At 47.2% G+C, this 144179-nt stretch overlaps 1 protein-coding gene across 1 annotated transcript; it reads left to right on the forward strand.

The window, feature by feature from the left end:
• The first annotated feature begins 9784 nt into the window (after positions 1 to 9784).
• Positions 9785 to 69021, forward strand: LOC146864197 (granzyme A-like). Its single transcript, XM_085631286.1, has 5 exons — positions 9785 to 10019; positions 12732 to 12876; positions 34848 to 34992; positions 38409 to 38681; positions 68738 to 69021. Exons 1-5 carry the CDS (start codon positions 9959 to 9961, stop codon positions 68894 to 68896), a joined length of 783 nt encoding a protein of 260 aa, XP_085487412.1. The 5' UTR covers positions 9785 to 9958; the 3' UTR covers positions 68897 to 69021.
• Positions 69022 to 144179: the final 75158 nt, after the last annotated feature.

Raw genomic sequence — 144179 nt, forward strand, 5'->3', positions numbered from 1 at the left:
CAAACAACTGGATAACATTCAAACCCGTCATTGAAACTGAAATTATTGAACTGACTACCGAATCCAAGCCTTCATCACACATTGATGACCCTCTCCCCACTCAACTGGCCAAAAGTCTCAAACTCTCCCTAGCTCCATGCTGGTCAGAGATTATAAATAGCTCCCTGGAAACAGGAATCATACCACACTGCCTCAAAATCGGTCAGGTAACACCATTACTGAAAAAGGCAGGTGCTGACCCTAACGACTTCAACAACTTCAGGCCTGTCTCCAATCTCCCATTCCTACCAAAACTACTAGAAAAATGTGTTCTCCGTCAACTCACCCAGCACATGAACAACAACGATCTTCTTGACCCTCACCAATCGGACTTTAGGAAAGGATGCAGCACTGAGACTGCCATCCTGAATGTCATTGACGACATCCACAAATCACTGGACTCAGACCGCTGCTGTCTACTTATTCTCCTGGACCTTTCGGCGGCCTTTGACACGGTTGACCACAAACTACTCATCAACGTACTCTGAGAAAGGGTTGGGGCAGAAGGGGTGGTCTTACAATGGTTCACCTTTTTCCTGCAAAACCACTCTCAAAGAGTAAAAATCCGAAACTTCTCGTCCGACCTACACCCTATAACCAGAGGCGTTCCCCAAGGTTCAGTTCTCTCACCCGCACTGTTCAACATTTACATGGAACCACTCACCATCCTCAAAAAATCCAACATTCCCTCCCACCTCTACGCCGACGACACCCAGATCTACCTCGAAACCTCTACCATAGCGGACATGCAAAGATTCAATTCTACCTGTTAGAAGGCGACCTCAGAGGAGCCCGGAGGGGGCCCTGACTATCCTGAGACCAACCCTCGAGGTATCGTAGCCGGGCACTGGCGGGAGACTCCTCAAGGGAGGAATCTCGTATCTAGGATCGCACACTCGGCACCACACGACAAAGAGACGCCACACCGTGAGTTCTTAAGAACAAACCTTTATCAAATCGGAGTCGTAGGATCTTTATGATCAGCACGGCAAGTATATACAAGTAGAGCACGGGCTCACAGAGTCTCGGGGAGGGGTAGGAGGTAGCGGGACAGTCTTTGGGGGTTATGGATCAAATGCAGGGGCGTACCTGGCGCACAGCTCACAATCCTCGAGCTGGGGGATACGCTTGTCGTCGTCAGGGTCCGGCGGGACCAGGAGAGTCTGTGGGAGCCGCGAGTCACTCAGCAGGGCTCAAGCACAAGTTCGGAGGTCTTACGATCTTCAGGGAGCCGCGAGTCACTCAGCAGGGCTCAAGCACAAGTTCGGAGGTCTTACGATCTTCAGGGAGCCGCGAGTCACTCAGCAGGGCTCAAGCACAAGTTCGGAGGTCTTACGATCTTCAGGGAGCCGCGAGTCACTCAGCAGGGCTCAAGCACAAGTTCGGAGGTCTTACGATCTTCAGGGAGCCGCGAGTCACTCAGCAGGGCTCAGGTGTTTCCAAAGGCGAATCTGCCGGATCGTCCCAGAGCACCCCTTGTTATAGGTCGACTCCTCTTTGATGTCCGGAGTCTGTGCAGGCAGGGGTCTTGTCACCTGGGGGTCGCTTGTCGGGGTTTCCTGCCATTGTCTTTTGATCCTTTCAGGGCCGGGTCGGGAGGAGTCCCAGACACCCAGCAGGCGTGGAGCCAGCCCTCGGGGAGGCCGGAGTGCCGATCGAAACCCACCTTCCCAGGGGAGCTCAGAGGTGCGATGGAAACTGCTCCTCCCTCTCTCATCCCAATGGGAGCGCGATGTCCTCCAGCCGGAGTGGCGCCTCTAGGCCAGGGTCGCGCTGGGGCCGGGCGGCCATCATGGTGCATGAAGTGGGCACGCGGGCCCGGCGTGGCCGAATGGAGGACGGCCACGGACGGGGAGGTCCGGGTCTGGTGTGTGTGTCCTGGTGGGAAGGATCGGCTAGGCCGTGTGCTCGGGGGCTGCATGAGGTGCATGGGTCAGGGTGTGTGGTGCGGGGACAGGGATGGCCATGCCACGAGGCCGGGTCTAACACGCGTCCCCCCCAGCTGAAAGCCGGAGAGAACTACCCATCTTCTTGGGGGTTCTCTTCGCTGAGGCGGAAGAACCGGGAGAGGCCATCGGCGTTGGCGTGGTCAGTACCAGGGCGATGTTCCACGGTGAAATCCATCCCCTGGAGGGAGATTGACGACCGCAGTAGTTTGGGGTTTTCTCCTCGCATCTGCATGAGCCATCGCAAGGGGCGATGATCGGTTTGGACTTTGAAATGGGTGCCGAACAGATAGGGGCGTGACTTCTTGAGGGCCCAGACTACGGCGAACGCCTCGCGCTCGATGGTGCTCCATATCTGTTCTCTGGGCAACAGCCTTCGGCTGAGGAAGGCTACGGGCTGGTCTAGGCCTTGGTCATTCACCTGGGACAGGACGGCCCCAATGCCATGCTCGGAGGTGTCCGTTTGTACCACAAACTCCTTGGAGTAGTCGGGGGCCTGGAGGACGGGGGCCGTGCACATGGCCGCTTTCAGGGCATCGAACGCCTCTTGGCAGGCAGAGGTCCACTGCACTTTCTTGGGTTGTTGTTTGGACGTGAGTTCCGTGAGGGGACTGACCAGGCTGCCGTACCCTCGGATGAATCTCCGGTAGTAGCCCGTGAGGCCCAGAAAGGCTCGGACCTCCATTTGGGTAGTGGGTGGTTCCCAGGCTAGGATAGCGTTAATCTTGGGCTGTAGAAGGGCGACCTGGCCGCTTTCGACCTGGTGCCCCAGGTAGACTACCGAACCTTGCCTGATCTGGCATTTGCTGGTTTTCACGGTGAGGCCTGCCTGGCGCAGGGCGGTTAGCACCCTCCGGAGGTGCCGGAGGTGCTCACTCCATTCGGAACTGAAAACCGCGATATCGTCTAGATAGGCAGCGCTGAACTTTTCCAACCCGGCCATCACTCTATTTACCAGTCGCTGGAAGGTGGCTGTGGCATATTTCATCCCGAAGGGCATCACGCGATCAGGGACGCGGTAGGCTCACCGGTGGGCTGTCTCCGGTGTCCACGTCATGGACACACCAGTCGGTGACTTGGGGGACTAGGGAGAATAGGTCGGAAAACTGTCCTAGGAGCTGGCGGCAATCCTCACATTGCTGGGAAGTGAGGGAGGGGGAGAGGTTCACTCCCTCTATGGAGCCATCCTTCTCTTTGGTACACAGGAGATCAGGGAGGGGATCCGACTCCTCTTCGGCCCCGTCATCGGTGGCCAGCAGGAGGCTCAGTTTCATCCGCACAAAGTGAGGCTTGAGGCGGTTCACGTGAAGGACCCGGAGGGGGTCCCGTGGTGACTGGACGTCCACCAAGTACGTGACCTGGCTCTTCCGCTGAATCACTTTGAAGGGCCCGGTCCATTTATCCTGGAGGGCGCAAGGTTTCATGGGGGCCATGACCCATACCTGCTGGCCCGGCTGGAACGCGACCAGAGTGGCGTTCTGATCGTACCAGCGCTTCATCTCTTCCTGGCTCGCCTCCAGGTTGGCCTCGGCCAGCTCCCGGAACTTCCTAGTCTGGTTCCGGAGGGTCAGGACGTATCGGAACACATCTCGTGGGGTGTTTCGGGGCGCCGCCTCCCACCCTTCCTTGACCAGGCTGAGGGGCCCCCGGACGGGGTGCCCATAGAGCAACTCAAATGGGCTGAACCCCAAGGATTTCTGGGGAACTTCCCGGTAGGCGAACAGGAGGCAGGGGAGCAGAACGTCCCACTTACACGGGAGGGGCTCTTCCAGGCCTGCGATCATCCCCTTCAGAGTCCGGTTAAACCGCTCTACCAGGCCATTTCCTTGGGGGTGGTACGGGGTGGTGAACTTATAGAACACTCCACATTGTTGCCACACGGACGTCATGTATTTGGAGATGAAGTTCGTGCCGCGATCGCTCACGACCTCGCGGGGAAAACCCATACGGGAAAAGATTCCCATCAATGCCCGGCCCACCACGGGGGCTGTGACGGTGCGCAGGGGTATGGCCTCAGGGTATCGGGTGGCATGGTCCACCAGGACGAGGATAAAGCGGTGACCTTGGGAGGTTGGGGGGTCCAGGGTCCCCACGATGTCGATCCCGACCCGTTCAAAAGGGGTACTGATGACAGGGAAGGGTTGGAGGGGAGCCTTGCGCTTTCCTCCGCTCTTCCCACTAGCCTGGCACGTGGGACAGGACTTGCAGTAGGCTTCTACATCCGCTTTCATTCTGGGCCAGTAGAAGTGAGTCACGAGGCGACTGTAGGTTTTGTTCTGGCCCACGTGGCCTGCGAGGGGGATGTCGTGGGCCAAGCCCAGGAGGAGGTCTCGGAAGCGTAGGGGTACCACCAGCACCCGGGCGGATCCTAGCTCCACCGACTTCTGCTCACTGTACAAAAGGTCATTTTCCCAATACACCCGGTGTGTTCCAGTTTGGTCGCCCGCGGCCTGGGCCTCTGCTTGTTGCAGGGGCCCGACCAGGGAAGGACAGGTAGCTTGCTCCTGGCAGAACTCCTCTCGGGAGGGGCCCCCCTCGTGGCGCCACTGGGCCAACTCGGGCAGATCGCCTAACTCGGTGACCTGTGCGGAGCCGGAAGGTGGGGGTTCGTCGCTGGTGACCGGCCCTCCTTGTGCGGGGATGTGGGGACCCTCGGCGGGGACCATCCTGTCTTCGGTGGTCGGGGCGTCTTCGACTTCCCCAAGGGGGGTCAGTCGGGCTGCCATAGATCGGGTGGTGGCGCACACCCACTCAGGGAGACCCATCATCCCTAGGTGGGTCTTGCGCTCGACTTGTTTCCAGGGGGAACTTTCCAGGTCGTTCCCCAGGAGACAGTCGACTGGCTGGGAGGTTCTCACTGCGACTTTCAGTTTACCGACCACCCCTCCCCATTCAAAAGGCACCAGGGCTACCTTACACAAACTTTCCGTATTGTCAGCAGAAATTACTGGGCAAAAGACGTTGGGGAGGACCTGGTCTTCGTTGACTAAATGACTGAGGACACCGGTGATGCTGGCCCCGGTGTCACGAAGGGCCTCTACTTGGTGGCCATTGATCGTTACGAGCTGCCCATATTTCTTCGTGTTGGAGGGCAGGAGGCTTCCAGGGACCATTTCTCTATCTCCTAATGATACTAAGGCCATGGCAGCGGGTTCCCACTCTACGGTCTCCTCAACCTCCTCCCCCAGTGCTACATTGGCTATCTGTCTAACGGGGGGTGCTGTCGGGGTGATATGTGGGGCCAAGGGGCATTCAGGGTCGTTGGCGTAATGCCCGGGCTTCTGACAACGGAAACAAGTGATGGTCACCCGGTGCCCCCGTCTCCCGGGTGGGCCGGATACAGCTGGTGGGGGTGCCGGGAAAGGCGGAGGTTGGGTTTTCGGGGGACTGGACTGTGACTCTCTCTGCCCTCCCTGGTTCCCCCCCCCCTCTCTGGCGGGGTGGTCCCTGACTGGCTCGGGGGTACTCTCCTACGGGGCCCCGGGAGACCCGGGTGTTGGTCCAGCAATCCGCCTCGACAGCCAGCTTTCTCGGATCCGTGAGCTTGCTGTCGAGCAGATGCTGGCGTAGTTCCACAAAGCAGTTTGCAGCCAGGTGCTCCCACAACATGAGGTCGGTTAGTTCTTCTAGGGTGGTTACCTTGCTGCCCTTGATCCACCCATCGAATGCACGGCTGAAGAAGTTTACATATTCCACCCAGGTGGTGCCCGGGATCTTCCTGCAGTCCCGGAACCGCTGGCGGTACATCTCCGGGGTGAGGCCGTATCTTGTGAGGAGGGCCTCTTTCATGTGGTTGTAGGAGGTCTGCATGGAGGTCGGTAGGTCGAGCAGGGTGTCTCTCCCTTCGCTCAGGAATCGTCCCCACAGCACGGGCCCCCAATCCTTCTGCGGGACCCGATGGGAGGTCATGGCGACCTCGTATGCCCTGAACCACTGTTGGATGTCATCGTTTTTGTAATATTCTTTGACCACATCCTTGGGAATGTGGACCTTCTGCTCCGCCGGGGAGGCCGCCTCTCGGTTCCCCGGGGGCCGCGCTTCTTCACTTTTTGCTTTTAGCTCGATTTCCTTCAAGCTGCGTTCGTGCTCCAGTTGGAGTCTCCTTCCTTCGTGTTCCCGTTGGAGTTTCTTCTCTTCTAGTTCTCCTTGTACTCGCATCTGTTCCACTGCTAGCTTTTTCTCGGCTAATTTCAACTCGCCCTCGATTTTAAGTTTGGCCAATTCGAGTTCGTGATGACGACTTCTCTCTCTGTCTGCGAGTTCCTCCGGGGATAGGCCCCCGTCTGGTACGAAGCTTCGCACCTGGTTGCTGCTGCGTTCTCCTTGGGAGTGTCCAGCTTTGTCGTGGAGTTCCACCGCTCCTTCTGGGCGGGGGGCTCCAGAATCCACCCAAGCTTTCAGTGCCTTCTGCATATCTTCTTTGGTGTTGAGACCAGTGGTAGCGATTTTTAGTTCTTTGCAGAATTGCTTCAGTTCTCTGTGCGTGTATTCCTCCAGTTGTTCCGCCTGGAACACGGTACTCGTGTCATTTTCTGTGAGACTCATGGCGTTTCCTTCTGCCATCTTTGTCGGTAGTGCATCAGCCGTTCACGGTACGATCTCTAGATTATGGGCCCGAATCCCGTCGCTTGCCACCAATGTTAGAAGGCAACCTCAGAGGAGCCCGGAGGGGACCCTGACTATCCTGAGACCAACCCTCGAGGTATCGTAGCCGGGCACTGGCGGGAGACTCCTCAAGGGAGGAATCTCGTATCTAGGATCGCACACTCAGCACCACACGACAAAGAGACGCCACACCGTGAGTTCTTAAGAACAAACCTTTATCAAATCGGAGTCGTAGGATCTTTATGATCAGCACGGCAAGTATATACAAGTAGAGCACGGGCTCACAGAGTCTCGGGGAGGTGTAGGAGGTAGCGGGACAGTCTTTGGGGTTATGGATCAAATGCAGGGGCGTACCCAGCGCACAGCTCACAATCCTCGAGCTGCGGGATACGCTTGTCGTCGTCGGGGTCCGGCGGGACCAGGAGAGTCTGTGGGAGCCGCGAGTCACTCAGCAGGGCTCAAGCACAAGTTCGGAGGTCTTACGATCTTCAGGGAGCCGCGAGTCACTCAGCAGGGCTCAAGCACAAGTTCGGAGGTCTTACGATCTTCAGGGAGCCACGAGTCACTCAGCAGGGCTCAGGTGTTTCCAAAGGCGAATCTGCCGGATCGTCCCAGAGCACCCCTTGTTATAGGTCGACTCCTCTTTGATGTCCGGAGTCTGTGCAGGCAGGGGTCTTGTCACCTGGGGGTCGCTTGTCGGGGTTTCCTGCCATTGTCTTTTGATCCTTTCAGGGCCGGGTCGGGAGGAGTCCTAGACACCCAGCAGGCGTGGTGCCAGCCCTCGGGGAGGCCGGAGGGCCGATCGAAACCCACCTTCCCAGGGGAGCTCAGAGGTGCGATGGAAACTGCTCCTCCCTCTCTCATCCCAATGTCCTCCAGCCAGAGTGGCGCCTCTAGGCCAGGGTCGCGCTGGGGCCGGGCGGCCATCATGGTGCATGAAGTGGGCACGCGGGCCCGGTGTGGCCGAATGGAGGACGGCCACGGACGGGGAGGTCCGGGTCGGGTGTGTGTGTCCTGGTGGGAAGGATCGGCTAGGCCGTGTGCTCGGGGGCTGCATGAGGTGCATGGGTCAGGGTGTGTGGTGCGGGGACAGGGATGGCCATGCCACGAGGCCGGGTCTAACACTACCCTAATAGAAATCCAAAAATGGCTGGCCCATAACCATCTGAAACTCAACCAAGTTAAAACGAAAATCCTCCTCATAGCCAACAAAGAGCTGACCCCCCGAATCACGGAATGGTTAAAGTCTATTGATGCTCTCAACTGCACTCTCATCCCGGCAGACTCCGTGAAGTCACTGGGAATAACCTTAGACCCCAACCTTGACATGGTCAAACACATCAAGAACACCGCAAGATGTGCCTTCTTCAACTTAAAACTACTAAACAAAATCAAACCCTTCATCCCTCCAAATGACCTTAAGCAAGTCACGCAATCCCATGTGCTATCCAGATTAGACTACGGGAACGCCACCCTCACTGGCACGGCTAAACTACACCTTGCTCCTCTTAGATCTACCCTAAATGCAGCAGCCAGAATTGTGACGGGAGTGAAGAAATATGAACACATCTCCCCCGCTCTCAAAGAGCTCAACTGGCTCCCAATTGAATTGCGTGCTAACTTCAGAACTGCCTGTCTTACCCACAAAGCTCTGCACACTGGCAAACCCACCTATCTTGCCACCAAACTCAACAAAGTGGGACAGACAAGAAATCTTAGGAGCACCAACACTATGCTACTCATCCCCCCAAAAACCCATAAAGAAAAGACCTTATCTCGGTCTTTCTCTGGAAATGCACCTAGAATTTGGAACGCCCTCCCGATACATGTCAGGACGAACCCCTCCTTCAAAGAATTCAAAAGCCAGCTCAAAGCGCTCTTCCTCAATCGAGATCTCACAAATTGACAAAGGTCCTACAATGGCTGATCCGCCACCAACTGAGAATCAACCCATTACGAAAAGACCAAGGGGCGTATCAGCAAGGCGAGGCGATAATCATCGCTAAGCGCACTTAGCGCTAGGATAATTATCGCCGGCTATCGCTGGATTCTATCGCGGAGATAGTGTGCTATCAGCAACGCTTATCTTCAAAGCGATAGAAATCCATGCATTAACTAGGAAACACTTCGATTATCGCTTAATCGCACTGCGACCGGCAATACCTTTCTGATAGGGCAAGGTGGATTTAGCTATGTAATCCACCTCCCATTGGATTACATGGCTAAATCAGAAGAAAAGCAGGCGTAAGGAAAGTAGTGATAACCACGGTTAGCGGTACTTTCCTTATCGCTGTGCTTGTTAGCGTGAAGCTTGATAATTGGAGAAATGTCGGTAACCGACATTTCTCCAGTTATTTTGGGGAGGAATGCCCACTTTGCATCTCATTAGAGATGCGAAGCTGGGCGTTCTGGAAACAGGCACTAAGGCATGGATTCACCCATTAGCGTGTCCATGCTGATAGGGCGATGAAATTATTGCCGCTTTTTGTCCGAAAACAGATGTTAAAGTGGCGATAATTCTATTGCCTCGCCTTGCTGATATGCCCCTAACTCCTTAGAGCATCCTACTCTTGCCCCACACATTACTCTCCCTGACTATTACCTCCTCCACTACTATTCTGCATTCGATCGAAACATCGACCAATCTATGAACAATGTGTTTACTGTTTACTGTTCCACTCTTTGATTACTTAAGTGTTATTAGACAAATGCTGTAAAGCACTCCGATACCTTCGGGTCTGGCCAGCACTATATAAAACTCCAAAATAAAATAAATAAAATAACTGTTTACAAAAGGCCCAAATAAATGTACAGTTTGTGAACAAGAAAAAGACTCTTTATGTAAAAACCAAGACAAAATATCCTGTAGGATGTGATTGGGATCCACGAGCCAGGGCAGGGGTTGCAAACCTGTTGGCAAGGGTCGCAACGGGTTGCCTAGGGTTTTCAGTAGCAACCCCCTGGGGAGACCCAATTGACGTCCAAGACTATCAAGGCAAAGACTAAAGATAAACAAGTACAAAGATTAAGTTTAATGTATTCATCCGGAGGTCTCATAAACTTTTCCCGGCTTCACATTGACACTCGGTGCCTCCATTGCCAGGAATTCACCTCCACGCGCCCTCAGGTTACCTTCAGCTCGCGTGACGGTGCAATACTTCTCCGGTATCTTCTATGATTCACGTCCTTCAGGCCCACATCAGCGCGTGTCAAAGCCACAGGGCGCGAGGCTAAGAACGAAACTGAGCCCTGAAACGTTCGTGATGCTTTAGTCACAACGCAGGTTAACCAAAAACCGCAGCACATCCTTCACTGAGCTATAACTGAGGGCACCTGCAGCCCCGAGGGCAGCTGAGAGGTCCGGAAGAATGCGTCTTTCAGTCAGCCTCGCGGCTTCTGCAGCCCTTCTATTTCTGATCATTCCTGGAGGTGAGCATTTCTCGAATACACACAAGCACGCACAAACGCAGTCTGTCAGACGCACGTACCTACTACCCATGCACTCACAATGTGCACATACACATGCTTACTCATGCACACTCGCAGATGAGAACACATAAACGCACAGATAACCATGCTTACGCGCACACACACACTTACACACACGTGTGCACCCATACTGATGGACATACTCAAACGCAGGCACGCACGTACTCCCACACGCTCTACACACTGCGAGAATATAAGACCACTGACCGAGTTTATGTTTTCACGGTGTGACACACTGATGCATGCAGTACTATCCCTCTACATGAAAGAAATCATTGAGCCATTTCCCTGCGCACTTGTGAAGAAGTGCTTGTTTGTGTAGGTGCTGTGCCTGTGCTCGCAGTTACCTTTTTCCCTAAAAAAGCAAAACAATAATTTCTCAAAACAATATAAATACCTTAAAATCATGTTTTCGTCTAATGATGAGCATTCTGAATGTGTTAGAATTATACATAGGAACCTGTGTGCTTTACATAAAATGGTATGTGCTTTGCTAAAAAAAAAACTCTACTTTTATTTTAATACCTATATTATATTTGTAAGTGCTGCGATTTGCAACCATTTTATCTTCAAAGCCAGCTGCAAACTTTGCATAAAATGATTGTGAGTTATCTTGTGCACAGTGAACAGTCCAGAGAGGTACAGTCTGAATATGAGTCTTTATACATTTCTTTAGCAGTGGGAGTGTTCATACACTATTGTATTTGCTTGTGTATAAGTTATTTGATTGTCTCTTCAATTTGTACATGATCAGTTTACGCCTGTAAATGTAATCTTGTGCTCTTAATGCTACAGATGTGCATTTAGTTCTGTGAATGTATGCTCATTGGTATACATTACATTTGTTACTGCAATTGCCATTGCAGGTAATACTGTACTGTGTTGGTTAAAGTGTACATTGGTTAGACGTCATCACAATTGTTTGTGCGTTAATCATTAGAGTAAGTTCAAGGTGTTCCAGAGAGTTATTCAAGTGGGCTTTGCACCAGCTTCTTTATTTAACATCAAACCAAACCTGCAAACCTTCAGCCGGCGAATATTATGTCATTTGATGCGAACAACTTTTAGAAATGTGTGCCTATGAAATACCTGAGCAATGTGCAGCAAATTGCACGTGTAAGGAATTGAACATCCTATGAGTTTATTCAAAATTGGTGAGAGATTCCAAATCTTAAAACCACAAAGGATTTTGAAAACCTTATGGAAAGTGTAATTTAACCTAGGCTACTGCACTGTAATAATAATTATCCGTCAGTAAGAGACGTGTGTAACAGGGAGCTGAATATTTCGGTCCTACAAAACCAATGAGGAGGGGGGCGGGGGGGGGAGGATGTTCTGGTGGCAAGATGTCAACCATGAGCCTGAGTGGTTAGTAAATGTCACCAGCACCCAGTAGCCTGTTACCTGTTTTTAGTTATCTGATATTACTGTTCATTTAAATAAGGAGATTGGGATTGAGAGTAGTGCTGCATAATACTGTGCATGTTGTAGTGTAGCACTACTTGCTAGGACTCTTCATCGTTGGCATCCATTATTCCCAGGAATAATAATAATTTCTGAAAGTTATGGGGAATCAATTATTCATGAGTGTTACATCATTCTTATGAAGTTTGGTTCTGAAACCACTGCTGACAGAATATTCCAGGTTATGAACCAAACCTGCTTTTGATGTCAGGCAGCCATTGTTGTGTACACTCTAAGTCACTAATCATGCATGCCAGAAGTGGACCCTATGTGATAACCCTGCTAACAATAAATGCTGACCATGACTGAGCCCCTTTGGCACTACAACTGGGCAAAGGACATTAGCTGTAGCCTTATCTTCTGCCAGTCATCCTCCTCTCAGTACTCGCTGGGCATGGCCTGAAGACACGCCCATTGGGCTCGGGCATGGTCTGTACCTATGGACTTGCTTTGAACACTTTCTTAGGACATGCCATTTCCCAGAGTCCCCCCAGGATGATGTTACCGTGTAAAAACGTTTAGCAAACATAAACACGACCACACAAAATATGTGTTAATCAGAACTAACTTTACTAAAGGTAAATAATGTTAATTTTTAGACATGCCAAAGTTGGAGCAAATTTCTGATTTCTAAAACAGTGGCTCCTCTTGAATCTTTGCTCTACCCCACTCCTCTTCATAGCCCACCCAGGCTTCATTGTGGTCTCACAGATACAGAATCCAGGAGTCATACCCGCAAAATATAGACCACGACCTGTTTATTGGCTGCGTAGAATGGTATCTGCTAATCAAGTGATCTCATTGTGCAATGGTTTTCATGTTATGCTGGTTGTTAACAACTAACTAAACGGCATGAAAACAAATGGGGTTAAGACTATCGGGGGAGTCTCCTTACATATGTGTTCAAGTGAGCACTGAACAATATCTAAATGGAGTGAACAGAGAGGAAGAACCAATATCAGAAAGCCTCCAAACTGAATTTTTGGACTGAGGACTGCATTTGGAAAGTCCTTGATGGCCCCAGTCTAAGTCTTGTTGCCACAGTTCACCCCGACTCTGCACACATGCCTTTTCCACTAGTTTACATTTTCACTGCAGCAGCTTGTAAAATACTGGGCTTGGTAGAGCATGTTTGTGAAGATTGCTGCTGAAGTTTAACCATGTTTTACTGGGTTGTGCTTTCTACAGATCCGTGCATGGAAATCATTGGTGGGACTGAAGTGGCTCCACATTCCAGACCTTACATGGCTCTGATAAAGGACAACAATATCCTTCTTTGTGGAGGAACTTTGATTAAAGATGAATGGGTCTTAACAGCTGCGCACTGTGATATGTAAGTACTTTAAATAAAAAAACAATATGTTTCGGGTCAGTGGAGAGATATGGAAGCAAAAAGTGTACTTTGAAGTTTGTCTACAAAGGTGGAGGTGGGGAACAAACAGGTTTCTGTCCTGGCTTATAGCACTTTTACATGGTACAGCTTATGCCTAGCACCCCAGTTGAACCAGCACTTTCACATGTAAGGGGCAGAAAGTATGTTCTAACTGGGGGTGGGCGATATATTTGGCTCCGCCAGAGGAACTGGCGGAATTTTGGCCTCTCCGCATTACACATGTAACACAGAGTTCCGGCTAAATCCTGGTGAAGTTTTTTCTCACACACGACTCAAAAACAGTCAGTTGGCGAGCGATATTTGGCATCCCCTGGCGTGATTTTCAGTGGCTAGGAGGGCTCCCGGTGAGGTTTCTCCAATGTGGGCGGTCATGGGCAGTCACAACCATTCACAGTCTGAAAGCTACTCCTCGAGTAGAAAATCTACTTCAGCGGTAGAAAAATCAACTCGAGAAGCTGTGCACTTGCTGTTCGCACAGATTTTTCAGTACGGAAGGAGCTTCAGGCGCTAATCACAGCATGAGCTGTGTGGTGTGCCTATTTAAGCCCATTTGCGGCATTCCGCTGAATCTCGCAGAGCTTTTTTGTAACTCAGCAGAATTCCATAGAGTAAAACTCGGCAAGTTCTGCCCACGCCTAGTTTTAACTCAAAAAGGAGATTTCCTTACTTTGCTCAGGTAGACTGTGGGTAAAACTCTGTATTAGATCAGTCCCCAGGGGTCTGAACTGTTCTGACAGGTGTGGGTCAGTGAAGCATTAAACGTGTTCTAATCCCAGTGATGCCACCCAAGGACAGGCACACAGAATCTGGGACTGGTTCACAAAAGAAGTCCTTAAGCGCACATTAATACCCACTTACTTAAATCACAGGTTCTGTATTTACAGGGATAATACTTATAAACATCAAAACTCCTCAGCTGGTAGATAAGGGTTGGGGTGGGAGAGAGTTTGTTTGGGATTAGTAGAACAGGTAAAACCTTGGGTATTGACTAACATGTTGCAGGCTTTTCACACTGTGGAACACATCTAAGGCTACTCCAATAGCAGGCATTACCACATGTGTGCGCAGTATGGCAAAGGGAAGAGAGCACCTCCTAATTTCATGTGGATGAAGTTATCCGCAGGGAAGAATATTTCCCTTGTGGAAAAAAAAGGGTTTTGAAGATACACAAATCCTCTGCGCTTACAGACGGGGATTGCCCCAAGGAGCATGTGTGGTGGAGGAGCACAAAACAAAATGTACAATTTGCATACATTTCTAAGCATGCCAATGATTCTATAAATGTTCATAAAGGCAGAATTACCTGCTAAAGCACAGGCATACATCTATCAAGATATTTGTGACTTTTCCTGAATTGGGCCTTTTTTAGAGCAGCAGGACACAGACTTCCTTATGTTACAGATTGAGAGGATGAATATTTTGGTGTTATTGTGTCAAAGGAAAACATGTTTTCTAAATGTTCTTTCCCCCTCTGTGGTTAAGTGGAAACATTAATAGTGATGATGAATCCAAAAGCAAAACTCAGGAATGACATGAACACAAATTAACAGGTAGAAACCACAAACGTAAGAAACAACTTCAAGGGAAAACTAAGAAGGACACAGTGGGCTGTGACATTTTGCCTTGTCACGAGGCCAGGGACTGAGCAAAAGCCTTTGGCCCTGGACCCCAAATGTCTTGATGTTAAGGAAGGGCATGTTGCCAGAAAGAGTTTTATTAAGTTTGCATATACAAATTGATATCACTCGTGGTTTGGAGCACGTACAAAGACAAGTAATAAAGAAAGAAATGTTAGCTGTGCACCTCACTTTATCTCAAAATATGTAAATTTGGCAACTGAAGAGTGAGAGACATAAAAGGGTGACATTCCTTAAGCGACACTTTCTGGAAACTTGTGCTCTCCACCAGCATGCTCAACTCTGCAGGAGAAGGAGTCCACATCTCTTTCATCAAGGGAGACTCTTCAACCTCTTGACTAGTGGTGGGAGGAAATTATTCTAGCTATAGTGGTCAGATTTTTACTTCTAACCCTAGTGTGGAGAATGCCTGCCAGCGCTATGTGGTAAAATTCACAACTGAATCTGCCAAGATTGGGATCAGTCATCCTGCTGCCCCTCTGGGTGAGATGTATGTGGTCAGAGAGCTATACTCACCACAGTCAAGGGACTGGCCTGCAATTAGGCCTGAGGATGGGCACAGGGAATGTCATTTCTGAGTGTCGTATAACATTAATTTAATGTTTTCACGGAAACATTGAAAAATAATTTACACAAGCACGATATCGGATCTCTGCCTCCTCAATATCTTCATTTTTAATGCTTTGGCAATTTTTCATTTGCATCAACAAAATTTCTTTTTTGAAAGGCCTTTTAGGTTCTACAATCTGATAGCCTTTCTAAGCGAAGTTGAAATACTTTTCTTTGCCTACCCTCTGTATCCTTCAATAATGCCATCTTAATGGAATTGGGTTACTGGTTGAGGGGGGTGAAACCCTACTCAAGCAGGAACCACATTCCTTGTCAGGGTGAAGTCACAAACAAACCCTAAATTAACCTGTGCTTAACCCTCGGGTAGCTTGGCACAGAGTAGTCAGGCTTAACTCAGAGGCAATGTTTAAAGTATTTCTGCAACACTTCAAACATTAATACCGTGAAAACACACCTGTTCTAACACAGGCAAGATGACAGCAGGCAGCAGGTCAGAACAGAAGGGCAGCAGAACTTAAGAGCAGCAATCCAGCAGAGTAGCAGTCATTTCTACAGCACAGCAGTCCTTCTTCCTGGCAGAGTATTCACAGGTCCAGAAGTGTACTGAAGAGTTGGTGTCTGAGGTCCAATATTTATACCCAATTCTGCCTTTTAAGTGGGAGAAGCTTATATAAGCTTCCCTTTGAAGTCCATAGGCATTCTGCCTTTCTGCCGTAGCTCCAGAATAACTACAGGGGGTATGCAGTCCTTCGTGTGGAGGCAGGGCACAGCTTACTCAAATTTAAATAGGGCTGTGCCCAGCTCCACCCTCCCATACTGCCAGTGATAGCCCATACAGGCATACCTTAGCTCTCTACTCTGTGTGGTTTTCTAGGAGCAATATACAAAGTCCAACTGTCAGCTGCAGACAGTCACGTGACCCAGGAACAGGCTACAGGCACGAAATGGCTAAGGCAGGAAATGCCAACTTTATAAAAGTAAGAGCAAGAAGTGTCCTAGCCGTCACCTTTTAAATGCTGCTACATTAATTTATCAGACTATGAACCAAAAATTCAATTGATATTGGCTTAAGGCATTTATTTGCTGCTCATTTCTATGTACTTTACTCCACATTTGAATCATGGGTCAGAGAAGTTAGATACATTTCAGTCTAGAACAAATTAAACTTATTTATGCCACAGATCAAACAAAAACATACACACTTCGTGGTGAGGTAGTGTGATGTAAAAAACAATACATGAACAAATCATACAAAACAACAAACTATGCAAACATTATGTCACCAGTCTTAATTCACAAACAAAGCAGCTACTTGGATATCCGTTAACATCAACATTGTATAACTGAGTTAAGTAAACTGGCAGAGGTACGAAGTCTCTATAACTCCACTTGGGACAGGCTGAGGGCATTGGAGCTCAAAAACTACCAGGCGAGACAACATGAGGAGGGAGGCAGGGCCGGAAGGTTACTGGCCTGGTTGATTAGGCCCGAAAGTAGGGGAGCGCCGATTTCTAGTATCACCAACTCAGCTGGGCAGGTGTTGTGCTCTCCGAGAGCTATTAACGAGAATATTATGAGAAATTATAAGAGCAACCAGGAGGTACTCAGGGTGACGTATTGCTGGCTTATCTTGATGGGCTGTGACAGCCAAGACAAGAACAAGACAATCAGGACTCATTTGCTTTGCCAGTCAAGCAGGTGAAATAAGGACAGCAATTCAGGGAATGGCACGGGGGAAAACACCTGGGCCTGATGGTGTACCGACAGAGTTCTGTGTTGCCTTTATAGACATTTTAGCCCCGAAGCTTGAACAAATATATACTACTGCGCTTCGTGAAAAGAGGCTACCGCCCTCGATTAGAGAAGCATTGGTGATACTTTTACCAAAAACCATGAATGTACATCCAACAGTGACTGAATTAAGGCCTCTGTCCATGCTAAACCTGGATTTTAAAATATTAAGCAAAACATTAGCGACCAGGCTTCTACCCACCCACATGCAAAGATTGGTCCACACTGACCAAAATGGGTTTATTCCATCACGCTCCACATCTATTAATTTACAAAGATTGTACAATGTCCTGTTACGCAGAGATCTGGGTAACTACCCTTACGCCGTGGTAATGGCGATAGACCTGGAAAAGGGTTTCGACTCACTAAGGTGGGATTTTCTATTGGCAGCAATGGCGAAAATGCAGATGGAAGCGGGATGGTTAAACTGGGTCCGCCCTTTATATGAGGATCCCAAGGCTCGGGTGCGCACGGGCAATACGGTGTCTATACCATATACCTTCTACCATCTATAGGGGAACTCAACAGGGATATCCCCTATCACCACTGTATTTTACTTTGGCGATGGAACCCTTGGCAGCAAGAGTTAGACAGGAGAGTGAGAGATTGGGGGTGATACTTGATGCAATTTGTCACATAATATTGTTAGAAAGACCTATGTGTTTCCCTTGCACCCTACCTTACCTAGACCTCTGGCCTTCCCACCGGACCTGGAATGGGCACCGGTCTCTTTTAAATACCTGGGAATCCGGATTAATCACACGCAGGTAGATCTGTTTGACGGGAACCTTGGAGGCGCATTAAGGGTGCTTTGAGCAAACGTGGCCTTTTGGCGAATACTTAAGCTACCTGTTATGGCTAGAGTGGCACTGTCAAAGATGGTAGTATTGCCCCGTCTTCTCTATTATTTTGTCAACTTGCCAGTGGTAATACCTAAGACCTGGTTTAGGACATTAGACATGATTTTGAGGGACCTGTTGTGGGATGGGGGACGAAACAGAGTATCTTTCCAGACATTGAGGCTGCCGCTTGCAGGTGGGGGATTAGGGGCCACAGATTTCAAGGCTTATTATTTAGCAGCCCAACTACAATGGCTGGCTAGATGGCTTGAGGGGAGAGGACTTGACACATTATCTCTGCCTCCTAGCACAAGACCAACAGTTTTGCTTCCTAGGATGTTGAATCTCTGCCAGAAAATCAAACATATGGGAGTGTTACTCTCCGTGGCATTGACTTGCTGGGACAGATGCACGACACGATCCAGGAGTGTTCCGCTCTATGCACCACGTATTTCCCTGGTTGGGCTCCCCCAAGCGGGAAGGGGTCCTCCCCTCACACAGCGACAGTTGCAAGGATGGGATGACGTTGGGGTACAGACGGTTGGAGACTGTTATAATGAGGGCGAACTGCTTCCCCTAGAAGAATTCCTGGAATATCAAGACTTACCACCGGGACAGTTTTTGAACTACCATAGGATTCGGGGGACGCTGAACAGACCTATGTGGGAATGAGGTGCGGGAGCCGGATACTACGCAACCTTGCAGGCGATGGTGACTTTGGGTTCTGCTGGGCACTTGGTGAAGTGGCGTTACCTGGCAATAATGTGGGAGAGATGGGAAGGTACATTAAATAGACAACTGACGGAAAAGGAATGGCAGAAGGTTCTAGGCGGCCCAAATAAGGTGTCCCGAAATGCGGCCTTTAAATTCCTGCAATTCAATATACTACATATACTACATAGAACGTATCTCACCCCACATCGGCTGAATGTGGTTTACGGGGGGGAGAACAAGGCCTGTGCCACATGCGCCCAGAAGGATGCAGACTTTGACCATATGATCTGGTCCTGCCCAGGGCTGAGAGACTACTGGACTAAGATAGTGATTAATAGAGTCCTGACACTAACCATGGTGTGCGCCCCGGAGATCTGTCTCTTGGGTCTATTCCCGCGGCCCAAATCTAAACATCTAAGACTTCGATTTGTCGATTTGGCTTTGCTTCTGGCTAAGAGACGGATAGCACTTAAATGGAAGGCTAGGCAGGCTCCATTGGTGGTTAAATGGGAGGAAGATGTCTCTAGTTGGGCCAGAGCAGAGGAGAGGGCTTTGATAAAGGAAGATAAAATCACGAAACGGCGTAAACTGCTTGCGGAGCCCTGGGCTGATATTGTAAAGGCATGGGAAATGCGCCATGCACCTGTACAGTCCTCAGACACGGATTCAGCTGACCCTGAAGACATGCAGGAAGAACCCACCCCTATACATTAATAGACGATGGTGGGCATGGACTGGAAGCATTGATTGGAGCTCCTGGGAGCTGGGGGGTTGAGGGTTTAGCACACTGATGGAATGTTACGAGTAGAGCAGTCGTTGCTTCCCCTTTCCCACCCGCCCCCCCCCCTCCACCCGCGTGGTCCCCTCCTCAGGTTCTCAAAATAGCGACAGCCTACAGATTCTGGAAGTTTACATAGACTAAGACCCCTGGTAGTTAGTTACAAGTTACAGTTGAGTGTTCAAAGTGCTGCGGCACAGAGTAAATATCAATGGGATATAATTTCCATTGTTTTCCTTTTATGTGGCGAGTATTATCTTTTACGTTATGGCCGTTTATGCTAAAGAATTATAAATAGTGCTTTTTGTTGAATAGTGTATGCTTTTGTAATGGACACTGTCATTACCTGAAATAGGTACTCCCTATTGGAGAACATACCTGTTAGACCAAGCATCCTTTGCGTGGTTTCCCCTGACTTTTTGCCTCTACCTCCTGTATTTTTGACACTGTGCTGGATTTCGTTTTTGCTGGTTTAGATGCTTTGGGCTGCTGAACAGTGCCAAAGTGCAAGTGCTCCCTGGTAAAATTGTTTTTGTGATTGGTTATCCATGATTGGCATATTTGCTTTACCAGTAGGTCCCTAGTAAAGTGCACTGAGTGTGCCAGGGCTGGTAATTCAAATGCTACTAGTGGGCCTGAGGCACTGATTGTGCCACCCACATGAGTAGCCCTAAAATGGTGTCTCAGGCCTGCAACTACAGTGCCTGTGCGCAGTCAGTGAACTGCCATGTTGTCCTGGCCAGTGTACACACTTGCCAGGCCTAACCCTTCCCTTTTCTTACACATTGGATACTTCTATGGTAGGCCCAAGGTACCCCCCTGGGCAGAGTGCAGTGTATATGAAAGGTAGGACATGTTCTAGTGTGGGTAACATGTCCTGATAGTGAAATACTGCCAATTTTGTTTTTCACTTTTGAAAGGCTATCTTGCCCATAGGTTAGAATGGGGAATGCTGTGTATCATATTTATCTGCATATCTTCCCATAGCGGCAAGATAGACATATGGAGTCTGGTATCCCTCAACTCAGAATTTGATAATGCATCTTTTAGGAAAGATGGTTTTTAAATTCCGTGTTTGAAAATAGCACTTTTAGAAAGTGACTATTTTCCTGTTCAACCTTTCTGTGTGCCTCTGTCTGTTTGTGTATTGACTGTTTGGTTTGTGAGTGACAGGGGCTAGGGGTGGCTCCAGGAGGGAGGGTGAGTCAGCACTAGGCTGAATAGACCTATCTGCACTCAGAGTGGTGGGAGGAGTTGCACCTGGGCCTGAATAGGGCTGTGCCTGCCTTCCATAATGTTGGCTCCACCTCCTGCAGTGTGTCTGATGGCCCTGGCCTCCCCTCACCAAGAAAGAAGACATGCCCTGGCAGTGTGCACCTAGAACTGGTTTGGACTGGGTCCTGGTCCTAGACCCCTCACACATGTAAGAACAAAGGGGCATATTATCAAGGACGGCGTTAAAAATTATCGCCGGTTTAGCGGCAGAAAACTGCCGCTAAAGCGGCGATAATGGGCTTGATAATATGCCCTTGAGAATTCCAATAGAAGTCCATGTTCTGGTGTGAACATGGCTTCTATTGGAATTCTCCAGGGCATATTATCAAGCCCATTATCGCCGCTTTAGTGGCAGTTTTCTGCCGCTAAACCGGCGATAATTTTAACGCCGTCCTTGATAATATGCCCCAAAGACTTTTGGGGTATAATTATATAAGACCTGAAACCCCAGTAAAATTAGACTACTTTGGAACCAAGAAGGAACCTCTGCCCAGGAAGATCACCTGAAGAAACTGAGGAGAAGTACTGCCCTTGTTGTGTGTTCTGGGGCTTTCCTGCAGTTTGCTTATTCTGCTGAGGGTGAGGCTAAAGGACTTTGCTGTGTGCTGTGTCCCCCCCTTCTTGAAGAGAAAGGACTTTGCTGTGTCCTAACAGTCTCCAAGGGCCTGAGGAGAGCTGGCCTCATGTTTGCAACTCAGGGACACAAACATTGCAGAAGAAATCCACTTGTGAATGCCCAGTGCGTGTGGCTGCGCACTGACTGTGGCCCCATGAACCTTGCCCTGCTGCCCGTGTTTTAAATCACTCGGTGAGCTTGTCAGCACACATCAGGGCCCTGGGTGGGGGCACCTCCCGATAAGTAGACTAAGGGAATAACATCACCGCTACCGACCCGAGATCGACGCACGCACTGAGGGCCGGTGTCAGTCCATCACAAGCCCCCGATTGCCCAGAGAGGAGTTGTGGACTCTGGAATCACCGCTGCTGACCCGGGGACTGCGAAAACTTTGCAACTGTTTCCGCCTGCAACCGAGAGCACCATGACGTGTTCGGCCCCGGCCTGCCGCCTAGCAACTGAGGGGCTCGGCAGGAGCCGCACTCGGATTTGGCAAACCCGCATCGCCTGAGGCCAAAAGCACACTGTGACCCCGTCGGCCCAGGCCTGCTGCCTAGCAACTGAGGGACTCGGCCGGAGCTGCGCTGCAATTGGTTGAGCGCGCAACACTGGATTTGAAGCTGGGGCGCTTTCCCAAAGCGAAGCTGCGCCACCCGGAATCGAGTCGGATTGAAGGCCTCCACTAACCCGCATACCAAAGGTAACTGGCTACGGTCTGGGGACCGAAGCTGACACGGGGGAAAGCGGGAGGAACCGCGCCTGAAGAGCGGCTTGCAGTGAACCCAGTCAGCTGGTGACCAGCGCGCGCCCGCGCCGGCATAACAGGGGGCAATTTGATGCTAAAGATAAGAGCACCTTTCCCTTGAAAGTGACTTTCCACAAGCTTGAAACCGGAAGTCTTACAGTCATACTTCTACAAATACTTTGACTGTTGCAAAAACGTTCTAAAGAACACAACAAGAGAGCCATTGATTTTTGAAGTAACTTTATTGGCATATGTTGGTTTGTTGACATTTTTGATCCTGCCTAAATTATATAAAGAGATCTATATTTTTATAACCTGTGTGGTGTAAGTTTGTGGTGGGTCATTATATTACTGTGAGTGTTAGTGCAAATACTTTATACATTGCCTTGGGGATAAGCCTGTCTGCTCGTGCCAAGCTACCAAGAGGGTGAGCAGGGGTTATCAACAGTGTGTACCCCCTTACCCTGACTAGAAGCAAGGGTCCCTACTTGGTCAAAGGTACCTACCTCTGCCAACTAGAGACCCCCAGTTCTAACAATACCATGGAGAGGAATTAATAGAAGGAAGCATTGTACTGGGAAAGGGATCATCCCTTGTAAACGTTCACAGAGAGCGGGTGGCGGCCTAATTAGAGGAGATGACTACCCTGTATACACAATAACTGTAACAGAAGGAATGAAAACTGTATATGTAGTGTACCATATACCTCTTATCATGGCTCCGTAATAGTGTGGAGTAAAACTGTTATATATATATAAATGCCAATAAAAAGATGTTTAAAAAAAAGATTGGATACATTTCCCTTTGGGGAATCTCAGCCTGTAAATGTAACTCAGACCTGCCACTGCAGAGTCTGTGAGCAGTTTGATACTGCCATGTCGACCTGGCAAGCTCACCCACTTGCCAGGCCCTAACCTTTCCTATTCTTACATGTAAGACACCCCTAAGGTAGGCCCAAGGTAGCTCCATGGGCAGGGTGCAGTATATGTTAAAGATAGAGGCAGAAGGGGGTATGGTCGCACTCTGTATTACTCTGTGGGTTATCCGGATGAAACAGTGTGATTGGCGGTCATCTGGGATTGGGTGCTTCAGAGCGTCACCTTATGTTCAACAGGTGAGAAATCACAACTAGAAACTGAAAAGCTATTCACTCGGGAAGAGGCAGCTCTGATCTGCACTCATGTGCGCAACGGAATGCGCTTTTTAAATGTAGAAAAGAAATGTTTTCAACAATGGTATGAGAGATTTCCAGAACTGAGTTTTATTCACTCATAGTCCAAGGATTATCAAATGTTATCTCGTGTATCAACATGAAACATAGTTTGATACTGTAGATGTTCAGTACATGTTTTCCTTATTTTCAAAATTATCTGGTCACAGAAACGTGTTATCTCCGATGCATTTCGGGTTCTACCCTTCTTCAGGGGCCGTGCGTTTCTATAAAGAAATCATAATATGCATGTATGTCAAGAGCTGAGAGCACCAAACTGTCTAATAGTACAATCTGAAGGGTTGTGAGAGGGTGAGGGGTCCAAAATTCAGTGAGGAAACGTGAAACAAATCAAAGAGTTCCAGTGGTTAATAGCCTGCTTAATGAGATGGGACAGTAACCCAGTGTGCAAAGGTGCCGAAAGTATAAAAGTGTAAAAACGACTGAAGCTGAACTAAAAAATTAATGGTGACAGTCAATTTTTTCGGAAGCTGAGAAGGCGTGCAACAGAGAAAAACACCAGGAAAGTGACATGGGTGCCGAATTTTCTAAGTAAATCGTGCCGGTCTCTGGAAACGAGGATAGAACAAACGTGTTCTGAAGTAAACGCGTAGACGAAAGGGAAACGGGAGAAAGACAAATTTTCTAAGCAGATAGTGCCGGGCTGTGGAAACGAGGATATAACCAGCACGTTCTGAAGTGAAAGCGTAGACGAGAGGGAGACGAGAGAAAGCAAATGCCTGTGTGAAGATAGTAGAAACTCTACTGTCGGTGTCCTGATGAGAAGTGAAACTCCTCCATTACAGGTGGGCGCTAAAGTATAGAAGCGTGATCTGGAACTACAAGCGGTGTAACCCCAGTGAAGAGAAGAAAGCGAAAGAGGACTGCACTGTAACCTGAGTGACCAGGGACGCCGACTGGCGTTCCTGGAAACATGTGAAACACCAATACGATCGAGTAACAAAACACGGCTGATATAATATAGTGAACGAGAAGATAATACTGTGAGAATGTTGAAAGAATGACAAGAGGGAACTAAAAGGAATCGTGAAAAGAACACAATACGTGAGTGTTACGTGAACAATTGTGACACATGCCAGTGTAACCCAGTAATAAATATAACGTGGGAATAGAAAGGAATGATCCAGACAAAAGGAGATATAAAAGACTATACAATCGGAGTAACTTGAAAAACAGGAAGCTTATGGATAATGTTGGCAGAAATACACACGCTCCTAACCAAGAGACAGTGTGTAAGTGCATAGAATAGGCAGGTAAATGCGTGCTGCGTAGAAGACAATACAAAACTGTAAGCAACATAAAACAAGTTGCGGGTGACAGGTCACGTTCAAAGGTAGATGCAGATCTGTTGGTACACGTCCTGTCACCCGCAACTTGTTTTTGTACGGACTATCTCTATGGATCTACACATGCACATGATCTCTATTTCGAGCTCCTGCAAGAAAGTCAGGTTTGACATTTTTTTTTGGTCTTTGATTATTGAGTTGCGCTGAGACCACATATCTGCAGCGTTACTCAACTGTCATTTTCACTTTCAAAAATACACAAGCCGTGCGACAATGTTTGCACGAGCTTACCTTCTTCCAACTTTTGGTCGCGCGCAGTTCTCTCTGTGGTGTGTTTGTGATGCACATCTCACCTCGGTTGTGGTTATGCCCTCCGGCGTTTTGCCGCACGCTGATGACTTGAGCCACTCTGCCCTGCGTCTTTCTGCGTGCCTCCATATTTTTTTATTTTTTTTGGGACGCATTTCATCCACATCTTCCAGCGTTCCGCGTGCTGTGCCAACCATGACAAGATGTCTCTCTCATAATCTCCGCCGTACCGGATTTGTGCTGCCGACCACCGCAAGTACTGTGTTCTATTTACAAAACTTCTTGACATCTGGCTGTGTGTCAATCCCTCTCTGCAATGTGTTTTGGATTTGTCATCTACACGTCTATCCAGAACAATTTTACCCTTGGCGAACAACTTATCGTTTTAGGAAATCTCGATCAGTGTTGTTTGACTGCCTAAGGTCATCACCTTCTTCGTCTTTTAAAGCTTGCCTATATCACAGATCCTCGCGACAGGCACATCTATGACTACCATGTTATACTCTGTATGGTGGATGTACTATTTGATTATCAGCTGTTGTCATTCAAATGTTTTTACAAATCTTGTTTCATTGTACCATCTACGTGTTTTTGCTTTACAGGTGCCACTTCATTCACTATTCTTCACGTGGGGATGTTTTTTGTTTGACATCTTTGTATATTTAGCACACTCTTTTCTTATTGTTTGCTGGAAACTAGGTTTCTCTGTTTGTCTGCTTGAGTTTTGTTGTGTGTCACTTTGATACTGTGACATGTTAAGGTATGTTTTTTTGTACACTTGTCTGGGTGTTGGTCCCAGCTTCACAGCGACTGCCTTTTCATTCTTGGTTCTTTTGTTACGCTCAGGGCAACTATGCAACGGTTTTAGTCCGTTTGCATCTTTTGTGCTTCTCTTTCCTAAGAGATTAGTCATGGGTTCTCACCCATACATTTACAGTCTAGTTTACCCTACACAGGGTGTATGTTATGGTCCTTAGTCTCATCTGTTTTTTTAGTACGATTATACAATTTTCATATGGGAACTATTCGGTTCCCTTTCACAGAGGATTCATGTGCAAAGGTTACAGTCCTTTTGCATTAGCACGGGTTCTTACCTCAATTTTCAGGTTTTTTTTTTGTTTGGAATATGTCATGAGTACCTACTCATATGTGCTGTTTAATACAGTTACATTTCTACAGTGCACGGTGTGGTTCTTACACAAAAAGTTTGTCCTTACACTTAGAATGTGTATGGGGAGTGTTCCCAGTTTTGTGCACAACGTATCTCTTTCCTAAGAGATTAGTCATGGGATCTCACCCATGCATTCTAGTAGTTCACATATTTAGCTTACGTTTTTACCCTATTTGAGTGCATTTCATGCTTACATTGCTAAGTATGTTCCGTTTCTATTGTATTTTTATTTATATTTTTTTTGCACTGTTATCTTTGCATTACATGTTTGTCATTGCGATAATGGTGTTTAGATGAGGAATCAACCTTATTTTTCCCTCATCTTCCTTGTTCTTTCTTCATTTCTGTTTTCCTTCTGAGATCTTCTTCTCGTGTCTGCTGTGGATTCTGGACCTTACTTTGCTTTTCTGTCGTTTTTCCTTCCTCTGGTTTGTCGCAGCCAGTAGCCCTGTGTTCTGTTAGTTTTCCTTTTTCAGCCCCATTTCATTCCTGTTCTGGCCAGTAGGTGCGTTTTGGGGAAGTCTTTTGTGCTTTCTTTTATCGTTTTCTCGTACGTTGTTGTTTTTTTTTCTTCTTCCCTGTTGTGTAAGAAGGGAGGATGGTGTCTATGTTTGATTTCCTTTCTTCTCTGTTCCTTGATTTCCCTCTTGTTGCTCTTCTTTCTATTGTTATTCTCACACTGCTCTTCTTTTGATGGATGTTCTCTCATTGTTGGTCTTTGCTTTTGTTTAATCCTTTTGCTTTCACTTTCTCATGTTCTCCTTTTCTGTTTCTAGCTTGTTGTTTTCCCGTATAAGAAAGGGGGATATGTTATATCCTGCTTATGCTAATGCAATGCCATTCTACCACTAGTGGAATGTTAATATGATGATGCTGTCAGAATGTTGGGAATCTGCAGAGAGTAATGACAGTTGACTGGGCTGAGCTGCCTGCTGGCTGCTCCTGGTGGGGTCTCCCTCTGGACCTGAACTGATCCTGATCTGGTCCTGTTCTAATCTTCCTGTGATCTTGTACCATCTTCTAATAAACCTCTTTAAATCATCTCAACTGAGTGGACTTGATCACTACAGACATGTATTGAGGTGTGGACATGTCCTGATAGTGAAATACAGTGTATTTCATTTATCACTATTGAAAGGCTATCTGTACCATAGGATACAATAGGAATTTATTTATAACAACTTATAACTTCCCCATGGTACAAGATAGGAAATAGAGTTTAGTATGCCTGAACTCAGAATATAAAAATGCATCTTTTAGTGAAGATTATTTTTATATTGTGTGTTTGAAAATACCACTTATAGAAAGTGGGCATTTTCTTGCTTAGCGACCCTGTGTGCCTCTGCCGGTTTGTGTATTGACTGTCTGGCTTTGGAGTGACATGGGCAGGGGATGTGCATTCTCTCAAACTGCCACTGGGGGGGTATTGATGTGTGTCCTGCCTTTCCTGAACGAGTCAGAGCTGGGCTGAATAGACTTGGGCTGCATTTAGAGTATTTAGAGTAGGGGAGGAGATTTCCTTGCACCTGAATCGGCCTGGTCTGCATTATTCAATGTTATCTCCACCTCCTGCCGGGTAGCTGCAGCAGAGAGGACAGAACTGGTTTTGGCTGGGCAAAGAGCCTCTCTGCCACCAGAGAAAAAAAGGAGTTTGTGCTCTAAAAAGTGGGGCCCAGACCTCTGAACCTTAGATTACTTCTGAAATTCAAGAGGAACCAGTGCTAAGGAGAAAAGCTGGAGAAACCGATGAGAAATACTGCCCCTTTGCTGTGTGCTGTCTGGGGTTGGTCTGCAGTGGCTGTTTCTGCCAAGGAAAGAACAAGTACTTTGATAAGTGTTGTGTCCCCTGCTTGAGTAAGATCTCCAAGGGCTTGAAGTGGAGCTTGCCTATGTTTTGAAGTCTCAGGAATACAATGACTTCACCCCGAGCTCCCCTGAACTTCCTTGCTGGGAGTTCTGACCTGCCAAGAGGTGCATGTTGCTGTTGTGGGCCTCTGAAGGTGGTTCCTGATTTTAGTAGCTGGAAAAGTAATGCAAAGATGAGAATCGCAACACATTCCCACCTGTTTCCGATGCATCACCGAATAAACCAACACAGCTCCTACCCGTGGCGGTAAAAATCACCACACGCCGCATCTAGTGCACCAATCTACGAGGTCCGGGATCACCGCACCTATTCCGACGCAGGACCTGCTGTGCAGCTCCAAAACCAACACATGGTGGGACCGCAGCTGGAGAAACCAATGCAGTGCCATTGCCACTGCCGCATCGAGAACAGACGCATAACCAATCCTCAAGCACGCTCCAGGGCACCAAGTCTACAGCAACGCTGGGGCCGCAGTAGGAAACTGACGCATCACCTCTCCGCCCTGTAAGAAACCAATGCATCACCTCCCCTTCAGTAAGGAACTGACACATCACCTCCCCTGAGTGGCAGTAAGGAACCGACGCATCACCTCCCCTAGAGTAAGGAACCGACGCATAACCTTCCCTGCGTGTAAGGAACCAACACATAACCTTCCCTGCGGCTGTTTTTGTTATGATATTGATGCATCCTAGGTGCTTTGTGTTGAAAGTGTTGCATCTATAGTTTGCTATGGACAAAACTCTTTCTGCCTTTTAAAAGTCATATTTTGATAACTGTATTGTGGATTTTTGCCATTTTGGTCTTGTTTGGTTCATATAAAGATTACTTATTTTTCTAAACTGGTGTGGTGTCCATTTGTAGTATTTTTGCTTTATTGCTGTATGTGTGCACAAATGCTTTTCACACTGCCTCTGAGATAAGCCTGTCTGCTCGTGCCAAGCCACCAAGGGGGTGAGCAGGGGTTATTTTAGAAGTGTATCCCCCCTACCGTGACTAGGAACAAGGGTCCCTACTTGGACAACGATGCAAACCATTGCCAGCGAGAGACCCCCATTTCTAGCAGAGAGCCTCTACAGGATCGTTCGGCACTTCTCAGATTGCACCTCTCTGAATTTAAACTATTGTTGATCCAAGGTTTGGAGTCTTTGGAGGACTTTCTTTTTAGTTGTAAGGGGACAACAGATTCTAAAATACTCAATATAGAGCTGTTGCAATTATCCCTGAGGTCCTGTACCTCAGACATGTGTTCTTGCTGAGAGAAATCAGTTCATTCATGTTTGAGTTTCGGAGAGATCATTTCCAGAGCCTGGGATTCTTGTCTTGTGATCTTTTCTAAGACCAAGGTTCACTGATGTGGAAGGAGATATAATGATGATCAGACCAGTCACACGGGGCAATCGAGACCAATTGAATAGCATTGGATTTAACAATAATAAGGTCCAGGATCGAGCCCAGAATGTGAGTGGGACTATCACATATTTGAATAAGGCTAAGGTCCGCAAGGAAGGTTTTGAGAGTGTTCACTGCCGGGACCTTCAAGTAATTCCAGTGTAGATTGAAGTCTCCGAGGAAGATTTGGGGACAATGTTGCCCCACATTGGAAGAAATTATTCCCATGATATGTTCAACGAAGGGGAGGTTATCTCCCCGCGGATGGTAAAACATGTGCAATTTGCATAATAGCCTGCTGTTGCTGGTGATGTCAATAGACAGGTATTCGCAAGAGAAGACCGCATTTATGTGTGACTGTTTTACAATTAGACTATTCTGGTATTTACAAGTGATACCACCACTGCTCTGTCCAGCCTGATGATGTTATGGTTCGGGGGGACTAGAATGCCAAGGACCGGAACAGAGAAATCTTTTAGCCAGGTTTCCATAAGTATGAGAATGTCAAGATCCTGAGCAAGAATGAGTTCAGCAATGTCTGTGGCATGTTTTACAGCTGATCTACAATTGAGGAGCATGCACTTCAGATGTGGTGTGGTGTCAGAGGGTGTGGGCTGTGTGATGGGAACTTGTTTGAGGTTGGAGAACTTAAAAGCATTAGTGTTGTGTCTGGGTGTTCTGAGAGGGTTCGGAGGAAGGGCTTGAATGTGTTCCTGGTGATCTGGCTTGTCCATGAGAAAAGTATTATATGAGCGCAGAAGAATGTCGATATCATTCACTGTGAAGGAATTCTTGGATCTAGAAAGTCTAGAGAGAGCGTTCGGGAAGGGTATGGTTCCCCAATGAGGGGAGGCATAGGTCGGAGATAAACCCTTGATTGAAGGGGAAGATAGCAGCTTGCTTGCTTGGTGTGGAGGGAAGTATTAGGTGTAAGATTGTGTCTGTAATTCCCTGAAGTCCTGTCAGTTCATCTGTCATTAGCCAGTTTAGTGGTGATGAGTATAAGCTTTTGTGAACCGGCCTTGAATTGTTGAATATCAATGGAGATATTGTCAAGGGCGGATGAGGGTAAAGAGTGTAGATGAGACTCCAGTGAGTGAGTCAGTGATCCAGTGGGCTGAGACTGAGTTCTGATGGAATCGATAGTGAGTTGCTGGCCAGAGAGTTCCCAAAAAGGGTTGGTCGAGAAGGAAAAGTTACTCAGATGGTTGGGCGGCACAGGAGAACTATAGAGCTGGTCTTCAAGGAACTCTGGAGTCGAAAGGGTATTGGGGTTTTTAATCAGTGGGGAATCACACTGCAGGATAGACCCCTCCCTAGCCAAGGGACGAGAAGTGGAGACCGTAGTATCAGGTAAGCCAAAGCTAACACAGGATAAATGTAGATATGGTGTGTTGGAGAAGGAAGCATTGTTTTGAATAACCACATTCAGGGTGTCACCAATCACACCGAGTGAGTCCGAACGCTACCGCAAAGAAGGTGAGATGGGAAAAATTGAGGGGCTGGAAGAGTTGGGGTGAGAGGGGGAGAATCGTTGGGGGGTGGAGTAACAAAAGAGGATCGTTTGGAGGACCATTGATGAGGATGAAGCGCTAAGCCCATACTTTGGAGTGTCAGGTACGTGGTTAGTAATGGAGTTTTTGATAATGTGAAAGATTTCCTCAAAAGACCCTAGATGGCGGTCTGCTGCATGTATGAGGATTATCCCATTATTATAGATGGTGATTGTAGCATCAGCTTTGAAGGGGCAACCAATAACCTAGTTCCATGTGCAAATTTTTGGGAGGAAGTGATCAGGCATACAGAACGGATAGCATTCCTCTATTTAGCTCTTTTTCTCGAGTAGAATATGAGATCACAGGTAGTAGATCATTTATTCGAGGAAAATTAAGGGTCCGAAATAAGGGTTTCTGGGTGAGATTTCAGAATTCTGTGTTTGAGGCGTTTCAATGAGTTTTTAGATAGGCTAGGTGGGAATTTAATAGTAAATGCATTGAGGCCTAATGGTTCTAGCTTGCCCTGTGAGTTAGGATCCATGATGTTGTGTGATAGTGGACCTGAGTAGAGAGTGGGGGGAGATGGGGGCGGAAGTATGCCTGCGGTCTCATATACCCATGGAGCACCTATTTTGCTGCATTGGACACCTGTTGCCAAGATAGGGATCTTAGAGGAAGCTTCCCCCAGTAGAAAACACTTCTGAGAAGCTAGGAGGGAACCTCTTTCAGCTCATCAGGGCCCTAATTTGCGAGAGGTGGCCACAAAACAGAGAGGTCAAACTTAGATCAGTCAGTCGGGATTATATTGCCGAGATAGGGTTCACAAAGGTAGCTGCCCCTCAAAGAAAACGCATCCAAAAAGTCAGAGTAGAAGCTCTTTCAGCTCAATAAGGCCCTAATGTGCTAGAGGAGACCAAAGAAAAGAGAGGCCCAATTTAATTATACAGAAAGGAGATTCTATTCGCCTCCAGAGGTGAGCCTGCGGACTGCCATAATAGAAAAGTCAGATATAGGTTCACTCGTACAAAGATGGTCGCCCTATTCGCTCTCCTGTTGTGAAGGCTCATAGTATTCCTTCTTTTATTTTCCGAGCCTGGACAGGTGGGTCCATTTTGAAGATGGATCGTCAAGTGGCAAAGGGGAGAAGGCACCCACAAGATGGAGGGAAGTCACACCAAGTACAGCAGAAAGAGCCGAAGACAGCGCTCTCCAGCCTCACAGGAGCCCCCCACTCAGGGACTCTTGCTGGGGGCCAACAGACAGCCACGGGGGGCTTGCACAAAGGGGAGGCATGCCACGAGGCATGCGGCGAAGCGGACGTCCTCCTCCAGCTCCTGGTGTACGGGGGGAGCGTGCGGCCACTCAACTTGAGCACATCTGTGAACAGGGTTGCTTCTGCCACAGTCACTCAACATGGGGGCCCAGCAGCGACCTTGAACGGGTCGCCCCAGCGGACCGACACGTCCTCTGCAAGGCGCAGTCACCAGAGCTCAAGACCAGGGTTCTCCTACCTCCTGCCGGCTCAGATCAAAGGCGGAGTGGCCGGATGTGTCACCAGAAACACCTCACCAGGCCTAGCCAATGGATTGGCGGTAGGTTTGCCGCTCCTCGTACTCCGCAACCTTCTCCAACCGTAAGTAAGAATGCCGCTCCACCTGAAAGAATAGAATTCCGGGCAAATGTAGGGATATTCCCAAAAAAGGGATCCCGAGCCCCAGGGCTTGCGTTAAGCAGCCCCTGCTTCCACGGCTATCTTGCACAGATGATCAACTGATTATTTAACCAAGTGACCAGAAGTGGTGTTTGTGAGTAACATGAATAGTCAAGTTATAATAGTTTTAGCAGGAAGTGTTCAGAAAAGAGTGATATCCCTCTGATCTGCTAACTGTCTATGGGACACAGTTAGTTTCACATTAGTTGAGAACTTTTTTGGAAGAGATGAGAATTAAACACGTAAGAGCTACACTTTATCATTCCAGAGGTAATGGGTTGGTTGAGCGGTTTAAGCGTACATACTTTGAAGAGGCAACTACAGTTGGCTTTCTTTAGCAAGGAAGGATGTTAGAAGGATGTTGTTAACAACATGTTATGGGCATTGAGGACGACTCTGAATGAAAGATTTTTTTGGTTAAGTAGACAAGGGCCTTGTACTAAGTTGAATTAAGAATGGATGGGTCTGTTTTCCATTAATCTTAAGCTTTTCCAAAGCATGGAGGATATCAGGAAATGTATTCATTTGAAATATATTGGCGGTGTGGTTGAAGACAAAATCAGGAAAGGTGTTGGGTAAGGATAAAAAAACCTTGTCACATATAGGGAATAAAAATGTAGTTCTCTTTTCCAAGTTGTGAAGGTGTGGTCTAGCAATGTGCATACACACGACGGTAGGGTGTTGAATAAGGAGAGAGTGGTAAGAGTTCCTGATGACCAAGTGGAATTTGTGCATCGACAAATGGAGGGTAAGGAAAACAATTGGATCACTCAATCACTTTCAACTTAAGTGTTTCATTCATAAATGCTTTTAAGATTTTATGTTGAAGTGAGATTCACATTTCTCCTTGCATGTACCTGCAAGTGATGTTGCAAGTTACTTCCTTTTCCTTTCTTTGTTTCTTAGAGTTTTATTACGTTTATACTGAGTTTGATTTGTTGATTTTCTTTTTTATAATGTTTAAAGGGAGGGTTATGTGTGGTTTACTTAGAATGCTATGATGATATAGAATGTATTCTCTGGGAGGATTCGGGGGTGACAGTTGGCAGGAGCGGCTCCTCCATTGGAGCAGAGGAGTGTCGCCCCACTTAATTGCTGCCTAAAAGCCCCAGAGATGAAAAATAAAATGCTAATTCATCATCATTTAGGGGCATATTATCAAGAACTGCGTTAACACGGCATTAACATGATCGCTGCTTTAGCAGCAGAAAAAACTGCAGCTAAAGCGGCGATAATGGGCTTGATAATATGCCGCAGAGAATTCCAATAGAAGCCCATGTTGACGCCAGAACACGGGCTTCTATTGGAATTCTCAAGGGCATAATGTTAACGCCATTTCTTGATAATATGCCCCTTTATTTTTCATTGGCCCGTCCTGAACAGAGCGTGAGGAAGGGGCGGGGCTTGCTGAGTGATTACAGAGAGGAGGGGTGGGCAGATGCTGCCTTTGCACTGTTTAAATTGTGCATAACTCTTTGGCCGGCCGCCTGGCAACAGCCATCCAGACATGTGCACTTTAAACCTCTCAACCCAGCTGTCTTAAGACATGACAGCAAGTGCAGGCCTCCTGTGCATTGGGAGCGCTGTGAGAGGCCGCTCCCACCAATCAGGAAGCTGCTCACATGCTGGTTAAAAGCATGTGGTCAGGCCAGTATTGGTTGAGGGAGTTTGCTGGGGTCTGCACTGCAGTCCCAGCAGAAGAGGTCCGAAGTGAGGAGGACGTTGTCTGTCAGAATCCGGTAAGGGTTTTCTTTTTTATTTCTGTGTTTATTTTGTTTGCCCAATGCGCGCACCCAGCCATTTGCCTACCCCCCTCAGTAGATGCCAGCCGCCACTGACAGTTAGTGATGAATTCCGTACAGTAAAGTGTTGGTTGTTGCTTTGCTTGTGCTGAGAATAAACTTACCTCCTGATTCACAGCTGTGGTGTAACAGTGTCACCATTGATATAAAATAGCGCTGGTGATTGCAGTGTTGGTAGCAGAAGTACCAGTAGTAGGTGTATAAAACAAATATTATAAAAGAAGAGATAAAATAAATCATAGCATATAATCATCCTTTTTATAATGGATGAAAAAGGATCAGGTTGCACCTGGAGGAATTTGTCCCAAGAAATAGGCATGGAATGAGGAAATGCATGTGGAAATGGGCGGTATCACACTGATGTCTACATGTTTATCCCCCTGAGACCCCGCGAGGGATTACTTGTAACATGCGGTAATAGCACAACTGGAATCATGGATTGCAGTACTATCACTAAAGAGACGAAGCGGGAGAAAGGATTGCAGGGGGGGCTTGGTGAATTCGTAGTTCATCGTGCACACACATTACAGTGCTATCATTGTGTAATCCCACACTGTATCCAACATTCGTGCGGACAGAACCCGAGTATAGAAGCAATTTTTAATTTACAATTGTAAAACCATTGTCTCTTAGGAGCGCTAGCATCTATCAGAGCAATATTGATACATATTAATTTCTTTTCAGAACAAACAAAACAATCAAGATTGTTCTTGGAGTTCACTTCCAGTTTCAGAAAGAACTCGAGCAGCAGACATTCACAATCAAACAATCTATTCCACACCCACGTTTCAACCGGCGCACTCGTACCAATGACATCATGCTTCTGCAGGTACAGTGAGGTCCTTTTGTTTAACACGTTCAATCCTGTTACCCAACTTCCGCTAGACCTGATCTTGTCACACTGATCCATAACAGACAAGGTCAAAAAATGCTGTCTTCCTGGAACACAGCGAACCAAGGGGCATATTATCATGCATGGAGTTAAAATTATCGTCGCTTTAGCGGCAGAAAACTGCCGCTAATGCGGCGATAATGGGCTTGATAATATGCCGCAGAGAATTCCAATAGAAGCTCATGTTGACACCAGAACATGGGCTTCTATGGGAATTCTCAATGGCATATTATCAACCCCGTTATCACCACCTTAGCGGCAGTTTTCTGCCGCTAAAGCGGCGATAATTTTAACTCCGTTTCTTGATAATATGCCCCCAATTCCGTGCAGAGAAAGATAAGTAACCATAGTGTTGTGGCAAGGGGAATAACATGATCTAATCTAAGGATTCTCCACTGGGTGTTCAGCTTAACCATAAATCATCCAATACCGATGTAACACCCGCATTCACAGTCTTTGAAAGGTGATTCTTAAAATGTGTAGACATTATATGACAGTCCGCCCATCAAGATCTATCCTTTTATGAATCCTAGCTCATTACTTTGCATGTGTCAGACTTCAAAGCCTGCACATTCGCCACTCTGCTACATGCAGCGTGGCAGAGACAGAGGTGTCTGATGACCTCAACCCTCATTCCATGGGCGGAGGTTCAGCACACCTCCAGGCTCATTCCAAAGGGATGCTTCACCTCTCCTGAATCCTGGCCCCCCTAAACACTCAAGAATGCTAATAATTAGCATATTATACTCTGTGCATCCGCATATATGGTTGATGCCCTGGCATTTTTCCATGTGTATTTGTTTTATAACATGTATTTAACCAAAACCAGTATGCAAAGGGTTACATTTGTTCAGCAAGGTAAAATCACGCTTAAGAGATATTTGACTATTAGTGGAGGTGTGTCCATTTTGAAACTTGCAATCTGTGAGGCAGAATAAAGTATTTTTCTCAAGTCATTGTTGCTGTACTTTGGTAATAAACTCAAATGTGTCCTTTGATCTGTATTAATAAATGTATAAATGTGTTTTTCTTAGTACAGTTGCTCTAAATAATAGGTCATTGGGCCACATTTATTTTAATTGTGGATGGATGGATGATGGATGGATGGGTGGATGGATAGATAGATGTGTTAGATGGGTTAGAGGCTATGCTCCAGGGGAGGGACTAACACAAGATTGACAAGCAATGAGAGGGAAAGCTATCAAAAAAGAAGCAAGCACATGAATTACAATAAAGTCAACCAATGGCAAGCATTATTCGGATTTGAAAGCCCCTGTACGTTCTCGGTAAGCCCAGATAGATATTTTGCAACCAGATCATTTCCACTGTTTTGTAGGCTCCATCTAACAAGGTTGTTCTTACAGTACCCAAATTTCGTGTATTCCCGGAAGGCTGTACCATGTTTTCAGAGGAAGTTTTCAAGATGCGTAATGTTCTCCCTCTAGACAACGGCCGTAGTTCCTGTTTTAAGAAACATCCCTAGCCAAACAAGATTAACTTGTTTGGCTAGGGATGTTTGATAAGATTAGCTCTAAGAGATCCTACTGGGTAGTGTGTGCTATAGAATTGTGGTGGTCAATCATGCAATGGCCATAGGCGTTGGAAATAGTGGTGCTGGGGATGCTGCAGCACCCAGAGAATAGCCACGCTGGAGTTCAGAAGGTAAATGAGCAATAACGATGCTATTACATTTTGATTTTATTGAATGTATGATGTTATAATGCATACATTTACAACGCATGTCTTTACAATGCAGTTTTTACAGCGCAACATCCTTTACAACGCATTCTTTTACATCTTATGCCATTAAATTGCATTTTTAAAAACCACCTTTACAACGCATTCCATTACATTGCATTATACCATTACAACACATACCATTACAATGCATACCATTACATCGCATTTAAGGTAACTGTTGGATAGTGTAGGGGTAAAAATTACTGTTCTAACTCCAGTGAGTGCAACAGTAGGGTAAGTGTCGGATAGTGTAAGGGTACTATGCGTTGTAATGGTATGCATTGTAATGACTTGCGATGTAATACCTGCGTTGTAGTGACATGCGTTGTAATGACATGCGTTGTAGTGACATGCGTTGTAATGACATGCGATGTGAAGGATGTTGCGATGTAATGACTGCGTTGTAAAGGTAGTGCGATGTAATGGCTGCGTTTTAAAGGTTGTTTCCTGATTTTATTGTGTCACATTTGCTCTAGTTCAAAGACAGAGGTCAAAAGTCTGGGCGTGTCTTCTGTCAAATTACTGCTAGTTCTTTTAATATGTGTTTACTTTTCTTTCTCTGACTACAAACTGAGAGGATTTATTGAAGTGAACTATGTGACAATTTTACTGGTGTACAGTGAGTTTGAAAGGAAAAGATGTAGGATGTCTATTTTTTCCTAACACACACGAACATTTTAATTACCAGTAGATAAACTCTATAACTATTTCAAACTTTATCAGCCGTTAGGAAAACAAATGAAGCAGTTTTTTGTAATTCTGAAGTGTGATGAAAACTAAGGTTTTATTACACCCCACACATTAGTTTATCTGTTGAGTGTGTCCTAGACAGTTTTACGAGTAAAAGTCCATGTCTGTGCAAATTTAGTACCTTTTCAATGAAAAGTCTGCTATTTGCAAATGGTAGTGCCCTACCACACGGTGCTTCAGTGATATATTGCCAATAGTGTGTGCTCCAAAATGTATCCCTGTCTATGTACCACACCCTAACCACTCTTCTTCTCAATGGGCGTGACTCATTTACTACCCCTGTTCTTTGCTTGACACTTGGATATTTCCCAATCTCCATTTTTTCCAGAAATGTAACATTGATAGCAGCACCCCCACTCTGAAAAATGTTTCTATCACCACTGATATGGCATCACATGACTCTGGAGCTATATGGAGGAAGTGTAGCTCGTGACCTAGAAGACAAATGAGTCCATCACAACAATGAGCACTTTTTAAGCACTAGGGCTAGTAATCTGCACACTGACGTGTCTTCTCCAGCAAACATATGTGAGTCGGCAGTTAGTTACTCCAGCAGCCGCCGCGAGGGGTGCATTGCAAGGGGCGGTGCAGCTTTCAGAGGGTTGTTGGGAATTCTCTTTCTGCAGCAACTGAGTTTATCCTCTTAAAAGGTTCAATCCAGAGAGCAACAACGCTGTAGGATGGCTCCTATAATTCTGGGGGGTTGTAGTTTTTTTTGCAAAAAATGCAGTGGTCTACCTCTTAAATGAAAATTAAGTTAAAAGTACACAGTCCATAAAATGTAAATTATTCTGCACATTGAAATCAGAGACACACATCTGTTTTTCATAAGCATATTTGAATTGCATGGGTTTTCATTACAGCTGAATAAGAGAGTGAAGCGCAGTAATGCTGTATCTCCATTGCCACCATCGAGGAAAGGTGCTGATGTCAAGGAAGGGACCGTGTGCGAGGCAGCAGGATGGGGACGTAAACAAAATAATAATAGAAAGTCTTCGAACGCGTTAATGGCAGTCAATGTCACCGTCGTGAGCAGAACAACCTGCAATGACCAGAACCACTACAATTCAGATCCCAAAATAACAATGAGCATGCTGTGCGCTGGAGACAAGCGCGGTGGGAAAGACACATGCAATGTAAGTAATATCGAATTAATGTCATTTCACGTAAAACAATCAAATAAAATACTTCAAATGTAAATGCATTGTGCAGTTAAATCTTTTCAATATTGTAAATGGGATATGGAAAACAGCAATTGTCACGCTGTACAATTGCAGCAGAGTGAGGTCAAATGGGATATGATATCCGAAAAAGTACCACGAAAAAAATGTATTTGAAAGGCTTAATAAACTAAGGGGCATATTAGCAAGGAACAGGGAAAATTAACGCAAAGGGCGCTTAGCGTTCATTTTACCCGCTATCGCTGGATAATATCACCTGGCTATCGCGTTATTAACAACGCTAACCACCTAGGCGATAAGCGATCCAGAGATAGCGGCATTTTGGGAGGTTATCGCTGGTAATGCAGCGATAAAACTACAAGGATAGGGATAACCTTGTTGATAGCCCATGGTGGATTTAGCCATGTAATCCACCTTCCATTGGATTACATGGCTAAATCTGAAAATTAGCAGACGTAAAAAAGCAGCGTTAACCGCGGTTAGCGCTGCTTTTTTTGTCTCTAACAGGGTTAGCGTGAAGCTTGATAATAGGAGAAATGTCGTTTAGCGACATTTCTCCTATTATTTTGCTCTGGAACGCCCACTTTGCATCTCATTAGAGATGCAAAGGGAAGCGTAGTGAAAAAGGGTGCTAACATGCGATTTTGCATGTTAGCACCCTGTTGTTGATAGGGCGATATTTTTATCTCCGCTTCTATGGCTTTTAAAGCCAAAAAGGCGGAGATAAAGCCATTGTTAATATGCCCCCAAGTGATAGCGGGGAGGGGGAATGGGGTAAATTGAAGGCGTTAAGGTAGGATAGGCTTTGTGCTATTTTATCTGGTTTAAAAAAGGTGTAAAACATCAATCTTTTGCAGCACTGATACGTTTGCCACAATTAAACGAGAATTAAAATATTCACACTTTCCATGACTGAAAAACTCGTGAATATAAATAAACTTGGGGTGTGAAGAAAAATAAAAATTTTAGAAAAATTAAACCTGAACTCTGAGTTTGAATTGATGTGTGGATATATGTTGAAATACGTCAATATTGATGCTCAGCTGCAAAGCAGAGTATTTTTCCTCTTAGGGCAACAAACCAGGGGCTTCAGTTAGGGCTTAGCGGAGTGTGCTCTAACTAAGCCATAAATCCTTCCGAACCACCCAGCCCATGCTTTTGCCGCTCTATTTAGAGTTGGGGAACTGCAGGGTTTCTGTTTGGCAAGCCTCGACTGGCTTTGCAAACAATAACTCCAGTGGCGGCTGCCACCGAGTGGGGGAGGCTGAAAAATAAATTAAAATAAACTTACCTTGCTGCCGACCGCCAGACCCTCGCCTCACATTGTCCTCTAAAGCAGGAAGTACAGGCTCCCTCCCTGCTGCATTGTGATTGGTCTGAGGGACGCGGATAGACGCTCAGACACGGAATGGGAGCCTGTACATGCTCCTCACCAGGCTACATAATGCAGCCTGGTGAGGAACATGCAAAGTACGTAGGACTGTTTGGCCGGCCCAAGTGGGCCAACCAAACAGTCATGCTCACTTAAATGCCCACCATCTCTCCCCTTGCTGTCTGTGACAACAGCAAACCCCGCCTCGTAAAGCTGTTTTATAAAGGGAGAAAAAATAATAATAATAACTTGGGGGCATATTATCAAGACACGGCATTAAAATTATCGCCGCTTTAGTGGCAGAAAGCTGCAGCTAAAGCGGCGATAATGGGCTTGATAATATGCCCTTGAGAATTCCCATAGAAGCCCATGTTCTGGTGTCAACATGGGCTTCTATCGGAATTCTCTGCGGCATAATATCAAGCACATTATCTCCGCTTTAGCGGCAGTTTTCTGCCGCTAAAGCGGCGATAATTTTAACGCTGTGCTTGATAATATGCCCCCTAGTGTTATAATCATTTTTTTTTCCTTTTACCACTGCAAAAAATACAGTGGAGCAGTGCTCCTCCACCTAAGTGGAGGAGCCACCACTGGATAACTCTTCACTCAGCAGTCTGTAAATCACAGGACTGCTGTGGCATAGTGGTGATTGTCCCACTCTGTTCTCATTATCCTTACCCACATCTTTTATGGAAGACATGACAGATACTGGCAAGGAAAACGGCACATCTGTGCCATTTCTTCAGAGAAAAAACTCTCTAATAGGGAGTTTGTTTTCCCTGAGCAAAAACTTTGCAGAGAAGATACTTTAAGGGCCTCTTTTATGTGGCTTTGCCGTAGGGCAGCGCCGCACATAGTATGCGCAAGACGTGACATTTCCTCCTCCCCAAAATCCATCACCTTACAGCCCGCTACGCCCAAGAACACTTAGAATCAGGGTAGGTTGTCCACGGCGTAGCCTTTTATTCATATCAATCCAAGTAATTTACCACAGACCATTACCAAAGAAAAGTATCCTTCTTGGATATATAAGACTTATTCACAGCATTACACTTTAGCTGCATCAGCATGTCAACGGCAGTAAGGAAATTAGGTACGACATTACACTTTAACTTTTAACTCGCCCATACACTAGAACAACTTGGGCGTATATTTGAACTTTACACGTTAACTTTTTAACTCGGCCGTACACTAGAACTTGGCCGTACATTTGAACTTGGCCGTCTCGGCCACCAATGTCCCACTCTGCTGCGCACATTGTGCCTGCAGGCCACAACACGCTATAGCCAACAGTTGCACTACTGGACATCCAGGGCACCGCATACCGCACCGGCCCACCGGGGTACCTGAACAAAGGCAGCTTCCCCAAGATTCTACTCAGTCCATACATTGTGGGTTAGGGCAGTAGAGTCCAGGACTACCAGCAGGTCAGTCCCTCCTCCCCGCCTACCCAGAGCACACGTGGAATCTACCCCCTCCTGGGGTCCATCGAATGGCTGCACCTCCATTGTTGTGCATCCCCCTTTGTTGTTAACTGTCAGTGCCCCGCCCGCCTCCATGAAGCCTTGCTCTTCTGCCGGGTGGGTGGGTGGTCGACGACGCTCCTGTAGCCAGGCTGTGGTCCGAGGGGACAAAGAGAATGAAACCCCCAGGACACAGCCTTAAATACCTGCTAGGTTTAATTTCTGCTAAGTTTCATTTCCCCAGGCCTCCTGATGACATCAACTCAGCCAGCCAACCCACTTCCTTGTCCAGGGGCCCGGAGGAGGCTCAGCCCCATGGCGCAACTAAGGGTGCCCCTCCTCTAATCGTGGGGGGCGCCTGTTCATAGTATGCGCACAATGTGACATTCCCTCCTCCCCAAATTCCATCACCTTACTGCCCACTATGCCCAAGAACTCTCAGAACCAGGGTAGGTTGTCCACGGCGTAGCCTTTTATTCACATCAACCCAAGTAATTTACCACAGACCATTACCAAAGAAAAGTATCCTTTTTGGATATATAAGACTAATTAACAGCATTACACTTTAGCTGCATCAACATGTCAATGGCAGTAAGAAAATTAGGTATTTATTTATCTTTTATTTATTTATTTAAACCGTTTTATATAGCGTTGCCTAGACCCATAGGCAGCAGAGCGCTTTACATAAGGTCAACAATGTCACAACAATGATAACAGTTACACGTTACATCAAATATAAGAGGCACATTAAAGGGAGAGAAAGAGAGACAAGTGGAGAGGGAAGGGGAGAGGGGGAGTGAGAAGGGAGGGGACGAGGGGGAAGACGGAATAAGAGACAAAGAGAAAGTCAGCCCAAAGACCGAATAGGTAGGTGACGGCCGAGGAGGTGATCCAAAGCCAGTCTCCCCAATAGCTCTCAAGGAAGCTCCAATGGGCATCAGTCAGAAAAATGGATAGAAAGGAGACAAGGGAAAAGCAGAACGGCAGAATTACGGAGAGGGGGGGTGGTGGGCGAGACAGGGAGTAGGGGAAAAACTGTGCCCAAGGTCTGGCTGGGCAGGTGACGGTCAGGGGATGAACCAAGGCCGATCTCCTCATTAGCTGAACAGAGCAGCTCCACCGGGCGTCGGACATAATGCACGGACTCCGCTGTCAGGATAGAGATCAAGATTACTCAGGGATTGTCAGAATAATGCGGGGGGAGCCATGGTCCGAAAGAATTCCAGACGTCCTCTTGAGGTCAGGCACAGACCTGGGAGGGTTGTGTAAGTAAAAGATCAGCAAGGGGGAAAAAAAATCACCACTGGCAGCCATGTTGGGGTCAGGAATCCTGGGGCCCTTTTCCACACAGGGAAGGAAAGGCCAGTCTTCCATTAGTTCTTAAAAAGGACACAAGCGCTCCTTTCAATTAACTGGCGGCATCAGCGCCATTTGATTAAAAACGCCCAGACTTCAACTTAAATTACATTACACTTTAACATTTTAACTCGGCTGTGCACTAGAACTTGGCCGTACATTTGAACTTGGCCGTCTCAGCCCCCAACGTCCCACTCTGCTGCGCACATTGTACTGGCAGGCCCCAACACGCTACAGCCGTACATTTGAACTTTACACTTTAACTTTTTAACTCGTCCGTACACTAGAACTTGGCCATTCATTTGAACTTGGCCGTCTCGGCCACCAATGTCCCACTCTGTTGGGCAAAATGTGCCGGCAGGCCACAACGCGCTACAGCCAACAGTTGCACTACTGGACATCCAGGGCACCGCATACCGCAACGGCCCACCGGGGTACCTGAACAAAGGCAGCCTCCCCAAGATTCTACTCATGCCATACATTGTGGGTTAGGGCAGTAGAGTCCAGGACTACCGGCAGGCCAGTCCCTTCTCCCCGCCTACCCAGAGCACACGTGAAATCTACCCCCTCCTGGGGTCCATCGAATGGCTGCCCCTCCATTGTTGTGCATCCCCCTTTGTTGTTAACTGTCAGCGCTCTGCCACAGGGTGAGAAGCTCCCCGGCGCACTCGCCCTCCCCCCCCTTTGGCGCTGACTTTGCTCCACAATAGTCCTTGGCATTACCTGTATGAAAACTCCTGCCCTTTGCCTACAGATGTACCTTATTCCTACAGAACCAAGCCAAATTCCAGGCTGGAGCTAATTGTTCCAATTGTGCCCATTGTTGAACCTGGTAAATTCCTTTGATTAAGTTTGTACTTGTTCAGCTTTTTAAGAATGTGTTAATTGCTTTGACCGGAACACCCCCCGGCCCACACCGCTAGTGTTATCCCCCAGCAAGGTGGAAGCTGTATACCCAAGTGAACTATCACTCTCCCCATTCTAAGAACATCCAGCACACACTGAGTTGTTACTTGTTCAGCTTTTTAAGAATGTGTTTATAGCTTCGACCGTAACACCCCCCGGCCCATACTGCTGGTGTTATCCCCCGCGAGATGAAGGCGGAATACCCAAGTGAACTATCACACTCCCCATTCCAAGACCGTCCAGCACACATTAATGTGATCTCCGCCGAGCAGAGTGTGCCAGCTGCTGTGCAGTGTGCCAGCAGACCCTGTCCTGCAACAGCAGTAATAAGGTGCCAATTAGGACATTCCTGCCCGTCCCTAAATAGGCGGGACAACATTAACAGATGTCCAATTCCTCCACAACCAGGAGAGAACATACTTCTTGGGACATGCACTGTACAGAGTGTGCCAGCAGGCCCCGCCTTGCAACAACCATTCCCCCAGGTTCCACCTGAGGCGTCCCTGGCCGTTCGAAAATGGGGTTCGCCGAACAATGAATCTGACAACTTCACCACCCGTACATCTCCTCCATCATCAGGAATAGGGGCACTGCATACCGCATTGGCCCACTGGACAATGCTGTCCACTAATTTATCTGCGCAGGAGACTTTTTTGGGCTCCTGTCCTCGGTGTTTTACAAAGGAAGCACTGCCACCGGGATACCTGATCACAGGTCTCATTACCAAGATTGCCAGCTTGTACTGTAGGTGTGCAAGCTAGTACTGACTGTTAGGACTGAGCGTATGCGCGTTAACAACACCGGCAAAGCTGGACAGTTGCAGAGGAACTGAAGCAAGATATGTATGACACCCTATATTTATGGCAGCTCGCACCTGTAAGCAACCGGTTGACAATACCCCATGTAGGTAAACTAAATACTATCTTGTCCGGAAACAGCCCAAATTCCCCGCTTGGCGCTGAGCCCATGGAACATATAAATATACTTAAGATATTGCCTAGGCATAGTGCCGTGCTTGTGGGGGTGTACTCAGCATTTAACCTTAGCTAGTAGACAATCTTTTAAAACTTCTCCAACTTTGAGAGCTGCGGGGTGGTAGAGCGCCACAAACATATGACGTGTGCAATAATGTATTTGAAATCACTCAGTCCTCCATAAACCGCTGCCACTGAAATGAAAAGGAGACCTGTGTTTATAGATTTTGGCTCTTAAATAAAGCTACCATACTGTTGATGGATTTGTTAATGATCCCAAGTGTCTGAGGATAATTGCAGAAATAAATCGCCACCCGTGATTAGTGTTTGCTTGCTTTAACTGCATTCTGTTCCTCAGGCTTATTCCGTGTTAATTATGCTACACACCAGCAGACCTCACTAAGGACTGCTGACACCTAAAGAGGAAAGAGAAACTTTGCAAGTAAATATTTGACAAATTAAGTAAAGCCCCATAGATCTGTACCCGTTATTGGGATAAGTGCTTACCATGGATTTCCTCCCCAAGGGCCACAACACGTTAATTGTGTCGTATAGCAATGCATCCAGCAAAGTATATGAGTATATGATATGTGACCGAAAGGGAAAAACCTTACTTTGCCTAAAAATACTGGGCCATTTTAGGAAAGCCACCCTAATTATGAGTGATTTTAGTAATTACCATTGCTTGTGGCATATGTCACCAATAAATAGCCCCCATTAAAGGGATGTGTTTTCCCCATTCATTTCCTTCTGAATGCCCATTCCATGCTAATTGTGTTGCACCCCACTAGACCCTAACATCGAACTACCACTTATGAATGGAAGAGAGAAACTTTGTAAATAAATACTGAGCAGTTGAATAACGCCCACTAAATCTATACAAATTATTGGGATGAGCATTTGAAATGTATTTCCGTTCCCAAGTCCACTCCATGTTAAATGTGTCTGACTCCATCAGCCCTTACTAACGACTGCTGACACCAATCCCCACATTGCATGTGGATTATGTTATAAAGAAATCGCTATCTGGTGTCGGGATGAGCTTTTAAAATGCATTTCTTCCCCAATGCCCACTCCTTGTTAATTGTAGAGTACACTATCAGCCTCACACAAGACTGCTGATACCTGAAAGGGAAACAAAAATTCTGCATATAAATATTTGGCAATGCATAAAGCTATCCTACAATTGATTGAATTTTCAACAATTCCCCACAGGGCCTACAGATTATGTCAACAGCTAAAGCAGCGATAATGGGCTTGATAATATGCACTTGAGAATTCCAATAGAAGCCCATATTGTTACCAAAACATGGGCTTCTATGGGAATTCTCAAGAGCATATTATCAAGCCCATTATCACCGCTGTAGCGGCAGTTTTCTGCCGCTAAAGCGGCGATAATTTTAACTCTGTTTCTTGATAATATGCCCCTTTGTTCCATAAAAACACCCCTGCCACCTCTCTTTTTAAGAGTACTGTACATGCACGGGCATGTTCTCTTGTTGAAAGGTTATCATAGCAGCCCTGCTACCGTGAATCTAGGCACTGGAATAGAGCCTGATGATGTGCACTTGTTTAGCGAATATTTGCACATTTATGGTACTGTAATAACAGGTATGTATACGAAAAAGTACCTTTTATGAACATCAGAAAGATAAACAGTAGAGCGGGCAAGAATCGAACAGACCGCATTCCTTCAGATCGTGGCAGAGAAAGCATTGACCCCCCCTAAGCCATGTCGCAGGCTGCCACCAAACGGAGGCGCGTGTGAGCTGCCATGCTACAACAAAGCTATACCAAATTGCGGCATATTATCAAGCCCATTATCGCCACTTTAGCTGCAGTTTTCTGCCGCTAAAGCGGCTATAAGTTTAACGCCGTGCTTGATAATATGCCCCTGAGCACTTTAAGTCTCTACTTCGCACCTGAACCCAATGCAACATTGTTGTTTTGGGGCAGTATATACTTATGGGTTCTCATTGTCTGACATATTGCCAAATGCGATGCCTCGCCCCCACCACACACGGGCTCGCCGTCCGCATATTGCGGCATTTCACCATTTACGATGAACTTTTCTGACATGACTTGAGTCAATATTAAATGTGAAAGCCATCAAGCGCCTCAAATTGTAGCCCCACGAGGCCCCCCAATTGTCCACGCCCCAACCCCATACAGGTCCTCCCTTCCCAACGCGGCTGCCACAAAAAAGTCCCCTGCTTTCCGCCGCTTCCCCGGCCACCACTGCGCCATACAATAGTAAAAGGGTCATTGTTTGCGCCATCCTTGAAAAGCAATGAGAGTAAGAAAAGCAGAGCCCTGCCAACAGACAACATTGTGCCCATGCTGCGGCCAACCAGGGTCCCCCCAGGCGGCATACCAAAGAGTTGCATTACAACGAAAATGAATGGAGACACCAATGTTGCTCACAAGCGCCTCCGTGCAAAGCGTGTACTTTGAAGGCACACCAAAGACGATAGTGTAATACCGGGGCCACGCCCCCATCTATCATAGCGCCGTTACCTTGTACTTATTAAGGGGCATATTATCAAGGACGGCGTTAAAAATTATCGCCGGTTTAGCAGTAGAAAACTGCCACTAAAGCGGCGATAATGGGCTTGATAATATGCCCTGGAGAATTCCAATAGAAGTCCATGTTCTGGTGTGAACATGTGCTTCTATTGGAATTCTCCAGGGCATATTATCAAGCCCATTATTGCCAAAACTGCCGCTAAACCGCCGATAATTTTAACGCCGTCCTTGATAATATGCCCCTAAGGGGCATATCAACAATTGCCGGCGATTATTATCGCTAAGCGCACTTAGCGCTAGGATAATTATCGCCGGCTATCGCTGCTTTCTATTGTGGAGATAGCATGCTATCAGCAACGCTTATCTCCAAAGCGATAGAAACGAAAGCGTTAGCTGAAAAACAGTGTGATTATCGCTGGAAATCCAGCGATAATCGCACTGGGACCGGCGATACTTTGCTGATAGGACAGGGTGGTCTTAGCCATGTAATCCACCTCCCTTTGGATTACATGGCTGAGTCAGAACTAAAGCAGGCATAAGGAAAGTAGCGATAACCATGGTTAGCGCTACTTTTCTTATCGCTATGCTTGTTAGCGATTACCTTGATAATTGGAGAAATGTTGGTTAGCGACATTTCTCCAGTTATTTCGGGAAGGAAAGCCCTCTTTGCATCTCATTAGAGATGCAAAGCTGGGCATTCAGTAAACAGGCGCTACGGCAAGGATTCACACGATAGTGTGACCTTGCTGATATAGCGATAAAATTATCGCCGCTTTTCGGCCGAAAATGGGCGCAAAAGCGGCGATAACTTTTTATCGCGCCTTGTAGATATGCCCCTAAATTACTTAAAACTGTTGCGCTATATTATTTGGCATAACTTAAGAACATTAAATGAAATTAAAAATTCCACCTCTACTAATTCGCAATAAGGAGAATCGAACCTGTGAACATAGGGTTATGAGCACCGTGATCTAACTACCGAGCTACCAACTTGATGTTATGCAGAGTGATGCCACGGCCCTCCTGAACTTCCCGTGCACACTCGCCTCTTTTCAATGATCCTGGAGTCCATGAAGACAGCAACAAAGACACCTTAGCTCTCGCTGCGCCAGACTAAGATAACAGCCTCATTTACTCCAGAGCAGCGCCTATGTATATATCTATATATATATTCACTGAAAAAACCATAGGTTTCACACACGTTATAGTTAGGAATTAGCATTTAAAAAACCTTGCAAATTCACTGAAAAAACCATAGGTTTCACACAAGTTATAGTTAGCTGTACATTTCACTCGTAAAAAACCAATGAAATTCCACGTTATAGTTAGTGCAGGCAACTATAACTCACGCGACCGCAATCCTCTGCTGATGACATATGTGTCTTAATGAAAAAAAAATATTTGTAATATATGTATAGCTAAAATTTAATGGAAGAAGACATGGGCAAATAAGTGTCTAAATACAGTATTAGCATCAGCAGAGGATTGCGGTCGTGTGAGTTATAGTTGCCTGCACTAACTATAACGTGGAATTTCATTGGTTTTTTACGAGTGAAATGTACAGCTAACTATAACTTGTGTGAAACCTATGGTTTTTTCAGTGAATTTGCAAGGTTTTTTAAATGCTAATTCCTAACTATAACGTGTGTGAAACCTATGGTTTTTTCAGTGAATTTGTACGGTTTTTTAAATGCTAAGTTACTTTACGCCATTCGTGCCGTGCGCGCCCACTTCACGCAGTTCGTTCCGTGCGCGCACGGTGCGCTTTGCGCACCGTGCGCGCACAGTGAGCACGCGGTGCGTTTCGCGCACCGCGCGCCCACTTTACGCAGTTAGTGCCGTGCACGCACGGTGGGCACGCGGTGCGCTACGCGCACCGTATGCCCACGTTACGCTGGATGGGCCATGTACGCACGATGCGCTTCGCGCACCGTCCGCACACGGAGGACATATTATGCGCTTCGTTGTGAAAGGTTATCTATTAAATGTTCATATAATGTTTATGCAATGCACAAAAATTGCCCTGCGGGCACCTTTTGCACACGGGGGGGAGAATATGTGGAGTTTGTTTTATTTTTTATTTATTTTTTGCGGTACGCGTACGGGAAGCGAATTCGGCGTTTTAAAAAAAAAAAAAAATTAATTTTTGGCCTTGGGGGTCCTTCTGGGACACCCTGACCAAGGCTAGGGGGTCAGGAGCTGTCTAGCCTGCCCCTTTTCATGTTATCCAACTTTTTTTTTCCTCCCCCCATCAGAGTGCGAGAGAGAAAATGGCGGCCGACACTTCCTGGTTTCGACCGATTCGAATGTTTACTAAGATCTAACAGCCAATCAGAATCGCGCTCGCGCACAGCACCGTACGCGTACGGTAAGCTTACGGTGCGCGCTCGGAGCGCGCTTACAGATATATATATTGATTTAAATGCTATTTTCTTAGGAAATACTGAACAGATTTACACCAAACCTACAAAAGGCACATCCTTGACCTGTAGACTACCTCTCTGCCAATTTTCAAGTAACTCTGTTCAGCCGTTCGGGCTGTAGCTGTGTCTAAAGGTCCTATGGAAAAATGCATTGGGAAAACGCGTTTTGGGACCCCCCTTTTTTCTCAGCCCCCGCTTGACGAATCACCCCGAGACTTTCAGGGTAGGAGCGGAGCGTAGCGCCCCATTAGTTTTGAAAATTTTGCGAGGATTCGTCAACCAGTGCCAAAGTTATTCAAAATAGAATTTTGAGATTTCCTATGGAAACACGGTCCTAACTATAACTACCTACTGGCGACCGCCAGTAGGTAATATAATCACTGAAAAAACTTATATTCAAAGTGAGAGACTGATACAGATATTAACATATTTAAACATTACTCACTAAGCCATGTATTCACTAAGATACACTTAATCAGTCAGTTATACAATCAATTAAAAAAAAAAAGTCATCCATTTAGACACTTATATACCCATTTATTCTTCCATCGACCTTGAGATATACATATATAAAACATATTTAATTTTCAGAAAAACACACATTCACTGGATGATGTCATCAGTGAAGTCATCAGTGATGTCATTGGAGACGTCATCAGTGACTCCATGAGTGATGTCACTGACCATGTCATGAGTGATGTAATATGTGACGTCACCAGCAGTGCATTGCGGGCGCGCGAGTTATAGTTAGTTGAACTAACTCTAAGAGGGGAATTTCAATGGTTTTGTACGAGTGAAAAGTCCAGCTAACTATAACGCCCCTGAAACCTATGTTTTTTTCAGTGAATTTCTAAGGTTTTTTAAATGCTAATTCCTAACTATAACGTGCCTGAAACCTATGGTTTTTTCAGTGAATTTCAAAGGTTTTTTAAATGCTAGTTTCTAACTATGCCTACAGAGATAGGACATGTGAATAAAAGAAAAAACGCACAGAAAGAAAAAAAAGAAATGCAGAAAGAAGCAACAGAAGTCCTCAAAGACGAAGAAAAGTGCAGGAAGAAGGATAACATGCAGAAAGAACAAACAGAAGAGCAGAAAGAAGTCTTGTTGCAAAATCATCCTGTACCCTCAACTTTTTCAGACGGATACTGGTGGTAACTGAGTCTGACTAACCAGTCCAAGAGCCAGTGCTATGTTAAAAGACACTTAGGGGCAGATTTACAAGCCCCTTGCGCCACTTTTGCGTCACTTTTCCCATGTTAAAAGTGACGCAAAAGTGGCGCAAGAGGCTTGTAAATCTGCCCCTTAGAATACAGTGAAAACACCCACATACACTAGGGAACACTATACGTTGGGGTCCCCCTGTGATTAGCATGAACTCCTCTGTAAGCCCCTAGTATATAATAGGGCAGGGGGATTTAAACTACCTCTTAAAACGCGCCACAGGGCGTGTTTGCACACGTCAACTCAGGCCCTGTTCCCTCCCTTCTCCACTGTGTAAACACGCCCTGTGGCCGTTTTAAGTTGGGAGATTAAGTCCCCTTGAATCCTGAGGGTCCCTAGGGGCAAAATAGCCCACTAGGTACGTCCAGTAAGCGCCATTGCAGAGAGGCGTAAAAAGGGGCACGGCCTGCATCACCTCTCTGCAACGCAGCGCAGTGGTGCTTACTGGAAGCACCTGGTGGGCTAGTTGGCCCCCAGGGTCCCTCAGGATTGAAAGGGAATTATTTCCCCAACTTAAAACGCGCCACAGGGCGTGTTCGCACACGTCACCTCAGGCCCCGTCCCCTCCCTTCATTACTGTGGAAACGCGCCCTGTGGCTGTTCTAAGTTACCTTGAATCCTAAGGGTCCATAGGGTCAAACTAGCCCACTAGGTACCTCCAGTAAGCACCACAGAGCTGCGTTGCAGAGAGGTGTACAAAGGTGCGTGGCCTCAGAACACCTGTCTGCAACGCAGCTCCCTGGCGCATACTGGAGACACCTGTTGGGCTAGTGAGTCCTCAGGGACCCTCAGTATTGAAGGGGAATTAATTCCCCAACTTACAACTCGCCAGGGGGCGTGTTTGCAGAGTGCTGCAAGGAGGGGGTGTGGCCTCCGGCGCGATGCTGGTCTTTTATTTATTTTATTTTTTTAAGAAGGAGGGCTGTGTGGCCCCCCTTCTTTTTCTAATTTATTGGCCCTGGGGACCCCATTCCCCAGGGCCTGCCCCCTAATTTTTTAAAAATGTTTTAAAAAGATTTGGAAGGGGGCCGCGTGGCCCCGCTCCCGAGGCCTTAATCGGCCCCAGGGATCCCAACCCCCGGGGCATGGCCTTTTTTTTTTATTTTATAGAAGGGGGCTGCATTGCCCCCCTCCTCAGGCCACTTATGGCCCCGGGGACTCCATCCCCCGGTCCCAGCCTTTGTTTTTTATTATTATTTAAAAAAAATTTTTTTTATAGAAACACCTAGGAGATGCTGGAGAAACCATACGTACCTATCACCATGACGATTTGCGTGATATTCATTAAAAGGCGACTATGCAAACAATGAATCCACGTGGAATGTATTTACACCACTAGTGAAGCTCTGACATGTCTGACACCCTACCGTGCCTAATCCCGGCGCCCCCGCCGGCGGGTACTCTCCAAGTAGACACCCTTGCCGTTTATTTATACAAACATGGGTAGCTATTGACGGGCACATTTAATACACACGCACACCAAGCCATTCAAAGGGGATTCGACAAAAATTCGACCAAAACTATGCAAGAAACCCCTTCACGGTTAATAAAACACACATCCACCGCCGGATGTGTAATACTTTTTATTTTACTCTCTGGAAAGGAGACGAACCTCACTTGAGAGTCACAGCGCGCTCCTGGCTGAGCCCAATGCTGTGTTACACCCACCAGTGCCCATTGAGTGCCACACACCTCGGTGTTGTATTCCACCAGCTAGTGCGTATGCTATGACACTCTCTAGCCCATGTGCTCTGTAACACCACCCCGTGAATATGTCATGCCACACTTGCCTTCGCACAGGTTATATTGCCCCATCTAACGTGCCTTCCTCGATGCCTATGTTATAACGCACAGCGCTATGCCAGACATATTACAATCTGGGATCCATATCTTTGTCAGAGTGCATATGCAACGTTACACTCCCCAGCACATATTTTATATTACAACTTTAGAGACTAGTTAGGTTGCACAACACTGCCCTGTGCATATTACACTCCAAGGTGCATATCGCATAGCATGCGCTAGTGCCTGTGCTATCTCGCGCTCTCCAATGAATCTGTCATTGCGCACAATGTATTGCATATTATATTTCACGCCCCGGTTCATCTTATATCACACTTTTTGGTGCATAGTTTATACCATACACTATATCTAGTTTTCATTTTCAATCGTGCTCTAAGGACTATATTCTATATAACACTGTGTTCACCTACCCTTTTCACGGGCATTACATTTTACGATGGGGGGTGGAGGGTCAGGGGGTGTTTCTGCCAAGTGAGCCCAGAGTCACAGTCACAAACATCCTCTTCTTCCTGAATAAAAGTGAGATTATGCTGCATACTTGTTCATATTTTAAGTAGTTCGCAAAGACACACATTTTAAAAACAATAAAGTTCCTAATACCCGCCTTCTCTGAACAGTTAGCTTGCTGCCCCATCCACCTCCTCCCTATCCGCTGTTGTCTGAATCCATGGACTAGCCTCCTCCCTCCTGCCATGCATGGTCTCATGTGCTGCCACTGCCCTCCATTTAGCATGATGTAACATTCCACTCCTCCTGCCCTCTATTGCCCAATTCTATGCCCCATCATTGACCTCCTGCTTAGCCTCTGTGCTTAGCTTGCTGCCCCTATTCTCCTTCCCCCTGCCCTCCGATGTCTTTGTGCATGCCCCTGCTCCATCCTTTTTGCCCACCATGTTCCATGGACCTGCCACTCCTATCTACTCTGAGTGTTCTGTTGAGCTGCCACTCCCCTCCCACCTGACTAGCATTGTCAGATGACTGTAACCTGTCCTGCCACCTCCACCCTGCCTGTCCACATTCCATGCCCCTATCCCCTTCCTCCTGTCCTCTATGGTCCATTTTACTGCCACACCCTTCTGCCCTCCCTGGTCTTTTGTGCTGCAACTGCTCCTCCTGCCAGCCCCGCGTGGTCTGTTGTGAGGCCCCTTCCCCTGAACTCTCTTGTCTGTGCCCAGGTCCTGACCCTCCCTTCTATCCTCCATGGTCCTTTGTGCATGTCCCTGCACCCTCCTTCTTGCCCATCATAGCCATTGTGCTGCCACAAACCCTCCCACTTGCCATGCATGGTCTTCTGTGCTGCCACGGCCCCTCCCACCTTCCCTGTGTGGTCAGCTAGCTGCCCAGACCCCCTCCCACCTTCCCTCCATGGTCTGTGTGTATGCCACCATAGTCTCACTGTTGCTCTCCATGGTGTGTCTTGCTTCTAGTGCCCATCCTGCCTGACCTCCATGTTCATCTTGCTGCTCTGCCCTGCCCCCTTGCCCCCAGCCCTCTGTTTCCATGTGCAGACCCCTATTCCTTCCCTCCTGGCTTGTCTGTTCCATTGTAATGCCCCCGATCCGTCCCTCTTGCCCTTTAAGATCTGTTATGCTGCAGCTTTCTCTCCTGCCTGTCCATTATGGTCAGCTAGCTACCATTGCCTCTTTCCCCTCTGTTCTCTGTTGTCCATGTGCATGGTCCTGTCCCCTCCCTATTGCTTTCTATGGATTGTTGTGCTGCACTCCCGTCCCGCATGCCGTGTGGTGTATTGTGCTGCTGCAAACCCTGATGCCTGCCCTGTAGGGTCAGTTTGGTGCACCTCTCCATGTCCCTCCTGTCCTCTGTTACCCGAGTCCATGTCCCTACCCCAATTTCTCCTGCCTTCCATGATCCAATTTACCATACTTGCGAACATTTTGAACTTGGTAAGAGGGAGATTTTGAAAAAAAACTGGGGTATTGATTTTCCCCTTTGAGTTACATTGAAAAGAGGCGATTGTAGACAGGAGACAGATCAAATAAAGCCCATTTGAACTTAAAAACATTGGATGTTTCCTGGCTGAATCGGGTCTGTTGGCATGTATGGTTGTACTACCACTGCCTCTTCCTTCTGCCCACAATGGTCGATTATATTGCCACAGCCTCTCTTGCCAGTCCTGTATTGTTGGTTTGGTGCCCCTGCCCCCCTTTCCACTGCCCTTCATAGTCTGTTGTGCTGCCACTGCCCTTCCTGGCTGCCCAGTGTGGTCAAATTGTTGCCTCTGCACCCTCCTACCTGCCTTCAATTTTCAGTGTCCGTGCCCCTGGCCTCCGCCTCTCAACAGTATCCTAATGAACAACTAGATTGCTAACATTCTATGGGGCATATTAGCAAGGCGGCGATAGAAAATTATCGCCGCTTTTGCGGCCGTTTTTGGCTGAATAGCGGCGATAATTTTGTCGCCTAATTAGCAAGGTCACGCTAACGTGTGAAACCTTGCAGTAGCGCACGAAATCTTAACGCCCAGCTTTGTATCTCTAATGAGATGCAAAGTGGGCATTCCTGACCTAAAATGACAGGAGAAATGTCGCTAAGCGACATTTCTCCTATCATCAAGCCCCACGCTATGAAGCATAGCGGCAAGAAAAGTAGCGATAATCCCTGTTATCGCTACTTTCCTTACGCCTGCTTCAGGACTGACTTAGCCATGATATCCTATGGAAGGTGGATATCATGGCTAAGTTTGTGAGACCCTATCAACAAGCTAACGCCACATTTCGTGAGATTATCGCTGGGTTTCCAGCGATAATCTCACGTTAGCGCTAGGATTTTTATCGCTTTTGAGATAAGCGTTGCTAATAGCACGCTATCTCAGCGATAAAAATCCACGCTAGCCGGTGATAATTATCCTAGCGCTAAGTGCGCTTAGCGATAATTATCGCCGGTTGTTGCTGATATGCCCCTATATTTATTACTAAAGTGTGGAACGCCTGACGTCATCTTGATGTAATCAAAACTGTAATACCTAGAGCATTTCCTTTAGAAATTACATATATGAGAGGGTCTTATTTGCATCAAAATTATGGTTAGTGCTCTAAAAAACTAAAATGAGGACATATTTTCTGAGTTTTCAAATAGCGACAAAGCACTTTTAAATTATTTGTTATCTTTATGTTTTTTTATCCAGTTGACCACTTGATTAAATGTTGCACTTAGGGGAGAGGATGTGGTGTTACTTCCAGAGCTGCAGACTTTGGGGAACCAGGTTGGAGTTTCTGCTTCAGCTCGACATTCTGTGATTCTGGTCAAATCCCTTAATCTCCCCATGTCTACAACCAAGATGAATTTGTTCTTGTGTGATGTAACCAATGCTCATGTAAAGCACTCAAATACCTGGCAAGTCTGCACTATATAAAACTGCAAAAACACAAAAAATAAAAAGTGTTTTGCACACTTCTGTCATTGGGCTACATGTGGGCTACATCTGGGTGATATTTGTGCTGCATTTGGGCTCTTTTGTCTCTGGTGGCCATCTTGAGAGATTTATTTGTTATGAAGTTTCCTAATTTCCTCATTTACTGCAGTCTCCTCAGTAGGAAATGCTTTCAGTTTTTTACTTTGATTCCATCAAGAAGGTATTCAGATATGTCACACATTTGCCATAAATTCTGAATGTTAGCACTCTAGTTGCTCATTAGATCTCTGTAGTAAAGCTACTGCTCACCACGGAAGTCTGCTGCTGGTATTAAAAGTGCATGTTTCAGTCTGCATGTCAGAATTTTTTAATGAAATAGAAGAGGATTTGAGAAGTCACTCAAAAAGTGCCCAAATTTTTCTTTCTTCAGCACTAATCATAATTTCTATGGCAGAATGAACCCCCTCATTGTGTTCCTTTTTAAATTAAATGTTTTAAGTGTTACCAGTTTATTCCAATCAAGATGGCTTCAGGTGTGCCATACTTTTGTCATAAGTAAGACAGTAAGCGCTCTAGTTGGTATTAAGAACACTCTGGGACATTCTGTTATTGGGCTATACTTGGGCTTCATCTGGGTGATATTTGTGCTACATTTGGGCTCTTTTGTCTCTGGTGGCCATCTTGGGAGACTTAGTTGTTATGAAGTTTCCTAATTTCCTCATTTACTACAGTCTCCTCAGTAGGAAATACTTTCAGTTTTTTACTTTGATTCCATCAAGCAGGCATTCAGATGTGTCACACATTTGCCATAAATTCAGAATGTTAGCACTCTAGTTGCTCATTAGATCACTGTAGTAAAGCTACTGCTCACCAGGGAAGTCTGCTGCTGGTATTGAAAGTGCATGTTTCAGTCTGCATGTCAGAATTCTTTGATGAAATAGAAGAGGATTTGAGAAGTCACTCAAAATGTGCCCTAATTTTTCTTTCTGCACCACTAATCATACTTTCTATGGCAAAATGAACCCCCTCATTTTGTTCCTTTTTAAATTAAATGTTTTAAGAGTTACCACTTTATTCCAATCAAGATGGCTTCAGGTGTGCAATGCGTTTGTCATGAGTAGGACTGTTAGCGCTCTAGTTGTTCTTTGGAACACTCTGGGAAGCTGCAGTAGAACACAAAGGAATAAACTAACAGTCTCGGCCCTTGTTGGATGTACATGTTTTACTGAGAATGTCAGCCTTCATTCTCACATGACTGAGAAAGATAATGTGAATTTACAGAAAATATGCTCTCAGTTTAGCTTATAGATCACCTTCCAAACCTCTGTGGGGAAAGCATGAGAAAATAGGCATGTTAGTTGTGCACTTTTAATGTGCTGGAACATTTTAGCCTGGATATACCAGAATCAGGTGATGGGATTTTCACCATTAGCTGTGTACCATAATAATATATTCCAATTGTCCATCTATTTGGTCTCTGTAATGTGCTGGGGGTGGTACCCAGTATGGTAAGGACACTATGCTTTCTCATGAAAATCTACCCTTTTCTTGGCAGTCTTTCATAGAGGTAGCTCCACCAGAAATGTCGACAAATCAGAGTATACCTACTGAGCAGCTGATCATCACCATTCATGGCAGTTACCTCTGAACCTTAGCTGGGCTTGATGGTGGAGCTGGAGGAATCTGCGCTACAGATTCCATATATAGGTAACTCCATATTGGGGCAGTTGGATCACCAGTGGCGCAGAAGGAAAATCTGCTGCTTTTTGACTGATGCTTCATTACAGTCCACCTGTGAATCGGGCTGCAAATCTTCTGTGACATGCAAACTAACTTTGGCATACATGCCAACATTTTAGAACAGGAAAGTGGGAACAAAAATTCAAAATATAATCAGGAACGTGTATTTTCCCCATAAACTCCTATTAAAACAGGGTCAATTTTAGGTGGGAGACAGCTGAAATAAAGCCATTTTGGCTTAAAAAATGTGAGTCTCCCATCTGAATCGGGTCTGTTGTGCAGTCTTGTAATTTCATATATGCACCATAACTCAGGAAAAAGATAGTTGCCTAATACAATATCTGATTAAGTTGCATTTTGAAACAGCCTTTGAAGATAAGTAAAATGTATTAAAAGTATCATATATTGAAACTACTTAAGACAAATGGTACCAGAAAGATTGTGATATAGCATTACCACGCTCTTTATAGTTCCCACAAACAATAGGTGCTCAATCTTAGGGCCAATCGTCCAAGAGATCCTAAAATTAACAAAAAAGAAGACAGAGCGAGAAGCACACACATATATATATGAGTCAAAAATACGAATTTCTCATGCGGGAAGAGTATCCCTCCATGGAGGAGTTACATCAATATTGCAACCAAGGAACTCAACATCACAAAACATTTAGGGCCTCATTTATGAAAAGTGACGCATTGCTGCGTGAAAACAGTGATGCGTCACTTTTCATTGCGCCCTCCTTGCGACACCAATGATGCGTCATCTTTACTGTATGACGCTTCATGTCGCAAGGAGTTACAGATACGTCAGTATTTCTGAATATCTGTAGGTGCAAAAATGTTGCATTGCTGGAGTGTGTCACAAAAGTGATGCAACTCCAGCAATGGGTCATTACACATGTGCAAGTCCCATGTGAAATGTGCCTGCATCAGTCTTACGCCTGCCATGAGGCAGGCATAAGATATTGACGCATTTGCGTCCTAGAAGTGGCGCAGTGAAATCTTATGGATTTCAACGCGTCACTTCTGCGACCCTTTCTTGCGTCGGAACGCCCCCATGCATACATTATACCTGGGGCAGGTATAATGTGGCGCAGGGGTTTACAAAGTGAAGCATCTACCTAGATGCGTCACTTTGTAAATATGGTGCAACAAGGCTCATTTTTTACGCTGCTGGTGTGTCGCAAAAAGTGGCTCACCAGCGGCGCAAAAGTGATGCAAGGGCTCATAAATAAGCCCCTCAGCTTTTTCTGAAAATTCATATTTTATTTTATTTCTTGCATTTGAAAAGCAGGGAAAAGGACACAGCCAACTGATTTAGTCCCTAAACACTGGGACCTCTTCAGGGCCGAAAGTTTAGAAACGTGCTGTGGAGCCTAAAACGATGATTTCAAAGGTGACTAGGTACCTCCCTGTATTCTCTGACCTAGGTATGAAACCAAAAAGTAAGTTTTTTTTTTACAAGTAGAACAAGCATCAGACTTCAATCAAGTCTCGAGTTCTAAATCAAGTCACAAACCCTTGGCCTCCGAGCCATCAGGCTTCATGGACCTTCTCCTGTTCTCACCACGGTCCCTGGCTAGCCTCCTTCTCTGCCCTGTGCCAAGTGTCTAGTTGCTGAATCCCTGCCACCACCCCACCTCTATTCCTTCACCTGCCCTCTTCTCATTTCATCATCTGCCTTGCTTGTTTATTCCGAAGGATTCAGGACTCCTGGCCAGGCTGTGGTGCAATCAATATGTTTTGACAGGTTAATCGTTGGTCCAAACCCTATTTACTTGAATACAGTATAGGGTGGCGCTGTTGCCGTTCCAGCCCTTTGACACCCTTCTGTCCCAATGACATCGAATCCCCATTCAAGCAAAGGTAAATTCTTCAAAGTCTTCTTCAAGTAGTGACACACTCAATGAAATGTGAGCTACCCAGTGAAGAGTTTCACAGGCAGATCTTATTCAAACATACTTGTATTGAATTAATGAATGAAATTGTATTTCTTTTTTTTTTAGTAATAATTTTTATTTGAGAGAAATAACACAGAATTAAAGAGATATATTACAACTCTCAGAAAAAATATAACCAGAAGTACCATACAATAATACAATCTATTGAAAACAAGAATTATGGAGAAATACATAAAATTGCCAACATTATAATAAAAACTCCAAACATATACAAATATAAAAGGCGTAAGGATACCAACATTGAGCTATATACTAAAATACTGTGTTTTAGCAGAAATTGGAAGAAGATAAATTATATAAATGTCAAAAAGTTTTTGGGAAAAGGAAAAGGAGTGAGAAAGAGTGAAGAAAAAAGAATAGAGAGAAGGGAAAAGAGAGGAAGAAGAAAAAGAGAGAGGGAAAAGTAAAGAGAAAGGATATTATAGGAGAGATGACTTTGATGACAGAAATGCAGTAAAAGGTAACCATAGTAAATCAGATTTAATCTTTAGATGAATGGATGAGTGAGATAGAAAAGCAATTCTATGTTCATCACAAATTAAATTCCACCAAAGCACAAACGATAATTTCGAATTGTCTTTCCAACATATTAATATAACTTTAAAATCAACAGCAATAAAAAGATCAAATAAAATAGTTTTTGAAGTAAGTTGGTCAAAATCAGCAGCTGTAGTACCTAAAAATATATTATGAATAGCAAAAGGAACCGCACAAGAAAAAATCTAAAGACATTTCGACCAAATAGCTTTCCAAAAATCATAAACCTTGGGACAGTAATATAGTAAATGTATCAATGATCCTTCAGCAGAGAGACAGGACCAACATAATGATGATATAGATTGGTTAATTTTATGAAGAAAGAGGGAAGTAATAACAACTCTATTATAAATAAAATATAGGGATTGTGTAATATTGGCGGCTTTGGAAGTTTTGAATATCTTCTGCCACAGTCGATCCCATTGAGGAATGGAAAGCGAATGGAATAAATCCTGTTCCCAGGCTAATTCAATAGTAGATTTAATCTGAGTGCTAGTAGATAAGGTTTCATATATAAAAGAAGAACTTGGAATTGTATCAGACGGAATTTGATATAGGGGTGTATCAGGTGTACATGAAACAGGAATTGGATTAGAGATACATTTTTGTAAAGTGGTTTGGAGAGCAGGTGATAATATGTTATATTGTTGAATATATGAATCGGGGAGATTAAATTTCTCTTGTAATTGATGAAAGGGCAAAATAGATTTGTTAGCTAACAATTGATTAACATAAAAACGCCCTTCTCTCTCCAATGTTTGTAGTAAAATGATTTGTGACGGAATTTAATATATTTATTAAACCATAAAGAAGAAGATAAAAAAGATTGGTATGTGTTGACATTTTTGAAAAAAGTGTGTGTATTAGATAGTGAGAATATTTCAAAATCGGATATTCGGAAATAAAGGTACAATTGGTCATGAACATAACATCCTGAAAAGAAAAATCATTTAGCATTGAACATTCAACAGTAACCCAAGATGGCATAAGTAAATCTTGATAATCTTTAGACATAGTATAGAATTGACGGATCAAAAAAGCATTGTGGTATAGCCTAAAATCAAGAAATCGAACACCACCTTCTGATTTAGGGCGAATCAATTTAGAGAGGGCAATACAAGCACATTTATTATTCCATAAACATTTAGTACATATAGAATGAATCTGTGTAAAGTAATAATTAGGGATTTTAAAAGGTAACATGGAAAGTGTGAATAGTATCTGGGGTCAATCATCATTTTAATCGTATCCAATCTGCCCCACCAGGACAAGAATAATGGGGATCAGGAAGATAAATTAGTAAATTTGAGTTTTAAAGTTGTAAAATTATAAGATAAAGTGTTAGGAATGTTTGAGGAAAACCATGTACCTAAATATTTAATCGTTTGGGGACACAAAGTAAAATTGGATGAATCAATCATATAACGATAACATATTGAATTTAAAGGTAAAATTCCAGTCTTGGAGAAATTTAATTTGTACACCGAAACAGTAGAGAAAAGTGTAATCTCTTGTAAAAAGGGAGGAAGTGAGGTACTAAGGTTGGACATGTAAATAAGGATATCATCTGTGTAAGCAAAAAGTTTAATTTGATGGGAGTTAAGTGTAAAACCAGTAATCTTGGGATTGTGTCTGATTCATTCAAGAAATGGCTCTGAGCATAGGAGAAAAAGTAATGGGGAAAGGGGACATCCCTGTTGTGTGCCTCTTTGAAGGTGAAAATATGAGGAAAAGAGACCATTAACAAATACACATGTGCTTTGGGCAGTATAAAGCAGTTTGACATATGAAATAAACTGTGGACCAAAACCAAACCATTGCAGAGTGTGAATCCCAATTAATTCGGCCAAAAGCCTTTTCAGCATCTAATGATAGCTAGGGCAGCTAGAGGAGAGGAGAACTTCCTTCCAAGGGCTAGAATATTGGAGAACATTCTGGCATTGTTGGAGGCCAGTCGACCTTTGACAAAACCAGCATGGTCTGGTTTAACGAGAATAGGAATAATCTTCTCCAATCAGGAAGCCAAAATCTTTGCAAAAACTTTACAATCATAATTGATTAGTGATATGGGTCGAAAGGTTTTGCAAAAGGAAGAATATTTATCTGGTTTGGGAATTACAATATTAAGGGCTTCTAGAAAAGAGCCACAGGCTTTAGAATTAGAGAGGAATGAATTGAAACGTTCTAATAGATTGGGGGCAAAAATTGAGGAAAAGCTAAAAATAACTCAACTGAGGAGCCATCTGGACCTGGCGCTTTGGCTTTTTTCAATGATTTAAAAGCATCAATTATCTCTTGAAGAGATATATCATTTTCAAGCGGCAAAACGGTATCAGGGAGAGATTTAGGTTTGGGAACACCTTGGAAAAAAAGATTCAAAATCCCCTTCAGAAGGCTTGATATTTTCTGTGTATAAAAGATTATAATAGGACTGAAATGTGTCTATAATGTCAGAATCAGATCAAATGAGTTTATTGGTTGTTTCTGAGTGAATAGGCCCAATATTTTTACGTTCAGATTTAATTTTTAAATAATTTGCTAACATTTTCCCTGCTTTATTTTGACCCCCATGAAATTTTGATTTAATCTTAAGAAGAATATTACAGGCATCCACAGTGGCAATTTTATTCAAAGTAGATTTGGCATTAATCAAATCTTGTAACGTGGGGGAAGATTTAGATGAAAAATAATTATGCTCCAGATTTTTAATTTGTTGCGCGGTTTCTTTATAATTAGCATTCAGTAATTTCTTCTTCTTAGAAGAGTAGGCAATAGTGAAAGCTCTAAATGATGCCTTAAAAGCATCAGAGCTGTTATGTATTGAGGTGTCTAAAGGGTTATTAAAAAGAAAAAATGTATTGATTAAAGAGGTCACTTCTGTTAAAAAGGTATGATCTGAGAGAAGGTGATTGTTAAAATGCCAGCAACCTTGTTTGCAAGTAGTGAGAGACATATCAATAGAGGCATATACTGGAGCATGATCAGAAATAAAAATAGATCCAATTTCAGAGGATTGGAGACAGGGTAGTAATGACTTGGTCATCAAAATATAATCAATACGGGACATAGAATGGTGAACAGATGAAAAAAAAGTAAATTCGGAAGTGTCTGAATTACATGTTTTCCACATATCATACAAAGGACGAGAAGTTTAATGAAAGTTTAATACAGTGCCAAAATTGTGGGTCAGGTTTGACAGGACCATAAATGTTAAGAAAGGTCACATACAGATGATATTATTTGGGCATTAATGGATTTATGAAATAAAATAGCAACACCACCATGACGATCATTTGCAGGAGAAAAAACAATTTCATTGACCCATTGGCGTTTAAGTTTAAGAGATTCCGCATCATTACAATGAGTTTCCTGTAAAAAAGGCAACATGGGAGTTAAGTTTGGCTAAATGAGACAATACCTTTTGACGCTTGACAGGATATCCTAGACCACGTATATTCCACGAAACAAGGTTAAACATGATGAAGGGTTAGGGGGGACATATGGAAACAGGAACAATAAGCTGCAAGACCAACAAAAAAGGAAAAAGAAAGACAACATTTAATATGTGATGAAGGAAAGACAGTACAAAAGGTAATACAATTGTAATAAGAAAGAACCAGGAAAGTGAAACAACAGAAAAGAGAAAGGAAAGAGAAAAAGAGAATAGGGGAGAAACAGAGAAGTGGAAAAAGTAAACAGATCAAGGAGTAAAATCCAGACCTGTAAAGAAAGGAATAGTCGGAATGAGAAGAGCATAGTGACGTCGAAGGACACGAACAATGGTGAAATAAATAGGTAAAACGGAAGCCTCCTAAGAAGCAAGAAACAAATATTCAAAGAACGTCAAATGTAAGAACTTTTACAACAACATTAATGATTCTGTATTTAAAGGATAGGTAAATATTAGTATACATGCCACGCGAGGAGATGTTGTTAAGAAAGAGTTTAAGTTTATCTGGATCATCAAAAGAACAAGAGTGTCCTTCATGTGTAATCTTGCTAATACACGGATGGAGAATGCCATATTGGATGTTCAGTTGTCTCATCTGAGGACGGAGAGCAAGGAATTCTTTGTGTCAAGCATTTGTGGCATTGGAGACATCCTGGGAGATGAAAATATTATGGCCTGACCAAATAAGACGACGTTTGAGCTTTACTGCCTTCAGGACATGTATAAGTTCAGTGAATTCCAAGAACAGCATTATAATTCCATGTGGCTTGCTTGAATTAGGATGAAGGCGACCTAGACGGTGTGCTCTTTGTATTTAAAGGGGTGAAGATGATGGCAGCTCTAAAAGTTCTGGAAGGAGCTTCTGTAGAAATGATACCATGCCTGGACCTTCAATATTTTCCGGAAGACCATACAAACGTAGATGATTTCTTCGATTATGATTTTCAAGGTCTTCAGTGTGTAATTTCAACTTGTGAATCTCTTGTTCTAATATCGGAATTTTTGTGGAGACATCTTGAAGGTCACTCGCCCTTTGCTCAAGTTCCATGACCTTTCCCTCCATAACAATCCATCTTTCTTCTATTTGCTTTAATTTTTCATTGGTAGTGGACATAAAAGGTTGAAGACCACGTACCTCATCCAATATAGAGTCCAGAACTGGATTCTGTGAGGAGAGAATAGGAGAAGGTGGGTCATTTTTGTGCCTTTTGGGTTTAGCGCCTGAAGAGGAGGGTTTAGTAACGTGAGAGTCGCTTGCCATTTTTGCTTGTTGAAAAGAACGGTGAGTGATAGGTAGCGTTGGTCGAATACGTCCCATAAATTAGTGGAGAAAGGAGTATAAGTGGAAGATACTATTCAGTGAAGAAAAAATACAAGAAAACACCCCAAAAAAGAAGAAAATCTCCATTGTAATTAATTATCATGTGATGATAAAAAAGTTGTTATTGTTGCAACCTCCAAAAACATCGCAAATAGTACAGCTTGAGCTTTCTATCAGAGAACCATTGTAGTATACATTGAGGAGAAGTCAACATGTTACATTCCATTAAAATGACACCATTAAATGAGAGCAAAAGCTTCACATGTTGTGTCATTTACAGGCTGGAGAATTTTCAAGGGTGTTGCTGTATTGAAAATCACCAGAAGAGCCCAGCCGAGATGAGAATTGGGTTATAAACTGAACACGAGCACCGCCATTCAAAATGGCGGGCGCTCGCGTCTGGCTGGGGGAGAAATCACCGCCGCAGCTCCCGGGCTCATAAACAATGCGAGGAGTGGCAAAATGTGGCCCCGCAACTCACCACCACATCACTGTGTCAGGACCGCTTCGTAGACTGGGAATGAGCTGCTCGGCGAGGCTTCTTTGATGCACCGAAGCTCCGCGTCAGAGCGGAGCTCACTCCTGAACCGCCATGTCTCGACGACGTCCAAGCCACGCCCCCTAAAATTGTATTTCTAAAGCGCTCCTGCGACTCCAAAGGGTGTCGAGGCACTAGAAAGTCTAAAACACTCAAGGGCAGAATTACAAGCCCCTTGCGACACTTTTGCGCCACAATTGCGTCACTTTTTGTGATGCAACAGCAGTGTAAACAATGCGACACGTCGCAGCCCATTTACACCGTGACGCATCTAGGAAGATGCGTCACCTTGTAAAGCCCTGCATCAGGTATAATATATGCAGGTTGGACGTTCCCATGCAGAAAAGCCTCGTAGAAGTGACGCAGTGAAATCTACAAGATTTCCCGGAGCCATTTTTAGGATGCCACTGCTTTAAAACACCACACCTGCTTGGAGCAGGTATAAGGAGTAACGCAGTGTATTGGGAGAAGGCCTCCCAAAGAACAGCTGGAGCTGTGTTGTGCTTACGACACAACTCCAGCAATGCATGACTTTTGCGCCAACAGATGCGTCAGAATTTCTGATGGATCTGTCAATCCTTGCGCCATGGTGCACTGTATTGCAAATGGGCACAGCCATGGTGGAGCATGGGTTTGGCATGGAGGCACAGGTTAACTGATGCTTCTGTACAGATGCGTGAGTTTCTTGTGAATCTGCCCCCTAAAACAGATCGTGGTAATAATGTAAAGATCCATTAATGTAAAGACTCTTCCTTGTTTTATTTCAAATTTGCAAGAGCAGTGAATGAACCAATGCACTTAAGATGAAATAAAAACTAAATTGACTTGTGAAATTTCATCTCAAGTATGAAGGAGGATGAGGGAAAAGACTGGACAATGGGTGGTTGGTGTGACTCGGCAAAGACTTCTGCAGCTCTTGAAATTGAGCTTTGTGGGTTATTTTGCAGTGCAGTATCTCATATTAAATGTATTCAACTTATACTCAATAGAGGCACCATCTCCCGTCCGAGTCATCAAAGAATCGGATGGGAGACGGTGCCTCTATTGAGTATAAGTCGAATTGGACACTACTTGTCTCATCGCTGCCAAATTTTCCTATTGGATTTTTTGACATACATTGCAGTGAAAATTTGGCTATCAAGCCATTTTTGTCTAAGGATAGTTAAGTGCCATCATAGATACGTATTGGACATCTTTATGTATCTGGGAATTTTATGGCAAATATCCATCATAGAAACCATTGGTTAATAATAGAATTTACGCAAAAAAATTATTGCGGACATATGGATGTACAAGTATTTGAAATCAAGGGTGGTCGGTGTGCCACTATCTTGCCCTGAAGAAGTCCTAAGTCAACAGGACGAAACGCGTCGGCTGATGAAGAAAAGCAACACCATTATTGATTAAAATGAAATAATAAAAACAAGAATGAAATGTCAAGAATTTAATTTACTCTTATTTTTTCTGTATGATCACAGACTCTGATTTCTTTGCTGTTGATGATTTGCGGTGCTTAAACCATATCTGTGGTTGTTTGTATTGTATCCCCTTTAGTGGAGAGGTGCTCTTGGGCAGGGGGTCCTTTTGGATTTTTAGCACGCTTTTCATCATTTTTATTGTATAGGTGATCTACGGTAAAGGTGCTGCCACGTGTGTATGGTCCACTGCTCTTTGCTTTTGTATGATGTGCAATGTTGTGTAAATGTTCACAAATTATAATGTGCACTTCATCTTCTGGCTCCTTTCATAATATTCTTATCGTCCATGGTACAGCTTAATTTTCTTGATTCAATTTGTTTAGCAAAGAACCACTGCTCCTAGCTTCCATATTGTTGAGCCAAATGTGTTACTTCATAGCGGGACTTTGGGCCTCATTTACAAGAGGCCTGCACCGCTGGAGTGTCACTTTTTATAATCAATCATATCTATGAGGCAACGCAAAGCCACCCCGCATGGCTTAGCATGGCCTCATAGATATGGAGTCAGGCATACTTTACATCAAGAAGGCGTTCCATGGGTGTTGTGGTGGGTTTTCCCCTAGCAAAACACCCATAGGTTTTGACACATTCCCATCTTTACAAGGGTCTGTAAACCTGGAAATGCATCAAAACTGAACACCTCCCCAGGGAGGCATAACGAGGAGGAATATCTTTATTTCTCCTCTTTTTTCTTCTTTCTATGTGTGCTGAAGGTGTCCCTTCCTGCGCAAAAACAATTTGCCAATAACAAAGACACCCTTGCACCATGGTGCAAGGGTACCTGCATTGGCGCTAGGCCCCAATTTGTTCACCAGCTCAGACAGAAAAGACAAGAATGCACATTATTTCATTAATACAGTGCATCCCTGCACTTTCATTTTGACGCTGGACAGCACAGCAAGATGCCTTCCAGAGCTGTCCTGTGCCAAAATGTGGTAAATGAGGCCCTTTGTTTCTAGGACAGATGGGGTCAACCAACACAGAGTCAAGCAACTATTTCACTCTTTCCCTAGGGCAAAAAAAGCAAGACTTTTTGGCTTTGGCAGGGTGTTTTTTTAAAGTGTGTAGAAAATAGTTTTTAGTCTACACTGGATTCATGGCAAACACAAAATTCTGCAATATATTTATAGCAAGACATGGTGCTGGTTCCTTGAAGGTAACAATGCCTTTGAAAGAATGAATTTGTGTTTCTAATTTGTGGTGTCCTGGACTCAGCCTCCATGTCCCTTTTCGAAAATGTCACGTCAGTCTAGAGCTCTACTCTCTGTTAAAGGTATTAACCTGCTAATGTATTTCGGACATATGCACCAGTGCTGAAATGGATTAGGTGCAGAGGCAATTTTGTAGTGTGCGAGATCCATGCTCTCTAGTATTTTTTCATGGATTGCCAAGCTTCTTCTCTTCAGTCATTCCATCAAAACCCAGTTAATTAATTTGAGTAATTTCCCATTGTCCATGTCAAGCAATTCCAAATGTTGACAAATGGATGGCTTAAAGAAAATATAGTCTTTCTGAATGTTACCAAGTCTTTCTACATACTTCAGCACTGTGCATTTTTCTTCCTAGGGAGACTCCGGCGGCCCACTGATCTGCAATAGAAAACTCCGAGGCATCACCTCATTTGGCCATTCAAAGTGTGGCCTTGTTGGGAAGCCTGGTGTGTACACACTTCTCACAAATAGCTATCTGAAATGGATAAGGAAAATGACGGGAGGAGATTTGTGATATTACATTTTTGTTTTGTTTAGTGCTAAGATATAAATTGTTCAGTGTGCATCTAAGGTTAAATCAATAAATTCATATTATGTACATGATTTCTAAAACTAAATAAAAGGCATGTTTGGCTAAAATGTGGGATAAAGTATCTTATGCAAGTTGTTGAGGGGTTATGAGGTAATATGGATGAGCAAGGTCAAATGAAAATTTCTTTTTATAAGATAATGTAACTCTGATGTCACTTACAATGCCCTTTTTAAGTCTGACATGAGGTGTTTTATTCATTATAGTACATGCTATACCACACGATCACCTTCTCCACAGCTGTAATTTAAATTCTAACTGTCTTACCTCTCTTTTTTTAAGACATTATTTAGTTGTTGGTATGTTGAAAATAAATGCAACAACCTGCAGTTTGTAACTTGTTGCAGACACATGTAAAGCATTATAGGGTAAGTCACTTTCAAAACACAGATATAGGTTAGCATGTGTCGTAACACAAAGATCCTTTCTTTTTGTGCCATAAACAAACAGGCAGGGTGGAGGAATGCATTAAATCTACTAAGATATTGTGCATTTCGGCTGTCTCCCTGCGCTGCCGCACTGAGTGCAACCTAGCGCCAATGCAGGCACTCTTGCACCATCATGCAAGGGCCCCTGCATTGCCGGCAGGATTGTTTTTGTGAAGGAATGCACATATTCCTGCACAGATTCCTGCACAAAAACAATCTTCTGAGGCTTTTCCCTCTTTCTATATGTGCTGCAGAATGCAGCACATGTAGTAAGATGAAAAGACAAGGATAAATAAAAAAAATTCTCCTAGTTACGCCTCACCTGGAAAGGCCGAGCATTTTGGCGTATTCCCAGACTTACTTGTGTAAGTAAATCTAGGAATGCACCTGCTAGCGCCCAATGGTTGGTAAAAATCAGGTTTCAAATCAAACACCGCAACTTACAGCTGCGACCGTCAAAATCCTGAGGTGCTTCACAGGTCGGATGGACCTTTGCCACTGTGTTCCGAATGGAGCTAAAACAGAAGTTCAGGTCATGAATATCATCAACTGTCTTATTCCTTATTTTCAGTCAATGACGTGAAGTTGAATAGGCTTCCAAAACATTTATTTATCTTTAAGGAGTTAGTATGTTTTCGTCACCTTTATTCAAATTAGTCCAAATTATGGAATTATCTATAAAAAGATTGGTTAGTGACAGCATAAATCAAACAGAGTGTTCCATAATGGAAACTGTCACTAAACTAGCTAACAATCCTAACCTACCCTATTGAGAAACCATGAAGAGTCCATTCTAGAAAAGAGCAAGATTTTGTGAGCATAGATAAAGTCTTGAACTTCCCACAAGGGGGCCGATTCCAATCCTGGAAAAAGGCTGTACGAATCGTTGTACGGAGCGTTTTCCCCGTACGACTCGTACCCGGTAAACTTTACGTACAACCTAGGAAGTACGATTCGTACAGAAAGCCTATTTCCGTACGTTCGTACAAACCCCTTATGGGTCAAAAAAACCTACAATTCTGATCCGGAACAGCTTGTACGCGACGTCCGGACGTATTCAGGCAGCGGTTTCCTGCCCAGCAAGTACGATTCGTCCCTACGTCACTCTGTACGGCTCTTTTTTACGGGAGTCAAACACAGCTGGAACCGCTATGCAACGGAGCCCCAGTACGCGATGTACATGCCATGAACCCCGTCGTACGTGCCATCCCGGTCCTCTTGGCCTGCGACCTGGTGCACCGCAACCGCAGCACACGCCGCAGAAGGTTAGAACAACACCCAAGGGCCAGGGTGGGGGTGAGGGGCAGGAAACATACCCCATACTCAAAGCCAAACCTATAATATGGAGGCCATACATTACCACCAGGGTCTGGTCACTTGGGGGGGCGTGTCCAGCAACCCCTGCGTACCGCAACAACGGAAGTGGACGTGTATGGTGCGATTCACGCATACCCCTACGGCACCATTAGAACAGTGATACGGACCGTACAAATGGAATGAATGCGTGGGTACGGTGCGTACCACACATACCCCTACGGCACCATTAGAACAGTTATACGGACCGTACACACTCAATGAATGCGTGGGTACGGTGCATACCACACGTACCCCTTCAGCACAGTAGAACAGTGATACGGACTGTACACACGCAATAAATGCGTGGGTACGGTGCGTACCACACGTACCCCTACGGCACAGTAGAACAGTGATACGGACTGTACACACGAAATGAATGCATGGGTACGGTGCGTACCACATGTACCCCTACGGCACAGTAGAACTGTGATACGGACCGTACACACGCAATGAATGCGTGGGTACAGTGCGTGTTACACGTACTCCGTTACGGCACCAGTACATTTGGGATACGAGGCGTACACATGCCAGGAATGTGGGCTTAGAGGACTGGCCCAGCATGTTATCTTCATATTGGGGTGTGTGTAGGTCCAGGCCAGCAGTGTACTGCTCCAAGGGGGTGCATGGGTGGGTGCAGAGGACTCCCAGCAGTGTCCAGACATATGAGGGGTGGGTGCATATGACTCCCAGCAGTGGCCTGCAATAAGAGGGGTGGGTGCAGAGGACTCCCAGCAGTGTCCAGACATATGAGGGGTGGGTGCATATGACTCCCAGCAGTGGCCTGCAATAAGAGGGGTGGGTGCAGAGGACTCCCAGCAGTGGACAGAGGTATGAGGGGTGGGTGCAGAGGACTCCCAGCAGTGGACAGAGATATGGGGGTGTACATCATTATCAGATGACCACACCTACATGGTAGTATGGACGCATCTCTAACTTTGGACTATGATTTTAGTGCTATTACAACACATCACTGACAGCAGTGTCCCACTCCCAGGAGGATGGATGTCTTTCACACACTGCATGACACACCACATGTAGGTGTGAGGACATATAACACATGCATACCCACCCATGGCGGATGCAGCACAATACACACCCTGATTTCATGCCAACAGACTGTATAGTCATGTAACTGCATACAAAACTGAGATAGCCAAAGGGAACACACACTGTCACGCACATCCCAGGAGTGTTAGGAATGTTCAGGTGCTGTTCCAGCCACCAAGATGTTGTCTCTCATGGAAGGAATAGGGTTCTATTCCACTAGATACAATGCCCACAATTGTGAGTCAGGTGCCCAAATACCCAGTATAACAAGTACCATTTGTGTGGTAGGCCATGATTACACACATGCATAGTGCTGAAAATGGCCAATTTGTCCCTGAAGGCATTCCTACATGCCCAAAACACAAGTACAGTGACTAGCAAGGATGTTATAGACGATTCAGCAGGAGACATCGGTGAGCAGGCATGGCCATTGTTGAAGGTATCCCTCACCAACAAAGGAAATGTTGACACAGGTCAGCACAACAATTTTGCAACTGTTTGCAGGGAAGATATCAGGTGCCACAGAGGAAGGAACACTCCTTGGGACAATGTCTCCAAACAAAATGAACACACACTACCAATGATTCTTTGCAGAGACTTTGTGATGGCACACAGATACCATGGTCCACCTCATGACCATCATACAAAAACATTTCTCAGAACCCTAACACATTACCAGAACACCAACTCCAGGAGCCTCATCACCAACATCAAGTACCTGAAATGCAATAGTGTTGAAAGTAAAAGAAAAGGCTTTATTCAGCACCAAAAAAAAATAATTATAAAGAGACTATGTACAAAGGCCAATGGCCAGTCCATTTCTCAAGTCCAAGGGTGGACGTAGGGGACTGCGTCCACCCCTACCTTGCCTGCACAAAGGAACCTCAAGGTTTGTCGACCGGGGGGGCATCATCTGTGGCAGTACCAGGCACCGCAGGGACATGAGGGGGATGGGTAGGTGTGGTGGGTGCAGGGGTGGACGTCTCCACCACAGGGGGTGGGGCAGCGTCAAAGTTGGAGGTGAGCTCGGCGCTGCACACTGCTGCTAGGACGTCCATCCTAACCCCTGCACCTGAAGATACCCCAGGGCCAACGGAGGGTTTGGTGGGCGAGGGATTTGGTGCAGCGCTCTTGGGGGAGTGGGTGGACATGGTGGGGGAATCAACTCCCGTGCCCGGGGACTTGCTCGCCCGCTTGTGGGGTGGTTGCTCAGTGGGGGCGAGGTCCAGCCCACCCATATAGATCTCCTTGGGTGAGAGTTTGGCAGGGGAGCTAAGGGGAGTGGTCTTGGAGGAAAAGGGTTGTGAGGACTGCGGACTGCGACTGTGGCTGCGTGTATGTCATCTGCCCCCAGACCCTGTGGGTGTGCCTGCATCCCCCTGAGTGTGCGTGCCAGGAGGTGTGCGCTGTGCCTTACTTGGGGGTGTGCTGGATGTATCTGGTGGGGTGCGTGCCTGTGACTGTCTGGGTGTGTGTTGGGCAGGCATGGGAGAGGGAAGTGTGGATGGGTCCGGGGTAGAGGGGGGGACGGAGCGCGGCAGGAGAGAAACTGCTGCCATCAGGGAAGAGTCCATGGACCGCAGAAAACTGCGTTGGTCAGACATCGTTGCTGACATGCCCTCCATGAACGACACCATCTGTGTGAGCAGTTTAGTGTGTCCATGGAGGACATTCAGCACCGATGCCTGCCCAATCTGCAACTGCCGCAGTATGTCCACAGACTCTTCACTGAGGGCAGCAGGGGTGACAGGGGCAGGGGGTGCAGTGCCTGGGCCGAAGGAGACATGGTGGGCCTCTGCACGGACAGAAGGGATGGGAGAAACTGGGAGGGCGGAGATGGTAATGGATGAGGTGGGGACAGATGTAGGGATGCTGCCAGTTGGTGTTGCAGCCTCCGCCTCCTCAAGGAGGTCAGCCTCGGAACCGTCGGCGTCGTAGCTGCTCTCGCCTCCAGACAGGTCCTCCGACTGACTTCCCTCGCCCTCCATGCCACTGGGTCTTTCTGACTCCACAGCACTGGTGGCACTGTCGCTGGGTCCCTCCTCCAGGTCCATGCAGGTGTCTCCCTCTGTTGCGGATGATGATGCTGTGGGCAAGGAGAAGAAACCGAAATGCATCAGTCACCTGTATACATCTGACACATGAGCACAAGAACAATTGGTCACTGTGCATATCAGGCAATGCATCATGAGTAACAGCTAGATTACTCCACACATATGTAAGCCCTGTACTGCCCAGTTGGTAGACCCACTATGCCAGTTGGACACCAGGAAAAAAAGAACACAAAAGGCCACAATTTGAATGAGAAATACACTGAGAAGCTAGTGTCTGTGAACCGGTGAGCACAGCAATACAATGAAGTCATGCCACCTCTTGTTTACCCTGAGCGAAACAGTAGTGGTGCACCCAAGGTAAACTAACACACCTCAATACTCAAGGTGTCACCACACTCATAGACCTGTAAGTACTTTGGAACACAAAACGAAAAATTGTTGCTACCTTGGGACTCACAATACTTTACACAATCTACATGTTTTGAATGTGCCAATTCGCCATTTCGTGAAAAGAACACTCATGTGCCTGCATGAAATATGTCGCACAAGGCAGTGCACACAAAAGTACATTTACACTGTCATTGAAGAAGCTGGCACCTTTTCTAAGACGCCACTGTTAGAAATAAATGGTGTTGCAGAAAGTACATATACATGGGCCCACGGAGGTCTTGATGTCTTGAGACTCGTTAATTTGTATCACCAACAACAAAGGAGTCTCACAAAATCAAGATCACTGTGGGAACATGTATATGGAGAATCTGCAACACCATTTAATTCTAACAGTGGCTTCTCTGAAAATGTGCCAGTGTGTTCCATGAAAGTGGAAATGTCGTTTGGTGTGCACTTCCTTGGGAGACTTTTCTCATGCAGGCACATCAGTGTTCTTAACACAAATCATCAAATCTCCACATTTAAAACATGAAGAACTGCTGACAAGTGCTGTGTGTGCCAAGGTACAATTTTTTTAGAGTAACAACTTGAATTATGTCAGTTGTCACATGGCCATCCGTCACCTGATTACACAGTTGGCTACACATATGACCTACTGCCTGTCATCTTGAGTGGCACACATGTCCACACCCAGGACAATGCATAAGCTAATGGGCCTGCAATTGGGTTGAAAAAAAGCCTGGCTGTACTGTGGGGACACCCTCATGACAAGCCAGAATGTACACACAGATGTCAGCACACAAAGTGCAAACTGTGTTGCATCTGAACCACAGACAGGTGCAAAAAATGTATGAGCAGGAATCATGTTTTTAAAAAACTGACACAGGCTGCAAAGCACGAACATTAAGCACTGGCCAGCATCACAGGGGCACTGCATGGTGATTCTTTGTACAGCCAAGTCTCACACACAAGTCAGACCTGGCAATGAAAAATCAGGGTTGCACATGTATGCCTCTCCCGCACACCCCACCCCATACCTGAGTCAATGTGATTGATACAGATCAAGAAGTGACACTTCTTATTCAGGGTTACAATAACTGTGCTGGAAAAATTGCTTCATTTACACAACATCACTTCGTGGGGCTGGCAACATATATTTGTGACAAACAACCATCAACAGATTGTTGTGAATAGCCACACAGGCACTGCCCAGTGTGAGTATGCACAAGCAAAATGGTGTATCCCTGTCCAGTGGACACATGTAGCACACATTTGCAAAATACGAACTAGGCCAGGGAACAATGCCACAGAGGCAGACCTATGCTGAACCCACAGAGAATGTGCACAGTGTTGGATGACACACATGATTAGGAGGCCAGGGTGTCTCAGGGGACTGTAGTGGGCACACTGCTCCGTGGTCCTGGAATGTCCTGACTGTACCATGTTCAACCGTCATGGCACTATGCATATCTCCCACTCATGCACATCATGTTTGAGGCCACAACATTGGTCATGCATGCTGCAAGGGTGTTCAGTTGAAATCTGACACTCCTATGTTGAGAATCATCATCAGTGACAACAAATATGGACTCCCAACATAGTGAACAAGTCATGGCACAGGCAAGGTACCAACACAAGTCACAGACCACCCTCCCACATGATGCAGAAAGCAATGTGCACTTATATTTACTGGCACCCTAGATGACCATGTGCAAATGTGATTACACACAGACCAGGGGACACATGTCAAGGAGGGGAAGGGATGAAAAAGAGCACCAGGTGACATTGGGGAACAGAAAATGCACTGCACATATAAACTCTGGGAGTGTATCCAGGCTACAGAGCACTTCCAAAAGCTGGCGACACATAACACGACAAACAGCCATGTACCTACCCCCTCCTTGCTGCAGTCTCTCATGTAACTGCCTATCGAGCTCAGGGAAGACCACCTCCAGGACCCGTCTCATGTGGGGGGTCAGGCGTCGGCAGCCGCCATGGGGGCAAGGACTGTCGAGCCCCAGCTGGACCCGGGTGATCCGCCGGGTCCAGCACCGGATGTCCTGCCACCTCTTGCGGACCTGTGGTGGCTGCCGACTACGCTCCCCCTCAGATCTCACGGCCCTGATGATGTCGTTCCAGATCCTTCTCATAGGCAGTTACCTGTCAGGATGACAAAGTGACAAAACATCAATACACCTGCTCCATGTCCCAAAGACACACATTTGAACATCATTGAAATGTTGAACAGGGCATAGGATGCAGACAGGAATTACATCATACACAATAAGAAATCGGCCTGTGTGCAAGCCACAATGCACTACATGGCATTGAAAGTCAACAGGTTGGCATGAGGGGTGCGACACACTCACTGATCATGCCACACACTGTGCAGCACATGCAACAGCAGGCTGATGGCCAGCAAGTGCCAAGCAGTCACATGTCCCACTCCACTGACGCACCATCAGCATACTAGACAGACACACCCAAGCACAGATCACTCGCCTGTCATTGACAACAGCGGATACAACCCTCACTCTGCACATGTGCCACTTGCCAGTAGGGTGTCACAGGTGTCATGCTAGCTCTGCAAGTCAGACACACAGCACGGCTTACTTGTCACATCAGATGGGTTGATCTGTTGCCTCCTCCATGCAGCTGTGGTGCAACACTTCACATAGACACTCACCCACATGACAAGGAACATTCACACACATCAATGTCCATGAGGTCGTACACATCATTTGGACACTCTCACCACAGGTCTACTCAACTCATACACATCTGTGGGTACAGTCACCTGTCACACCGGGGGGACCACTGAATCACCTCAGGACAATAGGAAAAAAAGCCACCAAGGATTTGCCAGGTTGAATGTGTCATGCACTATGCAGTGAAAGTCACAGTAAGCACAATGCAAGTGAGGAGTGCACACATGAACTACATCATGCTCTGCATGAGAGACATCACCATGTCCCCACCCGGGACCCACTCCAAACAACATTGCATGTCTGTCCCACCTGGACACAATATTGACAGTCACACAACAGGTGCATAGTAAAAGGTAGTGGACTCAGCACTCACCTGCTCCCCTGGTCTCCCATACAGCTTGGTGTACAGTGGGAGGAGGCAGTCCAGCAAGGCCTCATTCTCCTCATGGGTGAATGGCTGGGCCCTCTCCACAGTACGTGACATGGTCCAGAGGAAGCAGAGACAACAGCAGTGTGGTCGACTGGAAAGTTGTGCAGGCAAGTGCCCTCTCATGGGTTCTGGCTGCCTTATATCTGTCTTGCTGAGGGGCATTCATTTTGAGGAGTACATAGTGATTGGTCAGACTCATTAGCATCGTACGTTTACTCCAATCCCTTTAAACATACACCACTGAGAGCATTCGCATTGTTCAAATTTTGAGCATCATGTCAAGTCAACAACCACTTTGCAACATTGTATTTTGTGGCCAACTGACTGTTCGAGGACACATGATCGACACTTTTCAACTGAAAACTCTGTCTCCATGACAACCAGCATGCATTTAGGGCCTAATACTTGTCCCTTATGTGTCCCCTATGTAATTTTGAAATCCACACACAAGTACGGTGCGTTTCACACGTACCCCTAAGGCACCAGTTGTACAGTGCGTTTGACACGTACGGGTACGCACTAGTAGTAAAGTGCGTTTGACACGTACGGGTATGCACTAGTACTAAAGTGCGTTTGACACGTACGGGTACGCACTAGTTCACACGTACGGGAACGCACTAGTACTAAAGTGCGTTTGACACGTATGGGTACGCACTAATCCACATGTATGGGTACACACTAGTAGTACAGTGCGTTTGACACGTACGGGTACGCACTAGTAGTAAAGTGCGTTTGACACGTACGGGTACGCACTAGTACTAAAGTGCGTTTGACACATACGGGTACGCACTAGTTCACACGTACGGGTACGCACTAGTACTAAAGTGTGTTTGACACATATGGGTACGCACTAGTCCACATGTATGGGTACACACTAGTAGTACAGTGCGTTTGACACGTACGGGTACGCACTAGTAGTAAAGTGCGTTTGACACGTACGGGTACGCACTAGTAGTAAAGTGTGTTTGACACGTACGGGTACGCACTAGTTCACACGTACGGGTACGCACTAGTAGTACAGTGCGTTTGCCACATACAGGTATGCACTAGAAGTAAAGTGCGTTTGACACGTACGGGTACGCACTAGTTCACATGTACGGGTATGCACTAGTACTAAAGTGCGTTTGACACGTATGGTTACGCACTAGTCCACACGTACGGGTACACACTAGTAGTAAAGTGCGTTTGACATGTACGGGTATGCACTAGTTCACACGTATGGGTACGCACTAGTAGTACAGAGCATTTGACACGTACGGGTACGCACTAGTAGTAAAGTGCGTTTGACATGTACGGGTACGCACTAGTTCACACGTACGGGTACGCACTAGTACGAAAGCATGCTTGACACGTTTGGGTACGCACTAGTACGAAAGTGCGTTTGACACCTACGGGTACGTACTAGTAGTAAAGTGCGTTTGACACGTACGGGTACGCACTAGTAGTAAAAATGCGTTTGACACGTACGCATACGCACTAGTTCACATGTACGGGTACGCACTAGTACGAAAGTGCGCTTGACACCTACGGGTACGCACTAGTAGTAAAGTGCGTTTGACACGTACGGGTACGCACTAGTAGTAAAAATGCGTTTGAAACGTACGGATACGCACTAGTTCACATGTACGGGTACACACTAGTACGAAAGTGCGTTTGACACGTACGGGTATGCACTAGTAGTAAAGTGTGTTTGACACGTACGGGTACGCACTAGTCCACACGTACGGGTACGCACTAGTACTAAAGTGCGTTTGACATGTACGGGTACGCACTAGTTCACACGTACGGGTACGCACTAGTACTAAAGTGCATTTGACACGTACGGATACGCACTAGTAGTAAAGTGCGTTTGACACGTATGGGTACGCACTAGTTCACACGTACGGGTATGCACTAGTAGTACAGTGTGTTTGACACGTATGGGTACGCACTAGTAGTAAAGTGCGTTTGACACGTACAGGTACGCACTAGTTCACACGTACGGGTACGCACTAGTACAAAAGTGCGTTTGACACGTACGGGTACGCACTAGTAGTGAAGTGCATTTGACACGTACGGGTACGCACTAGTCCACACGGACAGTTACGCACTAGTACTAAAGTGCGTTTGACACGTACGGGTACACACTAGTAGTAAAGTGCGTTTGACACGTATGGGTACGCACTAGTTCACACGTACGGGTATGCACTAGTACGAAAGCACGCTTGACACGTTTGGGTACGCACTAGTAGTAAAGTGTGTTTGACACCTACGGGTACGCACTAGTCCACATGTATGGGTACGCACTAGTACGAAAGTGCGTTTGACACGTACGGGTACGCACTAGTAGTAAAGTGCGTTTGACACGTACGGGTACGCACTAGTTCACGCGTATGGGTACGCACTAGTAGTACAGTGCGTTTGACACATACGGGTACGCACTTGTAGTAAAAATGCGTTTGACACGTACGGATACGCATTAGTTCACATGTACGGGTATACACTAGTACGAAAGTGCGTTTGACACGTACGGGTACGCACTAGTAGAAAAGTGCGCTTGACACGTACGGGTATGCACTAGTCCACACATACGGGTACGCACTAGTACTAAAGTGCGTTTGACACGTACGGATACGCACTAGTAGTAAAGTGCGTTTGACATGTATGGGTACGCACTAGTTCACACGTACGGGTATGCACTAGTTGTACAGTGTGTTTGACATGTACGGGTATGCACTAGTAGTAAAGTGCATTTGACACGTACGGGTACGCACTAGTTCACACGTACGGGTACGCACTAGTATGAAAGTGCGTTTGACACGTACGGGTACGCACTAGTAGTAAAGTGCGTTTGACACGTACAGGTACGCACTAGTCCACATGTACAGGTACGCACTAGTACTAAAGTGTGTTTGACATGTACGGGTATGCACTAGTTCACACGTACGGGTACGCACTAGTACTAAAGTGCGTTTGTCACGTACGGGTACGCACTAGTCCACACGTATGGATACGCACTAGTAGTATAGTGCGTTTGACACGTACGGGTATGCAGTAGTTCAAACGTACGGGTACTCACTAGTAGTACAGTGCGTTTGACACGTACAGGTACGCACTAGTTCACACATAGAGGTACGCATTTCACACGCTTACAATGGTAATACAGGCACACACATGCCAGGAATGGAGGGCTACGAGTCGCACATGGATGTCCATCAAGTTCTTGTCATTGCATATGGTCATGTGCAGGCCCTAGGTGTGGCAGCCAGTGATATTGCACAGGTCATCTCATCTAGTTGCACAATTGATGTGTGATGACCTGTGGACACGTCATGTGTGATGGGGCACTATGTGGCACACATCACCATGACACTTGCCACATGTGTGTCTGTTGTCCAACTGTGTCATGCACATCAGCAGTGGGATGGCACAGTCATCAACACCCACACCTGTCTCCTGATGTAGGGACAGGGACACTCTATCAACTGACATGTCACGATCAGCATGCCCCTTTGTGACTATGTCAGGTGTGTGTCATGTGTTCCCATGAGCTTTATGTCAGTGTTCCGTCAACTGCATCTGCTGTTGGTGCATCCAACATGGGTCTGTGTGGAGATGGGCATGGGACACATCTACGCACACCATGCCACATGTGGATTCCCACCACTGTAGGGTTTGTGTGCATCGGACATCATATTTTCCCAGTCATACATGTCTGTGTTGTCTCAATGGCTGTGTCTTTCTCTTGTCACGTGTACCCCTTCATCGCAATGTGTTTGATATGTACATTTGACATTCCATGTGACCTGTCCGTGAGCCTTGCAGTCAGCTGTGTGGATTAGATGACATCCTTCCAATGCAGCTATGTGGTTGTGTGTCACTCCAGTGATATCTGTGGCTCTTCACTCAGACTGGCCACCAGCTCATTTCAGGGCATGTCATATAGACTTGACAACCAACAGGTGTATCTGGCTTTTTGTAGGAGTGCCAGCAAGCTGGCATATGTGTCCTGTATGTATTGCACACACCCGACTCCATAGTTACCTGATGTGTATTAGCAGTGTAGCACATGCTATGTTCATTGACATTGATATTGGCAGACTCTCAATCTTCATTCTTACAAACAATGTCTTGCAGTGCACAGCCTGTCCCAAGAACAATGCCAGACTTGGGTGCCATGAGGGAACGTGCCTGCATCCGCCGTTACAGATTCACTCGCCAGTTGATTGAGGACTTGACAGACAAGCTGGCACCACACCTGCAACTGCGACACAGGTATCCTACTGCACTGACCCCCAAGATGAAGGTGATGGCAGCCCTACATTTTTTTGCCACAGGTACGTTTCAATTCACCATAGCTGATGTTGGTGGGATGTCACAGACAATGTTCAGCCGTGTCCTGCGTGATGTTTTAGCAGCCATGTTGGAGCACCTTGATGAATTCATCCAATTTCCTACTCCTGAGGAGTTGACAGATGTCAAGTTTGATTTCTATGCCCTGGGAGGGATGCCCCATGTAATTGGGTCCATTGATGGTACACATGTGGCTTTGGTACCACCACAGGCACAGGAACAAGCCTATCGCAATAGAAAACATTACCACTCGATAAATGCCCTTGTGGTGTGTCTTGCTAACATGCTGATTTGCCATGTCTGTGCACGTTTTTCAGGATCAGCACATGATGCCTACATCATGAGGCGTAGCCGGGTGCCATAAATGATGCTGCGCCTGCACAACGAACGAGCATGTCTTGTTGGTGGGTATACACTGTTTGTCCTGTGTGTTGCGGTATCTTTGGCTCTTACGCCATCTCCTGACCCACTTATTTACATGATATTTCCATGTAGGGGATTCTGGCTATCCCAACATGCTATGGCTGCTGACACCTCTCCGCAACCCAAGAACAGCTGCAGATCCCCGGTACAACAATGCACACAGGCAGACCAGGCGAGTGATTGAGAGGACGTTTGGACTCCTGAAGAACCGATTCCGGTGCCTGGACAAAACAGGCGGGTCCCTCCCTTATGCCCCGGAGAAGGTCTGCCGAATCTTCCTCGTGTGCTGCATACTGCACAACATGGCAGTTGAGAAGGCAGTGCCACTCATCCTGGATCCGGATGAACAGGAACATCCACCCGTGGAGGATCAAGGGCTTGCTCACGAGGCTAGTGATGAGGAGGAGGAGGAGGATGATATCCGGAGTCAGCTCATACGCAACTTCTTCTCATAATGGTGAGTCAATGGGTATGAGTGTGCAAGCTTGTAGCATTGAGTGGCATGTGTTGCAATGTGTGTGTCCAGCTGACTGAATGCAAAGTGACTTTGATGTGTGTTCTGATGTGTCACTCTAGTGATGATGTCATGCCACTCAGTTTTGCGGAGAGACTTTCTTTGAAATGTACATGTGTCCAACATTGTTCATGTTTTGTAAATGTCCATGTGTGCGGCGAGAATTTTTTTAGGTGACTTCTTGTGCGTCTGTCATTCCCAGGTTTTTGCGCCTGTTGTCTGCTCGTGTCATCGTTGTCCTCCTGCTATTCCTCATGAGGATTGCAACGTGTGCTGAATCAGCGTTACATGCATGGACATGTGGAAATGTCAGTTTGGGTAAGGATTGCAGCAAGGCTTTTTGGTGGTGGTACGGGTTGGGAATGTGTGGGCCTGCTTCTGTGCATGTTGTGGTAACATGCATACATGTCTTCTCACCATGGAGCATATAACATGTAGCATCACTCCCATGACATGATAGTCACCCTTCTTGACAGTCATCTGTAGTGGAGTGTGGCGTCTGATGAAGGCATCAATGTGTATAAACCTTGCCTCTGAAACATTGCGGATGCTACGTGTGGAATAGTGTGAGACATCACAACAACAGGCTCTATGGGGAATTGCAGCCTCTCCGTGTGCAGCAGGATGTGTTTGGCTCATCCCCTTAACTTGTGTGCCAGTTCATTGGGATTGACATCATCCGTGTCGTGAAGGGGGGGTCCAGCGTATGTCCCACATGTTATGTCAACTGACCTGTGAGTCTGTTCACATGGATGCATTTCCCTTTGTGTGTGTATGTGGAATAAAGGTGTTCAGCACAATCCAAAGTGCCTCATCTCTGTCACTGCAGCTCTCTTGCCAGTTTGCATGCGTCATCTACGGCATACTTGTCAAATATTGAGCATATGTGTATGTGTATTTCGGCAATATGCATGCAGTTCTTCATGGCTAATAATATCTATTGTGCATGAAGTCCCTGGTTATGTATGTATTTGTGCAGGTTGCTCCCCACAACGGGACGTGAACACATGCTGATGGTGTGTCTCCTGTGCGCAGCTCCGCATTTTGTTGGCTGACCCTGTGACCGTCATTTTTGGTGATTGGTCATACATTTTCTCGTAGTGACCCATGAGTTACCTGACACTCCTTCCTTTACATACACCTGTTGCACTGTGCCTTTCTGACCTCCTTGTCTTTGTGTGCTACTTTTTGCCTAGTTTCTCACCCCTTCCGCCTGCTGCTGCGTCACCTGCGGCACCGCCCCGCTGAGTACCATGATTCTGCAACCCACACACCTCCAAAATGCTCCTCCCTTCCCCCTCCACCCATTCTAAATGCAGCCAGCAGCTTGTCTGTGAATGAATGAATGAAATATTATTTATAATGCGCAGCTATGCCCAGTGGGCGTCAAGGCGCCTAAACCAAAATATAGAGCTGATAGCAGACAGAAACAGAACCTACTGGTATGCCTTAATAAAGAGCCAAGTTTTCAAGGACTTCCTAAAGAGGTCAAGGGAAGGAAGTCGTTTGATTTCAAGGGGGAGTGAATTCCACATTAGAGGTGCCAATATGGAAAAAGCTTTGGACCCCCATCTAACCTTCTTGGCTCTGGGGATTACCAGTTGGTGTTGCTCGCTGGAACGTAAATATCTACTCGGAACATATCTGGTAAGTAATGAACCAAGAGCATCAGCCGAGCCTGCAGTTAGAGCCTTAAATGTAAGGCAAAGAAGTTTAAAAGTGATCCTTGACGGAATGGGGAGCCAATGGAGGTTCTTCCTCGCTAAGGTCATTGATGATGACATTGCGCCAACGCCGTGCCAAAGGCAGGACCGTCTGCGCCTGCAACGTGCACAGTGCCCGAGCCTCTGGTCTTTGCATGACCCACGTCACACAACAGGCTCATGCTGCAGCCAACCTCCAAGCAATGTCCTCCACACAATCATCCGCCTGCTATCAGGCAACCCCTAAGCGCACACATGACACCTTCGCATGCTGAGTGTGCAACTCAAACTGTTTACACAGCGCTGCCCAGCCTACCAGACCCTGTCAGAACAACCAGGTCATGTGCCTCCTATTCCACACCCGCTCCGTCCACCAGCATGCCATTGGACTCTGTTACCTCCTCAACACAACAGGCCCACACATCACCTTCATGACAGTAACCTGGACATAAGCATCCTCAGCACATGACTTCTTCATTGCCATCTCAGACGGATACAAGATCACCCACAGGGACGGTACCAACAATCCCGGAGGATGAATTGCAATTGATTCACAAGTACACCCTCAGAGTCACAAATCTGGGTTTGCAGCAACTCCCTGGCAACCCACAGAGTAACACTCATCTACAGATATCCAGGCCTACATCCACAATTGCGCTAAGCCATCAACACGTACATCTGCACGCACGCCCTCACCTCCACAGGCTACATGTGGCTGGGGGCCAGTAACTTCTGGCTGGAGGAGAACCACACCACCATCCATCATTGGTCCATCAACATTTTAATCAACGTCTCCGACAAGCAACACACTGCCCCACACCCTGCTAACGATCCCCCAAAGATGCTTGATGTAAGTCACCACAGACAAGCTGTGTGGGACACTCAAAACAACACCAACTCAACACCCTGAAACCTCACGCACTAGATCAGCAACTGATCCAACAATCTTTCCACATTGACGGACTTTCCTGTGAAGTACAACAATAGTTAAGGCACCTGGGACAAGGCAGACCTACTGGACTCCTACAGACGTAGCCGGACTCTTGTGCACACCTTGCAACACAAAGAGCCATCATTTACCTTACAGGCCTGGAAAAGACCACACACAGCCATCACCATATCATCAGCAAGGACAAGTGGAGATCCTTCAGATAGTGCTGAGACAACAAAACACACAACATCAAGGAGCTCATCAGCATTGTGAGTGAACTGACAGCAGATCTCCATCCAAGACACCCCACCCTTGCAAGGCAGATCACATCCCTTGCAACTTTGTACCACTGCTAGCTCATGGCCATACACAACAGCCTTGGCACACAGAGGCAGACAGCACTATTATCCGCAGGACAAACCCCCCTCAGGTTCTGGACTCCCGTCAGCAGCAAGTACACCACCTGGCTCATGTGCACCATCCACTCTGGCTCTCCATCAGGTCCCTTCCCACACAACATCTCAACCACATCATTCCCCATCCTTGAAGCCCACCTCCAGCGCGTCCTGAATGTCTCCTTTGAGTTAGCCACATTCCATGTGTGCTGGAGGCATGCAGAGACCCAGGCCCTTCTTAAACAACGGACGGCAGTACCGCAGGATCTCCTGGTACATCACACTGCTTCCCTACCCAGCAAATGTCATCCGAACGACACTCAACAAGCAGCTGACAAATTTCCTCCACGCAACCAGCTCCAGGCAACCGGCACCAGACCATCTTCCACAGTAATCAAACCACTGCAACCGTCATCATTGCCAGCACCAATGACAACTTTGCCCTGCTCAACAATGGTGGGCCCACCCCCCTTGACATCTCAACGGCATTGTACACCATGTGCTACCACACTGTCAGCTAACACATCTCCAACACTGGTATCCAGAGGAGGGCCCAGGATTCAATCAGAAAGTAGCTCACCAGCAAGGCCCAGGGAGTCTGCCTCCACCCTGCAGCATGTAGTACACTGGGGTCATGTGGCACATGCCCCAGGGCTCTTCTCTCAGCGTGACGATCTTCAATGTCTCCACGACCCCCCTCTCCACCATCACATGTGCACACAACCTCATCATCATTTCGTATGCCATTCACACCCAGCTGCTCCTCAAGCTCACCAAAGAGCCAGCCATTGCCAGATCAAACTTCAAAAAGGCATGAGATCTGTTGACGAATGGCTGAACATCAGCCACCTGAGGCTGGACTTGGACAGGACTGAGGTCATCATCTGAGGATTGTCCCCTTACGGCTGTGTCAACTCCTTGTGTCCCACTGGTCTGGGCACCGCACCAGCACCCAGTGGCCACGCACGCAAGCTGGTGTTCATCAAGGACCCATCGTTGACAATTACCATGCAACTCACCACCATCTGCACCTCATGCTGCAACACCCTCCGCATGCTGCAAATGAACCACAGATAGATCCACTACAAGGCAAGACAGACCGTCCCCCAGGTCCACAACACCAGCCGGCTCAACTACAGCACCGGCCTCTACGTAGACCAACAGCAAAACTGCAGGAGAAGTTGTCCACATGCATCCGCACACCTCATCTTCAACATCCCCATTCCCAGCCACATCACCGTCCACCTGAGATAGCTAGAATGGCTCACTGTTTGCTGCAGGATCACCTTCAGACTCCTCAACCACACTCAGGAGGCAGTCCACAACCCCAGACCCAAAACAAACCTTGGACGTCTGTCATCCAACACCCCGTTGGCCCAACTCCGTGCAGCCCACCTTGCCCTGGCCACCATTCATCACATCCACATAAACACTGCATGCAGGAGATAGTTCTCCCACCTCGCCAAACAGACCTGGGACTCCCTCCCCGGGCACATCAACATGATGCATGACCTCTACACCTTCATGATACTCTTCCAAATTGGTCTGTCTGAGCAGTATTGCAAGCCCCCCCTCAGCAGCTTGAGGCCATCACGGGTGAGTATTGGGCTCCATGTCTGTATTTGGTGATACATTGAGACACATGTGTGTCCTCGACCGGACTCAGATCCAAGTGTATGGCTGGCTGGAGTTAGTTACACACTCAGGCATACTTTGACATATCCCCACACATATGTTATAAAATTTCATGTATTAATTATTTAACTATAGGTCTGGGGCGTGATTTGTGCACTGAAAAAGGTGCAATGCAGGGACCATAGAATCCAAAGTTCACATGGGGAGATGGGATCCTTGCCATTTGAAGTCATCAGAGTCCAGACCACAGTGTTTGGCATCATTAGTCAGACTGTGACCAGCAGGTCCATGTGGCAGATGATGTCAGTCAATGAGGTGATGCTGTCGCACATGAAGGCCAGGTGCCAGGCCAGGTGACCTGGGAGATGTGGATGGTCCGCTGCCTCTCACGGTCATTTCCGTGGACGACCCACCTTCCTCCGGGGACCCTCAGATGCAGGCCTTGACGATGCTTGGGATGCTCCTTCGGACGAATCCTCATCCTCCTCCTCCTCCCTCCCAGCGGCGGTCTTCGCCTGGTGGCACAGGGAGGATTGCCCATGTTGTCGGTGATCCGACGGAGTGAACGGCTTATGTCCGTTTGCACCGCCAGGAGCTCAGCCAGTCTTGCCTCCATCCGTCCTTGGTGTTCTTGTTGACTGGCGTGTTGCTCGGCCTGCTGGTTCTTAATCTCTGTGAGGGTCTCCACTACCTGGCTGATGGCCCTGGTGTCACGCCGGTATACGTCCATGATGTTGCGTATGTGTGACATACCGGTCCCTTCAGCTAGCTGGTCAGGTTCTCGCCTCCGCCTGCCTCCACTCCCACCACCCCTGCCCACACGAGTCTGGCCTGCCGTTGTGGGCACATCGGGTCTACGGGAGCCCTGAGGGATGGCAGTTGCGGGGTGGTCTGCCTCCTCCTGGGTGTCCGGCGAACCTTGTCCCTCCAGGTCAGACTGGCTCAGTTGTTCACAGCGGGCAGGGCTCCTGGGTGTCTCCTGGGATGTGGCAGGAATGGGGGTGGTGGTTGGCACAGATGTTCCTGAAGCAGGTGCTGCAGGGGCCTGGACACCAGAGGGTCCAGGTGGGTTGGGGTCATCCGCGGAGTATTCAGAGGCGTCGCTGCCGGTGGGCTCAGGTTCCTCCCGAGCCTGGGACTGTGATTCTTCCCCCCCATTGTTGGGGGGAGATCCATGAGTTTGCCCTGTGTGTGAGAGAGAGACAATGTTAATGCTGTTTCATGCGACATCCATGTTTCATACATATTCAAGTTAGCACAGTTCCTCCAGGTAGTTGGATGTGCCTAGCATTCTCCTCACTGTTCACTTGTGGATGGGTATGTTGCGGGGGACAGATTGATATGTTCTCATGAGTGTTTGACAGGTAGATTTTTGGCTTGGATGCTTCTTTGGCTATGGATTGATCTTGTCCATTGTGAGAGTGGGTAAATCCATTCCCTGGCCCGGGGGTGTGTGCTTGTGTAAGTGGTGTGTGTGACAGGGCCTGCTGGTGGGTGTAGTGTGATTTGGCAGTGGGTCTCCCAGGTGATGAATCTGTCCCCCATGGAGCATGCTGCCACGACAGTGAGTGTGAGTTCCTGTCCTAGATATCTGAGCTTGTTGTGTTGGTGTTTGAGTTTGCAGTGGTCACAGGAGGGCCTTGTGCTGCCTACAGCAGGGCCAAGTGTCTGCTACCTTGTCAGTACTTTGCCAGTCCCTGTGCATTGAGCATGGTGCATGGGTATGTCCCTGGGCCATATGGGCTGAGGGCAATGTTGTCTGATTCAGAGTTGAACAATGTGTTTTGTGAGCCCCACCCCACCCAGCATCCCGGACATCCAGTCTTGGGTTAGTGCTTTGTGTAGCCTGGGACATGGCATGGCCTTGCTTTGTGAATGGGGCATACACATGTTAGTGGCATGAGCGTTGTTTTTGAGTGTGGTTGTGTACGGTGAGGGCTTGGGGGTAGTTGCATGCATTTGGTGTAGTTGGGGTGTGGATCCCATTACCCCACATGTTACGTAAGTTGTTTGTGTACTCACCAGGCTCTGCAACTCCTTCGAGTCCGTGTACTCCCACCGGCGGTAGCAGGGCCATCACCTTCTCCTCCCAGAGATGGTAATGTACCGGTCTGCAGGGCAGCCCACCTCCAGTGATGTTGCTCTGGGCGTAGTCCTCGTTCATTTTCCGCTTGACTGCCACCTGCAGATCGTACCACCTGGCTTGGCATTCATTCCTGGTCCTTCTGATGGGTGCAACAGCATTCAGCCTATCGACGATCCTCGGCCACAGGCATGATTTTTGGGCTATAATGTTCTGTCTGACCAATGTTCCAAAGAGCTGCGGCTCGAATCTGATGACTTCATTGACAAGGATGTCCAGCTCCTCCCTTGTGAACTTTGGATTCTTGTCTGTGGGCATGGTGTGGGGTGAGGGTGTGGATGGTTGTGGGTGTGTGGGTGTGAATGTGAAGGTGTGTGTGGGAATGTGAAGAGGGGGTATGTGTGAAGGGGTTTGTGTGAAGGTGTATATGTTAAGGTGTATGGGTGCAGTTGTTGGGGTGTACTCTGTAGCTGCAGTGAGTCTGTTGCAAAGGCTCATGGTTTGTGTGTGTGGGCCCTTTGTATTGGTCCATTTGTGGGTGTGCCTGAGTTTGAAATTTTGGTGGGTGTGTTATAAGAGGTGGTTGTGAGTTTGGGCCTCTGTTTGCCTGTTTGAATGTGCCAGGTCAGTCATTTTGGTGTTTTTTCTACTGTAGACGTGTTTTGTGGTGTCGAATTGACCCTCCTTGTGCTGTTTTACAGTGTCCTGGTTCAGTACGAGTCGTTTTCGCGTATGTAAGGTGCGTACATACGCAATGTTGTTGTACCGTGCTCGCATATGCAATGTTGTTGTAAGGTCCGTACATACGCGATGCTGGGGTATGGTGCTGGGGTACGGTGCATCCAAGTAGGGGCTGGGGTATGGTGCTGGGGTACGGTGCGTCCAAGTACGGGGCTGGGGTAAGGTGCGTCCAAGTACGGGGCTGGGGTACGGTGCGTACAAGTACAGTGCTGGGGTACGGTGTGTCCAAGTACGGGGCTGGGGTACGGTGCTGGGGTACGGTGCGTCCAAGTATGGGGCTGGGGTATGGTGCTGGGTTATGGTGTGTCCAAGTACGGGGCTGGGGTATGGTGCTGGGGTATGGTGCGTCCAAGTACGGGGCTGGGGTATGGTGCTGGGGTACGGTGCGTACAAGTACGGGGCTGGGGTACGGTGCGTCCAAGTACGAGGCTTGGGTACGGTGCTGGGGTACGGCGCGTACAAGTACATGTCTGGGGTATGGTGCGTCCAAGTTCGGGGCTGGGGTACGGTGCGTTCCAGTACGGGGCTGGGGTACGGTGCTGGGGTACGGTGCGTCCAAGTACGGGGCAGGGGTACGGTGCTGGGGTACGGTGTGTCCAAGTACGGGGCTGGGGTACGGTGCTGGGGTACGGTGCGTACAAGTACTGGGCTGAGGTACGGTGCGTCCAAGTATGGGGCTGGGGTATGGTGCTGGGGTATGGTGCGTACAAGAACGGGGCTGGGGTACGGTGCATCCAAGTATGGGGCTGGGGTACGGAGCTGGGGTATGGTGCGTCCAAGGACGGTCTGGGGTACGGTGCTGGGGTACGGTGCGTCCAAGTATTGGGCTGGGGTACGGTGCGGACATGGGGGGGTACGGTGCTGACATACGGGGGGATATGTGCGGACATACGCGGGGGGAGGGGGGGCTGTACGACTCGTATCCCGGGCACAAGTTTACCCGGGATACGAGTGGTACAGAGTTCGCTACATACGGGACGTTTTACATACGCTTGTGTATTCGGAAGGGTGGTACGGATCGTACTTGTGTGCTCGGACTTCAGTTTTATGATTTGTACGTAAAACTGTCCGGGTACGTCTCGTAGACCTTTTCCCGATGCGATTCGTATGTATTTTTCACGTACGAATCGTACTTCACCGGTGGGACGGGACTTGTACGATTCGTACGTAAAAATATACGGATACGAGTCGTACGGGAATGTTTTTTACCGGATCGGAATCGGCACCTTAATATACATTGTAACTAAATATAAAAAATAAAGGTAATGAAAAATATATAAACACGCAAACATAATAATTTATACATATACATATATTTGCTCTAAAATAATGTATTAATTATTATCTTTATTTACATTTTAAACTTTTAAATTATATAAAAATAAAATATATACATATTTCAATAATTTGAAATAAAAAACATTCTATAATTAATTGAAACATTAAACTATAAAAAAACGTTAATTTTGCAATACAATAAATACAACGTAGGGAAAATGTTGGATAGCGAAATAATTAAATTTCCTAATTCAACTCCAGTGAGTGCAACAGTAGGGAAAGGGTTGGATAGTGAAGGGGTAAAAATTACTATTCTCACTAAAAGAGTGCAACAGGAGGAAAAGTGATATTAGCAGAGGGGTAAAACATACTATTTCCACTCCTGTGCGTGCAAATGTAGAGTAAATGTTCAATAGCTGAAGAATTAAATTTACTCTTCCTACTCCAGTGAGTGCAACAGTAGGGAAAATATTGGCTAGCGGAGGGGTAAAAATTACTATTCTCACTCCAGTGAGTGCAACAGTAGGGAAAGTGTTGGATAGCAGAGGGGCAAAATTACTATTCCCACTCTAAAGAGTGCAACAGTAGGGAAAGTGTTAGATAGAGGAGGGGTAAACATTACTATTCTTACTCCAGTAATTGCAACAGTAGGGAATGTGCTGGATAGCGGAGGGGTAAAATTATTATTCCCACTCCAGGGAGTGCAACAGTAGGGAAAGTGCTGGGTAGTGGAGGGGCAAAAATTACTATTCCCACTCCAGTGAGTGCAAAAGTAGGGAAAGTGCTGGATAGCGGAGGGGTAAAAATTACTATTCCCACTCCAGTGAGTGCCACAGTAGGGAAAGTTCTGGATAACAGAGGGGTAAAATGTACTATTCCCACTCCAGTGAGTGCAACAGTAGAGAAAGTTTTGGATAGAGCGGGGGTAAAAGTTTCTATTCCCACTCCAGTGAATGCAACAGTAGGGAAATTATTGGATAGCAGAGGGGTAAAAATTACTGTTCCCACTCCAGTGAGTGCAACAGTAGGGAAAGTGCTGTATGGTGTAGGGGTAAAAATTACTATTCCCACTCCAATGAGTACAACAGTAAGAAAAGTACTGGATATCAGGGGGTAAAAATTACTATTCCCACTCCAGTGAGTGCAACAGTAGGAAAAGTGCTGGATAGCGGAGGGGTAAAAATTACTATTCCCACTCCAATGAGTGCAACATTAGGGAAGGTGCTGGATAGCCAAGAGGTAAAAATTATTATTACCACTCCAGTAAGTGCAATAGTAGGGAAAGTGTTGGATAGCCAAGAGGTAAATATGATTATTCCCACTCCAGTGAGTGCAACAGTAGGGAAAGTGCTGGGTAGTAGAGGGGTAAAATTACTATTCCCACTCCAGTGAGTGCAACAGTAGGGAAAGTTCTGGATAGCGGAGGGGTAAGATTTACTATTCCCACTCCAGTGAGTGCAACAGTAGGGAAAGTTTTGGATAGAGAAGGGGTAAACATTACTATTCCCACTCCATTGAGTGCAACAGTAGGGAAAGTACTGGATAGCCGAGAGGTAAAAATTATTATTCCCACTCCAGTGAGTGCAACAGTAGGGAAAGTGCTGGATAGCGGAGAAGCGGGGTGATCTCTGCCTCAAAACATTTATAGACCTCCAAGGGAATTCCGTCGGGGCCTGCTGCCTTGCCAAGGGCTGACTCATGCAAGGCAGCCGCTATTTCACTCCCACAGATATCCCTCTCTAACTCTTCCCTTGCGGAGTCCCCTAAACGGGGGCCATCATCAACAACCTCTTCACTCTGAGAGTCATTTGGTTTTGCCTCTAAATAAAGATTTTGATAACAATTCTTAAAAACCTGGAGGATATCCGTGGGATCTGAATATTCTATACCATTTTCTTCAACCAATTATTCCCACTCCAGTGAGTGCAACAGTAGGGAAAGTGCTGGATAGCGGAGAGGTAAAAATTACTATTCCCAATTCAGTGAGTGCAACAGTAGACAGAGTGTTGGATAGCAGAGAAACAAAAATTACTAATAACATTTAAACAATTGGAAAAAATTAAATAATCTTAAAAAGAAGTAAACATTAGTTTAAAAATATACAAATAAATATATTAAGCATATAAAAAGAACACATATTATAACGTTAATTACATATAACAAAAAGGTACAAATAGTATAGAAAATAAATTAATAAAAGCATTTATAATCAATATTTATTTAAAAGGAGCAAATATTAACAGACAAATCATTTAAAATATACGTTTTTATTTTATTTCCTACCCTATAACACCACACCAATAAAAAAGACCAACATTTTTATTTAAATGCATTTCCATAATTCACAAAATTAATCATGAATTTTAAAAATATTATTAATAAAACAGACAATAAATATGCATTGAGTACACATTCTTTAACACTATAATATCCACAACACACACCTAAACTTAATTACACAATTACCATAATTAATTACTAATTAATTAACTTATATTAATTAACAACTAATTCATAATTCATCAATAAAAAATAAATTACTTGCCACTATTTACACCAATAAACACCACAACACACACCTAAAATTAATTACACAATTACCATAATTAATAACTAATTAATTAGCTTAAATTAATTAACAACTAATTAATAATTCATCAATAAAAAATAAACTACTTCCCACCCTTCCCACCATTTACACCTATAAACAACACACACCTAACATTAATTACACAATTACTATCATTAATTACTAATTAATTAATTTAAATTAATTAATAACTAATTATTACATAATTAATAATACATTAATGTACCCATTTAACACTATAAAATCTCTTTTTTTTTAAACGATTTTTTATTGATGCAGTTGGATATTACATGATACAATAGACAGAAACAAATATTAACAACATTTACACTTATGCTACATCTTTAGTAAATCAAAACAGAAAGGCAGTATATATATATACATTCCACAGTACAATATACATCACTCTCTCGGTCTTGCAGCGATCCATTCAGAGATAGGAGACCACAGCATTTTACCGAAATCCTGAGTTTTCTTCCCTTTCTGAGCATAGAGAGATATCTCTATATTATATATGCCCAATAATCTGGATAGCCATATCTGAAAAGAGGGGGCATTTATATCCTTCCAGCCTGAGGTGATTAATATCCGAAGCACTGCTACAGATATAAAGACAAGGGCTTCCTCAGCTTTCCCAAGATTTAATCTATTATCTATGCCAAGTAGCATCAAAGAGGAGGACAATTCTATCCTCTGGCCTAATAGCTCCCCCCAGAATTTAGCTATCTCTCCCTGGATAGCTGATAACGAACCACAATTATAAAACATATGTATCAGATCTGCTTGAGCCATCTGGGACATCTATCATCATCTCTGACCCCCCATGAAAAGAGCTTTGCGGGGGTATGATACAGATCGAACAAGGTCTTATAATGCTGAGCCCTCAAGTTCGTAGAGCGAAATACTTTTTTATTCAAATAAAGAGCCATGTCCAAATCAACATCGGGGTTCCCTAATTTTCATCCAAGAGTATTCTCCATTTTCTCAATATCACTTTTGATTTCACCCAGCAAAAACGTATAGATTATTTTAATTCTCAAGCCCCCTTTTACCAGCATATCAATCAAAGGGACTTCTGACACAATTGGCAGCCTGAGTCTTAAAGCCTTGAATACACTAACCAGTTGAACATAAAAGAGCCAATGACTTGAAGGGATACCAGCTCTACTCTGGAGAGCATCAAAACCCTTTATCCCATCTTCACCCACCAGATCTCCTAATGTCATAATTCCGTGCTCCTGCCAAATCCGAAGATTCCTATCTAAACCCCTCCCCCAAAATAAACTAGAATTACTGAGGTGGAGATACGCATGTATTTTGGGGATTTTAAAGAGCCTAGATATAGCTCTCCAAACTCCCCATACTCCTTCCAAGATCTTAAAACGAGGTCTTTTATAATATCTACGATCGACTTCACACATCAAGAGACCTTGTGCTTTCCTTCCAACTAATAACTCGTAAATAGATGGTGGCATCTGTAGATCTCTATCCTCTAGATTATAAGATTGTGTAGACTGAAAGAGGATAGACATTTCAAATAACAAACAGGACCAATGATAAAGTCTTAAATTAGGTAGGGTAAGCCCACCCCTATCCCTCGGGAGTGACAATAAATTTGTGGAGCGTCTGATTTTCCCATACTGCCAAATAAACCTTATAAAAATTCATTCTAGCCGTTTGATAATTTTTTCCTCAACTAACAGAGGTATAGCACGGAAAAGATATAAGATTTTTGGAAACATTGTCATTTTGAGGACATTCACCCTCCCACTCAATGATAAATGTAGAACATCAATTCTTTTCAGATCAGTTTCAATAATTTTTCCAAGTGGGATAAAATTCTCCTCCGCAATCCTATCAACTGATGCATTAATTCTAACTCCCAAGTAAATGGCAGAGTCCATATATCTGGAATCAGATTTGACAATATTTGCCGTACATATAATTTGTGTTTTCGATTCATTTAACAAATAACCAGATTTATGACCAAATATTTTGGCCAAATGGGCCAGAACACCAAGTGCCTGTTGAGGGTTAGTAGTGATCACTGCCAGGTCATCTGCATACGCCATAATCTTATTTTCACAGCCATTACATATCACAGGTCTTATCATAGGGCTCTCTAGAATCTCCCGAATAAGAGGGTCGATATAAAGGGCGAAGAGGATAGGGGAACAGGGGCAACCTTGACGCGTACCTCTGCTTATAAAGATTTTTTCCGAACACTCACCCATAACCACAATCCGCGCGACTGGATCGACATACATTGCTCTCAATGCTTTAATACAGTTCTTGCCGAAACCCCTACCAATTAAAATCTGCCAAAGAAAATTCCAGCCAACACGATCGAAGGCTTTCTCGGCATCGAGCAGGATCATGGCCATCTCTCCCCCCACCGCAGACTGAACATCAAATAGAGCTATTGCCCTCCTAATGTGGTCCGTAGTACCACGCCCAGGTAAAAATCCATGCTGCCATGGGGAGACGAGATCGCCTACGATCCTGCCCAGCCTCTTAGCCCAGATTTTAGAATATAGCTTCGTGTCTGTATTGATTAACGAAATTGGGCGATAAGAGCCCGGCTTCTCACTAGGTTTCCCCTTCTTATGAAATACCACTATATTGGTTTCCTTCCATGATTCTGGAACCACTCCTGTGCAAATTATCCCATTAAAAAGATCAATGAGAAGCGGGGTGATCTCTGCCTCAAAACATTTATAGACCTCCAATGGAATTCCGTCGGGGCCTGCTGCCTTGCCAAGGGCTGACTCATGCAAGGCAGCCGCTATTTCACTCCCACAGATATCCCTCTCTAACTCTTCCCTTGCGGAGTCCCCTAAACGGGGGCCATCATCAACAACCTCTTCACTCTGAGAGTCATTTGGTTTTGCCTCTAAATAAAGATTTTGATAAAAATTCTTAAAAACCTGGAGGATATCCGTGGGATCTGAATATTCTATACCATTTTCTTCAATCTTAGAGATGATGGGGCAGATTTATGATGACTGGCGCATCCCTGCATATCAGCAGGGATGCGCCAGTTATTATGCGCCACAGCTGCGCCACCATGGATGCGCCGCATTTATAATGCGGCGCACCATGGGGCAAAAACGGCACAGATGCGTGACGCATCTGTGCCGAAAAGTGGCGCATTGCTGGAGTTGCGTCGCAAGCCCGACGCAGCTCCAGCAATGATCTGGGGGGCCCTATCTGTACAATGCTGCGTCAATCCTTACGCCTGCTTCAAGCAGGCGCAGGGTTTTGACGCAGCATGGGCCTAAAAGTGACTGAGTGAAATCTTGTAGATTTCACTCAGCCACTTTTAGGAGGCGTTCCTGCGCCGGAACGCCCCCACCTGCCCTGGAACGCCTACATGTGGCGCAGGGCTTTACAACGTGACGCATCTGGGAGATGCGTCACATTTGTAAATGTCCCGCACCATGGCGCAGGATTTGCGCCGCTGCTGCGTCACAAAAGTGACGCAACGGCGGCGCAAAAGTGCCGCAAGTGCAACATAAATCTGCCCCGATGTTTTTTGCCTTCCCCTGCCGAATTTGTAAAGCTAGAATTCTGCCTGCCTGTCCGCCCGTTTCATATCGTTTAGCCCTAGATGATTGGTATTCAGACATTGCTCTCAGTGTAACCAGCTTCTGTAGTTCAGCTCTAGCTACCAGTAATAACCTATAACTCACGTTGCTAACCCGACCTTGAGCAATATCAGAGGTATGTTGTTCCTCTGCAGCAGACAGTTTCCTGACGCAATTTTCAACCTTACTCCTATCCTCATTTCTAAGCCTTGCTGCACAGCTTATCGTTTCGCCTCTAAAAGCTGCCTTGAATGCCTCCCAGACACCATTTCGTGATGTGCTATATCTATTGGCATCAAAGAAGTCAACCACCCATTTCCTAATATGACCAACGAAACGATTATCCGATAATAACCTCCTTTCGAACGTCCATCTTGACCGAGTCTTTCCTACCTCTACCATTTGTACTGTTAATACCAACGGATTATGATCCGACAAGAACTTCGGAAGTTTAATAATTCCTACCCTATTAATTTCTGAGGAGGATATAAAAAAATAATCCAATTTTTAATATTTTTGAAAGGGGTTTGAAAAATATGTAAAACCAGATTTTAGAGGTTCCTTGGCACCCCACACATCTACCAACCCATGTGAGCTAATGAGGGCTTTTATAGCCCTATAGACTCTCGGTTTTCGTCCAGAATAACCTATCTTACTGGCCCAATCAGCCGAGATATTCAAATCCCCACAGAATATTATAGGGGTTAGCCAGTTTACCAGCTCCATTTCCAAAAAATCGAAGATCTCAGGATCATCCCAATTTGAACCATAAACAACACACAGTGTGAAGCCTTTTTCCAGCTCCACCAAAAGCCATCTCCCGCTACCATCAGTTTTGATCCGCCTACCACCGCCCATAGAAATCCTAGCTAGGACAGCAACCCCTCTAATTGTTGATGATTGAGTTGTACATGCTAGCAACTCAAAGCCATTTAAATGCATAAGACTCCTTCGAGCCCAGGGAAGATGGGTTTCTTGCAAACATAAAACGTCAAAATTGATATGCTTCACATACTGTGCCAATTTATTACGATTCCTCCAATCATTCAGCCCACCTATATTAACTGAACAAATTTTAATGCCTGCCATCCCTAAAATGTATATATATATCAAAAACCATCTGAACATTTAGCAAATTAGCTAATACTTTAATCATCACGATCTGCCTACAAATATATCCAACTTCTTCTACAAACACCATACTGCATCTTTTTTTTCTGTTTTTTATTGTCCCACCGCCCTTTCCCCCCCCCACCCTCCCCCCGCGCCACCCCCCTTCCTGAGAAGCGCTCAGACCTAGTCTGTGCTTAGGATGGAATGCGGAGATTACAGTGACGACTACCTATTGAAGCCAAAAGATAATCCTATACAATGTTGAGGCCCGACCAATATTCTGACCAATATAGTATTTGTGGCCTGTTCCCCATCACCTAATTCTGACCGGGGCCAACACTAGAAAACAGACTGGGATAAATACCCCCCACCAACTACTTAACAGATGACTCTATTTTGCCAAGGGAGTCCAGGTACTCTTTTGCCTTGATTTCTGAGGCAAAAAGTACCGTCTTCTCTGCGTTAATTATTTTCAACTCAGCGGGATTTATCAAAAAGGCTTGAATCTTCTTGTCCTGGAATAGTTTTATCATCCCTCTCAATCTCCACCTACGCTCCACTGTCGCGTGGCAAAAATCAGGGCGGACAAAGAAAGAGACCCCTTCGCTGCTTCTTTTAGAATCTGGTCTCGCTTTTTCTGCGATAGATTGTCTCAAGATGTAATTGCCAAAGAAGATCAGCACAGCCCTGGGTTTGTCTCCTTCCTTGGGTTTTTTACGCATATTATAGGGGGTACGGTGAACCCGTTGTATCTCGGTAGACCAGTTCCAATTAGAGAGCTCTGGAAATGCTTGCTCGAAAAGTTTGATCATATACACTTTGATATCAGAGCCCAAAACTCCTTCAGGGATTCCCAGCACCCTCAAATTATTCCGGCGCAGCCTGTTCTCCATCTCCTCCATTTTCCACTGCATATCCACCACCTGTGCAGAATGGGAATTCACCTGACTAATCGCCACTGCTACTTCTGTCTCCGTTGACACAATTCTCTCCTCTAGATTAGATTCTCGATCCCCTATATTTGTACAGGCTTTAGATAATTTCCTGATCACACCCTGAATCTTCCTCATGGCAGCCTGGGCTTTGCGATTGTCCTGGCGGGTCTCCTCTCGGTGTGAAATTATCTCTTTATGGATAGCTTCTAACATTGATATATGAGCAGTATCCATATTAGGGGAACCCTGCAGAGCCAGAGCAGAAGAATGATCCCAGCTGAGTTCACATTGAGGATTAACCTGGACCTGAGCCTGAGCCGGTTTCCTCCCAGTTAGACCCGCCGGAGGTCTAGATGTAATTATCGGAGGATCTAATTCTGAATCATTTTCTGAGTCCAAAAAGGAGCTGCACTCATCGTCCTCAGACCATTCTGCCCCCTCAGAAACAGAAAAAAAACATTCACTGGAGTCCTTGTCCTTTTCCTTTTCATTGGAATGGGCTCCAGAGCCAGCGTCCAAGCCCAGGCCGAGACCCAAGCCCACATCAGGACCAGCCCCCGTATTCAGATAATCTGACTGCCCCAGTTCCTGTGGACATAGCTCATTATCGGACTTATCCGAGCCCTGCAGAAAAAGGGCTCCTTTATCTATCACCACTTCCTGGGATACCAGATCCTTAATCAGCTCACCCCCAATAGTCACACCATCTGGGTTTTTCTTTTTGGTCGAGCTTAGTGCAGTAGATAGTGTCTGCTCACTGAGGGAGAATCCACCCTTAACATTATCAGTCTCGGTGATATCTACCACCTCTGAAGACACACTGCCCCTCCTTGATTTTCCTGTTTCTTTCGCCTTCAGACCCTCTTGCTCCTTACCCGTTTTTGAGAAGATGTCGGCTATTGAGGCTGTCGAAGAAGTAGTCTGTCTGGTTCTCCCATAATTTTGCTGACTTTTTTTTGTTGAGCCAGGCGGGCAGACTTTTCCACTCAACTCGTCATTGCCTGATGCCATATTATCAACGCCTTCTCGTAGAGTTTTTTTCCTTTGGGTGGCCGTTTTCCCCTCGGCCGCCGCTTTAGGAGCCATTATTCCTCCTCTCCCCTTTCTCCAGGGGAACCAATTCACTAGAGCCGGGACACCACGGCAAACACCCTCCGGCCTGAAGCGAAACTCCGCTTCACTCCGCCTGGTTCGCCGGCCCGAACGCGAGCTCCGCCCTCCTGTGCGCCCGGCACAGCAATCAGACGTGAGAGCCGCGAACGCCCGGGTGATCCGTCTCACGGAGCCGCAAAGGATCAGGCAAGTCACTGTTAATGCCCTAGGCATCCCAAAGTATGCATGTAGTCGGGCTATTCAGATCCCGGGAAACAGAACAAGACGTTCTGACTAGAATCGGCCTCGACCATCCGAGCCGTCACTGCTCCTCCGCAACGGCTAGGGTTTAGCCGCCATCTTGCTTCCTAGTAACTCTGCACAATTAACACTATAAAATCTCAATTAAACAAATGTTAATAAATAAAAAATATTCAATACATTTTATATAATTAAATTACTTCCCACCCTATTCCCCTATAAACCCATAACCCGCTAAAGAACTAAAAATGCAAACTTCAAATAAAAAAAATTAATAACTACTAAAAATAATGAATACATTTTATATAATTAAATTACTTCCCACCCTATTCCCCTATATATCCACAACGTGGTACGGAACTAAAAACGCAACATTCCAATATTTTTTTTTCATAACTACTAAACTACTAACACATATAATAAAAATACAAACAATTCTTAGACAAAAAAACAAACATCACACACACATATAAAATAGTTGCTAAAATACTTAACATTAACACAAAATCGACATTTCTAACAACTATGGGGTCAATTACGATGGTGGGCGGACAAACACCGCCCGCCTCCGTGACAGCAAATTAGACCGCCCGCCATATGTGCGGCGGTCCCGAGATCCACATTAAGATGAGCCCGCCATACTGGCGGGCGTATCCCACATTTTTTACATTGCGGCAGGCGGTGCTGTCAGCAGCACCCGCCTCAATGTAAAAAAGGCATGTTGTGCATTTATATGCACAATGTGGCAGGCACCGCGCGGTGCGGCAGGCACCATTGACCGGCAGAAAACCTGGTGCATGGTCTTCCTGTCTGCCGGGGTCCCCCCACCATCGTAATGTGGTGGGGGGAAAAGGTAGGCGGGCGGTGAATATTGGCGATCCGCTCGCCAACATAATCTGCACCTATATTTTTGCAACCGATAGTAAACACTTTTAAATGAATATTACTTACCTAAAATCTATATTCTTGACCACCAGAATTTGTCTGTCGATATTCCTGACCCACAATATTTTTGCCACAATGTTTGTGTAATTCGATAGTTTTATACTCACTATTCTGTTTCTGCACTGCAGGAGTATGTAGAAGAAACAAAACATCTACCCTGACATGAAGGCTATGAGGAGTTGATGGTTGTGTTGGGGTAGGTGAATACTGTGGCTGGTTGGCTCACTGCTAGCAATGAGCAATACTTAGATTTGAAGTGGGGGGCACAATGTTGGCCAGACCTGGTGTAGGATTTGGTGTTGTGACAAATGGGCCAACAACACACCTGATCATTCAGGTCCTCCTCCATGACCAGCACCTGATCATTTTGAGTGGTGCTGGCAGCTGATGTTGCTGCTTGGAGGAAGATTGGGTTCTCTCTTCGGATTGCCCTCCACCCTCAACTGGTGGATGGTTCAACTTCCTGAAGTGACTCATTCCAGAGCACCAGAAAGAAAGAGGTTGCAACAGGATAAGTATTTGCCTAAGTATATCATGTGCTACCACATAGGGGTTTGGTCAATTAATCTTTGCATCTATCCAATGTTCCACATGTGCCCTGGTTTGTGTAAACCTACACATGACAGTTCACACTACAGCATTGAGGTGCTCAATGCAATGTGCACTGCAAATTCAAACTCACCAGCTTCAGCCACAGCTCTGTGTGGTATTGAGATCCCTCATGATGTCAGCAGCTGACCCTGGCTCCTTGAGTGTGCGACGGAAGATGTGGTCCTCGTTCCAGAAGCTTTCGAAGGAAGTGACACTGTAATAAATACTGAGTATGAATTATATGTGAACATGCAAAATTAACACAAACATCACTGATTATGTTGGGAACATGTTACACACCGACTTCAGATGCTACAAAAAAGGGCAATATCTGCTAATATGCTTTCACAAGGATTTGGTTACTGTGTACTATTTGGGAATGAATAGTTTACAACACTCAGGGGCCGATTCCGATTCCGGACGGAAAAAGGTAATGACCGACACGGACCCGGAACGGAGACCGACCGACACGGACCGGCGCCGTACAACCCGTACAGTACAATGCAACGTGTGTGAATTACAACGACACGTACGGAATACAAGCCGTACGACAGAGCCGTAGGGAAAACCTTGATTCACCCGGAAAACGGCCGCGATTTGCACCTTCCGACATGTACCAGGAATGAACCTGACCGACACGTACCAGCGATGTCTGATCCGCGCAGTACGATGCAATGCATGTAAACCCAGACGGACTCGCACGGAGCCCAAGCCGCATGACCGACACGCACAGAAAACACGGACCTGAAGCATCTACGCGACCGACGCGTATGAAACACAGAAGAAAGTCAACGTGAACGACTCGGAGAAGCCCACATGAGCCAACATCAGTGTCCGTCTCGGTCAGAAGAACGTCTCCTTCATGCCTAGAAAACCCAAAGGAAAAAATACAAAAAAAAGGACCAAACAAGCAATGACAAAGTCAATAAATATTTAAAAAGAAAACTTGGAACAAAGAAACACCCACAACTGCACCTATATAAAGGACAGCAATCACTACCATGATCCTTTACAAATAGAAGACAACAGCCAGCAGAAAACACCAGCACACAGCAACCACAGACACACAACTCACCCATCACTAAGGGTGGGCGTAGTGGGCGTAGTGGGGCTACGTGAAGCAGCACATAGTGTGCCCAAATCTACGCACACTACGCGCTTCGCGTAGCCCCACTACGTGCCACCCACCTCCCGCCCGCCCTCCTTTTAAATAATATCAGCAATGTAAAATAAATTAAAGTAAAGAGACTTACCTTAAGCGCGGCGTCTCCGGGGCTCCCTCTTCTTCGTTTCTAATTTCTTCTGACAAATGCGCATGCGCGGACGCCCGCGCATGCGCATTTCTCGCAAGAAATGCGCATGCGCGGGTGTCCGCGCATGCGCATTTGCCAGAAGAAATTAGAAACGAGAAAGAGGGAGCCCCGGAGATGCCGCGCTTAAGTTAAGTCGCTTTACTTTAATTTATTTTTCATTGCTGATATTATTTAAAAGGAGGGCAGGCGGGAGGTGGGTGGCGGGTGGCAGGCAGCTACGCTTCGCCCTCGGCGTGTGTGTAGCGCTGCCCTGCTTCGCCTACTTCGGAAAGTGCGAAGCAGGCAGCGCTACATACACTACGTGGGCGAAGCGTAGTGCTACGCCCGGGGTTACCCATCACACAACTTTCACACCATTAGCACCTCACCGTAAGCACCCACACATACAGCTAGCAAAACCGACACTCACCCACCCTCACTTGCACCCTCACACACACATCACTCACACATCACTCACCACCACCCATCACCATGCCCCCAAAGAAGAATCCAAAGTTCACAGATAATGAGTTAGAAATGCTGGTAGACAAGATCATCAGAGTAGAGCCACATTTGTTTGGTACATTGGTCCAAAGGACCCCCATGTCACAGAAAACAAAGATGTGGGCAAGGATTGTGGACAAGGTGAACGCACAAGCACCAACGTTGCGCACAAAGGCCGATATCCAGAACAGGTGGTATGACATGCGCAGGAGGGTCAAGAAACTCATCGAGAAAGATCACGCCTTGAGTCAGCGCACTGGCGGTGACCCTCCTGCCAAACCAGTATATTTCAGAAGCTGCGGGACATCCTACCACCAGAGAGCGTCCATGGTCTAGCAGACATACCAGAGCTTGGTGAGTTCACAACCAACATACTCAATATTGTGTGGCAAGGGGACAGTGAAACCATGCACCGTTAGCAAAGCCACAGTAACCAATAGATAATCATCCCAAGATGTGTATGCTAGTCAGACAAACACAATACCTGCTATCTCATAGTGACTTGTAACTGTGTCATGACATGTACAAACCTACCAACAAATAGAGCAAGGCAGTGGCACAAAGCCAAATAAACACTGTCAGACAGTTTGCCACCACAATGGACTGACAAGAAGTTTGACACTGGGCTCTGTTGTGGGGAGCACAAGGCCATTCTGGGGACTGTGCACCAACAAACACCAGGACTGCACAGTCAGCCATCTTGCCATTGCTGTCACACCCCTCACAGGGAAGCAGAGTCAAAAGGAAGGAAGTATGGGCATGCTGGGAAGGGGGTGTAGCCAAAAGCATGATGGGAGTTGCAGTCACAGGCATTCCCCACCCACACACGTGGCCCAGCAAGCTCACACTGAACCATGTTCGCATCACAGGGAGTGGTAATGGACTGACAAGATGTCTGACACTGGGCTCTGTTGTGGGGAGCACAAGGCCATGCGGGGAACTGGGCACCAACAAACACCAGGACTGCACTGGCTGACATCCCGAAAGTTTACCTGCACCCACTGCAATGTTGGCACGCTTCATGATGGGATAACTGGCCTGGGGGAGAAGGAGGTCCTGACTTGAAAACAAATAACACCGATGCTGGCCATACACACACCTTCTATGCTAAAACACATTCCACACGTGGTACCAGTCATTCACAAAGATGATGCCCGGGCAAGATGTCTGACATATGGGCCTGATAAATGATGTGCCTGAAAATCACACATATGCACTGGCCAAACCAAACACGGTCGTACACACAGCCATTCCAACCATATGTTCAAACTCACTGTCTGGGGATGCAGTGTCCAGGGGTGCCCCCTGGCCTGGCTGTGGATGTTGCAGGGATTCTGCTTATGCACAGAACTATGCGCAGGAAACCAGGACCTCAGAGAATTGTGGTGTACCAGAAACTCCCCTCAGAACTAAGAACCCCTATCTGACTAGCTTAGTGTCACATTCGTTATCCGAGATTTAGCTCGGCGGTCCCAATGTATAGACAACCCAGAACAAGCGACTTAGATACTCTCAGGAGTGGTGGGAATCCAAAGTACCTGTTGGTAGCTATATATCAGTCCACAACAGAATAACAAAGACACGGTAAAGTTTAAAGAGTTTATTTTATAAACCTTGCGTCCTAAGATGCAGTACTTTGGCTAACACAAGCAGACAAATGGTTAGGATCAGCACCATCAGCATTGTTACAATACCATAGAAAATGAAAGGAGCAATCATAATAATAATGACAGTGGAAAGCAACCACCCTCCTTTCTCTAGCAACTAATAAGGTATTATTAGACTAATAGAAGGTCTCTTAGGCTTGCATGGGGGACCCCATACCTTATAGATCAGCTTAGTGGAATCACATCACAGGATCAGCTAGGCTCTCTCCTGCAACAGCTCCTCGTTTCGAATGTGTCAGAAAACCTGCTGCTCTGTAATATTAAAGGGCTCGTCTTTCAGGTATTGGCAGCTGTATGTATGTTATGGCTAAGAAGTGGTACGATCAACCTGAACACAACAACCTGCCCCGTCTAGTGACCCAGACTCGTTCCTTACACGGTGTACAGACCAAGGTCACAGCTCGCTGTTAAGGATGTTAAACAACAGACGGTTCTCATGTGAAGCAAAGTCGAGTCAGCAGTTCTCGAATGAATAACATGTAACAACAGTGTCGCGTGCAAAAGCAGTAGAAGCAGCAAGCTGGCTTTCTAACAGCCATCGAGGTTATGCTAACTTAGCGTTGTACATAGGGCGTGGCTAACCCATACCACACCCCCCTTTGATCGGACTACTAACCACTAGGGGCGCACTTATCAAGAACGCGAGTTCAAGTTAGAAAGAAGAGAACCAAGGGCATGAACTATAAGTCCATATAAGGTAAGTGTAAAGTTCGAAAAAGAAAAAAATTCAAAAAGAGAAAAAAAGATGTCGTCAGGTGGAAAAAAACATGAAAAAATGGGGAAAAAACGACATCGATGGATACACCATGGGTCGAACAAGATGAAAAGTCAATCCATAAAGTTATAGGCACAATAAGTTGCAACAGCCTCCAAGAGGAAATCATTGGAGCGTTCCGCAAAAGTATCTGCCATCCAGTTCAGCAAGTGAAAGGAACACATGTGTTCACTCACAATTGGAGCTTCCAGCACCACAGGGGGACAACAGGAAGGTTCCTCGATATAACTTCGTTCCAGAAAGTCAATCGCAGCCTCTTCAATGGCCCAATTACCAAGGACTCCATGTGCCGCACCCAAGGCCATAAACCCAACACCAGAACATTCATACTCATGAGCCGTTAAAGGGCCCATCAGTTGACCAAAGTCTGGTACAGGTGACACCGTGGTTGAAAGGCACAAATCCAGAGCCCACTGGAATGGACAATCCAGGCAGTGAAAGGCGGGTTGCACACAAGTAAAGAAGGGAAACCGGAAGGATAATCCATACGCGACACTTAAAGTCGCCAGAGGCAACGTGCAATAGTATTCAAGCATCCGGTTACGCAGATGAAACAGCCGGGGCATGTTGTCTCTGTACGCAAGTTGCGCAGCCATTGCGTAGGACACAAACCAGCAAAAGTATTCCAGCAATAAGGGCAAGAAGCAAAGGAAGACCTCCGAAGACGCTGGAAAAAATAGAATGAAAAAATGCGGGAATCACACCAAAAATAGTCTGAAAGGAGGTCACGAGGCCGGAGCCCACTATTTTAAAAAAATGGACTATGCCGGTCGTAGACGAGGCATTAAAGATAGTCTGTATCAATGTTCCAAAATGGAAAGGGAGGTCAGTATTCAACAGCGCCTGCACCTCCGTGAAGAAGAAAGGTTTCGCGGGACGAAGTTAAAGCGACCTCCCTTTGAGACAAAAGAGCCCTTATTCTGCTCATCTGGTTGAACTCTGCGCTCAAGGTTGGAATCGAAGGCCAGATAGAAACATCGAGTGGGCCATGCGGGGGTGGGAAAAGGACATTATTACAGCAAACTACACGCTGTGAAACAGTGACTATGTACGGAATGCCCTTTAGCATCCCACAACAATTTTCATTATTTAAAAGCAAATAACTACCGTTAGCAAGCAGTGTGAATGAAGGGGTTATAACTGGCACAGGTACACCTTCCAAAACGCAAGCTAAATTAGGAGCGTGTACATTGCATGCACCATGTAATTGTATGTGTCTACACACCACAGAATGATCAGGAGCAGAAGTGCATTCCTCACCCTTCAGATAAACCTCTGTGCCCTCCTGCATGCATCTATATGTAAACGGGAGCGACCAAACTTCGTGCAGGAATGCACTACCAAGTTGTTCATATCTGCCAAGAGCATAATGTTTCATGCATGAACTAAATTTAAAAAGCGAAAAAGGTAAAGTGATTACGCCGTGGATAAGCCACACGGCTGAATTTAACTCAGCAATAGAGAAAGGCAATGGTTCTAACTTCTCAATGTGCAGCAATGAATAAGTCGCATCCTTCATAGACATAAACTGTTGTTTGGCAGTTAAATTAAAAGGGAGGAACAAAGAGGAAACATTCATGTAATCCCATGGGACCTTCCCTGCCTTTAACGTTTGTAAAGTCCATGCAAACTGCATAACAGAACGCAACTGATTCTGGCCATGGTACAACACAGACAAATCATCCTGCACAATGTCTACGACAGATGAAACAATATTATCTAAAGTGTAAATTCTAGAAGACAAGGGGGCAGATTTATGTTTGACTTGCGCCTCATTTATGCCGCCGTTGCATCACTTTTGTGACGCAGCAGCGGCGCAAATCCTGCGCCATGGTGCGGGGTATTTACAACGTGACGCATCTGGGAGATGCGTCACGTTGTAAAGCCCTGCGCCACATGTGGGCGTTCCAGGGCAGGTGGGGGCGTTCCGGCGCAGGAATGCCTCCTAAAAGTGGCTGAGTGAAATCTACAAGATTTCACTCAGTCACTTTTGAGCCCATGCTGCGTCAAAACCCTGCGCCTGCTTGAAGCAGGCGTAAGGATTGACGCAGCATTGTGCAGATAGGGCCCCCCAGAGCATTGCTGGAGCTGCGTCGCACTTGCAACGCAACTCCAGCAATGCGCCACTTTTACGGCACAGATGCGTGACGCATCTGTGCCGTTTTTGCCCCATGGTGCACCGCATTATAAATGCGGCGCATCCATGATGGCGGAGCTGGGGCGCAAAATAACTGGCGCATCCCTGCTGATATGCAGGGATGCGTCAGTTATTATAAATATGCCCCAAGGTGTTTATACTATTATCAATCACAGCCAACACTTTTTCCATATTGGCCTTGCCAATAGCACGTAATCTGGAGGCAGCCTCAATTTGTGACAATTTCCAAACTTCGTAAATAGCATATACCCATCTTTTGGACCTGCCTACTGCAGGACCTTTATTAAAATCATTCAAATCAATTTTGTCGTCTAAACGTGACAAATGAAGTTTAACAGACGCTAATGTGGAATGTTGCAGCCATGACTGGCATAACTTACCCACAGAGTAGGTAGTTACAGTGTGTGATGATTCAAAACGAGGATCTACCCTGACTTGAGTGTACTAGGCCTGGGCAAAATTTCCGTTCCGTTCGCAGAATTTGCGATAATTTGGCATTTCCGCGTTCCGTGGAGAGCGCGGAAATGTCAAAAGTTCCGCATTCCGCAGCTTTGCGATAATTTGGTTCTTGCTCGCGCTGTAAAATAATACATTCTCGCGGGCGCGCGATCGCCTTACCTGAATCCCCGCGTTCGCCGACAAGTTTTCTCGATCCGGTCGCGTTCTCCATGAGATGTTGTATTGTTTTAGCCATTTGCGCTGTCTCGCGACAGTTCGCATCCGCAGTGACATCATGCGTCGCGCGATCACGTCTTTCTTCTCGCGATCATGCACCGCGAGACAACTGAAAACAAGATGGCCGCGCCCGCGAGCAACCGCAGGGGTAAGTTAGCGACCCGCAACCATGCAGAAAATATCGCGAACGGGCGGGAAAAAAACTTCCGCATCTTCGCGATATTTCCGCTTGTTTGCGGAGAGTTTTAACATTTTCGCGATAATTTGTGAAAGTCGCTTTCGCAAATTCCGCCCACCCCTAGAGTGTACCCAGGTGCCAAGGCTAAAAATCGACGTTGACAGGAATCTGAACCAGTTTGTGTTAGAAATGGGATTTCTGGTTGGCTAAGGCTTGCGCCAAAGTCAGGCAGAAACCACCACTCTAGTCAGGGCAAGGAAGTTACACGCCAAAGATAACCCCTGCTCACCCCCTTGGTAGCTTGGCACGAGCAGTCAGGCTTATCTCTGAGGCGATGTGTAAAGCGTTTGCGCGCGCACCCAGCAACAACACCCAAGGCCCACCACAAAGGAAACTCCACACAAGGTATTCTATAAAAATAGCCTTTGTATTATACATAACACATCAGATAAAAACACACACTTTACAATGTGCCAACAGGCACGGGCAGAATTTACAAGGGATTATATATACAGGGGACAGGGCCACATGGACCACTGTCAGGAATTAGCACTTTGTAGAAATAGCACTTTGAACGTAGGAATAATATTTTAGAACATAGCACATACAATCACTGTAGCACTAAAAATAGGACATATAGCACACAACCAGTGACTACTGGTATCAGGTAAGTACCACCTACGCAACCCTAACCACCTTAGGCAAATATTGCGCAGGGAATCAGGACCTCACTAGCACCACCTGTACTAGGGAGAAAACAACCACCTAAGTATCACAATACCTATAGGGGTCTAAGCACATAAACACATGATGCATAAAATACATTCAGAGGTGTAAAGCGAAGCACATGACGCATAACACATTCAGAGGTGCAGGAAAGGAACAATGGCGCAAAAACTTTCATTAGCCACTATCTGTGGCAGTCCCTAGGCCAACTGGCCTTGTCGGGGCAAGGACGCCCTGCGTCCCGAAAAGTCAGGGTGCGCCTGCGCAGGCTGCGCAAACCAAGGCGCACAAAGCACAACCTACACGTAGCAGTTGCCCACTAAGTGCTGGGCAACTGGAGAGATGCTGGGGCACCACTGTGCCTTCCTAAATAAATATGGCAGGGGTTGGAGCCTCTCCTGGACTCTACGAAAACACTTGTGGCCCCCGGAGCCTCGCAGGTTCTGATCAATATTGTGGGGCAAGGTGGGAGTGGCCCGCTGCTCTCTGGGGCCACTCAATTGCCAAAGAAATGCCCCCGTGTGCGTTGGAGCGTGCACTGCGCTCTACACAAACAATGCGCTGCCGTTGGAGTCCCTCTGGACTCTGAACATAAATATGCCCTCTGCGTTGGAGCCTCGTGGGCTCGACAAAACACAATCCCCACGTTGGAGCGCCTCGCACTCAAAGACAATCGCTGCCACAGTCGGTGGAGCCTCGGGGCTCTAGTGACCCCAGGAATAATGCCCCCGTTGTGGGAGGGGCCGAGCAACAGGACCAGCGCTGGGCGCTGCCGGGGAGGACCGAACCCAGGGCCCCGTCACACCCCCAGTAGCTGACACTCACCGGGTGAACGAGCAGGTCCCGGGCGACGGCAGCGCTTCGGTGGAGTCCCGCTCAGGGACTCGGGACTCCTTCGCCAGCACCGATCCCCGGATCCGCTGGCTTCCTCCGGCGACGCGGGACTCTCCTTTGCAGGCGGAGGCGGGGTAGGCTCCCGCCCTCGTCTTCTTGGTCTCCGTCACAGGAGCGCGGGGTAGGCTCCCGTCCGCTTCCTGTTTGAGGCGAGGCCCCGCCCACGTCCCTCACAGATTTGCCTGACTTCCTGTGCGTCCCGAACCGGGCTGCAGCGGTGATTTTTCCCGTCACAAGAGGGGTGGGCTCCCTCGTAATAAGTAATATACGGTGGAGTGGGCACCCGCCGTAAGAAAATAATTAAATAAGCGGGGTAGGCACCCGCAAGCGCACCACAATGCCGGGTGGGCACCGGCCTCCAGAATAAAGCGCTCCTAGCGCTACGGCCAACGTAAAAGCGCTCTAGAAGCGCTGGGGGCACCAAATAAAGCGCTCCTAGCGCTAAGGCAAATAAGAAGCGCTTCCAGGCGCTTTGGGGACACAAATAAAGCACTTCCAGCGCTGTAGGATGAAAAGCACCACAAAGTCCAGCAAAGTTCTTCCCTGCATGCAGCAGGGCAGGGGTGGGGGCAAGGCTGGACCCAGAGCCAGCTCACTGGGCCTCCAGGCAGGGAGGTAGTCCAAGTGGCGGTCCTCTGGTCCAGCAGCAGCAGCAGCCCCCCTCAGGTAAGATCCTGGCAGAGAACAGTTTCTGTGGGGACACAGCCCCATTTTTATACAGTCAAACCCTTTGTTCTGGGTTCAGGGTGAGGGGGAAAACCAGTCGCAGCTGGTTGGGGAGCACCCTTGATGTGCTCAGCCCCTCACTCTAATCACTGGCAGGGCTAGGGTCGTCAGTCGCACTACAGGGGGCGGGGCCAGCATTGTGTGTGGAAAACCCTGGCCTATTCAGGACCCAGGTGTACTCCTCCCACCCATCTAGCTGCTGATCTCCCCATTCACCACTGGGTGACTCATCCTGACTCTGGGGAATCCCTAGCCCGTCACATGACATGACCAGCCAATCACGCGACAGACACACTGCACACAGAAGTGCCCACCTCTAGAAGTGGCACTTCCACACTAGGTACATGCACGCCGCACACATCATCGCGCAGCATTCACTCCCACGAGTCCGCACATACCAAACTCGGGCCTGCACACCCCACGCATCAGGAACTACTAGGGACACATACACTCCCCATGCATTCCTATGGGAGGGCAGGCCTATCTCACCACATGCACTCAGAGCACGCACGCACTTTACCCTGGGACACAGGGAAAGTGCGCTGAAACCAAAAAAATTACCACACCAAGTCACCAATAAAAAAAGCAAAAAAAGTTCAGGGGTGAACCTGTCAGAAGGGCCAAGTCCAACACAACCCCCTTCCAGCCAAAACGCAGGGCAGACCAATCACCACCGTGATGGACTTCCCTGCTTGGGGCGATAGAACACGGACACGGGCCCGCAACTGCAGGGACACCCTCCGGTTCTACGCCACGGTGAACCCATGGAATTCTTTCTAACACCACTGTCTGGACCAACTGGGCTACCCCACTGATACTCCCAAGCTGTCCGCGGCCAAGACCAGGCCCTAGGCCACCCAGGTGCCACCGGTCTTTGCCTAACCATAGAGTGGGGGGTAGTAACCCCTGGCACATAGCGGCCATTCTCCACTCTTCCTCTCTGCAAGACAGGACTAGACTGCCACTGGTTCTCCAGCCTAGGGTCTACACCCTCAGGCGGACCAGGAGTCTCAGGGAAGGCTCTCCTCCCCCTACCTCTTCTCCTAGGGTTCCTCCTCCTCTGGCGAGGGGTACACCTAGAACGCCATCCCAACCCAGGGTTTAACCCCTCAGGTTGTACCGGGGGCAGAGGTGTGCTCTCCCACCCTCTGCACCCCCTTCCAGAACCCTGCTCCCTACCAACTGGGGCGGTACCTCTGGAAGAAGAACTGGTCGGGACGCTGGTTACAGACGTCCCACCCTTCAGGTCAGGCTGACCCCGAACCTGGCCTTCCAACCTCCGGCCTAGAACCTTTGGTGGAATAATTGCCTGGCACTCCAGGACTTCTGGGGATTTCCACTCCATCCCCCTGAGGCTATCAAATGACACATATGTCGAGCGACTGTCTGTCTGGCGCTGATCTCCCGTCCCCTGTCCACCTGACAGTGCGCGGAGATCCCCCAGAACAGAAGTGGTGCCACCCTGGTCACTACACGGGATCCTAGCCCACCTGGGTAGTCCCTGACCCACAGGCTCTTCCACTGGGAAACTCATCCCCCAATCACTACTCACACTGGACTCCTGTACCCTCCCTACCGGAGCGGTACTGCCAGACTCTAGAACCACAGGAGCCCTGTTTACAGGCGCTCCAGGTCCTCCACTCACTAAGAGATCTTCCTCAAGTGGACTAACAGGACAGCCTAGGTCCCCAACTTGGTGTTCCCTCATGAAACCATCCAAGTCCTGAGGCAGGGTTTCGGGCGTCTGGGGACCCTCGGTCACCCCCTCACTCCTGCTCCACTGAGCCAGGCAGTGAGCCCCTACACCCTCCTCGCTATCCTGGGACCTAGCTGGGCTACACTGAGCCTCCTCCACTACGCTGGGCTGGAGGATCTCTGACCCACTATTGTTGGAATCACTCACTAATGACACTAGAGGACCTCTAGCACTTTCCCAGCGCTCTGCTTCATCTCCAAGCTCAAATGGCTCAGACAATCCACACCCCAACAGGTGTTGGCGCAACCCCGGCACACAACAACTGAGCAGGTGTTCTTTGAGAACCAGATCACACAGTTTATCATAATCAGCTCCTGTGGGATCTCCTATCCACGCAAACAGTGCATTCTCACATCCATCCACAAACTCCTCCCAAGACTGGTGAGACAGTTTCCTACTGCCCCTGAATTTTAACCTTAACTCCTCCTCCTGGGGAACAGGTACCAGACTGGGGGAACTGGGACTGGGATTTCCTGCACTGGAATCTATATGGCTACTACAACTGGACTCAACCCTCCCTGGGGAGCCCAGAAAACTAAGACTGCGCGCAGGGGATAGTCTACCCCCCAGAGCTACTTTGCCTCTGGTGGAGGCCCTCTCAGCCTTCTCTATCCTCTCCTGCGCCAAGACCCTCTCAGTCTCTAGCTGTTGCTTCTTGACCTCCAGCTGCGCCATAGCCTGAGCATGCTCTAACCTGAGCTTTTCTAACGCCAGCTGGTGCTCCCTTTCTTTCCTCCTATCTTCCCACTCCTCTGGGGACAGGGAAAGGGATGAGGCGCTGCCTCCTACGCTGGACCCAGCAAGGGACGCCCTACCTATGGGGTCTTCACTCTCTAATGGCGTCCAGGTATTGTCATCCTCTACCTCCTCTTCGGAATTTTCAGGGCTTCCCACAGACCCACCACCCTCCAGGTGTGAGGCCCGGGCCCTTTCTCTAATGCGCTCAAGATCCCTTTGCCTCTTAACCCACTGGATCATGTGGCTCCTAAGTTCGTACACAGTGTCTGACTCTCTCACCCCTATGTCTCTCTCTCTACAGAACATTTCCAACTCCTGCCTACTGTAATAAATTAGATCACTGAGATCAAAAGCAGGCTCCATTCTGGCGGACGTTCTGGTGAAAGATTACACAGGGAACCTAGGGGTCTGAGCCTAACAGGAGCACACAATTCACAAAAAGATTCAGCAAGCTCTCTAACCCAGAGAACTCACACTCACTTGCCTAGTGCCACACACCATTCATCCACACACACAACCCTCCCCTCGGACTGGTAAGGCAGTTTCTACCACCCCTGATTCCTCAACCTGACCACCACGTGACACAGGTACCAACTCTGGGCGCAGGGCGGGGGACAAATGTACTGGACACTATTACGCTGCCACCACTGGATCCCACCCTCTGGTGAATCCAGAAAACACAATGCACTAAGGGGGATGATCTACCCTCCCGAGCTAGGGACACCTAACTCACAGTGCACAAAAACACATTTCCAAAGAAATGACAATTAAAAACAATCTTAGAACAATAATCCCTATACCATGTGATTTATCTAAATGCAGAGTTTTGTAGTGCGGCCAGTTGCCGCTGCGGTACAGCGCAAACGCAAGTCCAAATCCCACCGCTGATCACCAATGTTAGAAATGGGATTTCTGGTTGGCTAAGGCTTGCGCCAAAGTCAGGCAGAAACCACCACTCTAGTCAGGGCAAGGAAGTTACACGCCAAAGATAACCCCTGCTCACCCCCTTGGTAGCTTGGCACGAGCAGTCAGGCTTATCTCTGAGGCGATGTGTAAAGCGTTTGCGCGCGCACCCAGCAACAACACCCAAGGCCCACCACAAAGGAAACTCCACACAAGGTATTCTATAAAAATAGCCTTTGTATTATACACAACACATCAGATAAAAACACACACTTTACAATGTGCCAACAGGCACGGGCAGAATTTACAAGGGATTATATATACAGGGGACAGGGCCACATGGACCACTGTCAGGAATTAGCACTTTGTAGAAATAGCACTTAGAACGTAGGAATAATATTTTAGAACATAGCACATACAATCACTGTAGCACTAAAAATAGGACATATAGCACACAACCAGTGACTACTGGTATCAGGTAAGTACCACCTACGCAACCCTAACCACCTTAGGCAAATATTGCGCAGGGAATCAGGACCTCACTAGCACCACCTGTACTAGGGAGAAAACAACCACCTAAGTATCACAATACCTATAGGGGTCTAAGCACATAAACACATGATGCATAAAATACATTCAGAGTTGTAAAGCGAAGCACATGACGCATAACACATTCAGAGGTGCAGGAAAGGAACAATGGCGCAAAAACTTACATTAGCCACTATCTGTGGCAGTCCCTAGGCCAACTGGCCTTGTCGGGGCAAGGACGCCCTGCGTCCCGAAAAGTCAGGGTGCGCCTGCGCAGGCTGCGCAAACCAAGGCGCACAAAGCACAACCTACACGTAGCAGTTGCCCACTAAGTGCTGGGCAACTGGAGAGATGCTGGGGCACCACTGTGCCTTCCTAAATAAATATGGCAGGGGTTGGAGCCTCTCCTGGACTCTACGAAAACACTTGTGGCCCCCGGAGCCTCGCAGGTTCTGATCAATATTGTGGGGCAAGGTGGGAGTGGCCCGCTGCTCTCTGGGGCCACTCAATCGCCAAAGAAATGCCCCCGTGTGCGTTGGAGCGTGCACTGCGCTCTACACAAACAATGCGCTGCCGTTGGAGTCCCTCTGGACTCTGAACATAAATATGCCCTCTGCGTTGGAGCCTCGTGGGCTCGACAAAACACAATCCCCACGTTGGAGCGCCTCGCGCTCAAAGACAATCGCTGCCACAGTCGGTGGAGCCTCGGGGCTCTAGTGACCCCAGGAATAATGCCCCCGTTGTGGGAGGGGCCGAGCAACAGGACCAGCGCTGGGCGCTGCCGGGGAGGACCGAACCCAGGGCCCCGTCACACCCCCAGTAGCTGACACTCACCGGGTGAACGCGCAGGTCCCGGGCGACGGCAGCGCTTCGGTGGAGTCCCGCTCAGGGACTTGGGAATCCTTCGCCAGCACCGATCCCCGGATCCGCTGGCTTCCTCCGGCGACGCGGGACTCTCCTTTGCAGGCGGAGGCGGGGTAGGCTCCCGCCCTCGTCTTCTTGGTCTCCGTCACAGGAGCGCGGGGTAGGCTCCCGTCCGCTTCCTGTTTGAGGCGAGGCCCCGCCCACGTCCCTCACAGATTTGCCTGACTTCCTGTGCGTCCCGAACCGGGCTGCAGCGGTGATTTTTCCCGTCACAAGAGGGGTGGGCTCCCTCGTAATAAGTAATATACGGTGGGTTGGGCACCCGCCGTAAGAAAATAATTAAATAAGCGGGGTAGGCACCCGCAAGCGCACCACAATGCCGGGTGGGCACCGGCCTCCAGAATAAAGCGCTCCTAGCGCTACGGCCAATGTAAAACCGCTCTAGAAGCGCTGGGGGCACCAAATAAAGCGCTCCTAGCGCTAAGGCAAATAAGAAGCGCTTCCAGGCGCTTTGGGGACACAAATAAAGCGCTTCCAGCGCTGTAGGATGAAAAGCACCACAAAGTCCAGCAAAGTTCTTCCCTGCATGCAGCAGGGCAGGGGTGGGGGCAAGGCTGGACCCAGAGCCAGCTCACTGGGCCTCCAGGCAGGGAGGTAGTCCAAGTGGCGGTCCTCTGGTCCAGCAGCAGCAGCAGCCCCCCTCAGGTAAGATCCTGGCAGAGAACAGTTTCTGTGGGGACACAGCCCCATTTTTATACAGTCAAACCCTTTGTTCTGGGTTCAGGGTGAGGGGGAAAACCAGTCGCAGCTGGTTGGGGAGCACCCTTGATGTGCTCAGCCCCTCACTCTATTCACTGGCAGGGCTAGGGTCGTCAGTCGCACCACAGGGGGCGGGGCCAGCATTGTGTGTGGAAAACCCTGGCCTATTCAGGACCCAGGTGTACTCCTCCCACCCATCTAGCTGCTGATCTCCCCATTCACCACTGGGTGACTCATCCTGACTCTGGGGAATCCCTAGCCCGTCACATGACATGACCAGCCAATCATGCGACAGACACACTGCACACAGAAGTGCCCACCTCTAGAAGTGGCACTTCCACACTAGGTACATGCACGCCGCACACATCATCGCGCAGCATTCACTCCCACGAGTCCGCACATACCAAACTCGGGCCTGCACACCCCACGCATCAGGAACTACTAGGGACACATACACTCCCCATGCATTCCTATGGGAGGGCAGGCCTATCTCACCACATGCACTCAGAGCACGCACGCACTTTACCCTGGGACACAGGGAAAGTGCGCTGAAAACAAAAAAAATTACCACACCAAGTCACCAATAAAAAAAGCAAAAAAAGTTCAGGGGTGAACCTGCCAGAAGGGCCAAGTCCAACACAACCCCCTTCCAGCCAAAACACAGGGCAGACCAATCACCACCGTGATGGACTTCCCTGCTTGGGGCGATAGAACACGGACGCGGGCCCGCAACTGCAGGGACACCCTCCGGTTCTACGCCACGGTGAACCCATGGAATTCTTTCTAACACCACTGTCTGGACCAACTGGGCTACCCCACTGGTACTCCCAAGCTGTCCGCGGCGAAGACCAGGCCCTAGGCCACCCAGGTGCCACCGGTCTTTGCCTAACCATAGAGTGGGGGGTAGTAACCCCTGGCACATAGCGGCCATTCTCCACTCTTCCTCTCTGCAAGACAGGACTAGACTGCCACTGGTTCTCCAGCCTAGGGTCTACACCCTCAGGTGGACCAGGAGTCTCAGGGAAGGCTCTCCTCCCCCTACCTCTTCTCCTAGGGTTCCTCCTCCTCTGGCGAGGGGTACACCTAGAACGCCATTCCAACCCAGGGTTTAACACCTCAGGTTGTACCGGGGGCAGAGGTGGGCTCTCCCACCCTCTGCACCCCCTTCCAGAACCCTGCTCCCTACCAACTGGGGCGGTACCTCTGGAAGAAGAACTGGTCGGGACGCTGGTTACAGACGTCCCACCCTTCAGGTCAGGCTGACCCCGAACCTGGCCTTCCAACCTCCGGCCTAGAACCTTTGGTGGAATAATTGCCTGGCACTCCAGGACTTCTGGGGATTTCCACTCCATCCCCCTGAGGCTATCAAATGACACATATGTCGAGCGACTGTCTGTCTGGCGCTGATCTCCCGTCCCCTGTCCACCTGACAGTGCGCAGAGATCCCCCAGAACAGAAGTGGTGCCACCCTGGTCACTACACGGGATCCTAGCCCACCTGGGTAGTCCCTGACCCACAGGCTCTTCCACTGGGAAACTCATCCCCCAATCACTACTCACACTGGACTCCTGTACCCTCCCTACCGGAGCGGTACTGCCAGACTCTAGAACCACAGGAGCCCTGTTTACAGGCGCTCCAGGTCCTCCACTCACTAAGAGATCTTCCTCAAGTGGACTAACAGGACAGCCTAGGTCCCCAACTTGGTGTTCCCTCATGAAACCATCCAAGTCCTGAGGCAGGGTTTCGGGCGTCTGGGGACCCTCGGTCACCCCCTCACTCCTGCTCCACTGAGCCAGGCAGTGAGCCCCTACACCCTCCTCGCTATCCTGGGACCTAGCTGGGCTACACTGAGCCTCCTCCACCACGCTGGGCTGGAGGATCTCTGACCCACTGTTGTTGGAATCACTCACTAATGACACTAGAGGACCTCTAGCACTTTCCCAGCGCTCTGCTTCATCTCCAAGCTCAAATGGCTCAGACAATCCACACCCCAACAGGTGTTGGCGCAACCCCGGCACACAACAACTGAGCAGGTGTTCTTTGAGAACCAGATCACACAGTTTATCATAATCAGCTCCTGTGGGATCTCCTATCCACGCAAACAGTGCATTCTCACATCCATCCACAAACTCCTCCCAAGACTGGTGAGACAGTTTCCTACTGCCCCTGAATTTTAACCTTAACTCCTCCTCCTGGGGAACAGGTACCAGACTGGGGGAACTGGGACTGGGATTTTCTGCACTGGAATCTATATGGCTACTACAACTGGACTCAACCCTCCCTGGGGAGCCCAGAAAACTAAGACTGCGCGCAGGGGATAGTCTACCCCCCAGAGCTACTTTGCCTCTGGTGGAGGCCCTCTCAGCCTTCTCTATCCTCTCCTGCGCCAAGACCCTCTCAGTCTCTAGCTGTTGCTTCTTGACCTCCAGCTGCGCCATAGCCTGAGCATGCTCTAACCTGAGCTTTTCTAACGCCAGCTGGTGCTCCCTTTCATTCCTCCTATCTTCCCACTCCTCTGGGGACAGGGAAAGGGATGAGGCGCTGCCTCCTACGCTGGACCCAGCAAGGGACGCCCTACCTATGGGGTCTTCACTCTCTACTGGCGTCCAGGTATTGTCATCCTCTACCTCCTCTTCGGAATTTTCAGGGCTTCCCACAGACCCACCACCCTCCAGGTGTGAGGCCCGGGCCCTTTCTCTAATGCGCTAAAGATCCCTTTGCCTCTTAACCCACTGGATCATGTGGCTCCTAAGTTCGTACACAGTGTCTGACTCTCTCACCCCTATGTCTCTCTCTCTACAGAACATTTCCAACTCCTGCCTACTGTAATAAATTAGATCACTGAGATCAAAAGCAGGCCCCATTCTGGCGGACGTTCTGGTGAAAGATTACACAGGGAACCTAGGGGTCTGAGCCTAACAGGAGCACACAATTCACAAAAAGATTCAGCAAGCTCTCTAACCCAGAGAACTCACACTCACTTGCCTAGTGCCACACACCATTCATCCACACACACAACCCTCCCCTCGGACTGGTAAGGCAGTTTCTACCACCCCTGATTCCTCAACCTGACCACCACGTGACACAGGTACCAACTCTGGGCGCAGGGCAGGGGACAAATGTACTGGACACTATTACGCTGCCACCACTGGATCCCACCCTCTGGTGAATCCAGAAAACACAATGCACTAAGGGGGATGATCTACCCTCCCGAGCTAGGGACACCTAACTCACAGTGCACAAAAACACATTTCCAAAGAAATGACAATTAAAAACAATCTTAGAACAATAATCCCTATACCATGTGATTTATCTAAATGCAGAGTTTTGTAGTGCGGCCAGTTGCCGCTGCGGTACAGCGCAAACGCAAGTCCAAATCCCACCGCTGATCACCAATGTTAGAAATGGGATTTCTGGTTGGCTAAGGCTTGCGCCAAAGTCAGGCAGAAACCACCACTCTAGTCAGGGCAAGGAAGTTACACGCCAAAGATAACCCCTGCTCACCCCCTTGGTAGCTTGGCACGAGCAGTCAGGCTTATCTCTGAGGCGATGTGTAAAGCGTTTGCGCGCGCACCCAGCAACAACACCCAAGGCCCACCACAAAGGAAACTCCACACAAGGTATTCTATAAAAATAGCCTTTGTATTATACACAACACATCAGATAAAAACACACACTTTACAATGTGCCAACAGGCATGGGCAGAATTTACAAGGGATTATATATACAGGGGACAGGGCCACATGGACCACTGTCAGGAATTAGCACTTTGTAGAAATAGCACTTAGAACGTAGGAATAATATTTTAGAACATAGCACATACAATCACTGTAGCACTAAAAATAGGACATATAGCACACAACCAGTGACTACTGGTATCAGGTAAGTACCACCTACGCAACCCTAACCACCTTAGGCAAATATTGCGCAGGGAATCAGGACTTCACTAGCACCACCTGTACTAGGGAGAAAACAACCACCTAAGTATCACAATACCTATAGGGGTCTAAGCACATAAACACATGATGCATAAAATACATTCAGAGGTGTAAAGCGAAGCACATGACGCATAACACATTCAGAGGTGCAGGAAAGGAACAATGGCGCAAAAACTTACATTAGCCACTATCTGTGGCAGTCCCTAGGCCAACTGGCCTTGTCGGGGCAAGGACGCCCTGCGTCCCGAAAAGTCAGGGTGCGCCTGCGCAGGCTGCGCAAACCAAGGCGCACAAAGCACAACCTACACGTAGCAGTTGCCCACTAAGTGCTGGGCAACTGGAGAGATGCTGGGGCACCACTGTGCCTTCCTAAATAAATATGGCAGGAGTTGGAGCCTCTCCTGGACTCTACGAAAACACTTGTGGCCCCCGGAGCCTCGCAGGTTCTGATCAATATTGTGGGGCAAGGTGGGAGTGGCCCGCTGCTCTCTGGGGCCACTCAATCGCCAAAGAAATGCCCCCGTGTGCGTTGGAGCGTGCACTGCGCTCTACACAAACAATGCGCTGCCGTTGGAGTCCCTCTGGACTCTGAACATAAATATGCCCTCTGCGTTGGAGCCTCGTGGGCTCGACAAAACACAATCCCCACGTTGGAGCGCCTCGCGCTCAAAGACAATCGCTGCCACAGTCGGTGGAGCCTCGGGGCTCTAGTGACCCCAGGAATAATGCCCCCGTTGTGGGAGGGGCCGAGCAACAGGACCAGCGCTGGGCGCTGCCGGGGAGGACCGAACCCAGGGCCCCGTCACACCCCTAGTAGCTGACACTCACCGGGTGAATGCGCAGGTCCCGGGCGACGGCAGCGCTTCGGTGGAGTCCCGCTCAGGGACTCGGGAATCCTACGCCAGCACCGATCCCCGGATCCGCTGGCTTCCTCCGGCGACGCGGGACTCTCCTTTGCAGGCGGAGGCGGGGTAGGCTCCCGCCCTCGTCTTCTTGGTCTCCGTCACAGGAGCGCGGGGTAGGCTCCCGTCCGCTTCCTGTTTGAGGCGAGGCCCCGCCCACGTCCCTCACAGATTTGCCTGACTTCCTGTGCGTCCCGAACCGGGCTGCAGCGGTGATTTTTCCCGTCACAAGAGGGGTGGGCTCCCTCGTAATAAGTAATATATGGTGGGGTGGGCACCCGCCGTAAGAAAATAATTAAATAAGCGGGGTAGGCACCCGCAAGCGCACCACAATGCCGGGTGGGCACCGGCCTCCAGAATAAAGCGCTCCTAGCGCTACGGCCAATGTAAAAGCGCTCTAGAAGCGCTGGGGGCACCAAATAAAGCGCTCCTAGCGCTAAGGCAAATAAGAAGCGCTTCCAGGCGCTTTGGGGACACAAATAAAGCGCTTCCAGCGCTGTAGGATGAAAAGCACCACAAAGTCCAGCAAAGTTCTTCCCTGCATGCAGCAGGGCAGGGGTGGGGGCAAGGCTGGACCCAGAGCCAGCTCACTGGGCCTCCAGGCAGGGAGGTAGTCCAAGTGGCGGTCCTCTGGTCCAGCAGCAGCAGCAGCCCCCCTCAGGTAAGATCCTGGCAGAGAACAGTTTCTGTGGGGACACAGCCCCATTTTTATACAGTCAAACCCTTTGTTCTGGGTTCAGGGTGAGGGGGAAAACCAGTCGCAGCTGGTTGGGGAGCACCCTTGATGTGCTCAGCCCCTCACTCTATTCACTGGCAGGGCTAGGGTCGTCAGTCGCACCACAGGGGGCGGGGCCAGCATTGTGTGTGGAAAACCCTGGCCTATTCAGGACCCAGGTGTACTCCTCCCACCCATCTAGCTGCTGATCTCCCCATTCACCACTGGGTGACTCATCCTGACTCTGGGGAATCCCTAGCCCGTCACATGACATGACCAGCCAATCACGCGACAGACACACTGCACACAGAAGTGCCCACCTCTAGAAGTGGCACTTCCACACTAGGTACATGCACGCCGCACACATCATCGCGCAGCATTCACTCCCACGAGTCCGCACATACCAAACTCGGGCCTGCACACCCCACGCATCAGGAACTACTAGGGACACATACACTCCCCATGCATTCCTATGGGAGGGCAGGCCTATCTCACCACATGCACTCAGAGCACGCACGCACTTTACCCTGGGACACAGGGAAAGTGCGCTGAAACCAAAAAAAATTACCACACCAAGTCACCAATAAAAAAAGCAAAAAAAGTTCAGGGGTGAACCTGCCAGAAGGGCCAAGTCCAACAGATTGCCATACCAACCACCCCTCGGGATTAAACGCCGAAACATTAAAGGAGGTGTTGGAAATGAGGGACTGCAACTTAACGAGGGATAGATCTGTGAAATTACCCCAGCCGGGATAAGCACCCAAGTCCGGGACTGTGGGGGAATTCAGTTTTTTAGACGTTGCCAAACCAAAACAAGTCGTCTGAAAAATAGATGAATTCAAAAATATCCCAAAATACCACTTTAATTTTACGTTGTATGTCACCCTCAATTAAAAGGTCAATTTTAAACATTCGTTCAGGGGGAGCTACTTGAGTATCAGCAGTTTCAACACTTACAAATGTATCAGTTGCTGTCGCCACCAGAAACGGACGCAGCGCTTGTCGCACTACTGTAACTTCCGCCGCGCTGTCTAGCAGCGTTAGCGCCCATGTCTGGTTCAGAAGCTGTGTCCGTACCATCTGAGGCATATCTCGCAGTCAGAGCAGCAACTTTCTTCTTTTGAAACGGGGGTCTTTGACGTGCAGACTCGCCCTGTTTGCCTTTACCGTCAGTCTGACGGGGCTGCTCACGACTTTGAGCACCCCTTCCTTTCCCACGATCTCCGCTACCGGATTGATAAGCCGATGTTTCCTGTGAAGAACGAGGAGAGCGTTGTTCAGGAACCTGAAATCTATCAGGCGACTTAATGTTAGAACGATCGCGCAAATCATAAGTGCGTTCACTTTGCGTCTGCACCGGCGATGCAGAACGAGACCTCCGTTTCTCCTGCTGCTTCCCCTGTTTCTTAGCAAGCCAAATTTGTTTTGGAAAGTTGGGCTTTTCGTCTTTGGTTGACGAACTCACTTTAGGCCGCTGCACTGCAGTCGGAATGATCACGGCGGGTTTCACACCCAAGGCGCTACGACCCACCATTCTGTAGGCTTTCGCTATAATTTTAGCGAATTCCTTTGGCCTGTCGCCTGGATCCACAAGTGCCAACATATTGCACACCTGGAATTGCATGGCATCTCCTTTGAGGTTGCCCATAACCATGGAACAAACCACATCGAAGCTATCGACAAGCCTCAATCCCAACTCAATTGCTGCCTCGGCACCATGATTGTCCTGGACCTTCTTGATGACCGAGGGCAGTACAGACATAGACGGAGTGCCGTAGCACTTCGCATAGGTCGCAGCAAAGACCTTGCCCCAATTGTCACAGTCGACAATATCCGGGACCAGGTCTTTTGGCAAAGTTATAGTGAGGATCCTGTGTTTATCCACAGGAGAAGTATTTGGAAACACGGCTTCAAATTGATCAAATTTTTCAGCAAGCCAGTAAGGGAATTCATCCCTATTTTGGGGGCGCTTGCCGACAACCAAATTAACCATAACAGGACTGATGACCGTCGCATGATGGTCAGTCGTGTGGCCCGCAACCGCAGGTGCCCCCACCTGTACATTGCGAGACACGTACTGCACTAACGCCCTATGGACCGTAATCAGGGCAGTGTGTAGCACTCGTAACTCCGCCACTGCCACAGTCATGTAGCGGGGATGGGGTGTATAACCGGCCAGCACCGGCCATGTGGCCCCTGCAATTGACAACGGGCCCATTCTCGCCGGCGCTACCGCATGGGGAAGGGCGCCATTAAACCAAATAGTATGCTGCCAGGCAGTAAGGGGAATTTCAAGTGTCCGATAAGGGGCATAGGCTGCAGGCATCGCGGTGTGAGTACATTCGTGGAACACATTGTCGTTTGCATCCACTTTGTCAAACGTCACCCAAGAGTAAAACAACTCATACGGGAACGCCGCATCAGCGCCTACCACTAAAATAACAGCCAAGCCATCATCTGGGACCCCATAGACCCTCAAATGTGCGGTCAGGGGAACCCGACTATGCGCGGCGACATTGACCGCCATCGGGACACTTTCAAGAACAACGAGAAGCTATACTGTAGCACTTGGGTCCAGAAAAAGAAAACCTTTTTAATTATCAAGCTTGAAAGAACCTTTAGTCGAAACCTAGGTAGGTTAAGCCGTCACTCCCGTTGTCCGGAAACCAGAGTGAGGGCGTTGTGGACTAATAAAAGCACTACTAAGGCGTCTCAGATCAAAAGACCAAACGTTAGGTGCGCCATGTTGCAGGGATTCTGCTTATGCACAGAACTATGCGCAGGAAACCAGGACCTCAGAGAATTGTGGTGTACCAGAAACTCCCCTCAGAACTAAGAACCCCTATCCGACTAGCTTAGTGTCACATTCGTTATCCGAGATTTAGCCCGGCGGTCCCAATGTATAGACAACCCAGAACAAGCGACTTAGATACTCTCAGGAGTGGTGGGAATCCGAAGTACCCGTTGGTAGCTATATATCAGTCCACAACAGAATAACAAAGACACGGTAAAGTTTAAAGAGTTTATTTTATAAACCTCGCGTCCTAAGATGCAGTACTTTGGCTTACACAAGCAGACAAATGGTTAGGATCAGCACCATCAGCATTGTTACAATACCATAGAAAATGAAAGGAGCAATCATAATAATAATGACAGTGGAAAGCAACCACCCTCCTTTCTCTAGCAACTAATAAGGTATTATTAGACTAATAGAAGGTCTCTTAGGCTTGCATGGGGGACCCCATACCTTATAGATCAGCTTAGTGGAATCACATCACAGGATCAGCTAGGCTCTCTCCTGCAACAGCTCCTCGTTTCGAATGTGTCAGAAAACCTGCTGCTCTGTAATATTAAAGGGCTCGTCTTTCAGGTATTGGCAGCTGTATGTATGTTATGGCTAAGAAGTGGTACGATCAACCTGAACACAACAACCTGCCCCGTCTAGTGACCCAGACTCGTTCCTTACACGGTGTACAGACCAAGGTCACAGCTCGCTGTTAAGGATGTTAAACAACAGACGGTTCTCATGTGAAGCAGTCGAGTCAGCAGTTCTCGAATGAATAACATGTAACAACAGTGTCGCGTGCAAAAGCAGCAGAAGCAGCAAGCTGGCTTTCTAACAGCCATCGAGGTTATGCTAACTTAGCGTTGTACATAGGGCGTGGTTAACCCATACCACATGGAGGTGTGTCTTGCAGATGACAAGTGTGGAGAGCCATATATAGTACATTGCACAAAACACACAGGAACTCACATATACATCATTGACAGGGGACATCTGACAGTGAATGGAATGGACACACCAATATAGCCGACACCATAGCATGGTCTCATTCACACTCAGTGCTGTTGTGAGCTGCATTCCACTCCTACATTGTGCTGAAACATATGCATCCTTCACACAACACACCACTCACTGACATAGACACTGTAAACAAAAGGTCTAACCTGGACTGCATTGGAGTAGACATGCTACTCACAGCAGCCAAACAGCACCACACACACCACCGGCTCTCACTGTCATGAGCATTGAAAAGCCAGAGTGCTACCTTGCCCAATCCATGTCACCATGGAGAAGATTGACAAGTCAAATCACATATGCACGTACGCAACTGGTGACATGATCACTTGTATGAAATGAGATGGGAACTAGGAACACTTTAAATAAACACTTTCTCCCAAGAGCTCACAGGCATACCGGACTGTGACCATATCGCAACAATACACCAATGTGACACACAAAGACTAGCAAAATCTGCTACCACACATGCCCTAATATTACAACATCTCCTCAGTGGAATTGCACGTATGTACTTGTTAAAGCTCAAATGTGTACAGGGATGACACACCTGTGTCAGCAACGTGATGGCCCTTGAGTAGTAAAGGCCAGGTACAGCCAAATCTATACATTAGCTGGGCATGCACACACTTCGACATGCACATTGAAATGTTTCATTTTGGCTGGGCAATGTGCCACAACAATATTAATCTCTGTCCGTGACAACCTTGGACAAAGCAGTGTACAGGCATGCATCCTGACATACAGTAGAAAATGTCATGTATGTGAACCATTGATGCCTGTAGAAACATAACTTACATTGTGTGTCTCCAAACACAGATGGTGCTGGGGACACAGCACCAAATGAAGAGGAGTCACTGTCCCAGACTCTGGTGGACCCTCAGCTCTCTGGTTTGGATCCGTGTCTGTCCTCTTCGGATGAGGACAAACAACCTGGCACCTCCGGTGTGAGTCATCATGCAGCACCAGCAGTACCAACATCTGCACCCCCTGTACCCACGCCTCCAGCATCTGGCAACAGACAGGGCACCCCAGCCAACACAGACAGACCACAGCCACAGAACACTGACAGCACAGGGACACAGGACTCCCAGTAAGCTACGGACAACACCACCAGCAACAACACCCAAGGGGGCCCAGTGTCGCCTGTGTGTGCCGCCGCAGGTCTTGCCTGTGTGGATAGGGGTGCTGGGACGGGTGGTAGGCAGAGGGCGCACCTTGCAGAGAGGTCTGGACTGCATGATGACCCCCAACTGGCACGCATCATAGATGCGTACCAGGATAGCACCGGAGGATTTGGCCAGGTAGTGGGGATCCTCAAGGACATTCAACAGGAGCAGACTGCCCATCATGCCCGCATGGAGGCAAAGTGAGATGCACTTACTGTGGTGCATCGGGACATACTCCAATGCCTCCGCCAGATAAGCACCAACATGTCCACACCTTCCTGTATGGCCACAACATCTGTTGCCACACGATCTGCCAGTGCCACAGGGAGGAAGGATGGCTCTGGCAGAGAGTCCTCTGCACCGCAGACGCCTGCACCTGAGGATCCCCCCCCCCAAGAAGAAGAGGGGTCATCCGAAGAAGGACAAGTGAGACACAGATGTCCATGCACATCCCCCAGGGCCTCTAAACCTGTTCCGGACAATTTTCTTTGTGCGCAGCCCGTCCACCTTGTCATATCTAACACAACTCACCTACATGACATGGATGGTTCATGTTCGTCCAATGTAGCAGATGACTGTGGACCTTACTCTGGACATTTCAGCTACCAACACTTCCAACTCTACTGTGAACTTTGGATTCAAAACCCAATGTACAGCACCCACCATCCTGTGCACTATCCTCACACATGTTTGTGAATAAACTCACCAGTACACTATACTTGCCTCTGTTGAGGTGAAGATTTGAACGATGCGGAAGACGTGTACGAGTCGTACATTTCCATGGATTGGCCAGATTCATAGAATGCAACCGTGTTGGACCTATCACTTGGGACACATGGCACAGATTCTGCCTCTGCAGCACAGATATACGGCTGGCTGGCCCCCAGGGAGCTCACTTGCCTGCCCAACATGCGCTACATGCACCACATGCACTACATGTGACTGGACCACATGACTGCTACCACTGCTGTTGTCTCTGCATCCTCTGGCTACTGCTATGGTGCATACTCTGGAGAGGGCACCAACCTTCACTGAAGAGGAGAACCAGGCCCTGCTGGACGGGCTCCTTCCACAGTACAGCAAGCTGTATGGGAAACCAGGGGAGCAGGTGAGTGTGCAGTCCACTGCCTTCCTAATTGTGCATGTTGTCTGACTAGCAGTACTAGCAGTGTGTACACCAGTAGCAAGCGTACTCACTGAGTACTTTCATCCCCCAAAGTGTGTAGGTACATGTAATGAACAGGTGTTCTGCAGCTAAAGTGCATTTGAGCAAGCTTAAACTCCCCAAGCATTGTTGACATGTCAGACATGCAGGGCATTTGTCCATTTCCGTGGGTGCACTACCTGTGTAACTCTTCATTTGTGATGATGACATGTATATCCAACTGTGTGCAGCACAAATATGGGCCATGTGTGTTAATGGACTTTTAACTTTGTCATCCTCACAGGTTGATGCCCACCAGAAGCCGGAGATATGGCTGACCATCGCCCGGCCAGTTTGATCGGTGGGGGTCTACAAGGGCCGGATCCGCAACTGTCAGAAGAGGTGGCAGGACCTTCGGGGCTGGACCCGGAGGATCGCAAGGGTCCAGCTGAAGCTGTAGCCTCCTCGCAGGAGGGGCGGACACTGGACCCTGACCCCCCACATGCTCAGGATCCTGCCGGTGGTCATCCCGGACCTGGATGGGCAGCTGAAGGCCAGACAGCAGCAAGAAGGGGGTAAGTCCATGCCTAATCTGTGTACTATGTCTGACATGCTATTTGCAGTCTTTTGGCCTAGTCACACTTCCACATTACGTAGGTCTTGTAGTCCGGTACTCATGTCCCTCAATTGTGTGATGCACCCTCCTCATCTGATCCACAGGTGTGGACCCTACAGTCAGTGGCTTGTGTCACTAGGGCACTGTGTCCCTGCAGTCAGCTATACTTCAGGTTCCGGACAGCATCTGTTACCGTGACTCTGTTGTGGGTTTCATGGGTGGGTCAATTGTTTACACAATGCCTGAGATCTGACATGTGAACTGTGTGTGCCCTTGATATGTGTTACAATTGCTGATCTATGATTGTGACACAGTGCATACTGTTGTTGTCTGGATGCCCTGCCCCTGTGACAGGAGACAGTGTTGACTGACTTTCCAGGCATGCCAGTGCCATGGCATTTAACTTGCTATGAGTGATCCTGCATTGGGGTCAAATGTGCTCCATGCACCCCATTGTGGCATTGACTATCAGGACATGAGAACATCATAGTTTGTGTTGCTGGCATGCATCACAAGCATGTGAAATGAGACTCTGGCCATCTCTTCATCCTGAAACCTGTACTGAGTCAGTGGCAAGAGATGTGATGTGTGTATAGTGACATACTCCTACATGTTCACTCGCATGTCCAACAAATGTGTAGGCACCATCCACCCAAGCTGAGGGCCACAGCAGCTCAGAGGATGACTCCCTTGTGGAGGCAGGTGTCAGCAGCAACCAAATCCCAGCTAGTGAGGCTGTCCCCACCACTGCTCCCACCACCACCACCATCACCACCCTCCCATCGGCTCCCATCCCGAGGTCCGTGGAGGCTCCCGTGTTCGGGAGCATGTCTCCTCTGTGCCAGGAACCGCACCCCCTGCCCCTGTGTCCCCTGCTGCCCTGAGTGAGGAGTCTGTGGACTTGCTTCGACAGATCCATGTGAGGCAGACATCAATGCTGAGTGTCCTCCATGCACACATCAGTCTGTTGACACAACTGGTGTTGTTCATGGAGGACATTTCATCGGGCATGTCTGCCCTGCAGAGGTCCAATCAGTCCGTGGCCTCCTCCCTGATGGCAGCAGTGTCCCTCCTCCAACAGTCCCACACCTCTCCTACCCCTGCACTACCCACGATTCCTAGCACCCTACCTGTCCCAAGCACGCACACACCAGCACATTCACACAAACCCACAGACACAGGCAGCACACAAACACCCAAACCAAGGGCTAGACGTGCACACAAGCAACCTCAGGGGACTGATACCACACTCACAAGGGATGGTTTGCAGACACACACACGGTCATCCACAACCACTCCGCAGTCCTCCGATACCTCTCCCTCCCAGCCCCCTTCCCTTGCCTCACCTGCAACCCCATCTCCCCAGAAGCTCTTCCTCTGTGACCTTGGCCTCTTCCCTACTGACCCAGCAGATCCAGCTTACAAGGGGAAGAGGAAGTCCCCACACACAGAGGGGAGTGCCCCTTACACCCGGACAACCTCCCCCAGGCGCAGTCAGACTGAGGCCCCCACCCACAAGTCCCCCCAGAGCCGGAAGAGCAAGACCCCACCCCCGCCCCGCAGCTCCACAACAAAGTCTCTGTACTCCATTCCCCAGGCCACCACTCCACAGGTTCCCCCGCCACATCCTGCCCCAGGTTCCCCCACCCACAGATACATCATCCCCAAAATGCTGAGGCCCTCCCCCCTACCACTTGCTCTTCCACCACCACCACCACCCCCGTCAGACAGTTTGTGCCACTGATGTGGGGACCGTGTCCCCCCCTCTGTCCGCCGACCTCACCTGAACCCCATTCCACTCCCATTGAGTTAGGCACTGCAGTGGAGTCCACGACCACCCCGTCTGACTTGTGCCGGCACCCACCCCATCTGACTTGTGCCCCAAAGTTGTGACTGCACCCACTACTTCAGTCAGCTCCACTGCAGTTGCCAGTGACTCTCCTGCATCCACCACCCCTTCACTGCCTCCTTCTGCTGAGCCCTGATCCTGTCCCTACTGTGCCTGGCCTGTCCCCATGTAGGCCCCTCTGAGGGGATGTCCCCTGTCCTTACCAGTGCAGGCAAGCAACGTGTGACAGCTGTCACTCAAATCACATTGTTGACATTTGGATATGGACTGGCCATTGGCCTTTGTTTGGAAAGGACTTTGCATTTAAAAAGTGCTGAATAAAGCTTTTTTCTTTCTCCTTGTGAATTTGTTTTAGCTGTCCATTATGTTGGTGATGTTTAGCATGACCTTGCAGTTGTAATGCTGGATTTCCAATTTTGAATACTGAGGTGTTGATGTGAAGTACTCCATGTGGTCCATGAGATATGTATCCTATTCTGGTCGGTATCCATGTCATCCTTTGCAGCTAACTGGGTGTGTCATGATTAACAATTTGTGAACATCTCTGAAAACATTTCATTTGCATGGTCACATCTGTGGCTTGCACACATGCACATATGATGTGCTTCCCATTGTCCAATTTGTCTATTTCCCTGACTGTGGGCACATCTCCACTGGACATGTAGGTGTGGGCATCATTGGTGTAGGAGCTACTGGGTCCTCTGTGCAACTTGCTGAACATATGTATTGAGTATGTGCAGATTACTTAAGGGACACTCCCGTACCCAGGTTGTTGTGACCATAGCCTTCATTGTGTGGTAACTGATGGCTGACTGACCAAGTGTTCTGCTGACATGACTGAGACCTGCTGGGACTATGTTTGGCACAGCTGAGCTTCCACAGGAGTTGAGTTCCCTCAAGTAAGTGTGTTGTTCTGTGAAATTGCCAGGGCCCATGGTGCGTGTTGTGTGAGCATGTGTGTGTGTGTCAACATCCCTTTTCATACACAGGCAGTGTTCCCTTGATATGTTCCTGTTGTTGATGCTTGCTGAGTTGTACTGTGTTCATCCCACATCTTTGCCATGGGCTACCAGATGTGGTGGTGCATGACACACTACTGTTAATTGGTGTTTCATCATTGGGATTTGTCAGTTCTGAGTGGTGATGATGTGGTCAGACACAGATGGGACACAGTCAGGGGTCCCCAAGGCACTTTTTTGTTCGCAATATCATGTAGTTGTCCCTAGCTGGTACCTTTCAGTGATTGAGACATGTGTATGTGTGTGTGACTGCTCCCACTCATCCGGTTCAGGGCTGCAATGTTAGCAGGTGTCAGCATGTGTGCCCTGTGGTTCTCCTTGGCTTCTGCATTGTCCTGGGACTGTGGCAGGTATTCCGAAGGTTACGGGAGCTTTGACGTCATGGCCATGTACCGCATACTGTGCAGCATGTCTTTCATTCACTAGGGTTGGAGACTGTCCTTGTGATGAGCCTGTGCACCTTAGTTCCTCCCAACATAACTGTGTTTGTTATGGATACATGTGCAATGTCACCTGTCCATGTGGGCTTCAGAGATGCACATTGGTGCAGTTCAGGGTGTGTGGTGTTGAAGGTGGACTGATGTATATGTTTACATGGATGGGTCCCTAGCTCCCGTTTGTCCATGGATGACGGGCCATGCTGAGTGATTTGTGTTTGTGTAGGTGTGATGTACATTTGTGGCACAGGACACATGTCTGGGTTTCACAGTTTGTATGACATCTACCTTTGTCATCACAGTGGACGTGTAATGCATGCTTGTGTCACCCCAATGTATGGTCCCTGGGGGTAGTGCTGTTGTGTGTCAGTTGTGTCAGTCTCTTGCAGTGTTAGTTGCTGTTCATTCCAGCTTGTGTCACATGTGCCTGTTGTGCTCCCTCTAATCTCACAATGCCTGATTGCCCACTAAGGGGTGCCCAATGATGGGTTACTTTTGTATGGCACTGTGTCCATATCTGTCTCACTGTGGTTCAGCCCCCCTCATGTGTTGTGTAGTTGCCTGGGGATAAGGGTGGGCAGAATTTGCGAAAGTGCCTTTTCGCAAAATATCGCGAAACGGCAAAAAATCACGTGAAATTCCGCGTGATCGCGGAGATTTTGTGCTGATTAATGCGTTACTGAATTTGACCTTCAACTCGGGCACCTGCGTTTATTTATATCTGTAAAACTTACAGATATAAATAAAGCAGGTACCCGAGTTGAAGTTCAAATGCTATAAGTGCTTCCTGTTGGGGTTTAATTTTTGTGACAGGAGCATCATGCCAGAATGAATCCTGCCCTGCATATTTATCCGAAAAGATGCCACCGTTTTGTGCAATACCTCTACTCAACTGGAGTACTTTCTACTGGCTATCAGTAAGTGCTACCTCGTTGGGTAAATGTATAGTGCTTTTCCTACACTACAGCTGCGTAAAGGGCCAGAAGAGTTGTCTCCAGAGACCATGTGTGTCTGTAACTTTGCCACCGCGCCGATGGGCACCGGGTTCCCTCGAGTGAGCTGTCCATCATAGTGGGGAAAGGGCGGGAAGATGTTGCACACCATCAGTGTGTGGGGCGGGGCTTCTATGCAGTTCACATGCCTCTTGTTTATAAAGGGTCAGAGACCGACCACAGCAGCAGATGAGGAGAAAGAACCTCCTGGTGTCAGGAACTACACGGGGATTGCGCTTGAGAAACCCATGGATGCACAGACCTCCATCAATGATTACAGCAAATTGCTGACGGTAGATATGGGGAGAAAGCACACCTGCCTAGCCTCCACTGTGTGCTGATTAATGCGTTACTGAAAGTGACCTTCAACTCGGGCACCTGCTTTATTTATATCTGTAAGACTTACAGATATATTATAAATCAAGCAGGTGCCCGAGTTGAAGGTCAAATAGTGTGCTTCCTGTTGGGGTTTAATTTTTGTGCCAGAATGAATCCTGCCCTAGCCTGCATATTTATTCAAGAAGATGCCACCGTTTTGTGCAATACCTCTACTCAACTGCGGGGTGGGCGACGACAATTTCCATTTCCTCGCGGATCACAGTAGTTTCGACATTTTGGCGTTCCGCGCGGAACGCGAAAATGTCGAATATTCGCAATTTCCGCGAGCGGAACGGAAATTGTCGCCCACCCTTACCTGGGGATACTGAGACACACACACATGTTGTGTCAGATGTGCAGTGTGAGGTTGCCTGTTTGTGTTTGTGCATCTGCACCAGTGCATTGGTATTGCTGTTGTGGGCCATTGTCTGGATGTTGTTTTTGTGATTTTCCCTGCTGTCCCTGAGAGTCATATCACATCATTCTGCACATTCATCCTGGTTGTTAGGTCCCATTGCTGCCATGGAATGGGAGTTTGTGACCTGACACCTATAGTCTACACAGGATGTTTTAATTTGTGTGTCTATTTTCGAGATGTGTGTATGCTTTGTGATGGTCACTTCTACTTTTGTGTCATTGTACACTGTATGCAATGTCAGCCCCCATGGGAGGTGCTGGTCTGCACATGGCCGAGAGTATGTTAGGGTTTCACAGCACTGTTAGCCTCACCACATCTCTGTGGGTATGGGACACAACCACTACTTTGCCACAAAAGTGTTGTTGCAGAGATTCTGCTCATGCACAGAACTATGCACAGGAAACCAGGACTTCAGTGAATTGTGGTGTACCAAAAACTCACCTCAGAACCCAGAACCCCTATCCGACCAGCATCAGTGTCCCATTCGTTATCCGATTTTATCTCGGCGGTCCCAATGTATAGACAACCCAGAACAAGCGACTTGGGGGCATATTAACAAGAACGGCGTTAACATTATCGCCGGTTTAGCGGCAGAAAACTGCGACAAAACCGGCAATAATGGGCTTGATAATATGTTCTGGAGAATTCCCATAGAAGCCCATGTTCACACCAGAACATGGGCTTCTATGGGAATTCCATAGAGCATATTATCAAGCCCATTATCGCCGGTTTTGCGGCAGTTTTCTGCCGCTAAACCGGCGATAATTTTTAACGCCGTCCTTGATAATATGCCCCTTAGTGTATTCTCAGGAATGGTGGGAATCAGAAATACCTGTTCGTTATTATTCTCATATCAGTCCACAACAAGAGTAAACAGAGACACGGTAAAGTTTAAAGAGTTTATTTTATAAACCTCGTGTCCTAAGATGCAGTACTTTGGCTAACATAAGCAGACAAATGATTAAAATCAAAACCATCAGCATAGTTACAATACCATAGAGAATGAAAGGAGAAATCATAATAAAATGACAGTGGATTGCACCCACCTTCCTTTCGCTAGCAAACTAATATTATTATTATTAGACTAATAGAAGGTCTCTAGGCTTGAATGGGGAACACCATACCGTAAAGATCAGCTTAGTGGAATCACATCACAGGATCAGGTACACTCTGCTCCTGGGAAAGCTCTTCTTCCGAATGCATGAATCAAGCAAGCAGCCTGCAATTTTAAAAGCGCTCGATTCTCAGGCATTTGCAGCTGCGTGCGTGTTATGGCTAAATAGTGGGCCGATCAACCTGAACCCAAAAACATGCACCGTCTAGCGACCCAGACTGTTTCCTTACACAATGTTCAGACCAAGGTCGCAGCTCACTGTTTGGGATGTGAACAACAGACAGTTCTCATGTGAAGCAAAAGCGAGCAAGCATTTCTCAAATAATAACATGTAACTGCAGTATCGTGTGCAAAAGCAGCAAAAGTGGCAAGATGGTTTTCTAACATCTAACGCGGATGTGCTAACTTAGCAATGTACGTATATAAATTGCAGTCCTCACTACACCCCCCCTTGATCGGACCACTAACCAATAGGGGTACAATTAATGAACGCAGAGTTCAAGTTCGATAGAACCGAACCAAGGGCACAAATTGTGAATCCATATAAGGGCAGTGAAAGTTCGAAGAGAAAAAAAAAGAGAGAAAAAAAAACCATTTAAAAGAAAAAAAGATTATCGATGGTTGTCGAACGAAAAGGCAAAAGTTATTCCAAAGGAATGTTTGATGAGCTCCAAGTTAATCCATCAATGTATAAGCACAATAAGTAGCAACGGTTTCCAAGAGGAAATCATTGGAGCGTTCTGCAAACTTATCTGCCATCCAGTTCAGCAAGAGGAATGAACACACATGTTCTTCGACAACTGGAGCCTCTAGTACCATCAGAGGACAACTGGCGTGTTCTTCAAGATAACTTCTTGCCAGGAAGTCATCTGCAGCCGTACCAATGTCCCAATTCCCTAGGACTCCATGTGCTGCTCCACAGGCCATAATCCTGACACCAGAACAGTCCAACTCATGAGCCACTAAGGGGCTCATTAGTCGATCATAATCCGGGGTGGGAGACACCGAGTTTGACAAGCACAAATTCAGAGCCCATTGGAACGGACACTCTAGGCAATGAAAGACAGGTTGTACGCAAGTAAAGTAGGGAAACCGGAAGGACAATCCATAGGCCATGATAAATGTCGCCAGTGGTAATGTTCCATAATATTCAAGCATCCGGTTACGAAGATGGAGCAGCTGGGACAGGCTGTCGTGTGACACAAATTGTGCATCCATTGCGTAGTTAGCAGACCAACAACAGTACCCCAGCCACGAGGGCGAGAATCAACGGGAGACCTCCGAAGACGCTGGAAAAAATAGAATGAAAAAATGCCGGGATCACTCCAAAAATAGTTTGGAAGGAGGTCACGAGGCCGGAGCCCACAATTTTGAAAAAATGTGTCAGGCCACTTGTTGACGAGGCAATAAAGATCGTCTGAATCAGGGCACCAAAATGAAGTGGGAGATCAGTATTCAAAAGAGCTTTCACCTCTGTGCGCGTGTTTGCTACGTGAAGGACAGATGTTTCCCGGGATGAAGTCAACGCGACTTCTTTTTGAGACAATAGAGCCCTTATTCTGCTCATCTTGTTGAACTCTGCTTTCAAGGTTGGAATGGAAGGCCAGATGGATACATCGAGCCGTCCATGCGGGGGTGGGAAAAGGACGTTGTTACAGCAGACTACTCTCTGTGATACAGTCACTATGTAGAGAATTCCCACTAACATCCCACAGCAAGCTTCATTATTTAATAGCAAATAACTGCCGTTAGCTAGCAGCGTAAATGAAGGCGTTCTGACTGGCACTGGAATCCCTTTCAGGACGCAAGCTAAATTAGGAGCATGCACATTACATGCACCATGCAATTGAATGTGCCGACACACCACCGAGTGATCCGGAGTGGAAGTGCATTCTTCACCTTTTAAGTAAACCTCTTTACCGTCCCTCATGCACCTGTACATGAATGGGAGCGACCAAACTTCATGCAGGAAGGCAGTACCTAGTTGTTCATATCTGCCTAGCGCATAGCAGGAACTGAACTTAAACAGGGGAAATGGTAACGTGATTAACCCGTGGATAAGCCACACAGCAGAGTTTAATTCGGCAACAGAGAAAGGCAAAGGTTCTAATTTTTCAATGTGCAGCAATGAGTATGTTGCATCTTTCATGGACATGAACTGTTGTTTTGCTGTTAAATTAAAAGGAAGGAACAAAGATGAAGTGTTCATGTAATCCCAAGGGACTTTCCCAGCCTTTAACGTTTGCAATGTCCATGCAAACTGCATTATAGAACGTAATTGATTTTGACCATGATATTGTTGCAGGGATTCTGCTTATATACAGAACTATGCGTAGAACCCCAGGACCTCAGTGAATTGTGGTGTACCAGAAACTCACCTTAGAACCCAGAACCCAGTATCCGGCTAGCATAAGTGTCCCATTCGTTATCCGAGATTTGGCTCGGCGATCCCAATGAAAAGACAACTCAGAACAAGCTACTCAGTGTACTCTCAGGAATGGTGGGAATCGGAAATACCTGTTCGTATATTATTCTCACATCAGTCCACAACAAGAATCAACAGAGACACGGTGAAAATAAAAAGAGTTTATTTTTATAGACCACGTGTCCTAAGATGCAGTACTTTGGCCAATACAAGCAGACAAATGATTATAATCAAAACCATCAGCATCGTTACAATACCATAGAATATAAAAGGGGTGATCATGTTATAATGACAGTGGATACTACCACCTTCCCTTTACTAAGAAGCTAATATTATTATTATGCTAATAGAAGGTCTCTTAGGCTTGAAGGGGGGACCCCATACCTCAAAGATCAGCTTAGTGAAATCACATCACAGGAGCATCAGGAGTCTTCTCGCAGGAAGGCTCGTCTTCGGTCTGAATACTAAACATGAGGGCTGCAATATTAAAAGCACCAACTTTCAGGTATTCGCAGCTGGCTTTATGTTATGGCTAAAATAGTGAGTCGATCAGCCCAGAGTGGAAAACATGCATTGTCCAACGACCCAGACTGTTTGTCACATCATGTACAGACCAAGGTCGCTGCGCAGAGCTCTGGATGGTAACAACAGATTGCTCTCGTGTGAGGCAAAGCTCGAGTCAGCAGTTTGTTTAAGCAATAACATGTAAACGCAGTGTCGTGCGCAAAAGCAGCAAGATGGCTCTCTAACATCTAACGTGGTTATGCTAACTTAACAATGTATGTACGTATTAAGGGATTCCTTACTACATGCCCCCTTGATCGAAGCACTAACTAGTATGCAAGAAAAGAGAGAACGCAGAGTTCAGTTGCGACAGAGCAGAACAAGGCGTATTCAATTTAAAAAACAAGTTTCAGTTCAGGCAAAGTCCGAGAATGAAAAACCAAAAGTGGGGAGAAAAAACAAAAAACCTCAAACGTGTAGCGGGGGAAAAAAATGAAAAAACGCTGCGCCAGGCAGCAGTGCAGAGGCACAGGTACTGTTCAAGACACGTGAGGAAAAACACAGTGGACGACAGTTCACTCAATCCATGAACGTATATGCAGCATACGTGGCAACTGCTTCCAGCAGAAAATCGTTGGCACGGTCACTAAAGGTTTCAGCCATCCAGTTAATCAAAGAAAAGGAACATACATGTTCTTCAATTAGCGGAGCCTCTAGCACCATCAGAGGGCAACCAGCGTGTACTTCCAAATAACTCATATCCAAGAAGTCATATGCCGCCCTTGCGATGTCCCAATTACCCAGGATTCCATGCGCCGCACCACAGGCCATAATCCGAACACCAGAACAGGCGAACTCGTGAGACACTAAGGGCCTCATCAGTCGATCATAATCCGGGTCCGGAGACACCGTGTTAGTTAAGCACAAATCCAGAGGCCATTCAAAGGGACAATCTAGGCAGTGAAAGACAGGTTGCACGCAGGTGAAGTAGGAATACCGGAAGGATAATCCATATGCCAGGCTCAAAGTCGCCAATGGCAGGACGCCATAGTATTCAAGCATCCTGTCACGAAGAAGAAGCAGACGGGACAGGCTGTCGTGTGGCACAGAAAGAGCAGCCATTCCGTAGTATGAAAAGTAAAAGTAGCACACCTGCCACTAGCGCCAGAATCAACGGGACACCTCCAAAGGCGCTCGAGAAAATAGAATGAAAAAATGCCGGAATCACACCAAAAATAGTTTGGAAAGAGGTCACGAGGCCTGAGCCCACAAGTTTAAAAAAATGAGCCAGGCCGGTTGTGGACAAGGCATTGAAAATTGTTTGGATCAAAGCCCCAAAATGCAGGGGGAGGTCAGTATTTAAAAGCGCCTGTACCTCAGTGCGCGTATTTGCTACGTGAAGGACAAATGTTTCTCGGGAGGAAGTCAATGGCACCTCCTTTTGGGACAATAGAGCTCTTATTCTGCTCATCTTGTTGAACTCTGCTTTCAAGGTCGGAATCGAAGGCCAGATGGAAACATCCAGCCGCCCATGCGGGGGAGGAAACAGAACATTATTGCAGCAGACTACTCTCTGCGATACAGTTACTATATATGGGATTCCCACTAACATCCCGCAGCAAGCTTCATTATTCAAAATTAAATAACTACCGTTTGCAAGCAGCGTGAAAGATGGTGTAATCACTGGCACCGGGATACCTTTGAGGACGCAGGCCAAATTCGGGGCGTGTACATTGCAAGCACCGTGCAACTGAATGTGCCTACATGCTACAGAATGATCAGGTGTCGTGGTGCATTCCTCACCTTTCAGATAAACCTCAGCACCATCTCTTGTACATCTATACATAAAAGGGAGGGACCAAACCTCATGTATGAAAGCGGTACCCAGCTGTTAATATCTACCCAGAGCATAGTGTTTCATACAAGACGTAAACTTAAAAAGCGCGAACGGGAGAGTGATCAACCCATGTAATAACCACACTGCTGAATCCAATTCCGCCACAGAGAAAGGTAACGGCTCCAATTTTTCAATATGTAACAAGGAATATGAAGCATCTTTCATGGACATGAACTGCTGTTTGTCAGTAAGGTTAAAGGGAAGAAATAATGATGTTGTATTCAGATAGTCCCAGGGGACCTTCCCTGCCTTTAACGTTTGTAATGTCCATGCAAACTGCATAACAGAACGCAACTGGTTTTGACCATGATACAATACCGACATATCATCATGTACAATATCAACAATCGACGAAACAATATTGTCTAATGTATAAATTCGAGAAGACAGAGTGCTAATGCTGTTGTCAATAACTGCTAATACCTTTTCCATATTAGCTTGATCAATAGCTCTCAATCTTGAAGCCGCCTCAATTTGCGACAATTTCCATACTTCGTTGTAAATAGCATACGCCCACCTTTTGGTTCTGCCACCCACAGGACCTTTAACAAAATCATTCAAATCTATTTTGTCATGTAATTTTGACAAATGAACTTTGACAGATGCCAAGGTGGAATGTCGCAGCCAGGACTGACATAATTTCCCTACAGAGTATGTAGTTACCGTATGTGACGGCTCAAACCTAGGGTCTACGCGTTCCTGAGTATACCCTGGTTTCAGCCCTAGAAAACCGCGTTGACAGGTATCAGAACTGCTTTGCCAAATGAACCATCCCTCACTACTAAATTTTGAAATATTGAAAGATGTATTAGAAACCAATGACTGCAAAGCAGGAAGGGACAGTTCTGTGTGGGTATCCCAATTGGGGTAAGCGCCCAGATCCGGCACAGAAGGTGAATTTAATTTTTTAGAAGTGGCCAATCCGAAACAGGTGGTTTGGAAGATGGTTGAATTTAAAAACAACATATGATTTGGTACGAGACAGGCACGGTGTAAAGCTTCAGTTCCCTGAACCTGCCACGGTTTGGAACCCCAAACCGACTTCAGATCAATAGTAGCCTTCCATAAATCATAACCTTTGATTGACAACTCATCCATAAAGGACTTAGAAGAAAGTAATTTGGTGTGTGTCAGTCTAACCTTCGAGGCAGACTCAGGCATAACCTTAAAATAAAAGGATGCCGGGTCGGAAACACTGAAATCAGTAAAATAAGTATACTTATCAACTAATGTAGGTGAACTGCCAAAAGAGGGGGTGGGACAGTGTTCCCATTGGGTAAAATTTACAAAATTTCTAAATGTATTCGCTTTATGCAGGAAGTGATTTCCATAATGCTGAAAACAATACTGTTCCGCATAGTTAGCCGCATTTTCATATAAATCTTCAGCATCAAAAGCGGCATAATATTTCAAATCTGAAAACAGTGCCTCATCAGTCGATCATAATCCGGGTCCGGAGACACCGTGTTAGTTAAGCACAAATCCAGAGGCCATTCAAAGGGACAATCTAGGCAGTGAAAGACAGGTTGCACGCAGGTGAAGTAGGAATACCGGAAGGATAATCCATATGCCAGGCTCAAAGTCGCCAATGGCAGGACGCCATAGTATTCAAGCATCCTGTCACGAAGAAGATGCAGACGGGACAGGCTGTCGTGTGGCACAGAAAGAGCAGCCATTCCGTAGTATGAAAAGTAAAAGTAGCACACCTGCCACTAGCGCCAGAATCAACGGGACACCTCCAAAGACGCTCGAGAAAATAGAATGAAAAAATGCCGGAATCACACCAAAAATAGTTTGGAAAGAGGTCACGAGGCCTGAGCCCACAAGTTTAAAAAAATGAGCCAGGCCGGTTGTGGACGAGGCATTGAAAATTGTTTGGATCAAAGCCCCAAAATGAAGGGGGAGGTCGTATTTAAAAGCGCCTGTAACTCAGTGCGCGTATTTGCTACGTGAAGGACAAATGTTTCTCGGGAGGAAGTCAATGGCACCTCCTTTTGGGACAATAGAGCTCTTATTCTGCTCATCTTGTTGAACTCTGCTTTCAAGGTCGGAATCGAAGGCCAGATGGAAACATCCAGCCGCCCATGCGGGGGAGGAAACAGAACATTATTGCAGCAGACTACTCTCTGCGATACAGTTACTATATATGGGATTCCCACTAACATCCCGCAGCAAGCTTCATTATTCAAAATTAAATAACTACCGTTTGCAAGCAGCGTGAAAGATGGTGTAATCACTGGCACCGGGATACCTTTGAGGACGCAGGCCAAATTCGGGGCGTGTACATTGCAAGCACCGTGCAACTGAATGTGCCTACATGCTACAGAATGATCAGGTGTCGTGGTGCATTCCTCACCTTTCAGATAAACCTCAGCACCATCTCTTGTACATCTATACATAAAAGGGAGGGACCAAACCTCATCTATGAAAGCGGTACCCAGCTGTTCATATCTACCCAGAGCATAGTGTTTCATACAAGACGTAAACTTAAAAAGCGCGAACGGGAGAGTGATCAACCCATGTAATAACCAAACTGCTGAATCCAATTCCGCCACAGAGAAAGGTAACGGCTCCAATTTTTCAATATGTAACAAGGAATATGAAGCATCTTTCATGGACATGAACTGCTGTTTGTCAGTAAGGTTAAAGGGAAGAAATAATGATGTTGTATTCAGATAGTCCCAGGGGACCTTCCCTGCCTTTAACGTTTGTAATGTCCATGCAAACTGCATAACAGAACGCAACTGGTTTTGACCATGATACAATACCGACATATCATCATGTACAATATCAACAATCGACGAAACAATATTGTCTAATGTATAAATTCGAGAAGACAGAGTGCTAATGCTGTTGTCAATAACTGCTAATACCTTTTCCATATTAGCTTGATCAATAGCTCTCAATCTTGAAGCCGCCTCAATTTGCGACAATTTCCATACTTCGTTGTAAATAGCATACGCCCACCTTTTGGTTCTGCCACCCACAGGACCTTTAACAAAATCATTCAAATCTATTTTGTCATGTAATTTTGACAAATGAACTTTGACAGATGCCAAGGTGGAATGTCGCAGCCAGGACTGACATAATTTCCCTACAGAGTATGTAGTTACCCTATGTGACGACTCAAACCTAGGGTCTACGCGTTCCTGAGTATACCCTGGTTTCAGCCCTAGAAAACGACGTT

The sequence above is a fragment of the Triturus cristatus genome, chromosome 2_1 (genome assembly GCF_964204655.1).
Source record: "Triturus cristatus chromosome 2_1, aTriCri1.1, whole genome shotgun sequence".
Classification (NCBI taxonomy): Eukaryota; Metazoa; Chordata; class Amphibia; order Caudata; family Salamandridae; genus Triturus; species Triturus cristatus.

Excerpts from the sequence above, each read along its gene's own strand:
- LOC146864197 (XM_085631286.1), top strand. The coding sequence starts at position 9,959 with ATGCGTCTTTCAGTCAGCCTCGCGGCTTCTGCAGCCCTTCTATTTCTG. Across the intron at positions 12,877-34,847 it reads ACAGCTGCGCACTGTGATAT|AACAAACAAAACAATCAAGA; the intron begins GTAAGTACTTTA and ends ATTTCTTTTCAG. Across the intron at positions 38,682-68,737 it reads GTGGGAAAGACACATGCAAT|GGAGACTCCGGCGGCCCACT; the intron begins GTAAGTAATATC and ends TTTTCTTCCTAG.